This window comes from Pogoniulus pusillus, chromosome Z (assembly GCF_015220805.1).
Source record: "Pogoniulus pusillus isolate bPogPus1 chromosome Z, bPogPus1.pri, whole genome shotgun sequence".
In the NCBI taxonomy this organism is placed as follows: Eukaryota; Metazoa; Chordata; class Aves; order Piciformes; family Lybiidae; genus Pogoniulus; species Pogoniulus pusillus.
The window spans coordinates 65476703-65604929 of record NC_087309.1 but is presented as its reverse complement, the minus strand read 5'-3'; the positions used below and the strand labels follow the sequence as shown (position 1 = coordinate 65604929).

The following is a 128227-nucleotide window of genomic DNA, read 5'->3' as shown; positions in this document are numbered from 1 at the left end:
TACATAGCCAATGTTCCCTTTTTGCATTTGTTTTTCTTCCTTACTGTGTCCTTCTGAGGTGGCTGGCAGCAAGTTAGAGGCTATTTTGTTTGGTTTGCTTTTAAAGATCTTTTAAGATCTTATACTAGGGGTTTAATATGTTACCAGCTAAAGTGCTTATTTTCTGTTTGACTTGTTATTAGAAACGGGCAAGCCAGTAAAACCTCAAAAGAAGAAAGCACATGGCCCAGGCTGCTTGGCATTTGTTTAGGCTTTGTAGTTAACTCAAAAAAAACCCAGCCCATCTAGCGAGTTCCCAGCAGAATGAGTGCCACTGCAAAGCAGGTTATGCATATTCCTTCTGTGTAAGATCAGCTGTAGGCTCATTTTATATTTTGCCACTGGTTCAGACCAGCATCTTAATATTGTAATCAAAGTATCTGGTTTGGATCAGGCATGAGCCATGAGTTTATATATTGCCTGCATAAGGAAATTAAAAGATCTCAAATAGAGAGACATTCAGAGTGCTGATGTATTTAAAAGGCACTGTGGTCTACTTTGTAGCCAGTAATATTAGCTGTTTCAGATAGATGTTTTTTGAAACATTTTAAAACAAGGCCCATGTATAAGTTAGTTCATGTATTTGTGTCTCAAAATCTGAACTTCAAATAAAAAATTAAACCAGTTGTTAAACCAGAAAATTCAGTGGGTCCAACTGAGCTGGGAAACAGTCTGGGTTTTATGATATATCTGCCTTGTGTAAGAAAACAATACAGAAAACCAGTAATTCTTTTTAGCCATGTGTAGAATCACCAACAGCATAGCTACGAGGTATGGCTCTTGTTAGGTTAGGTTTAAGGCTGCAGCTACTGTATATTTACTGCAGTTGCTGTATATTGAGTAGAAAAGCTTACTCATGTTCCAGCTAACTCAGGGACCTGGGATCTGTGCATCACACTTTACAGCATGTGAGGAAAGTATGTTTGAAGGTGTCTGAACGCAGAGACCGGTATCTGCTAGTCAGCCTACAGCTACATCAGTTATTTCAGCAGACATAAAATATGCAGGCACATTAAGCATTCCAGTAGCTGATTACATGAATTGTTAGGTGGTTAAATACTTTTAAGAACTTGACCTGAATGTCTCTCATTTTCTAGCAAATGTATAATTAATCCATGCTAAACCCTCTTTTAGCAGTACTGGGTAGCACTACTAGAGGATTGCCTTCACCTTCATAACTCTATTGTTCTTTGAACCTGGGTCATTGCATTTTCATATGCAGATAATGGCATCCATCCACTGTAATCTGATCAAAGAATGTTTATTTTTAACTGTTAATCCAAAATAAAGAAAATGGTTTCACCAGCTAGTCACTTAACCAGCTCAAGATCATTCTTTGCTTCTACTCCTGACAGACACATATTACATTGGGAGTTTGTGAAAATGATAGGATTTTTTTTTTCCAATTACTGTAACTGCATGACAACCTCCTTAACCTGAATACAAATGCTTTTTTGTCTGTCTGTTTGTTTGTTTAAAATCGACATTGCTTCACAACTGACATATATTAAACAGACCCCCTTGCTTTTTCAAATTTGATTGTGAATCTGCAGGGTTTTCTAAGGAATCATTGTCTCATTTAAGTAGTTAAAAATGTTTGTAATGGATGATGTTGGGTAATAGAAGGATTTCCACCATTACACTGATGTATAATATAGGAAAAGAGATTGTATTGATTCATTCTTCCTCTAAGTCAGGGAGAAAACATATTTGTCCAAACAAAAAAGAAATAAAAATAAGCACTGAAGGACTCCAGAGCACTGTCCAGCTTCATTCCTTTGTTTAAAATCCCAAATTAAGGAGATAGATAAATATGGAGTGTAAGTCTGTGCCAGAAAACTCATCCCTTTAAGGGATTCTGGAAAACAGGATAGTCTCAGTAGTATCTGTTTAGACTAAATGAATTTTCTATTTACTGCCAGCCTTATTCTTAACCATGACACAAGCTAGAACTATCAAAGAAAAAAAAAATCTTTTCAGTGAAAGACTTTTTTTTCTTCTCTTATTTCTTGTAGTTCTTCTGTAATTCCTCTCTTTTTTCCCTGTAATTCAAAATCCAGCAACTCTAATCATACAGTGCAGCAGAAACTCAATACTTCTTGGACATCTCTCTTCCTAATCATCAGCTGTGTTAGAGCCATGTTAAAAGCCTGATAGCTACTCTGTTTCCCTAAGCTGTTAACAAATGTTTTGTTTTGAAGTGGCCTGAGTTCATCTGCACTCTAATTCTGGTAAAACGAAAATGCCAAAGATACCATAAAGTATTAGGACAACCATTACAGTGCTTGTAGTTTTGTGGCTTTCAGGCAAAATCCCCAAAGATTCAGAGTGGACTTTTGTTTCTTCACTTCAACACAAAAGCTAACAGGCACAAAGAGACACAGACTTTTGTGAAGACAAAAAGCAGTTCTTCTCTCATTCATCTCTTTTATATTATGTACACTTGATTCTGCCAGGCCTAGAAGAACCCTTCCTTTCTTAGAAATCAGTATATCAGAAAGAAATAAGATCCTGTATTTAGAGCCTGCTGAGAAAAGCAGGGCAAATAAATAAATATACGTACAAGTATGTCTTGTAAAAGAGCATGTCAGCATGGCTCCTAACTTGCAAGATTGTAGTCATCTTTTCAGACCTTTAAGATGTCCTTACATCCCTACTATGGATCCTGGCAAGTGAACGTATGTTCAAGATCAGGCCCACCATGACTTCACTCTAGCCATAGCTGTGAATATTTTGTGATGTTATACAAAATGAGAAAAAAAAATTAGACAGAAATGTTGTGTTCATATAAAGTAATAATGATTTCTAGAAGGAACTTAGGAAAACTAAGTTGTGGAGGCAGGAATTAATGTGTGGCTGAGTTGGGAATTTTATACAAAAATTGTTATTTTATTTTCCCAAAAACCCGCCCCCAAAACTATATATACAAAGATTAATTTAGTTTAATTAGCAGATTCAGTTGCATGAGAATTACCTACAGGGATACCATCAATAATCTGACTATTTTGGAAGTCAGAAGTTGGAAAAGGCTTTAGCTATTAATTAATAGTGGGTTTCTTACTAATAAAGTTGAGCCAAAATAACTCACGATCAGGCTGGCTTCCTGGCGAGGTTTGTCTCTCTCGTTCTCCTGCAGAAGCTGTCGGAGAGTCCTTAAGAGGTATTCAGCTCTTACAAAGGTGTCAATGGGGAAGCAATCCTTTGAAGCTTTCTCTATTCACCTTAGGTGAGCAGGGGGTGGGGGGGGGGGGGGAGTCTCAGGCAGACACAAACATCCAGGCAGTAACCAAGTCCAAGGCAGGAACCCCCAAAGGCAGGAAGCCCCCCAGTTTATACCCTCACTAGACAAAGGGCAGAGTTACCACATCTTAGGCGTGAAAGCGCACAGCCAATCCCAGCCAGATCCCAGCGCGGGCGCTGCATGGGGCACTACTCGTGCGGGCAGGACCCCTTTGCTCACCTCCTTCATGCCTGTGGGGCAGGCGAGGGGGGGGGAACCAGGCGGCTTTCCCCTCCCATCTAAGCCATGGAGAGAGAGGAATTTAGGGGTACACAGGACTTCCAGGACAGACTAAGAAAAGAAAGAGAGGTGGTATGGCCATAATTTAAATAATCATGCCTAGTTACTATGGCTAGTGCTTTGAATTTATTGTTGGAGTAAGAATCAAGAGCATTTACAGGAACTGCATTACTTGTGTGGTGTTTTGGGAGCTCCGATCCCCCCACTCCCCCTCTCTCCTGCAGTTCACCAGTGTGATGGTTTGGGCATTAACCTGCCCCCCCACAGTTTTGAATTTGCCCCAGCTAACTCAGACGGCCTCTGGGAATATAAATGAAGCTATTTATTTTACAGCAGCAAATATACAGGCAGCTATTTACAATATATACAGTTATATACAGAAATATACAAAGGATAAACAGTACAGAAGCACAACTCCCCTCCCAGAAACCTGAGTCCCCAGGAAGGGCTCTCAAACCACCCCAACACCTCCCCTTGCCCTCTCAACCTTACCCCAGTTCTCAGGAAGAAGAGAGGTGCAGCCAAGAGGTTAGGGAGCAAGGTTAGTGGGAGCAAGGTTAATGAGATGTGACTAGGTCTGAAGGCAAAGGCAGAATGAAAGACAAAAATGGAGAATGTTTTACTTCTTCTTCCCAGAGTTCTCAGTGTGACTGTGAGCAAAGGAGACACAATTGTTTTTCATTTCACTGCCCGTTATCTAGTTCTTTTACCAAAACATTCTAGCTTGCTTCAAACTAGCACAACCAGACTGGAAGTTACCAGTTCACCTGGCTGGAAGTTAAGGAATGAAGCTATATTTACATTGTGGCACAAATATACAGGCACATATACACAATACGTACAGATATTAGCAACTATATACAATTATATACAAGTTAAAAGTAACATAGAAGACAAACCCCCTACTGAACAGCAGAACTACCTGGGGTTTCAAACCAACTCCTGTCCTTCTTTCTGCCCCTCCTCCTTTATTTTAGAGTCTCTTATGTGCAAGGGGTGAGATGTGGGAAGCCAGATAAGGAGTTAGAAGCAGAATGATTACTTTGAGTTATACAGGTCTAAGCAGAGGAGTTAATGAAGCAAGTGGCAGCCGGAGACTGATTGACCTTATGTTTCTTGTTTTTATACCTCTCAGCAGAACAAATGAGTGATAGAGACATCACTATTATTTTTCTTTCTTCAGCCAATTCTGTCACTAAAATATTCCAATTAGCCTCAAACCACCACAACTTAATAATGGAAGGTCATGTATGGGTTGAAATTAATATGTGCCAATAATAAAAGTAAAAATATTTTCTATGTATGTGCTATTGTTATTGCTAGGAATGTATAACACATCAGACTCTGCAATAATGTTGAAGAATATACTGTGATTAAACACCAAAAAACTCAGCATCTTCTGAATGGCAAAAACTCTGATGCAAAAATGCTTCAGTCTGATTTACAATGACACCAAAGGGATCTATACAGACAAACGCTCTTGACAATCTATTATCAGTCCTTACAAATTCCTTAAGTGACTGAGTGATTGAGAATTGCTACTTAGCCACAACAAAAATATAACCTTAATAGGAGAAACATAAGGCATCTTCAGCCTGCAGATGCTCTGTTCAGATGGGCCCTGACACCTGGAAGCTTATTGCCTTAAGTATGATAGTGGTCCACCCTTGCTGTCCTTGCTCATATGCATAATCCTTACTCTAGTAAATAGTATCAGTGTCTTTTAAAATATGTCTTCCATGTACAAAGTTTTAAAGTTACTGGAATCAGTTTTGATGTATTTATGAGCTCAGCAGAAGTTCTTATGCATGGTTTGCTGGCTAGCCCAAAGCAAGATTAGCAGAAGAAACATGAACTACTACATCTTCACACTGCAGGTTTAAAACATGGATATTAATATACTTAAGGGGTTCATGTTAATAAATCTCAAGTACATTGTGACTTGTGGAATTTTTACTAACAGTATAATGTCCTTTTGAACTATTAGTACTGATTTTATTAATCAAGGCTTTAAACAGCTCTAAGAAAAAAGTAATATACAGCTCAGTAGTTTTGGAGGAATTATTAAGTTATGCTAGAATTTCTGTGATGTGTATTTCTCATTCCAAAGTGAAAAGAGAGGAGATAAGGGCCATGGATAGTCAGGAGACTTTTGGAGAGGTAAAACGAGGACGTCGGCGCAAGGACTCCGTGCGCCATCTCCTGGCGGAAATTGGCAGGCCCCAGGGAAGTTCATCGTGTCCATGCACGACTCCAGATAAGCACTGCTGTGTTGCTGAACAAATCGTTGCTGTACTTGCCTGTGTATGATGTTACATTTATTTATATATGATCTAAAATGTAAGAACCAAACAGGAAAAAAAAAAACATCCTCAAGCAGCGCTACAGGCTGGCGACAGAGTGGCAGTGGACAGTTCTGGGCTCCTCGATTCAAGAGAGATGTTGGGATGCTGGAACGTGTCCAGAGAAGGGTGGCAAAGCTGGTGAGAGGCTTGAAACACAAACCCTAGGAGGAGAGGCTGAGGGAGCTGGGGGTGTTTAGCCTGGAGGAGACTCAGGGGTGACCTCATTGCTGTCTACAACTATCTGAAGGGAGGCTGTAGCCAGGTGGGGCTTGGTGCTTTCTGTCAGGCAACCAGCAACAGAACAAGTGGATACAGTCTCAAGTTGTGCTGGGGGAGTTATAGGCTAGATGTTAGGAGGAAGTTCTTCCCAGAGAGAGTGATTGGCATTGGAATGGGCTGCCCAGGGAGGTGGTGGAGTTGCTGTCCCTGGAGGTGTTCAAGAAAAGACTGGCTGAGGCACTTAGTGCCATGGTCTAGTTGATTGGACAGGGCTGGGTGCTAGGTTGGAGTGGATGATCTTGGAGGTCTCTTTCAACCTAGTTGATTCTATGCTAAGAGTTTTCAATGTGGCAAAAATTGCCACAGATCGTTTTTGGACAATTTTAAGGCTGCTGGATATATTAATCTCACAGGCATCAATATTGTGATTTAGATGTGGGCTGCAAAACACTTCCAGCCCCTCACTGGCATGGTCCTTTGCCATGAAACAGGGTGTTACTTCTCATATTGCTGAGGAGACATGCAACTTTCTGAGAGTCGTTGTTTACAAACTTTGGGTTCATTAATGCTGGAAATAGCAGTTAGTCCTACAAACAAGTGTAAATAATCCTGACTGCCATCTCCAGCCTGCTGCTCATCCCCTCCTAACACACTTAATGCAAACAGGGCATCCTGGAACTTTGTGTCTTTCTCTTCGGTTTTCCAAGAGGATTTATTGGGGGCTTCTCAGGAGCAGCTGCATGTGACAGTACACGAGAGAGAAGCTGAGGTTTGGGAAGTCGTTCTTTTAGGGTACCTTTAGCATAAGGACTCCTTTTACTTAATTACAGCTCTTAACGGCTGAGGCCAGCAAGTATGTATGTCCCAGCCGCGGAAGGCGGTGGGCAGGCGGCCTCAGCGTGTTGCCACTTCCCAGCGATAGAGGAGTTCTTCCTTCACGCTGTCAACAGCGGCGGACTGAAGCCGCCGCGACGGTGCCGTCGCTGACGCTGAGGATCCTGCCCACGATGGATAAAGCGGCAGCAAGCCGGCAAGCAAGAGGCTTTGCTCGGGGCGCGAGACACTGCTCCGCGGCCGCGGCCGTGAGGCGGCTGGGGGGGGGACGAGGACGGCGACCCATGTCCGGGGTCCTCCTTGCTCGGTGCGAGCTGAGAAGAACACTACTGCACTTCTCTTTTGTTTGCACCTGTTCTTGCTCGTCTTCCCTGACTTCGACTCCCCACTCCGGGTGTAGGACTACCGCAGACCTCCTGCTACCCACCCGAAAGAGAAAAACTCTTCACCGCGCCCCCGAACCTGTTCCTTTAAGGGCCAGCCGGATGGGGGCGGGGGGCGAGGGGGCCGGGGCAGGCGGAGAGGTTCGCGGCCGCGCCCCATTGGCTGCCTGTCGCCGCGTTCCATTGGCTGCTCTTCGCCCGCCTCCCTCCTCACGCGGCTCTGTCTTGGTGTCAGTGCTGGGCGGGGCGCATGCGCGCCGGGGTTTTCTGCGGCTGGCGGGTGGCTGTGGGCTCGGTGTGGTGCGAGGGAGGGGAGGAAGCCGAGGCAGACTACAGGAGTAGTGAGGCGGGGGATGTCCGCCGCCTGGTCGCCCGCTAGTGCTTTGCGCACTCGCCGTGGCCTTCTCATTTTCATGAATTAGCCCTGCGGGGTGCGGACTGAGGGCAGGAGCGAGCACCTCAGTGTAACCGGCGCCCCAGGCATGGCCAGCTCGGTGAGTACCGCGGAGCCGCCTCCGTCTTGTGCTGCCCAGCACCGCCCGGTGCTTGCTGCCAGGAAGAGGCTGGCGTGACGTGGAATTTCTCCTTGTGCGGCTTTCCCTGTTTCCCGCTGCTTGTCCGCCGCTCTCGGCAGCGGTACGTAGCACGCACACACCCACCCACCCGGAGGCAAGCAGCGGGTGTCGCCCCAGTCATGTTCTTGCCACTGCACCGGGGGCACCGGTTGCAGACGCGCCGAGAGGGAGGACGGTGCGTCCATGACAGCGGCCCCCGGCTACTCGCGCCGGCAGGACAGCACCGCGAGCTGACGACCGCGCCTCTCCGCGTCGTTGCTCTGGCAGTGAAAGCTCTTCTACACCCTCGCCTGGGGGCCCTATTTTTTGTTGCAGAGTTGCGTTGGCGCCTTTCTCTCTATATTTTTTTTCCCCGGGTTTATGGCACTGTTTTGTCCTTGTGTTCCCCCTCTGCCTGCGATGGGTCCGATTTCCTACGGCTACCCGCCCAGGCCCTTGTCCACTGGCGCTCAACGGCCGCTCCCCGCATCTCCCCATGCAGTGTGCCGTCCAGGTGAAGCTGGAGTTGGGGCACCGAGCCCAGGTCAGGAAGAAACCCACCGTGGAGGGCTTCACCCACGACTGGATGGTATTTGTCAGAGGGCCCGAACACAGCAACATTCAGCACTTTGTGGAGAAAGTCGTCTTTCACTTGCACGAGAGCTTCCCTAGGCCGAAAAGAGGTAGGTGAGGTCCGCCGCGGGTCGCCCCGACGGGTCGTGCTTTCTGCTTCCACCGCCGGCCACCTTGCCGGCGCTAGGCAGCTAGTGGAGGGTTCTCCCCCCAAAGGTGAGCCCTTCCCGGCCGACTCGAAGCGGGTGCTGCTGTGATGGGCCTGTGCCGGTGTCCCTACAGAACAAAAGCACTCGTCGGTGTGATGGTGGGCTGCGTTTGGCCCTTTTCCCGCGGCCCTTGTGGTTGCCTGCTGTCGCGGGGGAAATCTTTATCTTTTTGCCTTTCCACTCTACCGCACTTGCTGTCCGGCTCGCTATTCGGGGCTGCCTGCTGTCCCGGCTCCTGGACTGGCGGTGTGTCCGTCTCCCGGCTCATTTCGGCCTCGCGTTCGCGACACGGAGCTGAGTTCTGTCACTGGTGGTTTTTGCCCACGTGTTGCATTCTTCTGGCTGATGTTGCTTTCTTCCGAGGTACGAAATGTCTGACTGGGACAGGGATGCCTGCTTCTGTTTTGGTAATTGCATTTGGTCTCCCCCCAGCACGTTCGGTTTAGTTATTTAGCTCATTGTCAGGGCTTTACGCTTTCTGAAGTACACAGACTTTTCAAAGGTGTATATATGTGCTACATATGTACCTACGTATGTTGGCCTGAGAATTGTGTAAGAAGCTTTTCATTTTCAGACTTGATTTCTGGGGCCTTACTGCCCTGATAATTATAGTTACATTAGTGGAGGTAGCAGTGCAAGTAAGACAAATGGGCACTTTTTTTTTATCCGTGAGGACACAATGTCTAAATAGTTTGCCTTTTATTTTGATATGTAATATTTTTTGGAAGCTAGAACTCCTGCAGTTCCTTGAGCAACATCTTTATAAATCCTGCCTGCATAGAACTACGTGGGAGAAAATTGAATGTTTAGGGAGCAAAAGACAGGAAACTGGGTCTTGGGATTATTTTTTTTTTTAATGATAAGAGGAAAATTCATATTGTGAGTTAGTGTTTCTCAGTTTCAAGAGACCAAACTGTAACTTCTGTCAACTATTTTATTTTTTGTAGAATATATTCCTTCCCTTAATCAATAGTGTGTAATAACTGAAGTATTTTGGGTGCTGAGATAATCTTATGAAGTGTAAGATGTTAATTGCCTTTTATTAGAGTCAATACATTTAAAAATCTACTTCAAGCCAGTGCACTACTGGACAGAGTTGTAAATGGACTGTATGTAATAGTGCCATATTTCTGATTAATTGGTTTGCTTAGATTGCACTGTGGAGGCTTCATCCTGTTTTCTCGTGATTCTTGAGCAGAAACCCATGGCTTTAAGTCAGTCTAAATAGCTTGGCAGAGTAGTCACAACATGTGAGATAGTGTTTTCTGTTTTCAGTTAACTGGATCATGTGTTGAAATCAGTGATATAAAGTTTGTGATCTTCTCTGCTCTTACTATTTATACTTTATTTACCAGGCTTGGGGGTCGACTGCTAGATATGATGTGGAGCTTGCTAGTAAGGATATACTTTTAAGATTTTTGCAAGTGAAAGATGTATGGGTTGCCACTGGAAGTGCTTTGTCTCCAGCTGCTGAGTTGAGTTAGGCACTCATTTAAGCCATTGCTTTAAAGTGTTTATTGTGGGGTTTTATTTATATGCATCATTTTCATGATGTGGCAACTGCTGGGAAAGATGCCAGTTTACACAGCCTGTGAGGGAAATTGCTGTATTGTGATTGCATGAGTTGGATTGTAGAACACTGCAGCCGCTCCCATCAGTAGAGTGTAAGCACAGGTGGTGAGCACCTCGTTTATTTCTGGGCTTTGCTTAGCCTCCTGAACTGCAGCAATGAGCAAAAAATCATTGCTGAAGTAATTACAGCCCCTTAAAATCACAGTGGGAAAGATGAGTGTTGTGCTGCTGTGAGTGATCAGTCTATGAGTTACCTGTTTTCTGCTGTTCAGAAGTGTTTAAATGTGTGGTGGTGATGTGTGCCTTGTAAATGGGAGCATTTTGTTATCTTTCTGATGTGCAAAAACAAATAATTTTTTTGAGAAAACTGTTCTAGGTTTTCTTGGTTCTGTAAACCAGTACTGTTTCATTTAACTTCATATGGCCTTCAGGGTAGTATCTTGTTTATTTAGTAGGAATGGTATGTTTGTTTGTAGTTTAACTAAAATTGCTCATTTCTTGTCGTTTTCTCTGAAGTTACATATTTTGTTTTAGTATAGGATAACTTACTACTTGTAGGTGTTTGGTAGGTTCTAAGCCATGGGTTTAGCATGCTGAAATAGGTGTACAACACTTAGGAAAAGCAAGTGCTAGTGTGCTGACTGTCTGTTATAACACTTGGTTCTGTGGTGATTCACACTGTGAATGGCTGCTCTGACATGGATGCTTGCTAGAAAGAGTTTTAATTCATCATCTCTACCCATATGTCTGGTCAATTTGAAAATAATAAATGAATAGGCTGTCATAGGTATAATTAGTTCATTGTTGTTCTGTTGCCAAATAATTTGTTACCAGGGTCATAGTTACTTAAAAAATGGGGTCAGAGGCAAGGGAGGCATTTGCTTAGCATGTTTATGAGAATAGATGGATAAACTGTTTGCAGGCTATGGCTGTGGCTTTGCTTATCTATTCTGGCTTTGCTAGGGGTCTTGGAAATACTTGAAGTTGGTGGTGAGTTCTCAAACACGTGTCCAAGTGTTCTGATAATTACTGCAGAGCATACAGGGTTCTGTACCCTGAAGTTGTATCAGTTTTGCAGTGGAAATGTAGCAAGGAGCAGTGTTGAGACATTGGAGCTTGGAGCATGTTGGTTTGTGTGTGTGAGAATGGGATAGAAAGATGGTGGTGACTGACAGAGAACAAAGTGTAGAAAAGCTAGAGTGACCTAATAAAGTGGCTTTCTTCATCTTTCGCTGTGTCTTAGCTTAAAAACTCAATTTGCAGTGGGTTTAGGTTTTTTTGCTTGCCTTGTGATGACTGTGTGCTCCAATTGATCTTTGCATGGTAGAGCAGGCATTTGCAATGACTGCTTCCCTGTACTTTCTCCTGTTTGATGGCCTGCTTCTGCCATGTGTCTTCCATAAGTAGTGTCATGAGTGGCAGCTACAGGACTGCTTCTCATGTTAAGGAAGTAGACTCATGGCCAAATTCAGTTTTGAGCAGGATTTGCAATACAAAAGCTCTCTAAAATCTTGCTGTCACAAATATCAAACTTGTCTATTTCATGATACTGTTGTAAGTAGGCTAAGAGAAGACAGGGAGTATTAATGAGATTGTATTTTTATTTCAATACGTGTTGCTTACCATTCATTTTTTTGTGTGAAAAAGTGCTGCATGTAGAAGTGGAGTATATTGAAGTATGTCTGTGGAATTTGTTGCCAGGTTATGGTTAGTTGTGATCTGCTGCAAGACAATAACCAAAAGAGTAGCTGTTGCTCTTGTTCGGTAACGTCTCATGTTATTTCTTTGGATGGTCAGTGGTATAGAAATACTTTTTTCTTGTTCTCACCTAATGAATGCTGGTGTTCTGCCACATCAATATCTGTTGTTTGTACTGTAACAAGTGATTTTAAGTTGCTGTTCATTAATGGTGTATTTTGACAAACTGTATTTTCCTTGGTAAAAGTAGCCATGGGCCAGTGTTTTTGTGCTAATAACTTAGAATGAAAATGGTGGTTTGGACACAGGAATGTTGTAACTTAGAGTGGGAGATACTGCTTTCCCCTGCAGAGTTTGAGTGGAGCAATGCTTACTATATCTCATAGATGGAGAAGTTTTACAATGGTGTGGCAAAACGATGGAAGTCAAGCTACTTTTTGTTCTCCTGTAGAATGGCCCAAAGTGTAGTATTACTCTAAAAAGTCCACTTTCTAGAATCAGTTAGTTTTGTTAAGGTTGTTCATTAGTGCAGAATGAGAATTTAGTGGACCATAACATAATCTTCCTTGGAAAAGTTAAAAAGTCTCCTCTTTTCATTCTGTTGTTTTGTAGGGCTTTTGTGAGGGGGAATAAACTTCAGAAGATGCAGTCCCTATCATCACTAACAATATTTGTTAGTTTGCTTTTTAAAGTAACTTTCTCTCAGAGCCTCTGGTACCCTTGGGCAGGTAAGAAGACTTGGGCAACAGAAGTAGTAGTGGAAGGTACTGCTCTGCAAGCCTGCACAAACTCAAGAGCTGGCTTTGGTTCTGATGTGTCATGTACTGATGCATCTGATGTATCATCACATTGATGGTGATGTGCTGTGTGAGAGGCACCTAGTCTGTTCATTCCACCCTTGGTGCACAGCAAAACACCCTTCACTTTGTTTTGCAAGCTCTTCTTATGAAAACATATTTGCAGACAAACCCTATTTTGCTAGACAGGTTTATCTTTAAAGGTGGAAAATTATTTTTGGTACAAAAAAAACCCCAAGCCAACAAGCTCATGGCTTTTTTTGTGCCCCTGGAGTGGTTTTTAAAGAGTGCCAACAAAAATTAAACTCTCAAATCAAATTGGAAAGAAAATACAGCATTATATTTAGAGAGAGAAATACAGAGATAATACAAAGCAATTTCCCCATCCCAAAAACTCAATCTACACTTCCCAGTGCTCCAATCCTTCCCCCCCACCAATGCCTCTACCATCCAGAGAAGCCTAAACAAGCCTCTGGAGGCCTACCACTTACATGTTCTTCCCGATAAGGTGTCTCCTGCCACACACACACAGGGCAGGAGGAGGAGGAAAGGAGAGCAAGCTGACCTTGTTGTGAGTCTACAAAGACTTAGCAGAATTATGGGATTGAATCACAATCTTCTAGTCCCCAGATATTTCTTTTTACCCTACAGCCTCAATCTGGGACAGCCCTGTACAATACTGTGAAATGAAAACATGCCAATCAAATTCCACTTTTGGATTCTTTGTGCAATACTGAACTATGTTGGCAGTATCCCTTGCTCAACTCATGATGGACAACTTGGTGCACCTGTTTTTAGTAGCATGCATGTTGTCTTGTAAAATGTTGGAAAAAATGGCCAAAAAATCATCTCACTCTTCCTGATACATTTTTTCTTTTGCTAATTCTTGCTCATTAAGTATATGAACTCCCTTGAACAAACAAACAGAACTTCAACCCTTCCCCCAATAAAAAATGTGAAACAAAAAAACCCACAAAACCAAAACACCCCCAACCCTCCAACAACAGTAAACATCCATCCTCACCACATTGTCTCTCCATGTTTCATTTGAAGTCAGTGAGACACTTATCTCTGTTTATAAATTTTAGTAAACTGAGTGATGTGAAGATGAAGACCCACAAGTGAATTCTTACTGTATGACTTAAGTTTTGTGTTTGTAACAACTAGCAGAGGCAGATGGTCAAGATAATAAATAGGCAATCAGTTTTCTGCTGGATATTTTAATAGGATATTTAGTTACATTTGGAAGAATTTAGGTTAACTGTACAGTTGGGTTAATTGGTTGGTGTTTTTTTCCTCAAACTTTGCCTAAGGGTAACCCTTATGTAATCAGTCTTACAAGTCTGATACTGAAGAAGCTTTGATATTGATAATCTGTGATTGTAAATCTTGCACACTTTACCCTTTATATATAAATGTCTTTAAACCACATATTTGCTATTACAGGTTGGACAATCTGAATTGCAGGTGTAATTCTATGTTCAGATTTTTCGGTGTTAAGTTATTAATCTGTAGTCAGAAATCTGTTTTGTGTTTTTTGTGATCCTGTTAAAGGCATGAAGGCTGTTTTTGTACTAGTATTGTGAGGTATGGTTAGAATTGTGCTTTTGGTATATTGGTTTTGTTTCTTTGTTTGATTTCAGATATTGGGGAGAAATGTTAGGGTATCTTATCCTTTGTTTTGGTATAATCACTCAAAGACTGACAGCTTGCTAGTTGCAACCTAAAGCCTGCTGATGATGCTTGCAATAGATGGGTAATGCAGAGATGAATTATGAAATTTTGATCCAAAATTAGATGTGTAGACTGCTCCAATTTGACAATTTGACTATGTTCTTTTTTGTGAGATTCCTGTGATAGATATCTCTGTACTTCTAAACCAGCAGAATTTGGTGCATGTGTGATCATTCTTTCTTCTCTTCCCAGAAGGGAGTGATGTGGATATGCGAAAACAAAGGAACAGTCAAATTCTAGCACTTATATGTAATTGCAGGGGTTTTTTTTTACCTTGTCACAAAGCATTTATCTTCTAACCGAAATGGTTTGCATTTTGTATTACTGTTGGCTTTTTGCCGTGGGAGGGGGAGGAAGAACAGACTGGTGTTTAAAGACACTTCTGTGCTTACTTAAAACAAATTCCCACACAGAGATTTAAGATTAAATGTGTTATAGTGCCCGCTGTGAAAGGATAGAGCAGAATCTCTTGTTCAGTACCTGCTAAAAAAACAGTATCATTAACTACTTCCTGTGGTGGCGTTTATTTAAACAGTAGTAATTGGCAGGATTCTTCCTGTTAGGCAGAGACAGTCATCAGAGTGTTTCTCATCGGTATCCTTGTGATGATGCCTCTAGGTAGAGCATCAGTGCTTAACTCTCTCCTCAGCTTGCCAGCTCTGGGTGTATCATGTCATTAATCCTGCACCAGCTCTGGCTCTTGTGAGGTGTCCTGGTTTATTTCTTTGCGCTCTCTAGACAAGCCTAATGGCGCTGGGTATGTTTGATCTTAAAATCTGTGACACGTTGTGGCAACCGAAGTCTCAACAGCTGTAACGTTATGAAAATGCTAGATCAAATCTAATATATTTTAAAAGTAGTTAAAACCTATTTTCAGAAGTTGATGCATGTGAATTGCCTTTGTATGGCTTCAGCAATTTAACTGTAATTCTGTGGGGAAAAAAGGTATATTCCTCTACAATAGGGTGTGTCTATTTTTCAGAGGGAGTTTTGTTTGTGATAATGAATACCAGGATAGGTATTTCTGTTTTCAGATGGTTATGATAGTAGAGCATGAACTGGATTATTATGTAGGTAGCACTCATGAGATCCACACTGGAGTTTTTGAGAAATTAGGAGGAAGACTGTGGAAAGATTTTGGTGCATTTGAAGACTGAGCACTAAACATATTTATACATGCTGGTCCTAAATTCGGTAGCAGGCTGGAGGATAGAAGTACACTAGTACTTGTGTAGTTAACTGGTCTTGCACAAAACAAACCCTAGCAGGTAACCTTCAGTCATCTCAAAAACAGTGAGCTATAGCAGGGATGAATCATGGTAGAATTTGAGAATAATATCTGGAAAGCATATACAAACATTTTGGAGGGGAGAGAAGCCAGAACCTGTGTTCTGTGAACATGCTGTTTTGCTTAGCTCTTTGTTAAAAATAAAATCCCAGAAATTTCTTTGTAAGCTACACTGTAGTCAGAAAATAATATTGTTTTGAATTTCTCTGCAGTATGTGAAGGTTCTGTCTTGTCTTGATACTGCTATTGTTACACCTCTTAGAACTGTGAAGGTCTTTTTACCTGTGACATAATACTTGTACCGTTCAGACTTTTAAATTTATTTCTTTGCCTGGCTGCTATTAATTGGTTGAAAGTGTCTTATAAGTAAAGTTACGGTTTCTATGAGTCTGTGACTGTTATAAATGCTCCCATTTGTATCTAGCAAATATCCCAGAATGTAAAGCCCGATTTTTCAATTTGCTGAAGTTTTAAAGCTGATTTAGTTCAGTCATGTTTAAGACTAGAACTGCAAAATATTGGTCTGACATCTTCTTGATGAGAAGTACTTTACTTGTAATGTCCTCAGTAATTCATTACAGTTAGGTTAATAGAAGCAGCTGTGCTTTATAGCATAATACAATTTAGTGGTAATGCAATTACATATCCATATCAGGAAGTTTACTTTAAGAGTCATACTTTTTTTGGTGTTTGGTCTTAGTGTGAGAAACAGTGGAAACGCTGAACTTATTTAATAAAAAGGCAACATATAACTGTGTTCTCTGTCTTGTGATCTAAGCTTCTTTTGTCTCTGTTTTAAGTATAGGGAGGTAGCAGCCTTTCTATTAGTCTAGTTACCTACTATCTCTTCTTATAAGAATCTTGGCTTGTGTTTACTCTTCATTGCTGTCATCTGTATGATACTTTTTTTTTAGGGGAAAAAAGGTACTTAAGATCTGACTAGTAAGATTATAGTAAAGTATTCATGTGTAAATTACTGTGAAGCAGCTCAGTCTAAGTTCTTTGGGTGCCTTTGGCAATCTTGTGCAAATACACCAAGACCAGCCCTTGAACCTAATTCAAATACGGTAGCCCAGCAACAGTAAAACATTTCAGTCAGGTGCTGCTATGCAGTCCTAGTGCCACTTTTCCAGTGGTTTAGTCAAAGTGTTGCTGTCCTGTCTTGAGTGCAATAGAGATGACAGTGAAAAAGACTGTTTTGTATAGGGGTGCCCTGAACCATAGCCTGCTTCATCTCTTGGGTGTGTTAGATGGGCTTCAGGAAGGCAGCAGTGGCCTTTGGTCTTCAAGCTGGACCTGAACAAGCAAGTCATTTTGTATGGGTCCAGCTACAGCAGTTCTGTTGTTCAAACTGAGCAAGAACAGATACCAAATGATATCAAGGGGAGGATGAACTTCAGAAACTCATCACAAACGTGTGCATACACACACTCTTCCAACCTTGATGATACTGTGATACTGTGTGATACTTCTTACAAATATCAACTGGTTTATAGACATAGAATTATTTTTGTGTAGGTTCTGTAGTTGTCAAATGTAGTTCTAGACACAAGTCGCACCATTAGAATGCCTTTGCTTTAGAAAACTGGAAATACATTTGGGATGTTGTGCTTAATCAAAGGCTGTTCTTAAAATGATACCCAACAATTATTTTAATATTTACTTAAAGCTTTGATGTTAAATGTTGAGTCATCCCACATGGAAAAGCTTTTTTCACTTACAAAAGTATTTCTGAGTGTGAAATGTCTACATTTTTGAAAAATCTAAATGTCTTCAGTGTACATGAGAATAAAAGTTAATATTTGATGAAAATAAGACTATCAAACTGAATTATTTGTTTTCATTGTCCTTTTTATTGTTTGGTAACTAAATAGAAAGAAATTGGTTTCAGTGTAGCAGATGTACTTTATTTTCTTTTCTTTTTTTTTTTTAAATCTAATAAAGGTAATGTTAATATCTCAGGTTTTGTAACAAAAGTTTATTTACATTAGTTTACAGTCATAGTCTGCAAGGGTGTTTCCTTACATTTTTGTCTTAATGCTTGAACCACAATTTTAGAGCAGTTGAAAATGTTAATGAACTACCTGTAGATTGGTGTCTTAAAGTGTACCATCAAAGTTATCTGTTTTTCAGGTGGAGTATTTAAACTGGTGCAGTTTTTGGTTTGGGTTTTTTTTTTTTTTGGTGTGTGATTATGACTAGTTTAAGTCTGGAAAGATGTCTAATTGTGTCTAGACCATGAAAAACTTTACATTTTTGCTTTTGTTTATTCTTTTGTGGTCTTTCCCAAAGACTAAATTATAGCAGCTTCTTGAATAAAATCTGAACTAACCTCAGGATTTTGAATGTACTTTAATGATGCATCTGATAATATAACTATTAAGCTGTGCAGCTAGCATGTAGTCTCTAAATGTTTGTATGTAATAGAGTTTTAGAGGCATAATAACTTCTTTACTTCAGCAATAAGTGATTCTGGAACCTAATGCAGTGATTAGATCAGTGTGTTTGCCTTGAGGCTACAGTCATTTAATCTAAACTCGGAACATGTCTGAAACGTTCTTTACTTGAAAATAAAGTTATTCAGTAAAAGAAAACTGATACATGTAACTTTGTATGAAAAGCATTCAAGCAAATTAAGGTTAAGACTGGCATGTAGTCATTCACTGAACTTAAGACTTTTTCCTCCATTTTCTCCTGCTTTTTCTGGACACTTGTTTTCTTTCACACGTTTTATGCAACCTGTCGTTCCATACATGTAACTGAACTGTAAACCATTTGTATAACAGTTCTCACAAAGCCAATGTGGGGGCCCAATGGTTCAACTGTAGATTAAGGGTACAGGAAGTACAAAATGCCTTTCAGTCATAGCCAGAGATTAAAAGGATTTTTGCAACTTCTGTGTGCCAAAGTCAAGAATAGTGGACTTCATTTAAAAAAAATGGTCATGAGAAGCACATTTCTTCAAAATATCATAAAAGAATGGGAGCAAGAGGGGAACTGGGAGAAGTCATGGATTAGTGTATTCATGCTTTATTAATTTTCACTTTATTGAGTGTTCCCCCCCATTTCTAGAGATCACAAGGTAGTTGTCTGTTTTTAAAAGGAAGGATTTAAAATGTAATTTCTTTTCCTTTGGTGGTAATTGTATGCAGCATCTTTAGAGCCTGTGAATTTGTTCTGGGAGGAGGAAAAAAATGTGCCATATGGGCACGTGCCTCATTTGTAGCTTTAGAATCCATAATTCTAATTTAATATTGGCTCTGTGTGTACATATATTTATGTGTGCCTGGTCACAGCAGGAGCTCCTGGCAAAATTATTTTAGCCTTCCACCAAAAGCCATCAGGCACGTAAAATAAGAAAAAGTTTAAAAGTTTGTGATTTTTTTGTCTGTGTCTTTCAACTAACATGAATTATATTACTCTGAGAATGTGTTCCTTGGCCAGTGTAAAAGTTTCTCTTGTATGAAGAAATGTAGTTATCAGCCTTCAGTTTGTTCAGTTTTACCTCCCAAAATCTGGGCCACATCGGAATCTAAAACGTTGGTGTTGATGTTTAAAAGAGTTACAGTGTCATCCCCTTGCCTCTCTGGCATTTAATCTGTATCAGAAGCCATTTTGATACAGCAAAAAGTAGCTCTTCCCTGCTTATGTGATGGGAGGATCCTTCCTTAATGTAAGTTATAACACAAATATAAAATGCAGCTATATGAATCCTCAAGTACCTCTGATAGCGAACTTTCAGTGTATCTGTAATTTGTTACTGGCAGTACCAGTGCATATAGGAAAGCATATTTGCTTCCTCCTCATGCTTAGGCAGTCTCACTATTTCTTGTTACTATTTGTGATTATTTTCCACCCCTTTCTTTGCCATCTACACGGGATAAGAGCTGAATGCTTAAGCAGGATAATACATTTCCTAACATGCAGTAAGTATTGGGGAATCAGAGATAGATTTGATATGCCCCATAACCCCGTTTCTCAAGTTAGTTGTTATTTCTGCCTTCTGAGAGACAGTGCTAATTCCAAGTGTAGTATCTTTTCTGTTCTTGTTTATTTTAAGTCACTTTGCTTTCAAACATAATCATGCCAGTGCTGAGATTTTGGTATATTCATGCTTGAACCTGTGGGAATTGAAATGCTTTCCTTTTTCTTAGTATTTTCTGGGAATTAGATTCTTAGCATTGCTCTAAGATGGCTTTCAAGCCCTATGGGTAATCTGGGATATCAAAGGGCTACAGGAATTCAGCCATAATTGTTTTATGGCTTGGAAGAAATTAGACCTATTTGTATAGGTAGCATAGAAAGTAGCTGTGTTTAGACAATTTGGTGCCATTTATATCCACCATAAAAATGATAGAAAAGTTAAAGGGGTGTTTTGAAAGCAGGAACTGAGCCATAAATGCAAATTGCTTCTCAAAGAACAAAAAGGAAACAGGATTTAGGAAGCTTTTTATTGAAGTAAAGTTAACAAGGACACTGCTGCTCTAAGGATACTTAATACTATACTTGCACCGTGAAATGGCACGTTTCTTTGTTCCTTTAGTACAAGATTGCATTGTCCAAAATGTGCAGATTAAAAAGGACTTAACCAGTAAGTCAGAAGGAAATTTTATGCAAGCTGGCAGCAGCATGTCTAAGTAGTCCATGTAACTTTGCTTCTGGAAAACTGGAAATCATCGTTGTGAGCATAAGCATGATGCCCTTGTCTTCTGGAAGTCTTACTCCAAATTACTTGTCTGGGTACCATTTATGACTCAACAATAAAGTGTGTAGATCTGAACTTCTAGTAGGATACTTGCTTAGTTGCTTGGAAAAGTAATTTTGGAGATTTGCAATCTTATTTCAAAACTAGGAAGCACTGGATCCCCAGTGGGGAGTTTTTGTTTTGTGGGTTTGTTTTTTGCTGCTTTCCAGCATATTGGTAAGCATCTGATATTAACTTGCTTGCATTTGTCTTAATTTTTACTTGACTCTACACAGTACTCCAAGCATATCAGTGCAATCCACAATTGCAATCCAGCACATCCAGCAACTTTTTAGTTATCTGTGGTAATAGCAAGTTCCAGAAGACCATCTCTTTTTTTTCTTTTTTTTTCCTTTTTTTTAGAAAAAGACACATTTAAAGAGATATGACTTGTCTCTGGCACAAATGTCATGTAGGAGAACATGCCACCATGCTTACATGTTTAGAGAGATGTGGAACTGCAGGTCAGTTGAGAAAGTAACGAAAATTTCAGTACTTTAACAGCACCAATAGAGGCATCAAAATGAGGACTGTTGGGGTGGTTAGCACTGAGCTGGCAGTAGTCTGTAATTTGTAAACAAAGCAGACATGTTGTGATGGTTTGGGTGTTACCTGCCCTCTCACACTTTAGAAATCAGCCGGACTAGACTCAACTGGCTCTGGAAATTAATGAAGATTATATTTACAGCTTAGTACAATATACAAGCAGATATTTACAACATATATACAGTTATATACAGAAATGTGCAAGATAAAAGGCAATACAGAAACACAACACCCCTCTCAGAAACCTGAATCCCCGGAGTGGCTCCCAAACACTCTTCTCCCACCCCTCTCAACCTTACTCCAGATGTTACCTTATGCCCAAGGAAGACTGGAGGGTCAGCCAGGGGGGTTAGGAAGCAAATTGATTAATCAGAGATGGAATGTGAGGTTAGAGAGATGCAGCCCAAAGCCTGGACAGAGAGTGAACTCCCTTATCTGTGTTTGGATTTTTGCTCTTATACCTCTCAGCAAGCCTGTGAGTGAAGTAGACATCACCATTGTTTCTCTTTCACGGCCTGTAATCTCGTTCTCACCAAAACATTCTAGCTAGCTTCAAACTAGCACACATGTTCAAAGTAGTAAGAAGAAGTGCTATAACTTAAAAATGGAAACTTGAGGCCCAGAAATAAATGAGAGAGCACACCATACTGATGATAAGAAAGGCTGGCAGTTCATCTCCATCACTGTTCCTTTGGTTGGTCGAAGTGAGCCTGCTGACATCCAAGCTATTTTTATAGATTAGGCATGCCTGATTTCTTTGCCCTTGATCTTTTTTAGTTCCAGAATGTGTGGATGTCTGTTGGAATGTTAATGTCATCTAACAAGCAGTGTAACTTATTTTTGTTGTTGGACTTTGTACAGTGTATCAACAATAAATGGCACCTCTAATACTGGCTCACTCTTTTCAAATATGACAGTATTCCTGGTAACTTTTGCTCTGAGAAAGTAGGAGATTTTCATCTGAAGAATTAATACCAGTCTTCCCACTAAGAGTGGCACTCCTGTACTAAAAGGACTGATTTCTTTATTAACATCTCAGCTGTCTTTGTCTTTTGATATTCAGAGAGGATTGAATAATGTAATAAGTAGTGGGATTTGTCATAGATGCATTAATTCTAGATCTATTGTTGTAAATCTGTTTGCTTTAAATGGCTTTTGGGTTGTCTGGTTTTACATTTTGTTGGTTTCCAACTTTCATATTAATCTCTTAAAGATGAAAGAAACACACTTAAGTTTTGTAATTGAGCTTGTCATGGAGATGGGGTATGTGTGGTGGTTTTTTTTGTTTGTTTGTTTGTTTGTTTTCTCTCCACTAACTAAATCTTGCTTCGAAAACAGCTATTTCCTCTCAATTTATGATATTTATTTGAATGTTGCCTCCTGACTTGGGTTGTCTTGTTAACTTCTGTAATTTACCCTTGGCTGGTAATATCTTCCCTCTTACAAAGCAGTGCTCAAGCTTCAGTTCTTGGGCTTCACACTGAGCTAACAATGCCCTTGCTGGGATAGGATTATTCAGAAGTAGCTGGTGAGGATTTGGGTTCTCTGTGCTTTGAATAGCACTGAATGCTTATTCCATTTCCTTTCTGAAAAGCTTTGCCGGATGTGGAAACAATACATTTGATCCAAGGTGAAGGCCAAATAGATGATGACTTCTATGCATGAGATGCAAGCAATTTCAGAACTTATTGTATAGCTTGAATTGTAGTATAGTTGCTATTCAAACTGTATCTTCAGGGGGTTAAGACTTAAGTAACTTGGTTGCACTTTGGCAATGCAGTTGATTTTGTTTTGAGTATTGTGTAGCTTAAATTATTTTTGTTTCTCATTCTATCAAGTGTTAAAAGAGTGGAGACCTTGGATGTATCTCAAGAGGCTTTCAGACTTGTAGCACACTAAGCCAACTGGCATATGAGTGAAGACTCTTCAGCTATTTATTTTAACAACATGGCTGTAGCCATTTGACTTTAAACAACTTCCTAGTAATAAATGTATTTGAGATCTTACTTAGGTCACGTCCTGAAATAGGATTTAAAAGATGGTGCAATTCGTTGTGATTTCTAGGCAACTCTGATCTGTAACAGGTCCTCTGGAGTGGAGGAAGTGCATCTGCTGCACATCTTCTGCTCTGTGTGCTCATATGGTCTCATGTGGTTGCAATTTCCCCCTCTTTCCTGTTGGTGTAAAACGTATCCAAGGAATTGTACACAGCATGTAGTAGGTGAATTGTCTTTGAATTTTCTATTCCGTACTGTCCTCATTGTCAGTTTCTAAACCAGCAATAATGTGGCATTTTTGTTTATCTTGGGCTCCATACACTAGATGAAGCACACAAGAGTTATTTTCCACTTGCTAGTTTCTGTTATCCTGTGTTGTAGTTCTTGATAAAGAATCTCAAGTGTATTCATTCTTACTGTGAGCCTTATTAGTGCCTGGGAAGCGTTAAAATATTATGGATCATTACAAGAGGTCTTGCTTATACCACTCCTTTTAAACATGCTGTTAGTATGTCATTATTTCCTGTGTATAGGTTGTAGCAAAAAAAGAATGTGATGCCTTTTCAAAATCTATAAAACAAGACTTCTAGCTGCAGAAGGTGTATTTGCAGCTTGTGAGCATCCACCAGGTTGAGCTCTTGTAAAGGCTAGTCTTGTTGTGAACTAGTTAAGGCTGAGTAAGTTCTTCTGGAGATGCTTAGCATCTTGCTTAAAGAGTTTCTCTTCTTTCTATAGGGCCTTAATTACTAGAGAACTGGTATTATTCTCAGAGCTCTGGTGAATATAGGTAGCTTCATACAAATAACTTACTAAGAGGGCAATGGCATTGTACACCTTAAGCCATGTGAGTACAGCCCAAGTGAATGGCTCATCTCTCCTTTACGAGTGCTGCTGTGGCTTTCTGTGTGAACTGGACTAGCACCCATGTTCAAGAGAAAGCAACTTCCAGACCTCCTCCAATGAATCAAATCTGACTGAATTGTTTTCTGTTGGGTCTCAGAGCTGAACTGACTTGCTCTAAAACTGGTGTAATTCAGTGCAATCAGGAGAGGTGGGAATGCATGGCTAACAATGGAAGGAAAAGTAAGACTTCTTTCAGTGGCAGCTTGCTGTGATGTAACATGAGATACTGAGTTAAAGATGCATCCTTAGGGTTCTTGAATATGTAAATACTGCTGTGGTGTTGCTGCTGTTATGTTGCAGTCTTGGCTATGATACTTGTGCCTATGTATGAGAATATTTTAAATCTCTTTAGAACTATACTTAGTGACTTTCACTGAAGTGCTGCAGACTTTTGCAGAATGTTTGGGAGCGCTGAGGCATTGCAATTTCCTTTAGGATAAAAGTTTTTGCTCTGTCTGACAAGAGGTTATCTGCCAATTAAGAACCATACAGATCTGTAATAAGAAACAGTAATGAAATACTTTGCTTTTTCACTTAAAAGTGTAATATTGAAGAAAACTTCTTTGTTTCCTTTCTTTTTGACCTCCAGTGATACACCTAGTTGATTCTATAATCTTGTTTTCTGTGAATTGGCCTAGGAGAGGTGCTCTGTTTACTCAGTCAATAAAGGAGGCCAATAAAGGCAGCTATCTATCTTGTATTTCTAGAGTTTGTGAAATTCTGAAGAGCTGACAGGGTTACTGCTATACATGTACTCCAGAGAACTTAATCACCCAACTAGGTGTGAGGTTTGAAGAGAACTGACTACAGCGCTCATGTTAAATCTAGGCTTACTCCTTGTACACTTGTGATATCCATGCAATTCAGTGCTTATATTTTGTGTTCTAAGGACATCCTTGAATTTTTGCCTGCCTTTTTTTTTGGACTGTTTTTGTATGAGACCATTTAAATGGTCTTGTTGCTTTTTTGACTGGTAATCTTAAACCTCTTAATTAACTGGGCTACTTCTTGAGTTGGGTATTTGCAAAGGGAAAGGAAATATGACCTAACAAAGTCTCTTTTTCTATAGTATTTGACAAAAACAAGCAAGCATTTCTGTATGGACAAAACTGTCTGGCATAAATGAAGATTACTGCAGTGATAATTGAAGGTGTGCTGCTTACTTGGATTCAGTCTTTAAAGAGCCTTCACGTGCCATGTCATAGAATCAACCACTTTGGAAGAGACCTCCAAGATCATCCTGTCCAACCTATCCCCCAGCCCTATCCAATCAACTAGACTGTGGCACTAAGTGCCTCATCCAGTCTTTTCTTGAACATCTCCAGGGATGGTGACTCCACCACTTCCCTGGGCAGCCCATTCCAGTGGCAAATCACTTTCTCTGTGAAGAACTTCCTCCTAACATCCAGCCTAGACCTTTCCCAGCACAACTTGAGTCTGTATCCCCTTGTTCTATTGCTGGTTGTCTTGGAGAAGAGACCAACCCCCAGTTGGCTATAGCCTCCCTTCGGGTAGTTGTAGACAGCAACATGACACAACAACGTAACACAACCGTAGCAGTGTTCATCAAGTGGATAGCTTAGTAGTGATGGAGAGAGTGCTGCAGCATCAACAACACAAGAGCTGATCTCTGACTGTCCAACTCCAAGAATTCTCTTTACTTATAGGGTCATAACTCAGTAGGTCTTTATTGCCTCCTGGTTGAGGGTGGACATGTAGTTAAAATGTGACAGTGCTACTTACTTGATGTCTGTGTGGTTGATAGATTTAACAGAATGCAAGCTGTTAAATTTTCCCTGAATTGTTGGTGTCTAACATCAGCAGAAGATGCCAGCACTCTCTCAGGCTGCTTCTTATGATTTTGACAGTTGTTTACCAAAACTATTGCTTTAACATTGGTTTAACATGGTCTTCTGAAGTTGAACCAGCTGTTCATTTTTTTCTACAGAAATTTATAATTAGGAAACTGCCCTGACTTCAGTAAAGCAGCATGAATTCGTTTGTTTCTAGTAGAATTTTAATAGCTTAATAATTCTTAATTCATATAGCCAGCCTGAGCTTGCTGGAACTCTAAAGGTAAGCTACTTAATGTTGTCAAATTTCTAAAAATAATCACTTGCTTACTTCTTTCACAGGAGAGTGACTCTCCTTCAGATCCAAGAAACTACAACAGATTTTTGGTCCTGAATGTTAAGAACCTAAAGGTCTAGTGTGTCAAGTGCTGCTTCTGGCATTTCTAGCACTGTGCCAGAGACATCTAATGCACTTTCTGTCATGGCATTCTAACCAAGGAGTAGAACTGTTAGGAGTCATTGCCAAATTGCAGAACAGGATTTGTTTACTATGTTTGTTTCTGTGTTTGGCAGTCCATAGGCCTCTTCCATGCTTCTGCCTGCCTTAGAATTCATGACTTGATCCTCACGTAAATTAGTGTGTCTTTGAGAAAGATGTGGCCCTCTCTTAGTTGTGGTGATCTTGTAAATAATGAATTTTGCCTCCTCACTCTTTAAAAAAAAAAGTCTTGACTTCTGCTCAGAGTAGGCATAACTACTGGCACTGTTTTGTGTTTGCTAAGAACGGCCTTTGTCTTCAGTAAGTGAACAGTCAGAGTAGCCTGCCATTTGCTTGCTCTCAGGCTATATGTGTTCAAAAGATAATGAATGACACCAGGACAGAGTTGAGCAATGAACGTTTGTAGTGACACGAGCATAGTGGTAGTGTACAGATATGGAATGCAGAGGTGCTTTGTTAAAGCAAGGTGAGGGATGAGACAGCTGCTTAAATGGTATGTCTAAAAATTTGTCAGAACTAAGAATTTGCTTATATTGCATGCATAGTGATATGGATAAAGCCAGGTGCAAAAGTTCTGACAGTTTTTCAAAAGGCGCCTTTAAAGTAGTTTTATTTAGAAAGCAATTAAACTCAGTGGTACTGTGCTCCATGTGATCCCTCTCAGGTTACAGCAGAGCAATTTGAACATTTTAATCTTGTGTTATATAAGCATTTAGAATACACTTGTCCATAAGGTGTTTTATCAAAAAGCTTGTAATTATATCTAACCTGTGGCAGAATTGTAGTTTCTCCTTTTCAGCATAGCATATAGTTGTAAAGAAATGGATTGAACTGTTCAGAAATTAAGTACATGGACTATCAGTACAAACTAACAAACTTCCCAAGATCTTGAATGGGTTGAGAAGAAATGGCCTTGGAATTGGCAAGTGCAAAGGGAAAAAGGTGGAGGCTTTTGGTTGTCCAAAATGTGGATAGTCTGCAGTGGTTTGCCCACACTGAAATTCTAGTTATCAAATTTTAAATGCTTTTTTTGCATTTACTTTTCAAATCAACTTAGATGAGGTAAGTGATGTGCATTTTTATGAAAGGGCAGCAAGTTGAGAGCCCTTACTAGTTAGTGTTAGGGGTATTAATCTCTTCCCCTTTCAAGTCTAGTTTAAAGCCCTATCAATAAGCCCTGCCAACTCCTGCCCCAGATTCCTTGTTCCTGTCTGAGAGAAGTGCAGCCTGTTTGTTACTTGCAGCTCTGCAGCCCCATGTACACAGCTGTGATTGTAAAACCTGAAGTCCTGCAGATGGCCCCAGTCCTAAAGCCATGACTTGATGTGTTGGCTCTTCCTATACATTGCCTTGACCATTGCTGATGTCAGGGGGATGGAGGAGAACACAACTGTATCTGTTGGTCCCTTTGCCAGCTGCTACTGATTGTGGGCCTCTTGTTGCTACATTACCACTACCCAAATGAGAGACCAGAAGAGGGTAATAAGCCTCACAAGAGTAGGAAGTTCTCCTATGATGTCCTTCACCTGGGTGGCAAGGAGTCAGCAGACCTCCCTATGGGGTGGGTTCAGTCTGCATATCAGGTCCTCTGCTCCCCTGAGCAGAGAGTCAACTACTATGACTCATTGATTTTTCTTCTGAGGTTCATTTTTTATGTCTGGCCTGGGACAAGTCAGACTTGGTGGCTCTTCTGGTCTTCCCTTATCCTTGCTCACAACCAGTTCCTTCTGCAGAGCTTCATACCTGCTCTACAAGGCCACTGCAGACAGTGTGCTTCTTGGAGGAACATGTTTGTTCCGTTTGTTTCATTGGGCAGAGACCTATTCCTGTTGGCTCTGCTCCTGTGGGATGCTACAGGGAGGCAGGGGACTTGCAGATGAGAGGGTATGGAATCCTTTGCTCCACCTCTCTTCTCCTCCCCCTCTCTTTTTGTAGAAATCAATTTGTGGAAATAATCAATCTCCTTTTCGCTCTTCTGATATTTCTTAACCTATTCAGGTCCCTGAGCTCCATCACTTCAGTTTGGAGGTGTGCCACCCATTGTAGCAGTTCATCCACCTGTTCACACTGCACACAGCCATAGTAAATGTTGCCCCCTGTTGTCAGTTTACAGCTGTGGTGTTTCTCACAGCCTGTGGCCTAGGTAACAGTATCCATTGCGGTGGATGGTGGGAGCACAGTCTTCTTCCTCAGAGTAGCCACCATCACTCCTTGAATAATTTGCAGCACATCCTGCCCATGCCACCTGCCAAGCTAACAAAAAAAGGGTCATTTGCCAAACTTTTTGGTCATGATACTACCCTCCCTAGTGCGCACTTACCACACAGGACTTACCTTGTGCACCGGCAGAGGCTCAGTGCCTTGCCCAGTGACCTGTAACCAGCTTCAGTACTTGCCGGCACACACACAATCACTACTCGCTTACCCTGTGCTCTGTGGGCACATGTTATAGCTGAAGCTATAAAGCACACTTGTAACCAGTGGCTGCAGTACATTGTGAATGTCAAAGCTTGCTCCTTTTCAGAAAGCAATGAAATAGGCTGGTATCAGGAAATATAACCTATGTTTTATTAGCACAGCAATTAGTGTTTATGATAAATGAGTAAATGCTGAATTTTTGCCTGTTTAAATTTAGTTGTAATTTTCAGCAATGCTTGATTTTTGACTTAAGTTGTCTCAAGTGTGCAGCCTCATTGTATGCTTTCTTGCTGTTTCTCCTGACATCTAGTTTTGGCTACTGCCAGAGAATGGGGGAGTTGTGTGGCCACTTGAGTTCACCAGCTGTCTGACTTTTGTACAGTGTGTATCACTGCTTCAGTGGAGACCAGAAGAGATTGTGTCTTTGCAGATTTGTTTAGACTGTTTTGACTAACACGCCATTGCTTATGGGTTGTGGGTCTGAATATTGAGTACTGGCTTTTCTTGTTACAGCTTACAAAACAGGTTCTTCAATTTGGCACAGAAAATTTTTAAGTCTAAAAGGAAGAGGTTAAATCTCCTGCTAGAGAGCTAAAGGCTTTTTGGAACGTTTTATAAAGAAAAGAAACATAGGTTAAAGAAAAACAAGGACAAAGTGCAGTGTACAGAGATTAAATTCACATCTTAAAGATGTGCCGAGGTACTGCTGTCACAGGAAATGCTTCAGAAATAGATGCAAATGTGACATCACCTTAGTGATGTTGAAGACAAAATTACTTTGAGAAAGGGGAAAAGAAAAAAAAAAGCAGTTGATTTCAGCTGTGGATTGTTTCTATCCTGTACCTGACACTGAAATTTACCTTAGGGAATGAAAGTATTTCCTGTCTGAGAAATAGTTTTCCAACTGTTTTAAAAAAACACAAATCCCAACCTTTCTCATCCTCTTTTATTGTATTTGTAAGTGTAATTGCCTCTTCTTTTTCCCCCTTTTTGCCTGTCATGTTTCAGTGATTAAGTGTACATGAAAATCAGCCCTTGGGACTTGCAGAGATATGAAAGACTGATCTCTGAAGAAAGCAAATAATACTAAGTGCTTAAGAGTACCTTTACATTAAAGAAAACAAAAAAAAAAATTGAAGGGAATCATGTGAGCTGTGTAGGAATACAAATTTGTGTTGTGAAATGCAGTTATGTATTTGAGAGTGAAGATAAATCACCCCCAGTTTTTTATTTTGTGCTTGGAAGCACCAGAATACCTGCAGTAAGAATTGTTAGAGAGTCTGGTGTTTCTTGTTGCCTCTTACCTGGCTTGGTCAGTTTCTTGTTGAAAGAAGCCATTGCCTGAATTCAGGAGAGGAAAGGTGAAGGCCAAATACAAGTTTATGTTAAGGGAGGACTTCAATGCTGCAAATGTAAACATAGAAAATTGAAGTTGTTGTTTAAATTGTCAGATGTGAAATCATGCCTTACACACCTGGTGTGAGAAATCTTTTTTTGTATTCCAAGAATGAGATTACATTTATGCAGCACAGTCTAAGCAAAGAAAAACCCAAATGATGTGATGATTCTATATCTGTAAAGAAATTGAGCATTTATTCTTGGAGCTGTTCACTAATGTGGCAGTTTGAGCTAGATTTCTAGCTCAGACATAAAAAAAAGGTAGGAATAAGGAAAATTAGAAGAGTGAGAAAGTATTGGAGTCTGAGTGAAGAGGTGAACATTCCACAGATAGGCCACAAAATAGCAACAGTGGATAAGTTAAAGTTTTTGATGCTCCAATGAAATTACGTCTGGAAGCACAGCTTGTATGTTTGCTTTTGCTGTGCTGACTGCTATCTTCTCCCGCTGGTGTTTTGTCTGCTACTTTGCTGCTGCTTGTCCCCATCCCCATCTTCTCTAAGGTTACTATATTCTGTAATACTTTATTTTATACTGTTATATTTAAACTGTAAAAAATACTATTTCACTTTTCTAACTGCAAATTCTGAGTTGTAGTGAATTTACTCTCTGAGGCATGTTTATAATAAGTTATTAGAGGGAGGATCCGCTTAAACCCGTCAGAATTAAGAACCTGCATATGTGGCAACCTTTATAGACAGTCATATTCTGTGGAAGTTTTTAGGCTATTTTGTGTGATTTATTGTTTCTCTTAGATAAATGAGTGACATTGGTTTAGTTCCATGTCTTCAAGGTTTTGTTTTTTTACTGATAATGCTGTACAGTGAAATGCAGGACTGGTGTTGATTTCTTTCACATTGGTAGTGTATTTTGGTTTCTTTTTGGATTGTTTAAACTTTTAATGAATCTTAAGAGTTTTCTTGCTGAAAAGAAAATTTCTTAGCAGAATAGATATAGATGTTGCAGTGCTCCAAAATAGTTGGTGCAAAAATGGATTGGGATTGGGCTGGTATTGAAAAGGCATGAAAATGCCCTTTCCAGTGATGTCTTCTGAATATGTAGTGTGAACACTTAAGAAATCCTTGAGGTTAAGGATATCCTGCTGTTACCAGCCACTAATTGAGAAATTACTGCAAGAAAATTTGGAGTGTGCGCAGTGTTTATGTTCACATGTTTAGACTTCATAATCAAGGAAAATATATATTTTAAACCTGTTATGGCTTAGCCTACATGTTAGGGAAAGTACTAAAGCTTTTTCTGGATGTCAGGGAGCTCTTATGGTTATGGCTTGTCTTCAGGCAGTGCTGAGATAGGCAAATGGAGGAATATGTGAGCAACTTCAGTGTCCAAGTTATGATTTGATTTGATAGCTAAGTTGAGAAAGGAGTAAGTAAAATTTGGATGTACTTAGGACATGACGTACAAGGAGCTTGCCAAGCAGTATTGTCTTTGACTCTTTATGGCTGTTTACATACATTGAAAAGATGTATGCTAGGATCTGCTGCTAATAGGTGTAATGGAGTAGTGCTTCGTTTTCCTCAGAGGTGTCTTAGTGTTCACAGTGAGAGAAGATGTATAAAGATAGTGTAGCTTCTTAGTCTGAGCAGCAGCTGTATCTAAAATGAATTAGGTGCATATATACACGTCAGCATTATACATGAAAAAGGAAGGAAATGGCAGTGGTCCATTTTGTGCTTAATAAGTAGTGCATTTACCAGCATAAACATGGCTCAAGAGTTGAAAAAGATCTGATAATCTACCATTTGTTGGATTGGTTTTTATCCTGGAATTTATTTAATTGTAAAGCAAATCTACTCTTGATGCATTTGATAGGAAAAATATGCTTGGGGCATTCAGAGGAGCTACGGGTTGGTACCATATTTTTAGAGTAATTGTTGGACACTTGCTGAAGATGAGCCAAATGGGAGGAATTTGGAATTTGTAGAGGAAGGCTGGAAAACAGCAGAAGTTAGGGATAGATGGTCTGTAATAGGGTAGAACAGCTTTTTGGTGAAGAGCTTTCTGCAATATATATATTGCTTAGTTCTGAAGTTGCAGACATTTTTATCAGGTAATGACCGCAAGTATAAAAATCTGTAATTCCTTCTGGCAGTGAGACTTTATCTCTGCAGACTGGGGGTGTGAACAAGGCCCAAGGTGAAGTTAAACCACCAACCACCTTTTTGCCCTGGCAGGAGCTTGGAGGCAAGCAGCAAGTATTCAATATTCAAGATAGGGGAATTGCAGACTTAGGGATTCAATCCGTGTGAAGGCTGAGTTCGGATAGGAGTTTATTAACAGGACTGCTGCATGCAAGCATGCTTTGTCGCCTGTATCAAGCCTCCTTTCAACTTCTAGAGGTGTTGAAAGTGCAGTAGCAATATTTTTGTGTTGCTTTCCTAGACTGCATTAATTGAATGATAAAACAGTACAGATATTTACTGAAATGGAAACAAAGGTCCAAGTTAAGCTGCTATGTGATCAGCAGGTTATTCATGTCAAAATTGGAAGAGACCAAATTCTTTCTGTCAGTTCTTGTTTTCATTTAACTGTATGGAGAAAACAAAAGTAAGTATCAGGTCCTTAGGATTGTAATAGAGGCAGGGCATGGAAATGCATCGTAGTAGTTGAAACAAATCTACACAGACGTAGGAGTTGATTGTGGTCTAAGAAATGGAGGGAAGAAATCCTGTGAAAACAGTCATTAGCAAATGGGATTTGAACAAAGCCAGTTAATGAGGCAGTGGCTTTACACTCTGCTGAAATCTCCACTTCACTTAAGCTTCTTGGTATATGCAGTAGCATAGAGTTAGATGTCTAAAGCTGGACAACTCTTAGAAATGAGAGCATTTCATTTCCTCTCCTTCCTGACACAGGTTAACTTGCTCTCAGCAGTTTTCTCTATTGACTTGGTTGTTACCGTTCTACCTGCACTGCAGGACGGCCAGCCTTTCTGTATGGCTTTTATGATGCAAATGGCTGTTCTGGACTGCATCAAAAGAAATACGAACAGAAGGTTGAGGGAAGTGATTCTGCCCCTTTACTCTGCTTTGGTGAGACTTCACCTGGAGTACTATGTGCAGTCCTAGAGTTCTCAGCACAGGAAAGACATGGAGCCACTTTTTTTGGCATAATCACAACTGTACCAGGTAGCTCTCACCCAAACTTCTATAGTTAGTACATTTAGCATGGTGCATGCAGTTACTCTCCTCCCAAGAGTCAGCAATAATAACCATCTCTCAAGAGAGAAGGGGAGGAGCAGCAGAATCTTGTCATGCATTTTTCTCATTCATGTTCTTAATAATTTCATACATCAGATACCTTCTTTGTGTGTGTAGCTAGCTCTTCATGGACTATCCACAAGTAATCCCTTAGATTCCGTTCCCTTCTCTTTTCAGGTAGGCCCCTTTAACCACCCAGTGACTGAGTCGTATTTGAAAAGCCCCCACCCACTTTGTACCCCTAGTCCTGCTAAGCACAGCAGGGCTTCTTTTTCTGCGCAACAGTGTGTGTGTGCCTGCATATCCACATAGAGGGGAAGCTTGGAGCTAGCATATGAGCTGTTTCTCTCCCATATTTTTTGATAGAAATTTCTCTCCTACTGTTGTTGTTCCTCTTTTGTCTCTTGTTTCTACCTCTTCCAAAAGAAAGTAAGTTAATTTCTGGTTTTCAGCATTAAAGTAGACATTTAATTTACAACGTATTACTTTTGGCACAGCAGCAGGCTCAGTGGGCTGCTGTGTCAGCTCGGTGAGATCAGCACTGTGATATGCTTATGCAGTGAGACTGGCATGTTCTACTTCATTTATCAAGCATGCATACAGTCCTTATTTGTCTTAGCTGATACATGGTACCCTAGTTGTGTTTCTATCCCCTCAGGTGACATTCATTTGTCATCTTCCTCTTGCCCTTCATTCTTATAGCTCCCAACATTTGTTTTCACAGTTGGACATCGTCAAAATTTACTGTTTTCTCATGGCATTGAAGACTACAGTATCTCATTGTGGGTCAGCTTCAATGACAACACTGTTGCCTTCTGAGCTGCCAGTCCCATAAAGGAAATGCTTATCGGTCATGTAGTATACCTGTGCTACAGTCTGAGCAAAATGTGATTTTTATAGTACAGTCTCTGCTTGGTCTGTAATACATTTCTCAGTCCCAAAGTAATGGGATGCACTGAGGTACATAGCAAAAATGATGCTATTAATCTGTTTCCTGCAGGCAAACAAAACTGTTTCAGATATTAGCTGATCATCTTGGTGGTGATCAGTGCAAGAAGTAGTAGGCAAGTAGATTTCTTCTGCTGTTCGTATATTTTATGATTACTTGTCAATCTTGAACGTACCAGGTCTGACACTTTCTTTAGCACTGGTCTCATAGTTCTAAATTGCTGTTGGAGACTACTTTTCTAATCTATCTATTTTTTTTTTCCTGTTTGGGTGGGGTTTTTTGTTCTCTTGGTTTGGTTTTTATATAGAAACATAATATGCTGCTAATGACCAACACCCACAGTGTCATTTCAGAATATCTTCTTTTATGGTAACCTGACTGAAATAGTTGCCTGTAATAAATCCTAATTATGCCAAAGGTATCTGTGACCTATTAAATGCTTAGAGGTTAATTATAGACTTCCTATCCAAGGAATTTCTTAATTCAGTGGACACAAATGTATTAAAGCTGCAGGACTGAAGAAATAGTTGCTGAACATCAGGCAGTTTGTTTTATATGTTGGAACCACTGAAATGCAAGTTCTAAAGACACATTCTTCACTTGCTACGTATTCCCTTCCTAAACCTTAAACCTGCAGCTTTTTAACATCATATACTGTGAATAGTATGTGTCCACTTTGTGGAAATGGCAGTGTTACACACAATCAAGTCCCATCCTTGAAAAATGTAAAAGCACAATCACTTGTTTTATTTCCTTCCAGCAACATGTGACTCAAGTGGAGAAGGAGCCTTGATTCATATTAACAATCATTACACAGAATGGGATGTAGAGGCAGACTTTGCATTTCATGCCATTTGGGAACCTTTCCTGATGTCCCTGAGCATGTTTAGGGTTCAACACAGCAATCCTCCACTGGCTGAAAAAAATGAGAAAATATTGATTTTCCTCCCCCTCATTTGTAGGTGGTCAGTTGCACACTGGCTGCAGAGGCCAGGGGCTTTCTCAGCTTTAATGTTCGTGTAGCTCTTCTAAGAAGTAGTGTTGGCGATGGGGTGCTTTCTTTGTGGTAGAGAAAGACAAGAGTTTGACTCAAGTAATCTACCTCAATAAAAAGTGCCTGTTTTAAGATTTCTTCTGCTATCACACTCAAGAAGACACAGGGTTCATTGCTCAAGAGGCCGAGTGCCTGCAAGTTGCACCAAATCACATTTATTCCTCCTGTTCTCCCTTTTCTCCCTTGTTTCTTGCAAGTGCCAAAATGGTGTTTTAAGTAATTGTGCCTAAGATAAGTCTGGTGATTGTGCCATTTTTTTAAGATGGGGTGCCTTTGCAGGCACTGGTGGAGTAATAAAGTTTGTGAAGTAACCCAAGGAAGATCCAAAATAGAATCACTTTCATTTAACACACTGAACTTCAAAAACCTTGCCTCTGTCATTAATTTTGGTTCTTATGTGGCAAGTATAGCAGGATTTGCCATCCTATTTATGTGTGGTTCTAAAACAATATTTCTGTTTAGTTTAGAGTTTACTGTTTGGTTGTTTTTTCTCTGTGTTCCAGATCTGGCAAAAGTTTAGCTGATCAGAACCTATTAATAGGGGTTTTTTTTTGTTGTATCAGGTTTGGGTTTTCAAGTTTTTGATGGCAGGCCTTCACATGAGGAATTTGTGAGATGCTTGCCATTTTAAGCATCATTTTTCTTTTTTGTAAATAACTTCTAAAATTTTTACCATGATTACTTTAATTTCAAGTTGTTACTTAGCTCACTGCTGAGCTGTTTGATGCCGATCTGAGCAACAAACACGACTGACTTCAGCTCTGCTTCAGTGGGTTCTTCAGGAGGACAGTGAGTCACATAGTTGGTTACAACTCTCAGGCTGACCGTGCACTGGCCGTGAGAAACTGTTCCTGGGAACAGAGTTCTACTGTGCACTCCTGGCTGAGGAGGCTCTCAAAGGCAATCTGCAAGCTGTGCTGTACAGGAAATTGAGCAGGGAATTGGAGTTGTACTGATTGTTCATTAATGCTCCTGTAATGAGGGGTCGCAAGGAATGTTACTGAGTAGCTGTCATGTCCCTTGTGCGGTGCCAATTAAATAATGAATGTGAAATTTTAAGTAGCTAGTACTTGGACTTAAGCAGAGTGGAATGGAGATTTCTTACAAGGCAGAGATTAATTGCAACATCAGAGAAAAGTGGAGTGGTTGAAGTGCTCCCTTGTGTATATGGGTTGAATAATGTTGCCTTTAATAGGAACCTGTAGAATTTTGTGTTTATTAAGTAATTCTGCTGGAGAACTGAATTCCAGTGACAGGTATTGTTGGGCTACATAACTGTGTGGCAATTCAGCTTCATAGCTTCCCTGGAATTATCTTACCACTCTTGGAGGTGTTCCATTGGAAATTGTACATGTTGAATTCCCTAGTGTGTTGTGAGTCTTTTTGTTTAATGCCAAAATGTAAGGTGAAAATAATGACTGCTACAAATGTTGAATTTTTGATTGTGGTGAGGGGTGTGGCTGTTTGCTGCATTCTTTTTAGTACTTGTGTGTCCACAAACTCTGATTATTAAATGACTGTGGTAGGGAAATTAAAATGTTTCCAGTTTTCCAGGATATAGAAGTTTAGCACCAAAATTTCAGAAAACAGAGTGCTAATTTCTATCTCCACTCAGCATCTCTCATCCCTAAGTTTTCAGCTAAGTCTTTTGAATCATTGCTGTGCTTAGTTCTCAAAACAAGCGTCTTTGAGCATCACATAGTTAGATTAATGACAACTTGGAGCAAACTGCATTTGACTTTAAACTGTTTACAAACCAGTTGCACTTTGCAGTTAAACTCCCTCTTTTCTCTGTTTTGTTTTGAGTTTAAAATAATGGCACCCAAGTAACATCTGTTCACAGAGTAAAAATCCTGGTGATTGTTTTACCTAATTCACATTTCTGACTGTCACTTTACGCCAGTTGCACAGCTTTCTAGTGTTTCAATATGACTGTCACAACAGATGATGATACTGGGCAGGTGTAGTGTTAACAATAGAATGAGATATTGATCTTGAGATTAGTGTAGTTGTTTGGTTATCAGCTTCTCTCCAGTGCGTCATTCATGAAGATGAATTTTGATAGTCGTGGAAGTGTGCGGTGTATGTAAGGAACTACCTTCAGTGTCAAATATACTTATTTGTTCCGTTTCAACAGCAATGCATTTGTGAAGGTGTATAGTGTCTTGACACTGAACTGGTGGAACCTGTTTCCTTTCCTGCATCAGTCTAATGAACTTGTGGAATCTGAAGAAGGGCTCTTAGTGCTATAATTCCTCCCTTTAAAGTGAGGCATTTCATGCAATATGTTAAGGTCTACATTGACCAACTTTTTCTTGTACTGCTGTCAACCTGGTCTTTAGTCATGTGATACTCCTTTTCTTGTTTAGTTGTATGCTTGGAATATATTATCAATTATTACTTCAGAAATAGCACAGATTTCACAGCTATGAGGTCACAAACAAGAAGTTTGAACTTGTGAAACTGTAGATGTTTTGTATGCTCATTCTAGAGAAAGTACTAGGCAGTAGTTTGTACCAGACAATATCTAAATTGTATTAAGCAGATGTGGCATCAAATGTATAATGAGCACTGTTACTACACTAATTCTTTACCTGTAAGTTGCACTTGAACAAGTCTTAGCTGCTACTTCTATGTTTCAACCTGCAAAAACCAAGGCAAATCTAAGTTTTGACAGAATAGCTTTCAAAAAGACACTTCAAAGATCACAAAACTTCCTTGCAGACAAGCAGTCTTCTCTTTGGATCCTGTTTTTTGTTTTTTACTGTCGCAGTTCTTGTGGATGAACTTCTATGCTGTTGCTCATGCTAGCTCTTTCAGCTACATATAGTATTTCAAAGGTGAATGATAGGCATGGAGTGAGGGGCTGGTGCTTTGAGTGTACACATAGACCTTGACAGATATTGAAGTGCTCTCTTAAAGGAAGGAAAGAACTGCTTTAGCTTCCTTTTGTGAAGAGCCGTCAGGACAGAGTTCGAAGCATAGGCATGTGCAACAGGCATCATGGGTTTGAATGTGTTGTATTTCTGCCATTTGACCCAGTTAACTTAAATTTTATTTTTCAGATATGAAACTAGACAGATACTACAAAACAGTGTTGCAAAGTCATTTCTTCTTGGTGAGAAGTTCTAGGCAGTTAAGTCTCAGCATTTAGATCATCCTGTAGGGGCTTCCCACAGATCAAAACAATCCACACAAGGAGAAATTACTTTGAAATGCAGCAGTATGAATTGTCTTGTATCCACAGTAAAGATCCTTTCATTAGAATTAATTCAAACCTTTAAAATTTACCTTTTTAATTGCTGCTAGCTGCATTGTGGGTTAAGAAAATGGTATCCTACTCAAACTTCTTTTATCTTTAGTTTTACATAATTTTGCGGTTGTGACATGAAAATGTTTATTAGAGATGCAAAACAGTGATGTACGACATAATCTGAAAAGAGGCTCAGTCATGGCAGCACAGCAGGTGTTTGTCAGTCTGTAGGTGCAAAACATTTTGGTTTTAAGCTTTTTCACCCCTACAAGACACAGGACACACAAGGTTCTTCTGCCCAGCTGTGTATTTTCGTGACTGACTTTGTTTGCTCATTTGTACAGTTTACTCTGTGTGTGGGTAGGAGGAAGAGATCTTAATGTCAATCTTGTGTGTGTGTGTGACCTTTTCTTAGTTTTTCTAGTTAATATTTTACTGTTTGTTGTATAATGCATTTCATGAAACTGTATAAGACTTAAGGGTTGTAGTGTTTTAACTAGGATATTGCTTTATGAACCAACAGTGCTTGATTGCCTACACAAGTGTTTTTAAGCAGATCAGATATGTAAATATAATTAATTTGGTGGAGAGTAAAAAACAAAGCTCCTGGGATGTCACTGCTTAAAAAATAATAGCTTAAAGAGTGGAGGAGATTGGTCAATCTGCTGAACTCTGGAAATTTGCTTGACAGAAGTTCCTATTGATTCAAAAATGTCATGAGCAAGAAATTTAATTTCCTAGCAACAGCAAAATATATAGGAAAAGCAGAGTATAGCAAGCATAAATAAAATTGACTAAACCCTACATCAAAATAAAATTATTAGAAATAAAGATGAACTTCAGAGCAGACTGAAACAATGAATCCTGGCATTTTTGTGTTAGAACACTCCAGGAAAGTAAACAAGAGAGGAGGATGTATTGAGTTGAAAATTCAGTAGCAGTACTACTACAGCTGAAAAGAAGAGGGTTTACAATTGCACTAGGATGTTTACACAGCAGGTAGAGATTGCCACCATCCTTAATAGGCTTGTTTTTATCTGAGAAGTCTGCCTTCCAGCTTAACAGCACCACAGTACCATCTCCTTGCCAGAGGTGCATATTTATTGTAGTATTTTTTGATTTGTGTTTTTAATGCATCTTTGATTGTTTCTGTTCTTTCCTACATGGGTAATGCAGAGAACGCATTGTCTTTGGGTGATGTGAAAGTGCTAAGGGGAAAAAAAGATGAGGGAAGCACGTTGAGTAACTGTAGAGCAAAATCTTCATTAAACTTGAGAATGAAGTAATAGAGAGGAATAGGAGTCGAAACAGGATTCATTGATAAGTGGGGTGAATCTGAAATCAAGGCAAGGAACTGCCCACTTTAAGCATCATGACTCAACTGATGTTGAACTGGGAGGAGAGGTGTTGTGACACCTTTCCAAGTAGCACACTCAAAGGCCAAATGACTTGCTGTATGAAATCTAGTGCATGGGAAAGTGGACTCAGTATAAATTTCTATGGCAGTTTGGCTGTATGTTGTGATTCTCCTTGTTTGAGTCGGAGAAAACAACAGAGATGGGTTGTGAAATTGTAACTGACAGTCTTCTGCAGAAGTCTGGTTAGAGGCATGTTCTCGTAGTTTGTGCTATTCAAAATACAATGCTAGTATGTTTTCCTGCTTATATTTTTCTGTCTGTGAACAACAAACTTTTTCAAATAACTATTTTGCAAGGTAGCAGTTACACTTGAGTAATAAAGATTTGCAAGGCTATAATAAAGACCAGTAAGGGATTTGAAATAACAATTTGATGTGGTGAAAAGCCTGTCTGTGGCTTTAAGAGGGCTGAAAATCCTCCCAAAATATACCAAAACTGATGTGCAGAGAGAAGGGTATATGTTCATAGTGACCTTGGGACTGAACACTTGCTTTTGGGGATTTGGCAGCCATGCTTTGCAGAGCAGAGAAATAAAAAAACATGTGTAAATAAATATAGAGGTTATATTGATGGCTGGAATGAAAACTAGGACTTGAGCTCACTAAGTTTCTGTGCATTTTTTTTTTTTTTGCTACAAAAGTCACGTTTGAAATTGCTTTGCTGAAGTTGTTCTCCATTTCAGTGATAAACATGCTATAAAGCATCTAAAAATACCATTGGAATGAGAGAAAAGCCATAGATACACACAATGTTCTACCTCTCTTGGTATCTTTAGAGACGTTTTTCTCTTTTATTAGTTTGTTTTAGGCCAAAGTAATTTGGCTGTGATAATCAACTTTTTTGTAATCAACTGTATACCTTATGAAGGAAAGAGGACAATCAGGAAAGAAAGATGGGTTAAGTAGCGAGGAAGAGTATTTTTGATGAGATTGGTTTACCAGTTTATGTAGACTGCAATTAATGCCTGGAAGAAACCAGTACTGCCAGAATTTAGTTAGGCATTTCAGCTCCCACTGTGTAGCATACATGCTCAGTTGAACAGGGGAATAGGATTCTCCAGATTTTGTCTGTTGCTTATTCATCACATGAGTGTGAATAAAATCATAGAATCATTAGTTCTGGAAAAGATCCTTAAGATTGAGTCCCACTGTAACCCAACTACCGTAACAGATGGGACACAACTATCACAGAAGGGGAGAAGGACCCTGGCACATGAGCTGGCTGGGCTTGTTGAGAGGGCTTTAAACTAGAATGGAAGGGGGAGGGGGTTAAACATGACAGCACCAGAGATAAATCAAAGGGAATTGAGGAAGGTAGGCTAGAGCTAGGAGTAAAAGCAGCAGCCCAGCTGAAGTGCATGTACACTAATGCACGCAGTATGGGTAACAAACAAGAGGAGCTGGAAGCTCTGGTGCTGGAGGGAAACTATGATATTGTCGCCATCACTGAAACATGGTGGGATGGCTCACATGATTGGTGTGCTGTAATCAATGGCTACAGACTCTTCAGGAGAGACAGGCAAGGGAGAAAGGGCGGGGGAGTGGCTCTGTATATTAGGGATGCTCTGGATGTCATGGAGGTAGAAATCAGGGATGATCAAGTTGAGTCATTATGGGTGAGACTTAAGGCGAAGGCCAACAAGGCTGATATCCTGGTTGGAGTCTGTTACAGACCACCCAACCAGGAAGAAGAGGTTGATTTATTACTCTTTAAGCAACTGGAGGCTGCCTCAAGATCACCTGCCCTTGTTCTGGTGGGCGACTTTAACCTACCAGACATCTGCTGGGACTTAAACACTGCAGAGAAGAAGCAGTCTAGAAGGTTTCTGCAATGTGTGGAAGACAACTTCCTATCCCAGCTGTTACGTGAGCCTACCAGGGGGGCAGCCCTGCTTGACCTGCTGCTCACAAATAGAGAGGGGCTGGTAGGGGATGTGGTGGTTGGAGGCTGCCTGGGGTCCAGTGACCATGAAATTATAGAGTTTTCAATACGTGGAGAAACCAGGAGGGGCATCAACAGAACCTCCACACTGGACTTCCGAAGGGCAGACTTCAGCCTATTTAAGGAACTAATTCAGAAAGTTCCTTGGGAAATAGCCCTTAGAAACAAAGGGGTCCAGGAAGGTTGGACCTGCTTCAAGAAAGAACTCCTGAAGGCACAGGAGCAGGCAGTGCCACTGAGCCGGAAGATGAGCCGACGAGGGAGGCAGCCAGGCTGGATGGGCAGGGAGCTGCTGAAGGAATTAAAGATTAAAAAGAGAGTGTATCACCTTTGGAAAAGAGGGGAGGTGTCCCAGGAGAAGTTCAAGGAGGTTGCTAGGTCTTGTAGAGGAAAAATTAGAGAGGCAAAAGCCCACTTGGAGCTCAGGCTGGCCACAGCTGCCAAGGAAAATAAAAAGTGTTTCTTTAAATATATGAATAGCAAGAGAAGGGCCAAGGACAACCTCCAGTCCTTGTTAGATAGAGAGGGGAATAGAGTGACAAAGGATGAGGAAAAGGCAGAGGTGCTTAACACCTTCTTTGCCTCAATCTTCACTAGTGGGACAGGTTGTCTCCAGGACAGCTGGACTCCTGAAGTGGTGGATGGAGTCAGGGACCAGTACAGTCCCCCTCTAATCCATGAGGAAGCAGTAAGGGATCTGCTAAGTCACTTGGATCCTCACAAGTCCATGGGACCGGATGGGATCCACCCTAGGGTGCTGAGAGAGCTGGCAGCTGAGCTGGCCAAGCCACTCTCCATCATTTATCAGCAGTCCTGGCTCACTGGAGAGGTCCCTGAAGACTGGAAGCTGGCCAATGTGATTCCCATACACAAGAAGGGTCATAAGGAGGAGCCAGAAAACTACAGACCTGTGAGCCTGACCTGAGTGCCAGGCAAGGTCATGGAACAGGTCATCTTGGGTGCCATCACAAAGCACCTACAGGATAGCCAAGGGATCAGGCCCAGCCAGCATGGGTTTAGGAAGGGCAGGTCCTGCCTCACCAACCTGATCTCCTTTTATGATCAGGTTACCCGCCTGGTGAATGTGGGGAAGGCTGTGGATGTAGTCTACTTGGACTTCAGCAAAGCCTTTGACACTGTCTGCCACAAGAAGCTCCTAGCCAAGCTGGCAGCTCATGGTTTGGACAGATTCACTCTGTGCTGGATCAAGAACTGGCTGGATGGCAGAGCTCAGAGAGTGGTGGTGAATGGTGCCACGTCCAGTTGGCAGCCAGTCACAAGTGGTGTTCCCCAAGGATCAGTGCTGGGCCCAGTCCTGTTCAATATCTTTATTGATGATCTGGACGAGGGCATTGAGTCCAGCATCAGTAAGTTTGCAGATGACACCAAGCTAGGAGCAGGTGTTGATCTGTTGGAAGGTAGGAGAGCCCTGCAGAGGGACCTGGACAGGCTGGATGGGTGGGCAGAGGCCAATGAGATGAGATTTAACAAGGCCAAGTGCAGGGTTCTGCACTTTGGCCACAATAACCCCAAGCAGCGCTATAGGCTGGGGACTGAGTGGCTGGAGAGCAGCCAGGAGGAAAGGGACCTGGGGGTACTGATAGATAGTAAGCTGAAGATGAGCCAGCAGTGTGCCCAGGTGGCCAAGAGAGCCAATGGCATCCTGGCCTGCATCAGGAACAGTGTGGCCAGCAGGACAAGGGAGGTTATTCTTCCCCTGTACTCAGCACTGGTCAGGCCACACCTTGAGTACTGTGTCCAGTTCTGGGCCCCTCAATTCAAGAAAGATGTTGAGGTACTGGAACATGTCCAGAGAAGGGCAACAAAGCTGGTGAGGGGCCTGGAACACAAATCCTATGAGGAGAGGTTGAGAGAACTGGGCCTGTTTAGCCTGGAGAAGAGGAGGCTCAGGGGTGATCTTATTACTGTCTACAACTACCTGAAGGGACATTGTAGCCAGGTGGGGGTTGGCCTCTTCTCCCAGTTAACCAGCAATAGAACAAGGGGACACAGTCTCAAGTTGTGCCAGGGTAGGTATAGGCTGGATGTTAGGAAGAAGTTTTTCACAGAGAGAGTGATTTCCCATTGGAATGGGCTGCCCAGGGAGGTGGTGGAGGCACCGTCCCTGGGGGTCTTCAAGAAAAGACTGGATGAGGCACTCAGTGCCATGGTCTAGTTGACTGGCTAGGGCTGGGTGATAGGTTGGACTGGATGATCTTTGAGGTCTCTTCCAACCTGGTTGATTCTATGATTCTATGATTCTATGTAACCATTAAACCATATTCTGAAGTGTCACTTCTACATGCTTCTTCAACACCTCTGGGGATAACGACTTTACTGCCTCCCTGGGCAGCCTGTTCCAATGCATCACCACTTTGTGAGTAAAGAAGATTTTCTTGATGTCCAATCCAGTATAAGTTATTTCATTTTCATATTCTTGGTGCTGTCTGTACATGCATGTAAGTGTTGTGATGTAGTTTTAGGAAAGGTACTAACGGACCATACCCTCTCCTTCCCTGCCACTTGTTCCCTGTCTTCCATTTGGTGTTCTGACTAGTCACAGATGGAGATGGAGCTTTCCTACAGGCTAAGGTCTCAGTCTTCAGTTCATTGATGTTTGTATACTCTGTCTCAACTTCTCAGATGAAGAGAGCTGGTGTTCAAGGATTCTGAGAGCCCCTTTGCTTGCTCACCATCCAAAGAACTATTGGTAGATCACCATCACCTTATTGCTAGAAATCAGCCATGGACAGTTAGTAAAAAATAACTGATGTTCAGAGAGTTGATTTAGTTGAGGACTTGTAGTGTTAGTATGAACCAATGTAGAGCTGAATTGAGATGACTTTATCCTGTGTACATGCAGTTAACTCAGGCAAAGAGTTAATCCTGCTTCTCCCTTGAAAATCTTAAGGTCACATCAATGGTAGCCAGTAGTATTGTAGCATCTTCAATTTTAGTGGAACTGAAACAAATGCAGCACTGAGCTGATTTTTTTTTTTTTGATGAGATATTTAGTAGGAAAGGGCATAACTGAAGTGTCTTGCCATTGCTTAGGATTCTGGCTTCACCCTTAAGACTCACATCAAAACCCTTGAAGTTTCTTTACATTTACAAAAACATGCGTTGTCATACAAGAATATTTGAGCAAATAGCTTTTTAGGAAGCCAGTTTACTAGTGTGAGACTTGTGAGTAAGTTGTACTTAAAATTTTGTGTTATTTACCACTATTTGATACAGTGCTCAAAGAAACTAGGTTGGAAATTTCTAAATATTCTCTAGTGCTGTCATATTTTGGAGAAAGCTGAGTATTCTTTGCAGTTCAGCCCTGTGTAATGTGTGTAAAGGTACTCAGCTGTGATATCACTATTCAGTATGCTGTGATTCCATTGCTGCTACTTGTCTAGTGGTATTTGCAAGGGGTGTACTGTGGTTTAAACATAAGTTGGATTTGCAGTGGTCCGCCTCTTGGAAGTTAATACATCATTGTCTTTCATTGTTTTAGCAATAAGACAAATTGTCTGCTGTTCAGAGGACTCATGCTCTTAATGTTATATTACTATTTTTAAAGTGTTCCCTCTTAACTTTGTGTATTTCCCAAACCAACCATTATCTCACTGGGTTTGTTATCTTGGTTTCATAAGGTTTCCCAAAATGAATTTCGCCAATCCTTTCTAAATAGTAGCTTCTTCTTTAAAGCTTCTATTAGCTTGAATTGGAAAGAAGCTTTCTTTCTGACATTAGTCACATTAATGGTTAGTGGATGATTGATTAAACTATTTAAAAGATCAGAATGACTGTGGTCTGGAAAAACACACTGAATAGCATACATACCTTTTTTTCATGTAATATGTCTTAATATCACTCTTGCTTCTGCAGCTAAAAAAAAACAAAACAACCCTAACTTTAGCAAGTGGCTGAAATTTTCACTTGGAATGTATTTAAATAAAATAATCAATGCCCATCTGCCTTTCTGCAGAGGTGTTTTTCTAGCTGTGGCCTATCTTCAAGGTGCAAGGTGCTAAATACGTTGTTAATTTACTGCAACAGCTGACTCAAACTAGGAAAGGATGTGTGGGTGCCAAGGAAACTTTCACAAGTTGAATAAGCTACTAGCCTTTGGAAATTTCATCCTGATACATGTGGTATATATTAGGGGCTCTTCTGGAAAAATTCTGTTTTATAGAATGTATGTATCTCCAATTTCAATCAAACTTGACAGAAGAGATGAGAGTCTTGAAAATGGTAAGTTTCTCATACTGTATGAAAATCAATACCTTGTAGAGGGGAAGAAACACCTAAAGTAGTGCCACAAGTGAAGACAGCAACATGGAAGTTGATACTGACCTTTTCTGTTGACCCTTCTCCTATCTCATCAGCCTGGATTACCTTCAGCATTTGCTACCTGCTGCTCAGAAATGCATCTGTAGAGAATCTGAACAAAGTAACTGGTACTTTGAGAATTGCTTGTTGCACTTAGTCAAAGCAGAGAGCTTCCTTTGCATTCACCTAAGATATTTAAGCTTTAATGGCTTTATTTTTTCTGTTGCTCTCCTGTTGAGCAGCCACAGTCTGATAATGTGTTGGAAGAAACAGTGTTACAGGCATGTTATCTCCTGTGAAATTTCTCAGTCTAAACCACTACTGTTTTCCTCTGTAACTTTGAAAAAAAATTCTACTGCTTTCTTGTAATGTTTTTTCAGTATGGGTCTCACCATGTCTAAGAAAGAATGAATGGACAGTGCTTTCTATAGTCCTTTTTCAAATGCCCTGAGAGATAGAAGAGTAAATTTAGTATCCCATTCTTATTAATTTTTGCACTTGTGGTGATGAGAAGGAGTGGGGACTGCAAGTGTGAACACAGTTTGTCTGTCTTTGCTTTCTTTTGATGCCACTTAACTGCTGATGGAAGTAAGAGGATAAATGAGCCCCTTTTATAGAGAATGTAAGCTTGAACACGTGTCATGCTTTCAAAGTATGTCAATATTGGTAATATTTGGAGGGGAGTGAACAAAGCAGGAGTTTCTCCAAGGATATGAATGAACACATTCAAAGAAAATTTTGAGTGTTGGAGGGTACAAAGAATTGACTGTAACTCCATAGCAACTTGTTGCTCATTAAGAGGAAAAACTGATTAAATACAATATTTGGGCTACAGTTCTTCTAATTTGGTAACACATTTGCAGTCAGACATTAATCTGATTTATTTCCCAGCAGCATATTGGGTGCTAAAATGTAACAAGCTCTGCAGTTTTCTTCTATAGTACTCTAATAGGAAAGATTCTTCTTTGTGCCTTTGGGGAGCAGACAATGTGAAGTGAATGAAGAGAGACAACCACAATTAGGTTTATTCTGTACCCTCTGAACTTGCAGTAACAAATGGAGGGACCAAGAGTGTTGGAGAAAAATGTATGTGTAAAACAGTTGTTTCAAGAGTTTGGAGGAACTCAGAACGTAGGAAAGACAAACCAAAGGTGGTTTGGCATTAAACTGGGCACCTTAATTTTGATTTAGTGTCCTGGATAAGTCAGAATGACTTGGAGTCCAGACATTTTCTAGGCAATTGTGTATGTTTTCAAAGGCTAAAAGATACTGGTGACTGAGTTGTTTGTGGAATGCTGAAGGTTATCTGAACACGTAGAAGGGTCATAGCTATTTATTTGTTGTCTGTTCTGCAAGGAACAGCAGTGGAGGCAGAAATATGGCTTCTTGTACATACTAATTTACTTTCCTGGGAGAAAACTTGGTTAAGAGATGAGGAAAGAGTAGAAAGCTTCTGGTACAAGTCGATATGCAAGTGTAGGGTTTTATTTTGTTTTGGTTTTATCTAGCTCCACAGAAGCTATTTAATTAACTATGTCAAAATCATGCTTGCTCAGAATACCATCCTTAGCCATATTGCAGGTGTAAAGCAAGTTACTGAAGACATAGCAAATACTGGTATATAGAGGCATTATTGGCAGAAAAAAATACATCAAAGGTTATGAAGTTTAAGGGGGAAGGGAGAAGATTAAAATAAGTTTCTTTTTAAAAAGGCATTGCAGAATACAATAGAGAAGTTGCTCCAGTCTTGCTGCAAGGACTCTTGGAGAGTTAGTCCTCCTTCATGTTTTTTCAGAAACCATGGGAAAAAAATAAAATAAGAGATTTGCCTCATAAAAAGGAGGCACAGCTTTTATATTTGGTCTGAGACTATTATTAAAATGACAAAGTTTGCTTGTGGAATCTGATACTATTAGTTCTTACCTAGTGAGACCCAGTTTCATTACTTATCATTAGAGACTACCTGAACGTATGCAGAGTTTTCAAAACTTCTTGCTTTACTTGTAGGTTGCAACCAGAGATTGTTGCTCAATAAGGTTAAGGCTGATAGTGTTTCCCAAAACATACAACTTTATGGTATATACTGGTTTCTAGTATGAAAATTGAGGCTTAAACCTGTACAATACTACATGTCTGTTGTGTAGAGGCTTTAAGGGTATTCCTGTGTGGGAGAACATTTCCACTGGCACTGTATGTTCAGACTTTTAAGTCTTCTATCTAGTGCTTAGCACTTCAGAGAACTAGTTTTGTAGGACTGTTGTGTAAAACATTTTACAAAGATGGAATTAAAATTAGATAGCAAAGCTGATAACCTGCTGCTTTCGGAGGGTGGCACAGTTTCAGTGGCATTAAATTATCTTTCACATACTCTTGCACTCCTGTTTTCTGAAGCTTCTGTATTTATGGGTGATTGACTCTGCCTCTGAAATTGTGCTACTTCTCCAGCCCTCCCTAGTGTTTCCATTAGTTCTGAAGTCTTCAAGTAAGAGTTTGTTGTGCCATCATGCCAACATTGAAGTTATAGACTTATTATTTTTTAGACTTATTTTACCATACATTTTCTGTATTGCGAGGCTGTCATCTTCCTCTGTGTACCTCATTTCTCTACCGGGGTATCCTCTCTCCTTTCTTCATTCTTGTATGTTTTAAATATTGAAGTCTATTCTGTCTGAGAAAGCTTAAGAGTGTCTGGTACTGTCAAAGATAGAGACAAACAATATGTCCCAACATCTCAGAAAAAACTTGTTTTGCTAAATTTCTGAGAAGTGCTAAGTGAGCATCCTGTTTGTACTCACTGTCTCAAAAATCTCCTCGTGCATGAGCTCAGACCCCCAGGAGCTCCCCAATATGTTACAACCAGATGAAAAAAACAACAAGGAAATGCAGAGTGAGCTTGTGTGTGCTACCTTGGGACGATCTGCCTGACTGCTCAGTTTGCATGGACTGAAAGACCACCACATCTGGAACTGAGCTCTTATTACCTAACACACATAGGAGGTGAAGACTTTGTTGCGACAGGTGATGCTGATTCTGACCCAACCACAGTCTAGCAGCTCCTGGTTTATCAACAGCAGCCATCATTTTGGAGAAACCAGCTGAACAAGGGGGACTCAATTTTGGAAACCCCCTACTACACTGAGGATGCCCAACACCACTGGACAGTGGGCCTGGTGAAGCAAATCACTCCTGGAAAATGCTAAGTTATTCTCAGAAAACTTGCATGTTAAATGAGGCAGCCAGGTAAAAGAAGAGAAGCTCTGACCTGCAGAAGGAGTGCTCCCCACCTACTCTCTTCAAATGGACTTTCAGGATGCTGAATGACTCCAGGGTGACCTCTTTTCTCTCTGTGTGGGGGTATTATTTTATTTTCTTTCTCTTTTTTCCCCTGCCTTACTCTTTTCCTTTCTTCATCCCTCCCTATCCTTGTGTGTGTCTGTTGTGTGAATGCAATAAAGCTAGCCTATGCATCTGACACCATTTGTGCCTTAGTTCTGTGCCTGAGAATCTGAACCTCCCATACTTGGGACTCCTCCGGACTGGGACAGGTGCTAATGTTTATTCTTGAAAGAAAAAATTGAATTAGGTTTGGCACTCTTTGCTCAAGGTATTATTTTCAGTTTGTCTGTCTTTACTTTTGCTCTTAACTCAAGCAAAATGTTTTGTACAAGAAAAAGATACTATCAAATTCTCCTTTCCTCAAAGTCTACCCTGGAGCAGAAGGTGACTTGATCTTCTTTGTTGTCCTAATAGGAATGTAAACAGTTCAGGAGAATAAAAGATGATTCTATTCCCATGTGGACCATAATACAGCTTAATAGTTTTTTACCATGCTGGCTTTTGTGTTCAGAAGTAAATACTCTTCATAAAGTAACTTAAGGATATTTCAGAAAGTGTTAATGAGTTCTGAATATTTTGCTATGTATGTTTTAAATAGCCATCCTTTCATTGTTCCTTGTCATTCTCCTCTTAGTTACATGAACTGGGTTTTACTTGGAGAACTCCTTAAAAGTGAGTAATGTGTTTAAAGAGCAGAGATCTGAGTGTGTCTCATCTCAAATCCTGCAGCAAGCCCATGTATCCATTCTTTCAGGTAACAACTGCGTGACTGATTTGTTCCATCTCCTTCGGAATTTTGTGGCTAAATGGCACTGCACGTTGATGTGTAATATCTGGCAGTCGTGGAAACAGTTTTACTTTCAGAAGCACATGGTTGAAGTTCTCATACAGAAAGCAATCATGTCCTTAGATGGCAACCAATGAAGTAAGAGTTGGTTATTTTGTAGCAAAAGTGAACTTTAGCAATTTGTGTAGTTTAAGGTGTGTTAAGTGCATCACTTTTTCCACATGTGTCAAACAGTTAAGAACCCCAGAAATGCTCGTCCAGAGCTGTTGTTAGCATTATTTACTCATTACTTAATGCTTGCAACTCAGCCGTGGAATTTTAAAGATGTTCCTGATGGGAAAACTGGAAATTATTCGATGTGGTTTTCATCTCTGAAAAAAACAACAGGCTATGGATTAGAGAAGAATTTTTATTTATATCAGGCTAGTAAAACAAAGTTAATGTTTCCGTTAATGGTTTTGTGAATTGCTGGATTTCGTGTGTTGTGAGTGTTTTGTTGTTGGGGAGTGGGAGGACTTGTTTGGGTTTGTTTTAAGGAAAAAATAAGAGTCATATGCAAGTGCCATTTAGTCTACTTTTCCAGACTTTTTTAAAAAGACAGTTGAAAGATTGTGAAACAGTTTTCATGCCTAGGGAGGAAGCAGTTTGATTTCTTAGGCAAAACCCTGGGCATGCTATATAAAATTTGTACATCACAGCCACTTTGTTTTACAGGTTATGACTAGATAAGTAGTACAAATACAGTCTGGTATGAATGTAGGATTTTTTTAAACTAATTGTTCATGCTGGATTTTTCCTAGAGCAAACCAAGTCATGCAGAACTTGATCCTGTGCCACTTAGGCAATTTTTCTGGTTTTAAGGGTCAATCTATACTTTTTCCTCCTCCCTTTTCCATTCTGTGTACAATGAAGAGTTCATCAGTGTCATGGCCTGAGTTGAGTGTTTTGCTACTGTTATACCATGCTGCTTCATGTCAGGTTTAAAATGAGGGTGCTGGCTGGAGCAAAGTATTATGACACTTGAAGTTCAGATTTCAACATAGAAGAATTCCTCTTCCCACTTTTGGGTGTTGGTCTCTTTTGCTGAGATAGCAGCATAACAGGGAGGGATGGGGAAGAAGTTTGTAGCTTGGGCTTTTAGCTTGCTGGATTTCTATTGGCTGCTGTGCTCTTTCTGCAGGTAGGCTGAGGTAATTGTGCATATTATTATTATCTAATTTATTCAGTAAACACCTAACTCATCTCAACCCTGAGGTGGTTTTGTTACTTTCCCCTCACTTTGTTGTAGGGGAAGGGCTGCTTAATCCATTTAGGTTTGCTTTAACCTGTTAGTCAGCCATGTAGTATGCAGGACTGCAGAGTTTGAGAAGAAATACATGTGACTGGCTTTCAGGAATTAGTGTCTTGTGCCTTTCAGCATATATTTATCTTACCATATCTGAAATGTTTTTACAGAAACACAATATAAGAAACAGTATGAACTGGAAGCACTGGTCATTTTCCAGAGCTGTGATAGAATTGCTATTAGTGAGACTTGGTGGAATGAGGCCCATGTCAATTTTTTTTACCCATAAGAGAGGTGCTGCAGCCCCTTGATCATCATTGTGGCCCTCCTGGACCCACTGTAGCAGGTCCATGTATCTTTTGTGTTGGGGCCCCCAGAGCTGAGCACAGTAACTCCAGGTTAGGTCTCAGTATAGTGGAATAGAGGGCCAGAATGACCTCTCTCTGTCTGCTGTTCATGATGCTTTTGGTTTAGCCCAGGATGCAATTTGCCTTTCTGGGCTGCAGGTGCACATTGTTGGCTCACATCCAGCTTTTTGTCCACCAGTTCCCCCAAGTCTTTTTCTGCAGGGCTGCTGTGAACTTCACCATCCCCCAGCCTGTGTTGATACTGAGGACTACCCTAACCTAGGTGCACGACCTTGCAATTTGCCTTGTTAAATCTCTTTAGATTCTGCTCAATCTACCTCTTCAGCCTGTCCAGGTCCCTCAGGATGGCATACATGATGGTGTAGGAAGCTCCTTGTGTGCTCAGAGCATACTGCTGTCTTTGTGTCCGAACAGGGAGAGATAGGAGGGTGTATGTGGCTTTAACTGTGAAAACACAACCAAATTGCAGCCAACCTCACTCCTGCCTTGCCCTTCCTGCCCGCAAGAAAGGGATAAAAAAAATCTAAACAAAGGAAACCCCAAACCTTATATTTTTTACTCTATTTTTGTTTGAAGTGTTAAGAACCTTCATTAAGTGTTTACTAACTCTCTCCACTGGCTTTTTGGCAATGTTTAAACACCAGGGCTGTACTCCATCTGGGCTTGATGGAGGTTTTTCTCCTTCCCTGCCTTCCTGTCTTGTGTATCAGTTTGACCTCAACTGATGAAGAAGCTATCCAAAAGTTAGGTAGTAGACATTATGTATGGAAAGTATCACTCCAGAAGTTTGTTAGGTTCACTTTATTTAAGGGATTATAAGCAGCCTCTTGCTACCCTGTCTAGCTGGTAGAAGTGGTGGAAATCTGGGCATTCAGTATGTGGAGCATGGAATTTAGTATGGTTGCAAATACAATGCTAAAACTGCAGTCTTAGTTCTCTTAGTGTTCTCTGTGCTTTTACTTTATGGTTGTATTTGTTTCATGAGATACTTGTGAACATAAGGTGTTAGGCAAATTAAAATTCCTTATTGATAGTGTAGGAGTGACTGTTTAACCAATGCTCAGAAACTTTTGCCTAGCAATTTATTAATGTCTGAGAGCAGAGCATAATCAACCTGTTCCCTTGGTTCTTTTGTATACAAGAGTCTAGATACTGGAGCCGGACAGCTGGGAAGATGAGCCACTGAGTAGCAGACTCCAAGAATATTTAAAGCAAACTCCTTACGAGAGGGATTTGATGTCATGGTCTGCCTTCCTATGAAAGTGAATGCTACCCATTTTTCACAAGACTTCTTTTAGTGAAGATAGTGATGAATAGAGGAGAAAGCCTGTTTGAAGGATGTCTGATACGAGCAAGAATCTACAAAATACCAATACAAAAAAGTTATTAGGCCTATTAAGTTATTAAGCTGATTACTGCACTTGTACCTGTGAGGAGGCTGATCAGCACAGCTGATGTACTTCCAACAACTCCTCCTGTTTGCAAAGTCGTTATGATACAACTAGAATTGCAACTGAATGTCTAAATAGCTCTCTACCAAGGAATGTAGACAGTATACTGTGGGTGAACGCCTGAAATACCGAAGGGTGGCACCTGTACAGTTGCATATGTGTGTATATGTGTGTGCTTCTCCAGCATCGTGGAAAACTGGCATTCCACCTCTAAGAACTACTTCTTGTCTTAAAATCTGAGACTTCTGGCTCTATCTTCTCTATCTTCCCTCCATCATTTAACAGCTTTTGTGTCTTCAGTTTCATGTGAGCTCCTATGTTCAGTATTTGAACATCTTTGTCTGTAGTTAGAGGCCTGAAACATTCTACTGTTACTCCTCCATGTTACAGAAATTTTTCATCCCAAAAGACAGTGAAACATGAACAGAAGGGATGAACTTCAGGTGTGCAATTGTGTTGCATTAACTGTTTGTATTGCAGAATCGCACCTAAAAATGGCCTGGGGGAGTGGGTCCATCTGTGTTTAGTAGATACACTTACAAATACTTAAGAGTAAAGTTTTTTGCATGTGAAAGAAGAGAAATAATTGACCCTGTGTTCCACCAGGTGTAATACCATGAATTCTATCTTGCTTTTCATAGGCAACAAACCCTCCACCTTATTCTGTAGCCTGTGAGCCAAAATAAATCTGTATAGTTTGCCTTTCTATTCTGCCCTTCAGCTCTTACAATAGGAGATGGATTGGTAAGTGATTTATAATTCTGCATACTGCTGGGTACTTTTTCCTGCATCTCAGTGAAGATATTCTCTGGAACTGCCTTCTCAGTGCAGAAAGTAATTTTTACCTGGATCTATAGGGATCAGTAAGGCTTTAATTACAGAGACTGTCTTTAAGCTGGACCATCTAGATAGAGTGGAAGCCCATTGTGATCATACATTCAGTTTCCACAGGAAAAAAAAAATTGACAAAAATGAAGTCTTTACAACAATGTGCAAGAGGCTTTTTTTATCAGGTGCTTGAAATGTGTGTTTAGGTGCCACTGCTTCATTAGAGAGACAGCTCTGCTCACTGGATCTGGAGGAAATAGTTTATAGAAGGGTTGTCCTTTCTGTTTATCTACTTGTTTTAGGGTAGCTGTTTTTAAAAAGGCTATTTCAGAAGTCTGTTAGGGTTTCCATGTTCTTCATTCCCAAAATCACACTTTCCTCATTTCTGTTATTGGTTCTGCTCCGTTAGTCTATACTTACGATTTGCTTTTGTTTCTTTTTCACTTCGCCAAAATGGATTTTTCTGCTTTACTCTCCTTTTTTTTTTTTTTATTTATACCTTTTCTGTGGTTTACTTAACTCTTCCTACTCCTTTCTTTTCCACTCAAACCTTGCTAGGATGCCTGTTGGCTTGGCTAAGTCACACATGTCATTGCAGCCCTGGTTACCACTTGTGGTAGTTGAACAAAACAAAAAAAGATGATGAAAATATAATGGCTTTCATTTTAATTGTAGTTCAACTGTATAGCATGGAGATCTGCCCAGTCAGGTTTGGTTTTTTTTTTTTTTTAAAGGGAGGTTTCTTTCACAAGATAATTGTAGAAATTTCCTTCTAGGAAAACCCCATTTACCAATTTGGGAGGATATGCAAAGTGGTTTCCTTCTGATGAAGTGTTTTGTAACCCCTCACCTAAGTTTTAACAAAGCCCTCAAGTGTAACAGACTTTGTTTTTTGAACTGTAATGTGAAACTTTGACAAGGTACTATTCAGCATGGCTAACAGCTGTGCAGATCTGAAGGAAGAGAGATTTGAGGGAGTGGATGGAAAATATTTATGCTGACTGTTTTTTGTGCCAATTAAGTGCTCAGGAAGAAGTTGACGTGGTATTTATTTAAAAAAAAAGTGATTTGTGACTTGCCATGTAATGGAGCCTGCAATCTCTTTAACAGTTAATGTATTACTGCAGTTTCTAAAGTTTCTGTGTTTCCATCTGGGTAAAAATGTGTTGTATAATCTTTTCCTGCTTTTATGTGAGTGGATTTCTGTCTTCTGAACGTTGTGTGGCCATTCAAATAATACTGGGAAGAATTTTTCCTCCGGTTGTCTTAAGAAGACAGACAAATAGCAGGAAGGCTCTGTCTTTGACTGAAGGAGTTGTTCAGTATGTATTACTATAACCTGTCACTGTGCTTAACTAGGGCTATTATATCTAAATTTTTCAAATTCTGGCAAGCCCTCTCCAGGGAAGACCTGTCAGTATAAGATTAAATACTGCTTCTGGGAGGTTCTAACACAAAATGCTTAGTTTCCACCTTAAAAGATTTGTATGTCTGAAGTTGACCTACCATCATAATACTTTTCTTCAAAACCTTTCAAATCCCACTTTATAGGTTGTCTTTTTTTTTTCCCTGCCAAGAAAAACAAACTCTGTAGCCTCAAGACTGTCTTTCAGAAGAGTCCAGAAAAAAAAGTATTTGTTTTCCTCCTTGTTTTTTGTTATCCTTTGCCCTTTCCGTTAATGGCATGAAGTAACAGCCAGCTGCAGTAGGGGATCAAGGATTTGGATGAAGTTTCCCTTGTCTTTGAAGTCCCTTTTGTGTTTTGGTGCTAGCAGATAAGGCAGAGAATGGCCAGTTAGTAGGAGAAAGTTCTGCTGTGTTCATTTGCTTGGGGATTAACCAAGTCTTCATGTGCTCTAAAATCTGGCACACTGATCATGTTATACTAGATCAGGCTGCTCAGAGACCCATCAAGCCTGACCTTGAATGTCTTCAGGGATAGGGTCTTGACTGCCTTGCTGGGCAACCTGTTGCAATGTTCCACCACCCTCATAGTAAATAACTTCTTCCTAATGTTCAATCTAGACCATAGAATCAACCAGGTTGGAAGAGGCCTCCAAGATCATCCAGTCCAACCTATCACACAACCCCATCCAATCAACGAGACCATGGCACTAAGTGCCTCATCCAGTCTTTTCTTCAACATCTCCAGAGATGGTGACTCCACCATCTCCCTGGGCAGCCCATTCCAATGCCAATCACTCTCTCCGTGAAGAACTTCCTCCTAACATCCAGCCTGAACCTGCCTTGGCACAACTTGAGACTGTGTCCCCTTGTTCTGTTGCTGATTGCCTGGGAGAAGAGAACAACCCCCACCTGGTTACAGCCTCCCTTCAGGTAGTTGTAGGCAGCAATGAGATCACCCCTGAACTTCCACTTCTCCAGTGGGGAGGTTTTGTTCATGCCCCTCCTGGTTTCACCATATATTGAAAACTCTATAATTTTGTGGTCACTGGACCCCAGACAGCCTTTAACCACCACATTTCCTACTGGCCCCTCTATTTGTGAACAGTAGGTCAAGCAGGGCTGCACCCTTGGTAGGCTCATGTAACAGCTGAGGTAAGAAGTTGTCCTCAATACACTCTAGGAATCTTCTAGACTGCCTCTGCAGTATTAAAGTCCCAGCAGATGTCTGGCAGGTTAAAGTTGCCCACAAGAACAAGGGCAGGTGATCTTGAGGCAGCCTCCAGTTGCTTAAAGAATAACAAATCAACCTCTTCCTGGTTGGATAGTGTATAACAGACTCCTACCAGGATGTCAACAGACTCCTACCAGGATGTCAGACTTGTTGACCTTCCCCTTAATTCTCATCCATAGGGACTCAATCTGATCATCCTTAATCTCTACCTCCATGACATCCAGAACTTCCCTAATATACAGGGCCATTCCTCCACCCCTTCTCCCTTGCTTGTCTCTCCTGAAGAGTCTGTAGACATTGATTACAGCACTCCAATTCTCTCTAGTTTAAAATCATTGACCCTTGTCATAGTGCTATGTGCCTTTGATGATCCTTCACCATCTTTTTTTGTAGTCCCTGTTCCAGTTCTGGAAGGCTGCTTTAAGGTCTTATCAGAGCCTTCTCTTCTGCAGGCTAAGCAACCCCAACTCAGCCAGCATTAATAGGAGGGGCACCATCCATCTGACCATTTTTTGTGGCCCTACTCTATCAGGTCCATGTCCTCTGGTGGTAGTGGACCCCAGAGCTGGGCAGAGTATTCCAGGTTAGGTCTCACCAGAGCAGAGTAGAGGGGCAGAATCACCTTTTGACCACATTTCTTTGAAGGTAGCCCAAGGTGCAGTTTGCCTTCTGTGCTGCAAGTGCACATTGTTGGCTCAGGTCCACCTTATTATCCACCAGTACCCCAAAGTCCTTTTCTGCAGGGCTGCTGTCTATCACACTATCGCCCAGCCTGCAATGGTAATGATAATGAGGATTGTCCTGACCCAGGTGCTGGGCCTGGCACTTGGCCTTGTTGAAGCTCATTTAACCATGGTTTACTTCTCCAGCTTGTCCAAGTTTCTCTGGACAGCATCCCATCCCTCTAACCTATCAACTGCACCATTCAGCTTGGTGTCCTCCACAAACTTACTGAGAGCACACTTGATTCCACTGTTTATATCATTGATGAAGATATTCAACAGCCCTGGTCCCAGTATGGGCCCTGCGGGACACCACTTGTCACTTATCTCCATCTGGACATCAAGCCATTGAACACAGCAGTGTGGCCATCCAGCTAATTCCTTACCTACTGAACAGTCCACTCCTCAAATCCATATCTTTCTAATAACTTAGAGAGAAGGATGCTATAGGGAACTGTCAAAGGCCATATATAAGTCCAGATTGATGATGCCCATTGCCTTTCCCTTGTCCACTGATGGAGTTACTGTGTCTCTAAGTTGATGAGACAGAACTTGTCTCAAATCATCTGCCTGTCCTCCATGTGCCTTATCAGTGGTTCTAGAAGGATCTGTGCTGTGTTCTTCCCAGGCACAGAGGTGAGGCTGACAGGTCAGTAGTTCCCAGAGTCCTCCTTTCTGCTGTTTTTTCGACTAAGGGTAATGTTTCCCTTCTTCCAATCACCGGGGACATAGCCTGGCTTCCTGGACTTACCAGATATCATGAAGAGGCTCAACAACTAAATCAGTTAATTACCTCAGGACTCTGGGATGCATCTCATCAGGTCACATAGACTCATGTATGTTTGAGTTCATCAAGTTGGCCACAAACTGTCTTTGCTTACAGTGAGATGAACATTCTATTCCTGGATCTGTTCCTGGACCTTTGTCTGGTGGTCTGTGTCATGATTTCAGGATCACAGATAGGCACTTAACCGCTTTTGTGGTACTTTGCTAAGAAGGATTTTGGTGTTCAGCCCTGCTCAGTTCATTGCAAGACGTGCTTGTACAATACAGTGTAAGTTTCATTTGATAACAGTGCAGCAGCCATCTACCAGGCAATTCTATTAAGAGCACACATGTTAACAAATGATGATCCATTTAGGAATCTTGATATTTTTTATTCTTTTTTTTTTCAGTAAACTAGAGTGATAGAGCTTTAGCAAATGTTCTTTCTTTAAGTCAACCTTTTGCACAAACTGCATCATTCATATAGAATAGAAACTGCCATTGTTCTGTAGTGTTATTGAGATGGTAGCACATATGATGTGAGTGATTGTACGTATCAAAGCAGTATTAGGAAGCATCCATGCTGATGCTGCAGGAGACACATGGTTCACATGGTTTCTCAAGCTTAGCCTGCCTTTGTGCTTATGTGTTGTGTGGACATGCAGCAAAAGAGAAGGAAGAGGTGGTTTGTCTTCCAAGGTCTGTAACCATCTGTTTTCTATCACTGACTGGAGTTAGCATGCTTGTGGCACTTCCTTCAGAGAGCTTGTGTTCTATGCTATGGGGTTTTCATGTGTCTCACAGTCCTTACATTAAAATGAAAACCTGAAGAATATTAGTGCTAATCATAGAGTCAACCCGGTTGGAAGAGACCTCCAAGATCATCCAGTCCAGCCCTATCCAGTCAACTGGACCATGGCACTAAGTGCCTCATAACTCAAACTGTCACATTAAAGATGTCTGTGTCTTGTTGGCTATACTTGGATGCTATTTTAATGTAATGCAGTACCTAACCTTCCCAATGTTCTTTGTTATATACTGGAAGGTTGTGTAGTCTGCCCTCCTCCCAGAAATACAGATTAAAAAAAAAATACTAGCATTGGCTCTAATTAAATTAATTTATTTTAAATTACTTTTTTTTTTTTTTTTAGAATTAGGATGTTATTAACATTAGATTATGAATACACGAATGACAGTTTCTTTTGTCCTCCACATATTTGACTTTCTCAGAGTAGAATCCTTTCTTTTCCAATCCCAGAGCAATCTTTGGCTACGTTTGCCTGTGTAGCCGTTGTGGTAGAGTACTCATTAGGTCCACCTGGTGTCAAAGTCCTAGGTGGTCTGCTTTAGTTTTGAAAGAGTGGAGGTGGTGGGGACACCAAACAAAAAAACCCCAACCAAACAAAAAAAGATAACCACCACCAACAAAAAAACCCAAAATATAAAAACCACACTATCCCTAAGCTGTACATGCTATACAGGTAGTAACGATTTCCTCTCAAAAATCACATTGAGCTGTGTACAAATATGTCCTATTTTGTGTGTGGTTTTGTAATTGTGCTGCCATAGAACTAATGTCACTTTTTTTTCTCATATTCTTCACTTGTGCATTTAAAACATTAGTAATTGTTTTTTGAGTGTTAAATGCAGTTTTTTCTTTCTTTCAGTGTGCAAGGATCCACCCTACAAAGTGGAAGAATCTGGGTATGCTGGTTTCATTTTGCCAATTGAGGTTTACTTCAAAAACAAGGTATGGACTTGGGTACTTCCAGTTTAAAACACAAAACAAACAAAGCCCCAACCAAAACCCACTGAAAACCAAGCAAACGTGTTTAAAAAATCATGTGGCATTCATGGTTTTCAAAAATATATGCAATTGAATTAAGTCAGTTAAAAATTAGGTTTTAAGCTGTCTTTGTCAGGGATCACAGTATCACAGTATTATCAGGATTGGAAGAGACCTCACAGATCATCGAGTCCAACCCTTTACCACAGAGCTCAAGGCTAGACCATGGCACCAAGTGCCACGTCCAATCTTGCCTTGAACAGCCCCAGGGACGGCGACTCCACCACCTCCCTGGGCAGCCCATTCCAGTGTCCAATGACTCTCTCAGTGAAGAACTTTCTCCTCACCTCGAGCCTAAATTTCCCCTGGCGCAGCCTGAGGCTGTGTCCTCTCGTTCTGGTGCTGGCCACCTGAGAGAAGACAGCAACCTCCTCCTGGCCACAACCTCCCTTCAGGTAGTTGTAGACAGCAATAAGATCACCCCTGAGCCTCCTCTTCTCCAGGCTAAACAATCCCAGCTCCGTCAGCCTCTCCTCGTAAGGCTTGTGCTCGAGGTCTCTCACCAGCCTTGTCACCCTTCTCTGGACACGCTCAAGCATTTTGATGTCCCTCCTAAACTAGGGGGCCCAGAACTGAACCCAGGACTCAAGGTGTGGTCTAACCAGTGCAGAGTAGAGGGGCAGAATGACCTCCCTGCTCCTGTTGACCACACCATTCCTGATGCAGGCCAGGATGCCATTGGCTCTCTTGGCCACCTGGGCACACTGCTGGCTCATGGTCAGGCGGGTATCAATCAGCACCCCCAGATCCCTCTCTGTCTGGCTGCTCTCCAGCCACTCCGATCCCAGCCTGTATCTCTGCATGGGGTTGTTGTGGCCATAGTGCAGCACCCTGCACTTGGAGCTATTGAACCCCATCCCATTGGACTCTGCCCATCTGTGCAGGCAGTCAAGGTCCCGCTGCAGAGCCCTTCTGCCCTCCAACCCAGCCACATCTGCTCCCAGCTTAGTGTCATCTGCAAACTTGCTGATGACTGACTCGATGCCCTCATCCAGATCATCTATGAAGATGTTAAAGAGGATGGGGCCCAGCACTGATCCCTGAGGGACACCACTAGTGACAGCCGCCAGCTGGATGTGGCACCATTCACCACCACTGTCTGGGTCCGGCCCTCCAACCAGTTCCTAACCCAGCATAGACTGTTGCCATCCAAGCTGATGTTCTATTCAAAGTCAGTGTATTTGTTGGAAAGCTATATTTTATTTAGTACATAACTTTATGAAATTAGGATTATATAATAAAGAAGTTGAATGTAATTATTCAGAAGAATTACTAGCCCTACTCAGAAGTGGGCAGGCTCTAATGCTTAAAGAAGTAGAAGAGGTGTTTGAAGTTTAAGAAAGGGCACTGATTCTTCTATTTTATTATTTGCTCAGTTTTTAACCTTTCTAAAAAGTCTTTTTTCATCTTCAGTCTGAAAAAAAAATATTGGTGGCTGCCTGTGAGTGCTTATTGTACTCAATTCAACATTACTGTGGGCACTGCTTAAAACAAACCTGGTGCTGTTCTACATAGCTTGCACTCTTGTGGTATCTCAGATTTAAGTGCTGCATGTGCTGTGTATCTCTTAGCGAATACAAAGATTTCCTCTGATCGGCAAAACAGAGTCTGTATTACAATTAAGTAATTCAGATAGAAAGAGCTGCATTTGGATGGATTTGAAGAGCAAAAAGCTTGCAAGTTCATTGTGCAGTACCTTAGTAGCAGCAATGTTTTAGCTTTCATTTGTATGTCATGTTCCTTGGTGAAGCTGCTATTATGATTCACGTGTGCTTCAAAGATAACCGTGTCTTTATATTACCTAGTTGCAGTTTAACATACTTATTTCAAGTTAGTGTTACATCAATAATGTGTTGAATGTCTGGTGGAAAAAAAATACTGAAAGAAAATAGAAATTTGTAGTAAAATATCTTTGCTGGAGCCCTTGTCATGTAAAATTTGTGCTAGAGTACAACTTTGTTTGCTGCATATGCCTTTGAGTAGGTATTCCAGTATTCTTCTGTCTTTCACAGAAAGCCCTGCCAAGGTGTGAGGTATGGATAATTCTGCTCAGCACTTGTAGCTTTTGAACTGGTAATTCTGAAGTGTTCCCTGTATTGATCTCTAAAGAGCTGGGCTTAGACTGTTCTCTTTGCTCTCAGACAAGGAACAACAGCCACAGAGTGCTATTTAGCTTTCTTAGCATGCTTGTAATTCTCTCTCCATTAAGGATTCGGTTTTGATTCATTCAAGACATCTGCTGAAAGGCAGCCCATTTTCTTCAACTTTGCTGTTAAGAGCCTATCCCAAAATGGGGTGGGCAAAGTCTGAAGATAGTGAGTTAGACCTTGAAGCATCACTGCAGAAAGCTTCTTGTCCAACATACCTTTTTTTGTTTTCCACTTAGACTTTTGGCTGCTGTTAATGACTGTGGAGACCTGCAAGTCTCAGGAGCTTTCCAGCAGGAATTGTGGCTTAGACTGAGATCAGGAGGGCAGCTTACCCCAACCTCAAACAGCTTGTGGAATTAGGAAGTTTGCAAACATCCTTCATCCCTATTTTGGTGTCATGGAATAAGACAATTTGTTGGACTGTGAGCCAGCTAGCTCTTCACACGGCTGCTGCAGCAGATACTTCCCTGGGGGTTGGTATAGTACAAAGGACAAGTGGCATAGAAAATGAGCTGGCACTCCTGAGGCAAATTACTACTTTCTCCTGGCTCAGCTATTCTTCCTCTCTAGAGCCACTTCATGAGTGTTCTAGTACAGAAAAAGAGGTCAGCAGAAGGAGAAGGAGGAGACAGACCACTTCCTCAAGGTAGACAGCTTCTCAATTTCTGATTCAGAAAGTGCCCTAATGTTTAGAGAAGGTAGGGGTACAAAAAACCATCTAGACCACATAGGATTAAAGGGTGCCTGGGCTTAGAGCTAAGCAGAAACTGGTAGATAATCTGATGGATGTCTATCAAGAAAATAGTTCATCTAAGGGAGCTACTCTGTTCTGTCTTTGGAAATGGTCTACTGCAGGCCTTTTATTGCATGTTCTTTTCTGTTGTCTAAGCTTCAAGTGTAGTGGGGCCTGAAGACAAGTCTCTGTGGCTCATTTGCTGTGGCCAGTTCTTTGTGGGACAGCTCCACATGGACAGTTCTCTGTGGCAAATTTTAAACAGGGACAAGGCTACATGGGTCTGCAGATTCTGCAGGTTCTTCCCACAACCTAGCAGGCTCCACAAAGCCTCTGAACATGGGTGCAGGTCTCTGTAGTATGGTGTGGCAGAGAGCCCTAGGCAGTGGGCAGTGTCTCATGGGAGGCAGAGCAGGTATCATCTTCAAGCCAGTTCCTGCAGCATACCTTACATTTATGTTGGGGAGGATGTGGGCAGGCAGAAGAGAAGCAGCAAGGAGGGCATCTCCAGGCACAGCTCCAGGAGCAGGGGTGAAGCTGACTGCCCGAGCACTGCCTAAGGGGGTAGTCTGACATTTTATCACCTTTGGCTTTTCCCCCTTCCCCTCTTTCTTTTGTATTTTTTGGTGTTTTTTAAATCAAGAGACTTAAGGCCATGGTGTCTCACCACTCCATCATGTTCCTCAGCTCCATGTAACCAGGAATGCAGGGAGCCAACAGTCATCAGTGCGATGGTGCTTCTACCCTGTCTGTGTGTCATGCACAGCAGTGTCAGTACTGGAGTGGCTGCAGGGTGTAGTGGCTAGTGGGAGGCAGCAGGGCAGCTGCCTTGTCCTCAGCTTCCTGAGCAAAAGCCTTCTGTAGTTCTTCTCACCTACTTTGCATCCTGGATTAACTGGCCATTAGTTGTGCCATGCAAAATTATATTTTTTGTATTAAATTACAAAATCTGCAGTTGTAGAATTGTCCCAACAAAAAGCTGGCTTGAGAGATTTGGCCTTGCAGAGTTGTCCATGGAGAATTGTCCATTTACGTTTGAGAGAGGAAACAATGAAGATGTCCCTTGGCTGCACTTGAAACTTCTGATTTGACTTTTACAATATTCGATATTTCTACGTTTTCTGTTCTTCACATCCTTACAATTCTGAATCAAACTAAAAGTTTTTAATGCATTTTAAAAGCATCTGTTACTGAGCAGAGTATATACTTTGATTACACATAGTGATGGATACGTGCTAAGATTTTGCTATATCTCTTCCTCCTCTTGCTTCATGGTTGCATTTACTAAAACATTTCTTGAATGTGGCCTTTTCACAAAATTGCAGAATGATAGGGGTTGGAAGTGACCTCTGAAGGTCATTCAGTCCAACCCTCTGCTAAAAGAGGTTTACCTAGATAAGGCTGCACATGACCACACCAGAGAGGTTTTGAAAGTCTGCAGAGAAGGAGACTCCACAGCCTCTCCAAACAGTCTATTCCAGTGCTCTCTGACCCTCATAGTAAAGAAGCTTTTGCTTATGTTCAGATGGAACCTCCTATGTTCCAGTGTGTGCCTATTGTTCCTTGTCCTGTCACTGGGCAGCACTAGAAAGAGTCTGGCTCTTGACACCGGCTTTTAGATATCTGTAAGCATTGGTCTCTTTGTCTTCTGTTCTTCAGGCTTAACATCCAAAAGTCTCTCAGCATTTTTTTGTGGAAGAGATGTGCCAGTTCCCCGATCACCTTCATAGGCCTTTGATAGACTCTCTCTCGTAGTTACCCATCCATCTTGAACTGGGGAGCCCAGAACTGAACACAGTATTCCACATGTGACCTCAGTAAGGCAGAGCAGAAGGGGAAGAAATCCTCCCTTTACTTCCTGGTCACACTCTTCTTAGTGCACTCTAAGATGCCATTGGACTTATTTGCCCTAAGGGTGCACTGCTGTTATCCACCAGGATTCCAAGGTCCTTTTACACACAGTTTCTTGCCAGCTGGCTCACCCCTAACCTGGAGTGGTGCAGAGTTAACCTCTCCTTGGGTTCAGGACCCTACGCTTGCCCCTGTCAAACTCCATTAGATCCCTATCTGCCCAGCTCTCCAGTCTGTGTGAGTCTGGCTGAATGGCAGCATAGCATTCTGGTGTGCCAGACATTCTTTCCAGTCTTGCACCATCAGCAAGCTTCCTGTGGGTACACTCTTTCCTTCCATCCAGGTCACTGATGAAGGTGTTGAATGAGACTGTACTCAGGAGTGACTCTGGGGAACACCAGTAGCCACAGGCCTTCAACTGCACCCTGAACCTCTGAGCTCTGTCATTCAGCCAGTTCTGAACCCACCTCACTGTCTACTCACCTAACTCACACTTCCTAAGCTTACCTACGAGCATGTTGTGGCAGACAATGTCAAAACCCTTGCTCAAGTCAACATAGACAACATCCACTGCTCTCCCCTCATCTACCCAGCTGGTCACACCATTGTAGCAGGCCATCAGATTGGTCAAGCATGATTGCCCCTGCTTTGTGAACCCATGCTGACTATTCCTGGGAATCATGTTTTTCTTCAGATGCTTAGAGAGAATCTCCAGAACAAGGTGTTCCAGCAGCTTTCTAAGGACAGAGGTGAGGCTGATTGGCCTGTAGTTTCTTAGGTCTTCCTCCTTGCCCTTTTTGAAGATTGGAGTGGCACTGGCTTTCTTTCCTCCAGTCCTCAAGCAGCTCTCCTATTCTCCATGACCCTTGGAAAATGGTCAAGAGTGGCTTAGGCAGTAACCTTGATTATCTCCCTAAGAACTTCTGGATGCATCCCACAGGTTCTGAAATCAAAACTGCCATTAGTTTGGTGACTTGTGTTGCACATCAGAACCCTTGGAGGAGAGGATATTTAATATTGCCTTTAATATTGCCTGTGCAGCTTTTAGAAGGTACCATGTAAAAGTGTAACACAAACTTAGTGTCCTTTTTCTGGTACTACAAACTGAAATCTACTCAATATGACTGTTGTATTTTTTTTTTTCACATGAGGCTTTCTCAAGGCAGTAGAGCAGTGATCATAAAATCATAGAATCAACCAGGTTGGAAGAGACCTCCAAGATCATCCAGTCCAACCTATCACTCAGCCCTATCCAGTCAACTAGACCATGGCACTAAGTGCCTCATCCAATCTTTTCTTGAACACCTCCAGGGATGGTGCCTCCACCACCTCCCTGGGCAGCCCATTCCAATGGCAAATCACTCTCTCTGGAAAGAACTTCCTCCTGACATTCAGCCTATACTTACCCCGGCACAACTTGAGACTGTGTCCCCTTGTTCTATTGCTGGTTGCCTGGGAGATGAATTTTTCCAAGATAAATTTGCCTTTGTTCTTTCTGCCTCTCTATTGGTACAGGGAACGTTCAGTGTCATTTGTTTTGCTGCAGTGGCACAGAATTATAGTGACTTAGAAGTTTTGGTCGAACACTTGAAATCTAGCTGCTCACGTTTGTTCCAGGGAATGAAGTTTCATTAAGAAATGGGCAGACCCCATGCACAGGAGATCAGATGTAGTTGGTTGCAACAATTTTACCTCTTTCTGTAACTTGTGAAGAAAAAATAGTGCTTGGCTTCAGTGGAGTAATTTGCATTCAAAACCTGCTGTATGACTTGAAGCATGCCACTCCTACTGTAAGCTCCAAAGTGTGATTGTGTTGGTGACTGAGTTACCTAGTGTCAGCTAAGTCATCATACTTGCCTAAGTGTGTGTTTAGCCTGTGCCAAACATGATGTAACACTTTCAATTAAGCCTTGTCAGGACAGCTTGAAGTTTTTGAAGTTCACACATTTTATGTTTTATGAGTTGATAGGAACTTCTCTGGTTTACTGTATGTCTGTAAATTGCTCGGTAAATTCTCTCATGTGTCTGAGAACAGAGTGGTTAAAAATAACAAAATTGGGAATCTTCTGTGTGGCTCTTGTTTTCAACTTAGTTCTGGTGCGAGATGTTTCTATCTGGTTATTTTTCACCCTCAGGAAGAGCCTAAGAAAGTTCGGTTTGACTATGACTTATTCCTGCACCTTGAAGGCCACCCACCTGTAAATCACCTCCGCTGTGAAAAGCTCACATTCAACAACCCGACAGAGGAATTCAGAAGAAAGCTGCTAAAAGCAGGAGGGGTGAGTCCTGCAGCCATGTCAAAAGCCATCATGCTAAAGATGTTGCTGCTTGCTGCTGATGTATAATTCGTATGGTAAAGTTTGAGCTGATAGTGTAATTAAGGGAAGTGTATGTCATAAGATCTCACTGTGTGTTGTCTTTAAGTGGAATGGGTGAGAAAATAAGCATGTGTCTACCTTAAGTACCTGACCGGATATCTACCTTTACAACCATGTGATTCATGTTTACTTCTGCAAATGCAAAACTTGAGCAAGCAGGCTTCAGGTGTAAGGTTTGACTTTCCAGAAGTGAAACACAGGAGGGCCACTGTGACAAAGAATGAAACAATGTCTCATTTAATGAGAAAGGGTTCAGTATTGTGCAGAATAAATGAAAGTTAGAATGTAGAACCCAAGCTGCAAACTGTTAGGTATAAATACAATATATCAATTTAAGTAGGTTTGTGTTGCACAGTCTGACCCAGAAATTGCACCAAGATTTCTTTACGAGTTCTTGGAATTAAATTTATATGCAAATGTAGGAAGCTTGCTCATTTGAAGGGATAAGAGGGCTAAACCTTTAGACTTACACTTTGTCTAGTAGTGGAAATGCTCCTGCTGTATTTCAAACAATGGCAGAATCATTCACGATTGCAGGAACCACCAGAGGATCAGCCATGGGGCAGGACCAGGCTGTTCACTCCATCTTCCCATTGTGTAAAACCTCTGCTGACCAGCGGTGTCAGCAGTACCCTGAGTCCCAATTTCATTATTAGGCTATCTTCACGAGGAAGAGACTTTTACTTAACTACAGCTTGGGTCTCTCATGATGTTGCCTCTTGCCCTCCTGCCACCCCATTGTGAAGACCCTGACTGCACCTCCTTCATTCCCTCCCATCAGTGCCAGATAAGCTGTTGAATATCCCTAAAGCCATCCCTCTTCTCGGCTGCACCGTACCTGGCTTCTCCGAAGGGCAAAGGCTCCAGCCCCACTGTCAGTGGCCTCCTCATCTCCCACCTCTTTGGTAGTGTTTCTGTGATGGGGACTCAAAGTGGTGGTGGTATCTGATAGTGTCTGACAAGCACTAAGCAGAGTGTATGGTCTCTGTCTGTCATGGTTGCTGGGCTCTGTTGCTGCCCAGGCACACAGGTAGTCATGGTTCAGTTTGCTGTTCTCCAGTGCCCAGGGCTAACCTCCCAGAACTGTTTTCTAGCCTTAGCTTCATGGCCACAGGGCTCTGCCTTGCTGGGACAGGTCTTGGCATTAGGCATTTGCCTTACTGTAATTCATGAAGGTACTGTTAACTTATTCCTTCAGACTGACTGGGACCCTCCTGGTGGCAGCCCTGCTCTTGAGTTTCAGCTGCTTCACTTCCACAGTTGGCTATCATCTGTAAATCTCAGGAGTGTGCTGTCTCTTCCTCCAGGGTGCTGATAGGGATGTTAATTAGCTTAGAAATACAAGGAACTCTGCTTCTGTTGCAAGGCAACTCATTCCTTGGAGATAGTTGATCTATTAATAAGTCACCAGAGGAAGCCTTGTCCTGAGGAGGATGCAATTTTAACAATAAAGTATCAAGGTAAAAATTCAGTTTTTCTTGAAAACCTCTGCGTTTTGTGGCTTGATTTTTATTTTTTTTTCCCCTCTATGTTTTCACTGTTTAACAGTGAATAGAACTTTCAGTCACTTGAGATGTTTGCCTAATGCCTGTTCTAAACTTTACATTCCTAATCCATGTGACAAAGATGAAATCACTGGGAATTTCCCTCTTTTCTCTCTGCTCCCTCTTTCCAGTTGTGTCAGTTGGCATAATGGACTTCTTCATAGAGCTGATGTTAAGTATAATGCAGCTCTAGGGAAGGGATTATCTTTAATCTTGTTTTTCATCATTAAGTAATGGAATTCTCTTAAACTAGATATTATTTTGCTTTCAAGTAAATAACTTCTGGAAAATCGAAAAGTTCCCTATTTCCTTGTGTTTTTTTTTGTTTAAATAGAAATAATAGTTGTTCAGGACAAACGGATTTTTGTTGTTACTCTTAGTGCTTTCAGTAGTGAGTGAAATTGTTTTTCAATGTAAGAATATGCTTAGTGCAGAAGCCACATAGGGAAGTCCATTTATCTCCTACTAGTGTGTGATAAGTATAATTCATTTGCAGGGCTGCAGAAATGTTGTAGTAGTGGCTCACGGTTCAGTAATGGTTTACTATGAATTTTTCTGCAGCACACTGTGGAGGAGCTCATCAGTCATAAGGCTACTGTATGAAGGTAGATTGCCAGCTCAGTAAGAGTCATAAGATTGTCTTGTTCGGGAAAGACCATTAAAGTCATCAAGTTCAACCATTTCCTAACTCTAAGTCTGGTGCTAAGGCATGTCCTTGGCACCACATCTTGGCATCTTTTAAACACCTCTAGGGATAGTGATTCATCCACCTTCCTGGGGAGCTTATACCAGAATTTGATAACCATTTCAGTGAGGAATTTTCTTTTAATATCCAATCTAACCCTCCCCTACTGCAACTTAAGGCTATTTCCCCTTGTCCTATCCCTTGTTACTGGGTAGAAGAAACCAACACCCACTTTGCTACAGCCTCCTTTCAAGTAGTTGTAGAGAGCAATGACATCACCCCTCATCCCCTGTTCTCCAGATAAAGTGATCTCAGTCCCCTCAGATGCTCTTCAGATGACCTGTTCTCCAGACCCTTCACCAGCTTTGTTGCCATTCTCTAGACACCCTCCAGGATCTCAATATTTACCTTATAGTGAGAGGCCCAAAACTGAACACCATATTTGAGCTGCAGCCTCACCAGCACTGAGTACAGTGGTGCAATTGCTTCTCTGGTTCTGCTGGTCACACTGTTCTTGCTACAAATGAGGATGCTGTTGACCTTCTTGACCACCTGAGCACAATGCTGGCTCATATTCAGACAGTTGTTGACCAGTGCCACCAGGTCATTCTTTACTGGGCAGCCTTCCAGACAACTCTGCCTCAAGCCTGTAGCATTGCAAAGATTTGTTGTGACCCAGGCACAGGACCCAGCACTTGACCTTGGTGAATCTTGTACATCTGATATCAGCCCAGTGATCCAGCCTTTGTAGAGCCTTCCTCTTCTAAAGCAGATCAACACTTAATGTCATCCCTAAACCTACTGAGGGTTCACTCAGTACTCCTGTCCAGATCATTGATAAATATACTAAAGAGAGCTGGCTCAAATACTGAGCCCTGGGAAACAGCACCTGTGACTGGTCACAAACTGGATTTGGCTCGATTCACCACACTCTCTGGGCCCAGTCTTCTAGTCCATTATTTTCCCCAGTGAAGCATCCACCCATGTAAACCATGAGCAATCAGTTTCTCTGGGAGGATGTTCTGGAAGGCAGTGTGAAATGCTGAAGTCCAGCAGCCTTTCCCTCATCCACTAAGTGGGTCACCTTCCACATCTGGAAGGACCTGACTGGCATCATCACCTGGTTGCCCTGCACATCCTGTGTTAATAGCACTCGGGACAATCGGTTCCATAAACTTCCCTGACGCTATGATCAGACTGACAGTCTGTTGTTTTACTGGATCCTACTTCTGTCCTTCTTGTAGATGAGCATCACATTTCCCAATTTCCAGTCAGCTGGGACCTCCTGGCCAGGTTTGCTGGTAAATAATGTAAAGTGGCTTGGTGAGCACTTCCATCAGCTCTGCCAGTACCCTTGGGCATGTGCCATCTGTCACTATAGATTTACAGGTGACTAAGTGATGCAGTAGGCCACTAACCATCTCCTCTTGGAGTATGGAGGCCTCATTCTGCTCCTCATGTCTGTCTTCAAGCTCAGGCAGCTGGGTATCCAGTGGACAACTTGTCTTGTACTCAGCACCTTCTTTGCCTGAGTGTTTAGTAGCCTTAGCCTTTTTCTCATCCTTTACCTCTGTGTTCCTTCCACATCCAACAATGGATAAAGATTCTTCTTAGTTCTCCTTTTGTTGCTATGATATGTATAGAAGCAGTTCTTGTCTTTAAAAGCTGAAGCAAATTTAATTTCCATTTGGGCTTTGGCCCATCTAGTTGTTGTCCTTCCATGGCATTACAGCAACTTAGTAGTTCTCCAGAGTCTCCTGCTCCTTCTTCCAATAACCATAGATTCTGCTTTTGTTCCTGAGTTGCGACCAAAGCTCTCCAATCAGCCAGGTGGGCCTTCTTCCCCACTGACTAATCTCTTGGCACATGTGCCTTTTAGACTTCTGTCTTGAGTAGTGTCCAGCATTTATGGACTCATTGGCCCTTCAGGACTGCTTCCCAGTGGACTCCCTCAACTAGTCTTCAAAACAAGCCGAAGTCTGGAAGTCCAAGGTATCAGTTCAGCTCAGCTTCGCCCCACCTTTCCAACAGCTGAGAACTACCAGTTGTGATCACTGTGACCAAGATAGCCCCCAGGCATTAATCACCCGCAGATCCTTCTCTGTTCACAAACAGCAGGTCTGTCAGGGTGCTTTATCTAGTTCTCTCTCTCACCAGCTGTGTCAGGAAGTTATCCTCTACACATTCTGTGAACCTCTGGGACTGGTCTCTCTCTGCTGTGTATTCAGCTACATCAGGGAAGTTGAAGTCCTCCATGAGAACCAGGGCTAGCAGTTGAGATGTCTGCCAGATGCCTAAAGAATGTTTTATCTGTCTCTTCATCCTGGTTGGATGGTCTGTAACAGCTCTACCACAATATCTGCCTGATTCTTATCCATAGACTTGCAACCTTGTATCACCATCATTAAGCTCAAGACAGTTGAAACACTCCCTGACATACAGGGCCACATTTCTTACCTATCCTTTCTGAAGAGTTTGTAGCCATTGATGGTGGCATTCCAGTGATGTGAGACATCTCAGTGCAGTTCATTGATGGCCACTGTGTCAGTTTTCCTGATGCACAATGGCTTACAGCTTCTCCTGTTTGTTTTCTGTGCTGTGAACATTACTGTAGATGCCCTTCAGTTGGTCTAAAGGTCTTCACACCTTTTTGCAGAGAGGAGTTCTAATTCCTACCCAGCTGTTCTTAGATGCTTCCATGATTACTAACCCACCAATAACTATTGTACCTTTGCTGCCTCATGTGTCTCCATTTCCTTCCTCCACAGGAAAGGCAGACCAAAAGACTTTGCTAGCACACAGTCTTTCAAATGTTTGTGTGCTGCCCTTTGGCTTACTTCTAGCAAGCCCAGTTTTGTGTCTTAGCCCCTGCAAATCTAGTTTAAAGTTCTTTTAGTGAGCAGTACTAGCTACTGGGCTAGGATTTTTTTTCCCCTTTGAGACAGATATATCTTGTCTGTTTGCCAGCAGGCCTAGTGTCCTGTAAATTAACCTTTGATGAAAGAACCCAAAGTCCTTCTGGAGATACCAGGCTCTGAGCCAGGGATTGATCTGCTGATTCTTTGTTTAGTCCATCAGTCCCTGCAAGTGGAGTGATATAGAAGAACACTGCTTGTTTCTCCAGTCCCCTAACCAGTTATCCCAAGGCCACGAAGTCCAGGAAGAAAAAGACCTGGTGGTATGGGTAGATAATAGGCTGAAGATGAGCCAGCAGTGTGCCCAGGAGAGCCTATGACATCCTGGCCTGTATCAGGAACAGTGTGGCCAGTAGGACAGGGGAGGTTATTCTTCCCCTGTGCTCAACACTGGTCAGGCCACACCTTGAGTACTGCGTCCAGTTCTGGGCCCCTCAATTCAAGAGATGTTGAGGTACTGGCACACATCCAGAGAAGGGTGGTGAAGCTGGTGAAAGGCCTGGAACACAAACCTTCTGAGGAGGGGCTGGGGGAGCTGGGGGTGTTTAGCCTGGAGAAGAGGAGGCTCAGGGCAGACCTCATTGCTGTCTACAACTACCTGAAGGGAGGCTGTAGCCAAGAGGAGGTCAGTCTCTTCTCCCAGGCAACCAGCAATAGAACAAGGGGACACAGTCTCAAGTTGTGCTGGGGGAAGTATAGACTGAATGTTAGGAGGAAGTTGTTGCCAGAGAGAGTGATTGGCATTGGAATGGGCTACCCAGGGAGGTGGTGGAATTACTGTCCCTGGAGGTCTTCAAGAAAAGCCTCATGAGGCATTTAGTCTAGTTGATTGGCAAGGGCTGGGTGCTAGATTGGACTGGATGATCTTAGTTCGATAGGTTGGACTGGATGATCTTGGAGGTCTCTTCCAACCTGATTGATTGTGATTTATTGCCCTTAGGCCTATTATTGCTACTTTATCACTGTCTATCTGAAAGATCAACAGTAGATAGCAGTCTGAGGGCTGCAATACAGAATAAAGCTTTCCCCTTAGGTCACTTACCTGGGTCCCAGGGTGTGATGGTTTGGGGATTACCCCGCCCCCCCACACTTTTGAATTTGCCCCAGCTAACTCAGACGGACCCTGGGAATATAGATGAAGCAATTTATTTACAGCTAGCAGAATTTACAAGCAGCTATTTACAATATATACAGTTATATACAATTATATACAGAAATATACAAAGGATAAACAATACAAAAGCACAACTCCCCTCCCAGAAACCTGAGTCCCCAGGAGGGGCTCTCAAACCACCCCAACACCTCCCCTGGCCCTCTCAACCTTACCCCAGTTCTCAGGAAGAAGAGAGGTGCGGCCAAGAGGTTAGGGAGCAAGGTTAGTAGGAGCAAGGTTAATGAGATGTGACTAGGTCTAAGGCAAAAGCAAGAGTGAGAGACAAAATGGAGAAAGTTTTCTTCTTCTTCCCAGAGTTCTCAGCGTGACTATGAGAGAAGTTGACATCAATTGTTTTCATTTCACTGCCTGTTATCTAGTTCTTTTACCAAAACATTCTAGCTTGCTTCAAACTAGCACACAGGGAGAGCCAGGTTCTTGTACAGGTGTAGTCTACATCCTGGACCCTCTGCTCCCTTCAGAAATAAGTCAGTCATGGTGATAATCCATCTTTTATTGTTTACTGAAGAGGTTTAGGTAACCAGCCGTACCCCAGCAACTCCTTCAAGCTGAGCAAAACAGTATCTTTGTCATTGTTGACTTCTGCTTGCAGAGCATGATGCCTGTTTTGCAAGGGTACCTGTCAAGTTGGGGTAGATGCTGGGGAGGCCTGCCTGTGGTGACTGTTGTACAGGATAGGAACTTGTTGGCATTACCTATTACCTCCTAGGTCACCATATTCAGTCAAGTGTAAACAGGACAGGAATCTCTCCCTATCATAAGCTCTGTCTGCCTGTTGGGCTTGTCTCACAGGGGCTGGATGTTTCTCCAAGAGTTTGTCTCACTCTTCCTGATGGTCATCAACCTACTTAATTCTTCTTGGAGATCCATTACTAAGCAGAGAAGCAGTCCTACCTGAGCACACCTTCCACAGATGTGCTCACTGATGCCCATCTGACATTGATCTAAGAGTGGGACAGATCTTGCAGCTCAACACCCATTTGACCTCCATGTGAGATGCAGCATGAGACCTGGTGAGTGTAGGGCTCAGGGATGTCATGACTTTCTTCCAGGTGGATACCATCTCTGGTTGAGCTAGCCAAACTTCAGCCGCTGCCATGCACACTCTTCTGCAGAAATTGCTGTGCCCTGTCTGATGTCACATGCCCTGTTAACTCACTCAGTGTGCAGTGACCAGGTTTACCAGGTCTCTGTTATCCTTCAGTTTCTTTTAAAATTGTGGGTGTGGCTGCAGTTGCCATGGCACTGGCGATGTCTGTGCACGGTCAGCCTGTCCAGTGTGAGCTGCCAGCTACTGTTGAGTCTCTCTTCTCTCACAAAATCCATATTACCTATACCCATTACAGTCTTAATTCACTTATTTGAAAGCAGATGAACATGGGATATAAATAAGTATAAATTAAGGGGTGTCAGCCTTTTACTGCTGATGACATGGCCTGTGTATACTACACATTATCATGACAAGTGAAAGGGTGCTAGGAGTTTCAGTGAGCAGCCATAGTACGTTCCAGCATTTTCTGAGTGGAATGATTTGTATTTGCATGGAAATGGAAAGATGTTTGCTCATTAAATGAGAGCATGTTTTTGTTAACCTCTTGAGAAGAAACGTGGACACTGCTTGTTGAAGTTTTATTCTCCCACCAATATGATAACACTAGTTTTTATGTGGGTGAGACTGTCTGTCTCTGTCAGCATTGTTTGACCATCATGTTTTCCCTTTTATAACAGATCATGGTAATGTCAGATGGCACATCATTCTCAGGACAGAGCCTCCATCTCCCCAGTCTTTCCAGTAATTCCCTGTCTTTTCCTGATACAAAGAAGAAATCATCTCATGGGCCAAAGGTGAGACTTATTTTACCAGATGATACTTAAACCACTGGTGTTTTCACTGGGAATTAACTTGAGGCAAAACAGTATTCCTAGGTATTTGCAATCTTGTGACATAGTTCAGTGCAAATGAGCCTTGTCGTTTCTTTGTTGTGGACTTACTGTTTGCTGCATGACAGTAATGCAGAAGAAAGATAGTTGTGAGAATGGGTGCTGATGAAGGTACCACTTTTCTGGGCAATCAAAGTTCTTTTCCACTTTTCCCAGAAGGAATTTTAGTGGTCTGCTGTAGCATTAGGGGATCCTGTTAAATTAAGTGTGCTCTACAAAAATGTTAAGAGTATGAGAAAATACTGTAATAATTTCTTTATTATTTTTTTACAATACTTCAGATTTCCCTCTTTTTTTTTAAGCTTTCTCCTTCTTTTAATTTTAATTTTCAGGGATTAATTCTTTGTTAGGTGTTTCAGACACCTAGTGTGTCATGAATCTCTAGGACATTAAATTGAATCCTCAACCTAGAACATGGTGAAGATGATGGTTGGGGTGAAGCCAGGTGAAGAGTGTTGCATATTTGCTGACTTCGTCCTTATTAAATTAATGTTTGAAATCTTTAATTTTTCCTGAAACAACCCAACTACCCTCAGTGAGTTTGACCCATACCAGAAAGTTGCAGAAGTCAGTAGAAGATTAGTTGTGCATCACATTAGAATTTTTGCAAAGGAATGCTTTCTAACTATTTTGTTTCAAAACAGTGATGTTCACCAGCAGTGCTGTCTACTTGAAGTCATTATTTTTTCAACCTTGTATGCTGGTCACTGGAGTTTTGATAGTGGGAAGAGATATTATATCAGAACACTGTTTCTTGGCAGTCTGTGTGAATATTCCTTTTGCCCCTCCCTGCAGCACATTTTGTCTCCTGTTCAACTTAAAATACAGACTAATGAGCAGCTGTTCTTATTCACAAAGAATAAGTTGCAGAAATTTGCCTTGCTGAATCAACATCTATTTTGGAGAAACACAAGCAAGGTTACTTTAATGTTTTTAGTATAGAAAAAAAACTTGGATTTTTGTCTTGCAATCCTAGGGCATGAAAATCCTTGGATTTTTGTCTTTAGGGTTTGGGTGGGTTGGTTGGGGTCTGTCCCCCCCTTCTTTGGGGTGTGTGTTTGTTTTATTTTCATTTTGGGGCTTTTTGGGCATTTTTTTTCTGTTTTGTAGGGTTTATTTTTGTTTGTGTTTTTTTCTTCATTTGGGAGCCAGGAGAGTTCCAGTCAATATGTATATAGATTCTTGTTTTTGCCATTTGGAAAAACCACAGTGATGGAGCAACTTCAGTGTTCAAAATTCCTTTAAGCATGCCTTTGGGACAGGATTTGTATAAAAGTCTTGGTAGTTCTTGGCTGTAAGCTATCTGCAGCAAAACTGTGGGTGTATGTATTCCAGGTTTCTGAACTGAATGGTTTTAGGATTTTTGTGCTGCAGCAGTAGCCTTTTGATGTACTTGGCTTGGTTTTAGTTTTCATACGTGCATACCAGAGAAACTTCAAGGCCAATTTTAAACTCTAAGTATGGAAGCATCTGAATATTTGCTTATCCTTTTGCCATTATAAGGCGCTCCACAAATTTTCTGGTTAGAGGAGAGTTGCAGTTGAGACAGTGCAACCAAGTGGTGGTGTTTGTTTAGCATTTACTCCTGAAAAATGCAAGATATAATTATGAGTCTGCTTTCTGTCACACATATTCTTCTAAAATAGTGATATGGTTTAACCCCAGCTGGCAACTGAGTACTTCAGTGGGAAGGGGAGGAAAATCAATAAAAGGAATAAGTGAAACTTGTGGGTTGTGGTAGGAACAGTCTGATAACTAAAACAATAGCAATGATAATGAAAAGGATGATAACAAAAAAAGAGGGGGGGGGAAAAACAATAAAAGACAAGTGCAGATGCTCACCACCTGCTAACCTGTGTTTAGCTAGTCCTTGAGCACTGACCAGCCCCTTCTGGCCAACTCGTTCTAGTTTATATGCTAAGCATAGTATCCTATGATATGGAATACCTTTTTGGCTAGTTCAGTTCAGCTGTCCTGGACATACTTCTTCCCAGCTTCAGGTGGACCATCTTACTAAAGAGCAACTGGAGAGTTCTGAAGTGAATTTCAGAGAGTACTGCTTTTTCAAACTTGTATTTCACAAAATTTGGAGTTACATGTTGTGTTGTGAAATCAGTCTGACCTTACAAGATGCACAGATGAGTGCAGCATATCTCGCTTGCCATACAGTTGTGGAATTGTTTTATTCTACAAATGTACTACCTGTTGAGCAGCAGTAATAGTCTGATTGGATGTCTTAGATATACAGGACTAAGTAGTCTGTGATAGAGACTCCAACAAGCAAACATAACAAAAAGGACTCAATCCTTTGTTTGTCCAAAACAGTCTTATGTGAGTTCATTTAGTCACCACTCAAGTTGTGAGCTTCCAGTTACTGTTTTTCAACCTGCAGTTCCAAGTTGTTAATATGAACCATGTGTTCATATTGTGTCTGTCTTTTGGCGCTTTAAGGGTTCTTCTCTTTTTTTGTGTATTTTTGGTGGGGTTTTTTGGAGGTTAAATTTTCCATCCTGTTTTTACAGGACCCAACTAGGATTCTGAACACACATAGCAGCAGCAGCAGTAGTAACACTTGTTCAAAGACTCACAAATTAACTAAGGAGCACAAGGAAAAAACTTCTAAAGACTCAAAAGAACATAAAAGTGCCTTCAAAGATCCTTCCAGGGAACACAGCAAATTTTCCAAAGAATCCTCTAAGAAACCCAAAGAAAACAAACCACTAAAAGATGAAAAAATAGTTCCTAAAATGGCCTTCAAGGAACCAAAACCTATGTCTAAGGAGCTGAAATCTGAAAATGCTGCCATCCTTACCATAGCATGTGGGCAGCAGCATGAAAAGAAGACTCCCACCAAAAGGTCCTCTGTTCTAGATTCTGATGAACCTTCTGTCAAAAAAAGGAAAAAAAGTGGCTCAGAAGCATTGTTCAAAAGCTTTTCTAGTGCCCCACCGCTGGTACTTACTTGTTCAACTGACAGAAAACAAACAAAGGATAAATCTCAACTTAAGGTGGGGAAAGTCAAAATTGAAAGTGATGCTCTGGAAAGGAAGACACCTACATTGCCACCATTTGATGATATTGTGGATCCAAATGATTCTGACACAGAGGAAAACATGTCCTCCAAATCTGACGTAAGTGGTGCTTGGTTTTGCTTCCCGTGTATTGAGTATATGCACTCTGTGAGGTTGTGCACTGTATTTGTATTTTCTTCTTCCTTTTTCTTGTCTGCTGGCATATTGTTCAGGGTGAAGGATGTTGACTGCTGTCTGTTTAAACTTATGCATGTTCTAGTTGAATTGCTTTGCCTATTCAAGGCTGCTCTATAAATCTGTCCACATTATGATGAATGAACATATGGGAAAAAGCTATAAATAATATTACTTTTTTTGATACTATTTTGAATTCTATACTTCATGTGAGAGAAAAATAAGTTGAATGGTTGTATTTCACACTCTGTGTCTTTGGGTTCAAGTGTTAGAGAATTCGGTACATTCAGAGCAGGGGTGTGTTAGGCAACAGTCAGTCTCATCCAAGAGGATTGTATGTTATTATACAAGCTTGCTTTCCTGAAAATACTTGTCTAACATATATGCTTCTCTATTTCAAGCATAATTTGCTCTTGATTATTAGGATTTTAATAATTCTCCTAGCAGATATGTTTCCAGAAGCAGGTACTGTAGAGAGATGAGTAAAGTAGGAAAGAGGTATGAAGAGAAGGCTTGTTTGATGCCTTTATTTGTGCTTATGTCTAGAGGTGATGTGAATGGTAGAGAGGAAGTTAATTATTCCTAGCTGTGCCTGTTCAATTCTCTTATTTTTCTGGTTTATGTTGTGTGCCTCTGTTACAGCCATCAGATTAATAGCCCTGCTGCCTTGTCTGGAACAGACAATAAATACCCTGCTGTAGGGAAGTGTCAACATTGGGTTTTTACTTCATAGGAACTTGCCACAAGGGATAAAGTAATTTATTTCTGAAGTGACCTTTTAATGACTGGTCCCTTAGGGCATGCAAAGGCTGTAAAAAGGATGTGGAATAGGACAGACTCCGCTTTACAGCATGGTAGCGGTAATATTGTGGTTGGGGTAGCATTCTTGTTCTGGCTTTGAACTAATGAATTAATCTTTAAACCTGAAAATGTTTGCACTTGTCAGCCTCCGTGGAAATTATTTATTAATGTCTTTGAAATAAGCTGACTCCTCTATTTTAATTTATGTTAGTATCTTTAAGATTTGCTACCTACCTTCAGTATATCTGATAATTAGCATAGATTTTGCTTTCAGACTTCCCATTTGTGCTAATAGATGCTGTGTCGTAACTTGTACACTTGTATGGGTAGCAACAGTTCTTCATTTTTCTTCAAAGACAAAATAATTGAGAGAAAAAACTATGATGTAACTGGAATTTTAAAAGTGCATCACTACAAAGGTGTGTGGTGTGTAGCGGCCTGCAGATAACTGATGTGTGAAGGATATGGATGTTGCTTAAAGCCGGTCCTTTTAAGTTGTTATGTGTTTCTCTTGATTGTTTTGCAATTTCTAACCCATTACCAATCATATAATGGGTACACAATAGTGTTTCTTACAGAATGATGCAAATCCACAGATTCAGGATATTCTCATTCTGCAAGACACTGTTACTGAGAGTAACATACCCAGATATGCCTGAAGAGAACCAGATCCTGCTGATCTGAACTCAAGTGTATTTTAACCTTGATATCCTGCATCATGGACTAAATGAAAGGGTTTAAGTGTACACCAGCAGAAAAAGGAGTAACAGGCAAAATGTGGGTCTGCTGATGAATGAGGTGGATGCTCTAATGGCAGAGTATGTGGAGAAGGCAGAGTTACTGAATGCCTTCCTATCTTCAGTCTTTACTGCTAAGGCTAGCCTGCAGCTTTTGGAGGTAAGAGAGAAAGTCTGAAGGCAGGAAGACTCTCCCTTAACCGAGGATGACTGTGTTAGAGAGGACCCAGACAAGCTAGGCACTCACAGATCCATGATTGGATGAAGCCATGAGTGCTGAAGGAACTGGCTGAGGTTATTGCTTAAGCCACTCTTGACAATTTACAAAGGTCATGGAGAATAGGAAAGGTCTGAAGGAAAACTAGTGTCACCCCAATCTTTGAAAAGGGCGAGAAACCACAGGCCAATCAGCCTCACCTCTGTCCTTAGAAAGCTGCTGGAACACCTTGTTCTGGAGATTCTCTCTAAGCATCTGAAGAAAAACATGATTCCCAGGAATAGTCAGCATGGGTTCACAAAGCAGGGGGGGAATCATGCTTGACCAATCTGATGGCGTTCTACAATGGTGTGACCAGCTGGGTAGATGAGGGGAGAGCAGTGGATGTTGTCTGTGTTGACTTGAGCAAGGGTTTTGACATTGTCTGCCACAACATGCTCGTAGGTAAGCTTAGGAAGTGTGAGTTAGGTGAGTAGACAGTGAGGTGGGTTCAGAACTGGCTGAATGACAGAGCTCAGAGGTTCAGGGTGCAGTTGGAGGCCTGTGGCTACTGGTGTTCCCCAGAGTCACTCCTGAGTACAGTCTCATTCAACACCTTCATCAGTGACCTGGATGGAAGGAGAGTGTACCCACAGGAAGCTTGCTGATGGTGCAAGACTGGAAAGAATGTCTGGCACACCAGAATGCTGTGCTGCCATTCAGCCAGACCTACATGGGCTGGAGAGTTGGGCAGACAGGAATCTGGAGTTTGATGGGGTAAATGTAGGGTCCTGAACCCAAGGAGAGGTTAACTCTGCACCACTCCAGGTTAGGGGTCAGCCAGCTGGCAAGAAACTGTGTGGAGAAGGACCTTGGTTGGAGTGGAGTGCAGTAAGAAGAGTGTGACCAGGAGGTAGAGAGAGGATTTCTTCCCCTTCTGCTCTGCCCTATAAGGTGGAATACTGTTTTCAGTTATCGGCTCATCAGTTCAAGATGGATATGAAAGTACTGGAGAGAGTCCAATGGTGAACCATGAGGAGATGCAGTGAAATTGAGAGATCTGGGCTTTTTAGCCTTGTGGTGGTTTGGGTGTTACTCACCCCTCCACACTTTATAAATCACCCAAACTAGAGTCAGTCAGCTCTGGAAGTTGCATGAAGCTTTTATATTTACAGCTTAGCACAATACACAAGCAGATATCCACAGCATATACAGATATATACAAGGTGAAAGGTAATACGGAAACACAACAGCCCCCCCAGATACCTGAGTCCCCAGGAGGGGCTTCCAACTGCCCTTCCACCTTCTCCCACCACTCTCTACCTTACCCCAGAAGTTGCCTTGTGCCCAAGGAAAAATGGAGAGTTGGCCGGGGGGCTAGGAAGCAAGTGGATTAATCACAGAGACAGAAGGTGAGGTTAGAGAGATGCAGCCCAGACCCTGAACAGAGAGCAACTCCTTACTCCCTTATCTATATTTACCCTCTAGTTCTTATACATCTCAGCAAGCCTATGAGTGAAGTAGACATCACCATTGCTTCCCTTTCACAGCCTGTAATCTAATTCTTCTCACCAAAACATTCTAGCTAGTTTCAAACTAGCACAATCCACCCCTGTCTACTTCACTCAGAGTATTGCTGAGAACTATCTGATATAATATGAAACTATATTTACACTAATGAATATCACAAGTTCAGTTCACACTTCATTCCAGCTCTCTCAGATGCAGGTCATTCAAAAGCTCAGCAAACAGTTTGTCTCCTCACAGATGAGATGAGAACAGGGACTTCCAGGTGATGTTGGATTTGTGCTCTCGTACTGTAGATGCTCTAATAGATTATTCCATTGGATGCCGATGATACCTAGAACAGAAAACTCCTAACAGCTTGGATTATACACTCTGAATTTAAACTCTTTCAGCTAAAGTTAGATTTCCCTGTGGAATACACTGATTTCACCATTCTCCTGCATCACCCAGTAGGTATGACCAGGACCTTCAGCAGACACCACCCCTTGGACAGGTTTCCCCTCACCCGAAGGAGAAAATACCCAAACAGTTTTCCCTAAGAAATTCTTTTCATGTACAGCAGGAACTTTATCACCATCTACTGTTTGGACCAAATCTGATTGTGCAGGTCCTGCTCTGTTTACTGAACCTCTACTATTTACCAACCAGGTAGTTTGTGCTAAATGTTTGTCCCAGTCTTCCAAAGTTCCATCTCCCATGGTTTTTAGGGTGGTTTTCAACAAACCATTGTAGCGCTCAGTCTTCCCTGAAGCTGGTGCATAGTAGGGTATGTGGTAGATCCACTCAATACCACGCTCTTTGGCCCAGTTTTTCACAAGATTGTTCTTGAAATGAGTGCCATTGTCTGACTCGATTCTCTCTGGAGTTCCACGTCTCCATATGATCTGTCTCTCCAAGCCAAGAATGGTGTTACGTGCAGTAGCATGTGGAACTGGATAGGTTTGCAGCCATCCGGTGCTGGCCTCTACCATCGTCAGCACATACTGCTTACCAGAACAAGATCGAGGTAAAGTGATGTAGTCAATCTGCCAGGCTTCACCATACTTGTACTTTGACCATCTCTCACCATACCATAAGGGCTTGATTCGCTTAGCCTGCATAATAGCAGCACAAATGTCACAGTCATAGATGACTTGGGTGATAGCATCCATGGACAAGTCAATTGACCTCTCGCGAGCCCATCGGTATGTTGCATCTCTGCCTTGATGTCCAGATGAATCATGGGCCCGCTGAGCTAGGAACAGTTCACCTCAGTGTTTCCAATGAAGGTCAAGATCAGAGTTGGTATCAACCTGAGAAATCTTAGCAGCTTGATCTGCCTTCTGGTTATGTTGATGTTCCTCAGTAGCTCTGCTCTTAGGCATGTGTGCATCTACATGCCGCACCTTCACTGGAGTTCTCTCCAGCCATGCATCAATGTCCTGCCATAGATCAGCACACCAAATAGGCTTTCCTTTCCTCTGCCAACCATTCTTCTTCCAGTCCTTTAGCCAACCCCATAGAGCATTTGCTACCATCCATGAGTCGGTGTAGAGGTAAAGGATAGGCCAATTCTCACGTTCAGCCACATCAAGAGCAAGCTGGACAGCTTTTACCTCAGCGAACTGACTGGATTCACCCTCTCCATGCCTTGCTTCTGTAACTCTCCTGGTAGGACTCCAGACTGCTGACTTCCATCTTTGCATGTTCCCAACAAGATGACAGGAACCATCTGTGAACAAAGCATAGTTCTTTTCCTGATCAGAGAGATCACCACAGGGAGGAGCTTCCTCAGCACAGGTTATTTTCTACTCAAGTTTTTGTACAGTCTGTGCCTTCCAGCCAGTTGGTGATCACCTCCACCAGACTAGGTCGGTCAAGATTACCCATTCGTGCTCATTGGGTTATCATAGCCATCCATTTAGACCAGGTTGCATGATGCAGTGATGAACCTTTGCATTTGAACATCCAATTTAGAACTGGCAATCAAGGAGCTAAAAGCAATTGTGACTCAGTTCCAATCACTTCAGAAGCTGCTTTCACTCCTTCATAAGCTGCTAGTATCTCTTTCTCTGTTGGGGTGTAATTTGTCTCTGAACCTCTGTAGCTACGACCACAGAAACCAAGTGGATGACCACGTGTCTCCTTTGGAGCTCTCTGCCAAGGGTCCAAGTTGGACCATTGTCACTGGCAGCCGTGTACAGAATGTTCTTAATGTCCTGACCAGATCAAACAGGAGTTCCAGCATGTCTGACACAGCTGTGCTCATGCGTGGCATCGCCTCGTTGAGGGCATGAAAATCTACTATCAGTTGCCAGTCTCTGTTAGGCTTGCTCACAGGCCAGATGGGACTGTTGAAAGGTGAATGAGCTTTCTCGATGACAGCCTGACTCTCCAGTTGATGAATCAACTGATGAAAGGGCAACAAAGAGTCACGGTTAGTTCTGTACTGCCTGTGGTGAACAGTTTGAGTAGCAATTGGCAGCTCCAGATCCTCTATGTCATGATGTCCCACAACTGCAGATTCATCTGAAAGTTCAGGTCTAACGGACACTTTCAAATTACCGTCCTTAATTTCTACAGATGCTATCCCAAAAGTCCATTTGTGACCTTTAGGATTTTTGAAACAACCTTGTCTCAAAAAGTCAATTCCAGAATGTAAGGTGCATCAGGACCAGTTCCAGTAGGATGTTTCTTCCACTCTCTGCCAGTTAAACTTATTTCAGCCTGCAACTTAGTTAACTCTTGAGATTCACCAGTGACTCCAGAAATAGTGATAGACTCTGTCCCTTTGCAACTGGATGACAATAAAGTACACTGAGGACCTGTGTCAACTCAAGCCCTGTATTTCCAAACTTCTGAACTACCAGGCCACTTAATGAATACATTCTAACAGATTTGGTTTTCTTCACTATCCCAAAACATTCTAGTTAGCTTCAAACTAGCAGAAGCCTGGAAAAAGATGAGACTGAGAGGGGATTTTATCCGTGCTTATGAAAACCCAAGATGTGAAGGTCATGAGGGTGGGACTAGGCTCCTTTCAGTGGTGCCCAGTGGTACAGGAGGCAACAGGTATGAACTAGAACAGAAGCAGTTTCACTTGAACTGAAGGAGAACTTCTTTTACTGGGGGTTGCCAGAGCACTAGGAACAGTCTGCCCAGAGGGGCTGTGGAGTCTTCTTCTCTGGAGACTTCTCTGTCACATTCAGTCAAATGTTATTTCTTACCCTGGCACAGTTACGGTGGTGGTTATTGTAGCACTGATGAACTTGTATTGCTTTAATCAAACGTTTACCGGAAGGTAGAACTTCTGCAAAAGCTTCTATCATCGACTGCACTGAAGACTTCTTTCAAAGCTGGAGCAGTCCGTGATCAGTTCTCAGGTGCAAAGGCTGTCTTCTGTTTTTTACATTAGGGTTGACATTCCAGTAAGTTATTATAGTAAAGGAACCTGACAAGCATTGTGAAACACAGGTGGTGTTTTACTGGGCAAATGTTACAGGAAATCACGCTGCTGGTCCCCTGTTTGCTTCAGATACAGCCTCTACGGCCTCTGAATTGAGCTGAGGTGTATCCTTTCAAATAATGGGCTTAAATTTCAGAAAAAAGTGCAGAGTGCCTCAATGATTTTTAATATTGGTGTAGTGCTCTACCTAGTTCTGGGCCTTCACACTCAAATTACAGTCCTTCATTTTCACAAAGTTGAGCGTGTGGAAGTTTGGCACCCTCCAAGAGAGGTGGATTTTTTTTGTTTGGTAGAGCATGTTTGCCAATGACTAATCCAGCCTCTGAGCTGTGCCTTAAAATTAGGTTTAAGAACACAGTCAGGTTAGAATACTGTTGCCTGGAACTGACTCAGAGGGCCACCATCCACCTGTATCCCGAAGACAATCTTTGTTTTGAGCTCCAAAAAGCATTATAAAATCACATTAGGGAATAAAGAAAATTACATCATTGCTTGGTTGATAAACATTCTGCTCTTTGTTAGCCTTTCTGTGTGTGACTTAGTAAGATCACGTACACTGCTGTATTAGGCCTGTTTGTATGTGACTCTGAGTTGTTAGAAAGTAAGCTATGTATCTCCATTTCTCTTCGCCCTTCTCTTGGTCACTTGATGAGTGTCACTTTCCAAATATGTCCATGGTTTAAAGTGTATTGCAAGATTTCAGTGCTAGTCATAGACTTTGTATTCTAAACTGCAAGTCTTTTTAGAGTCATAAGAGCTAGCAAAATTATTTAGGAGTGACACATAGCCTATCTTCAGTTGCAGTGATCCAAATAAAAACTGTTAATATTCTCTGTGCATGAAAGTGATTTGTTAGTGCATTTTTTAGAGAATTTTTGTGGCTTTATTAGGTTAAACTCTACTTCTGGTGTGATTATTTTGCTAATGATATATATTGCTTTATCTGTCTCAGTCTGTGTGTGTCCTTGCAGTTGTAGCATTGCCATTAGTAGTGTTAGCAGCCTTTTGGCAGATCCAAGCCTATGGAAATACAAACTGAGCAGAAACGTGTGCCAGCAAGTTGTGACAATTCGGGAGTGACATTTTCTAGTTACTAAAAGCAGAATACTTTTAAGTCTTTTTCCTGTAGGGAAAAAATGCCAAATTTTTCTTAGTACGTCCATTACAGAACAATGAAAACAGTAGTGATCACATAGATTGTGTGGTTGTACTTCTTAAACTTGTTGCATATCTTAAAGCAATCTTAAAACTGCAACATGAACACCTTTATAAAGTAAACCATAAAGTGCCACTTTGGATCCCACACATGATCTATTAATTACAAAAATGGAAGAGTATTTTGAAATTACCTATGATGTTGTAAAATCTCCAGGCTGTAGTTAATTGAAAAATCCTGCTTTCTGCTGGGACTGGGAGCCAAGGTAAGATCTCTTTCAGTTAATGATTTAGTGGTGTGTTTAGTGGGGTTTCTTTGTGGTTTATGGGAGTTTTGTGTGGGTGTGTAGTGTGGGGTGTTTTGTTGGTGGTTGGTTTTTTTTTTTTTTTTGAAGCTGTGTCTGCAAGGTTCTTAATGACACAGAAGAAGACCTAAAATGATGATGATGGTGTCCTTCATTAAAAGACTTAAAGCAGGCTTGAGTCTTTCTTGAAAACAGAAATCCTTATGTACCTAACTGGTATGTGTAGTTTGTGCTTCCTCTGGCCATCATCATATTTGTGGTATTTCTAATGCTCCTCTCTAAGCAGCAATATCTCACACCGTTCATTTCCATTTGAGGCTGAAAACAAGTCAATGCATATAGCTCTGGTGATCAGAATTCTTTGTTACAAAGTTAGGAGAGAGCAAGGAATTTGATAACGAGTGCCAAGTTTATCCCATTGAAAATTATAGTCCTTGCACAATGTATAGCACAGGAAGACAGAGCACTCTGGATTCTAGCACATGTAAGGTTTTTCAGATTATATTGAGACATTCTTTTCCTGGATATCTGAACATCTGTAAAGGAATGGCTTACTCAGTACTAACTGCACTGCAAACCAGCTGGCAAAAGGGGAAGAAATTATATTCTGTGTTGTAGGAATTAAAGTTTCAGAGACAAGAGTTAGATAAGGATATATGGAGCTGTTTGCACTTGGCTTCGATATTCACAAAGCTTGTATCATCACCTCAGAGTGATATAAGAGGAAAATGTTTTGGGGTGACTGATAATATATGCCATCACCAGCAGAGCTGTGTGTTGTAGATGAGATTGGTGCCCAGGTGCACTAGTAAAGATTATGTGTGTATCTGGAGATAATGGGTACCAAGGGCAGCAGTAAATGGATCAGCAGCCGCAACATTCATGACCCAGATCAGAAAACCACTGCAAAATTTATGCCCTTCAATATTATTGTTGTGATCTGTGGTGATTAAGACACAAAAAATCAAATAACTTTACTGCTTCATGGGATCCTTTTAGTTATTACTAGAACAGTAAAAGATTGAATGTGGAATATAGAATTTCTTGGGTTGGAAAAGACCTTAAAGACCTGAGAGTGCATCAAAGTCAAACCTGTATGTTTTTAATTATTCAAATTGGCAGCCACAATTATCATGGTTTAAGCCATTAAATACAGCAGTAGATATAGGCTGTAATTTTTATCTACTTCATTTTATCAGTAATCCTTTTCCATTGCTTATGCTGTTTTAATGAAGGTAATGCACGCTAATATCACAGTTTTAGCTAAAGAAAGCAGTGTGTGGATGTGAAGATTCAACTTGATTTATGCCACGTGCAACCTCTTTGATCCTTTGAACACTGTAAAACTCAAGATTGTTCAGGGTTGCAGTACGTGAGAATTTAAGCAATCGTTTTAATCATGTTATTAACAACTAGACAATATTTTTAAGCACTTCATTTGCTTTTATCTGTTACATTGCAAATACACCACACTACATTGTAACAGTGTAAGACATAGTTTAAATATTGGAATTTTTTTAAAGATTTTTTTTTACTTTACTTTGTGTTAGTAATTTATTACACCTTATGAAACCACTGCAAAACTTTTTCTACTATTTGTAATGGTATGGGTGGGATCTTTTCCAAAATCAATACAGTTTATTAGTTTTGATATTTAGGAACCCCACCACAGTCCACAATTTCTAATAAAATTGCGGTCATGGCAAGTATTACACAGAGGGAAAAACAGGAATCTAGAACACTTAAGAAATAACTAGCAATAATATAACAGACATTAAACTATTTAGAAAAGAGAATCTTGCAGCCCATATGCCACTTGCCCTCAAGGGAAACCTGCGAGGCTCCTTTCTGCCAGGGCAGAAGTCACAATAGAATTCAGTTATAGAGAGGCTTTTGACTGTTTACTCACAAAGTACTATCTCCATATTCCTGGAGGAATGAGGAGATAATTACAGTTTCCAGACAGTACCCAAACACTTGAAGGTAGTTCTGTCAGTGTCTTAATAGTCGTTGAGGCCTCAAGATCTTCCCAGGCTCTAACAGGGTGCTGAGAGGCAGATGATCTCTGACCTGATCCTAGTTGTCTTGGACTCCACTCTTGACATGGAGGTTTGCAGAGGTGCAGGCAGGATGTCTTGCAGATGTGTGGAGATCACAACATTGGTGGCACTTCTCGACAAGTCGTGAGGCACTTAATGCCTTCTCCTGGTAAACTTGAGGCGCTTGAGTTTCCAGGTCATTCAAGCCCAAGACATCAAGCTTGTTATTAGGTAGCAGGCAGACCGCACTGCTTGCAACCTAGCACCGTTTATTTTTCCAAGTGTAATGGTTCCTTTGACCACAGAGATTCAACAATCAGAATGGCTCTTTGCCAGCCTACCATATTGGGTGAAACCACGGCTTTCCCTTATTTGGGCAAGACACTAACAAGTGCATAAACACCTCCCCCATCAGAAGGGTAGTGCAAGCCAGGACGTGTTTTAGGCCTGTTAGCCTTCCATGACTAGAGTAAAACAAAGATCTCACTACCAAAAAACTATTTTAAGTCTCCAAAGTAAGAAAAATAAGATTTAAATGAGTGTATATATATATATATATATATATATTTTTTTTTTTTAGTAATCAGGACAAGTAGATATATAGGCCAAGTTACAGCACAGAGATGTGAAATACCTGTAGGATGACAGCAGTCTATTTTTTAAAAGAAATCAGCATTCTATATTTCTGTGTGTAAATAGTATGCATGATCTTTTGCTAAAACTACTAGACAAATACATAATATTGGCACAGATTAAGTGCTTAAGAACCATAGTGACAAATGCCTCAAAAGTGTATCTCAAGAAAAACGTGTGTAGAGTATACTGTTGCTGCTCATGACATGTAAAAATGCTTTTCAGTCTACAATACCACAAAACAAGCTAAAAATTCTGAAACTCTGAGAAATAATTGGAGGGGCTTTGTTTTGGTGCAGGGACTCAAGAATTTTTTAGGGTACAACATAGCTTTCTGTGTTTTCCTCCCTACAGCTTTTCACTGAAACAGGAATGCACAGAAATGGAAGCTGTGATTTTTCATATTATTATTTAAATCTCAGGAGTTAACGCTGACAGAAAAGTAAATATAATGAGGCTTGCTGTAAAGCTGACAAGGCTGACAAATAGATCTTCCAAAGATGGAAGAGCTGCACTAGGTCTATATTGACAGTTTGTAATGAAATTCTGGTTAATTTCTTATCTATTTTCTGGGACACAGATTTAGAAACCAGCAGGCTGCAATAGCAAAGACAGTGTGGAGAGACTCTGTGTGGCAGCACTCTAGAAGAAAAGCTGTCATTTTAAACATGTTTGTTTGTATTTATTTGGTGTGTATGACCTTGACAAAATTTCTGCAAAGGTTTAGGATAGGGTCATGCTGGGAGTACTTTATGGAGTCCAGAAGACATAACAGAAAAGAGCTGTAGTAAATTTATGAAGTCTGTGAGTACCTGCTGGGAAGACCAGATCTCTAATGATGTGGAAATGTACCATACTGCAGAAAAACATCCATAAGAGAAGGTTTACATGGAGTAAGATGGTTCTCCAGCTGCTTCTTTGTTAATGAATTTCACCGCATTAGTGCGTGGATTTCTAGCATCAGGAACTTGTATCTGGGAGAATTTAGGTGAACAACCTTCTTAACCACCCTAAAAGTGACAACAAACTCTGCACAGATTACCAAAACATGAACTGGGACTTGAGTGACATCTGCCCTTCTCAGTGCTTATATGTGAAGTGGGGTGCAGGAGCAAAAAACAAGGTAAGGGAGGAGAATCAGGAAGTCTTGGCTTTAGGTAGAGCAGCTGTTTGAGGTGGCCAAAACAGCTACCACATATCCTTTACCGTTGCTATTAGTGCCATTAGAGAAGATAATGTAGATCAGTTGATGGAAACTCTCACATTGACTTTAATACCTAGGCTGAGTATTCTTTTTTGTATCTAGTACTGAAATTGAGGGCTGAACTTTCTTTCTAAAACGCATGTATTTCCTTTGTTGACTTACAAGAGCTTTTTGTACAAAAACCTTTCTGAAGGTTCACAGAGGGAGTGTTTAAAATTAAGTCAAAACTCCCATAAAATTCATGTCTGGCTATTCCTTGTCAATTTAGAGTGACAGGCAACTTCAAAGCCATACTCTTCAAATAAGTGATTTGTTTCAGCTATCTTCATTTTCCGTCAGTGAGCCACATATTTGTGGGGGATTTTGGCTGGATATTTTGTTTGTTTTCCTGACACTCAGTAGAATATTCCCCATATAAAGTGGAACTCCTCCCCATATTGGTCTGCTCATACTACTTTAATTTTTCACAAATATTGATGTCTTTTCACACGTTTCAGGGGGAAGTATGTTCCAGCTAACACCATTTTTGATACCAGTTTTGAAAATCCCCGGAGTTTTTTATATAAACCTTTCTTTGTCAGCATCATGTATGTATTCAGAATAGAATTTCCATCCTTCTTGTTTGTGGTTGCCTGATGGGAGCTTCTGTAAGTTTGCGCCCCACGTTTTTCAGTTTAAAGGCTGTGCTCATACTCACATGGCCATGCATGTTTTTGGTTTATTTCACCTTTAGTTTACTTATTATCTTGTAGCCATGAAATCTGTGGAAGCTGTCATATTCAGCTGCCCTGTGTGCAAAACTCATCTTTTCTGCTCTGCTTCATTGCCTGCTTTACTGTGTGCCTTCAACTCTTAGCAGTATAGTTTTTCAGCAAACATTTTCCTACAGGCAACAACCTCATTAATGCTTTGTCTTTTGACCATATTATACAGTGTATTGTAAACAAATTTTCTTACTGTAATGGCTTAGGAACCTCCCCTTGACACTGCTTGAAATTACTCAGACTAACTCAGATCGTTTTGGAAGTACGGTGAAGCTATATTTACAGCACTGCAAAATTTACAAGCATTTATATACAATATATGCAAATACTTACAGTTATATACAAGTTAGAAATAATACAGAACTTCCTGATTCCCTCCTGGACAAAGCAGATTGCCCATAAAGGCTCAAGGCTAATCTCCTGTTCTCCTCCCTTTGTTTCCAACCCCCGTTTATCTCAAAATCCACATATAAACAAAGCAGAAACTCATAGCTTACATATTAATTGCTGAAATTAGAAATGAGGTGTCAGAGCTGATCAGTGTTAGAAGAAAAGGTGATTAGATCAAGTGACAGAGTCCAAACAGTGAAGTGAACGGGACAGAGTCCCAGGAGAAAAATAGCTGAACATTGTTGTTGCTTTGACACTTTATCCCCATTCAGCAAACCAATGAACGGCATAGACATCATCAATATTTTTTTTTAATAGAAACAATGATCTCAGTTCTCTCATTAAAATATTCCAGTTGGCCTCAACCCAGCACATTTACCCATGTGTGTTATTTCGGTGTGCTGTACATGAGTCTTCTCTGACACTAACTTGAGTACTTATGAGTTTGTAGCAATAGCTCAAAAGTATTTCTTATTTCTAAAGCTAAGAGGAAATCAGAGATTCATAGAATGGCTCAGGTAGGAAGGAACTTCAGAGGTCATTTACTCCAACTCCCCTGCCATGGGCACAGTCGCCTGTACTGAAGAACTTCTTCCTGAGATCCAGTCTAAACCTATGTTCCCTCAACTTAAAACCGTTCTGTGTAGTCCTGTTGCTAGACACCTTTAGTAGAAGTCCCTCTCCAGATTTTCTGTAGGCCTGCTTCACGTATTGGAAGGCAACTATAAGGTCCTCCCAAGTCTTCTCCAAACTGAACAACTCTAGCTCACTCAGCCTGTCCTCATAGCAGAGGTGTTCCAGCCCTTGGATCATCCCGTGGACTCACTCTCTGTCCTTTTTATGATGGAGACACGAGAACTGGATGTCATCCATCCTCTGGGTGGATGTCTCTCACCCAGAGGTGAGATCTCTTGAGAGCAAAGGGGAAGAATTGCCTATTGACCTGCTGGCTGTGCTACACTTGATGCAGCTTGGGATACAGTTTGCCTTCTAGGCTGTGTGACTGCAGTGCTGGCTCAGCTTGAGTGTCTCATCCATCATATGTACATAAATACAGAAGGAAAAGGATTTTCTTTCAAAAGTAGATAAATGTTGCAGTAAGATGACTCGAAAAGGAACACAAAATCTTCTTTTGATTAACTGTTCATACAAAAGAGTTGCAATGTTTGCCTTAGGGTCTTTTCTGTACACTAATGTTCAAGTGCAGGACGTGTTTCAGGTCGCCAGAATCAGTGTAGTTAAGGTTGATCCAACTCCCATGCTCAATCAGGGCCACTTAGAGCTGGTTGCCTATGACTGAGTCTAGTACTTTTTTAATATCTTAAGGAGAGAGACTCCACAATCTCACTGAGCAACCTGTGCCCATCTTTGGTGTCTTGTACTGTGATACAAGTGTGTCCTAATATGCATGAGGGATCCTCCTGTTTCTGCCCACTGATTCTGTCCCTGTTGCTGGATGCCACTGAAAAGAACCTGGCTCTGTCCTTTTTGCCTCCTCCCTTCAGGTATATGTATACATTAGTAAGATCCATGAGAATCCTTGCTTTCCACCTGGATGTGTCTCAGAATATTTTGGAGCATAAGGATGTTATTCCCTAGGTACAGGACTCCATACTTCTTGCTCCTGTTGGCTCAAGGTCCCTCTGAGTGTCAGAGTGACCCTTGGGCATAGCAGCCACTTCCCCAGTTTTACACAATTCACAAAATAAGGGGACATTAGGAGCCTTTTCCAAAAGATGGTAATTTATGTTTCACTGGGACTTGTATGATTTGGCTTCTCAAAGTGACCTTGCTAGAGCACACCAGAATTTTTACTGGGTATGCATTATAACATTTTTGTATCTGTTCCTATTCTCTCCTTCTTGTGGTCTTGTCTCAATCAGTGAATGCTAGGAACAAATTTTGACACTGAAGTATTTCCCTGCTGTTTACATGTTTTATAATGTGAACAAGACCAGGACCTTTCATTTTTTTTTCCTTTATTGTAAGCTTGCTCAAAAAGAAAGTACTCACATTTTAAAGGCACCAAAAATCTCCACACCTTAGCAGTCTGGTTTGGTTTTCTACAGTTTTAGAACTTTTGTAAGTATTTTAAGTTGAATATGATAGACTTTCGGTTTGTTCCTTTTTTTTTAATAGGAATGTATTTCACATGAGTTAAAGTTCATATTGAAATTAAGGAAAAATACAGTATGAAAATCTGCAGAAACCAGTTTTCAGCTGGTAATTTTGCTGCAAGAAGCAGGAAAGCAGATGCAACTTGAAGCTGAGATGCCAAAATTTGTTTCTAGAGAGGTGATGGCTTTAAAATTTGCATTGAGTCTTGCTCTTCATCAGTGCAATCCATTTCATGTTATCAAAATTATTTTATAGTTTAAAATTTTACCTGATTCTATGGAAATTCAGGCACTTTGGAAAAGAAAATTTGTTTTTCCAAAATTTCTTGGGTTTTGGAGCAGTGTCAAGTGATGCTGCAGTACCTCCAAAAGTTATACAGTGAATTATGTAAGATTCTCTCAGTGCTCAGAAGTGGGTTCTGTTGTTGGTTCAGTGGGGTTTTCTTTTACAGGGTTAATTCACCAATGCACAAGCTGCATGTGCATACAGTCAGGTCCAGAAGGTTGCATTTAGTCTTTTTATGTGTGAGGAGTGGAGCTGCTATTCATTCAAGGAAAGCAGATGTTAATGGTGGGATTTTTAAGCATTCTGTTGTTGAAATAAATATACATCTTTCATTGTGAGAAGCAACGAAAGGCTGTTAAGTCTTGCTGCTCATTATGAAAGGCAACAATAGGTTGATTTATGAAGAAAAAGCAACTGCTAGGTAGACTATGAGCTGTAGAGTGACAGGATATTGGTCCTATTACTGTCAATCTACAGACTAGAAAGCTGGGCACACAGGAACCTAGTGAAGCTCAACAAGGGTAAGCGCAGAGTTCTGCACCTGGGGAGGAATAATAAACTGCACCAGTGCAGGTTGGGAGGTGATCTGCTGGGGAGCAGCACTGTGGAGAGGGACCTGAGAATCCTGGTGGATAACAAGTTGTCCATGGGACAGCAATATGTCCTTGTGACCAAGGGGGCCAATGGGATCCTGGGGTGCTTTAAGAAGAGTGTGTCTAGCAGATTGAGGGAGGTTCTCTTCTGCCTCTGCTCTGCCCTGGTGAGACCCCATCTTGAGTGCTGCATTCAGATTTGGCCACCCAGTTTGAGAGACAGGGATCTGTTCGAGAGAGTCCAGCGGAGAGCTATAAGGATGATTAGGGGACTGGAACACATGCCTTTTGAGGAGAGGCTGAGTGACCTGGGGCTTTTTAGTCTGGAGAAGAGAAGAGCTGTCTGAGGCCTGGGTGTCAGAAGGAGGGAGACAGGCTCTTCTCACTTGCTCCCTGTGATAAGACAAGGAGCAATGGATGGAAGCTGCAACACAGGAGGTTCCACCTCAACACAAGGGGGAGCTTCTTTGCTGTAAGGGTCACAGAGCACTGGAACGGGCTCCCTAGAAAGGTTGTGGAGTCTCTTTCTCTGGAGAGTTTCAAGGCTCATCTGGATGCGTTCCTGTGTGACCTGAGCTAGACTGTGTGGTCCTGCTCTGACGGGTGGTTGGACCTGATCTCTTTGGGTCCCTTCCAACCCCTAACATCCTGAGATCCTGTGAACTTAATCATGAGGGATATTGTATGGGCAAGAGGAGTTAGAAAACTTCCATTGGCACGGATGACACACCATGGTAAGAGTTGTATAACATTTAAAGTGTAAGCAGGTTTTATCTCAAAAATTAAAAGTTCAGATACTTCCTTACCTGATTTTCACCAGGTTCTTTGCCTTACGTATACAGATGAGTATGCAAGTGCATACCTTCTCCCAGGCTCTTCAAAACTTTGAGCCTAAGAATCAGCATATGTGGAGACATTTGGCATGGCAGCAGGAGGCAAGACTTCTCAGTATGACCCTCATAAGCTGTAACCACTATGAGAAAAGTGAAACAGACTTTCACCAGATTAGATGAATAGCTTTTCTCAGTAATCTTGTAGAATATTAGAAATTTATACATTTTAAGCAATAGTGTAAAGGCAGTGTACAGAATTGTTAATTAATGTGAATTGATTTTAACATCTCTTTTTAAAAAATCAAGTTATGTTTCATAATCTGTGTATTCCAGATATCTGGGAGGTTAGGACATTGCTTTAGTAAAGAACTACATGATGTAGTAGTGTGTACGTATTCTGAGTGCATAGCAATGTACACAATGTTTGCCTGATACCTGAAATAAGAACCTTTTGAATATTACTCCTTTCTAGAGTTTTTTTCCTTGATAGCACGCCGTAGGCAGTAACAGAGTTTTAGGCAAAAATGTTTCTTAAATTGTTACTTATTTTTCTTTTTTTTTTTCCTGTTGAGTCTGAACAGCCCAGCCCTGCCAGTTCCAGCTCCAGTTCCAGTTCCAGTTTTGCGCCATCTCAAAACAGCAGACAACAAGGTACCAACAAAGGAAAATAAATTGGAAGGAATATGTGAAATGGAAAGGCTAACAAAACCAGAACTGTTGGCATATCACTACTTTTCTGCTACCTCTTACAGCCTGAGCTGGCCACAGTTTTACATTAGAGACTTTTCCTCAGGTTATTTTCAGATGTGGCAAAATAAAAACAGAGAAAATGGTTAGCTGAGAAAAGTCTATGAGTGGTCTATGTTCTGAAGCATTAAATGCAAGCCATTCATTTAACAGATGCTAAGCTCAAAAAAGCCTCCATTTCTGAGGCTGCTCATTTGCAGGGTTTGGTAGCAGTACACTGGGTTCTAAAGTCCTGCTCAGGGAGGTATGGCACCCCACGAGAATCCCAAGGATGTATCTTTGTGGACCTTTTCAAATGGCTGTGATCACCCCATAGTGTTGGGAAGTTGTAAGAGCATTCAATATTTACTTCAGATGCATGACAGGAAAAGATGGTGGTTATACTTGAAGCTGACTTCAAGTTTGCATTTTACTTTTCTGGCTAATAGTTACCATTTACTTGGAACTCGGTGAAAAAAGGGCATTGGCATTTTTCTTCCCAGAGAACTTGCCAAGACAGATTTCTTTGTAAATAGATTGTGATTCATTCTGTATAATCTCTTAAACTACTTAGTTCCTGCTTGCTCTTTTTCCTCGAGTTTATAAGATCGTACAACTGAAACACTGTTAATCAGCTTTTGTTTTTTGTTGGTTTTTTTTATGTATAAGGAGCATTTAAAAAGCATCTTTGGACTAATTAAAACCACGTTTGTTTTATCTGTTTATATTCCTCAATGGTAGACATGGTTATGAAAATACTTTAGTGCCTCCAGCCAACAGTTTGTTTTTAAATATACACATGACACATATCTGTCCTACTGCAATTCTGGAGGTGGCTGGTACTGATTTTGTAATGTGTCCTGACAGCATTATTCCAGATGAAAGAAAGCAAAAGCTGAAGTGAGCTGTGTTTGATGACTGAATTCAGGCTTTTGATTTTTATCTAAGGCTAAACAGAACCCCTTCTGACTGAAACCCTGGTTTTGTTTTCATGAAAATCTCATTAGTTGTGTGATCTGTCCATTACAAGCCAAAAGATTTGGATACTTGCTCCTGTATCTGTTATCTTATGTTGGACAAAAACCTGTTCACATACTGTTTTCTTCTGACAAGACTGGATCCATCCAAATCTTCTTGGGTCATATATAAGATGCATCACAGATTCTTTTAGGTTTTTTTTTTCTGCCTTCTCAAAAGCAGATGGGCAAGTGTTCCTCTGATTAGAACAAGTCTCGAGTTCAAGTTGTACATCTCCTTTTTTTTTTGCCACAGCAAATAGCAATTACTGCTTCTTTTAAGGAGTTCCAGTTAACTGAATGCATTTCTTGCTCACTGTGGACGTCAAAGGCATGAAGCACCAGGCATGATGTTGACACTATTTTGCTCTGGTCAGAACCTACTTTTTTTTTTTTTTCCCTAAACAGAAATTTATCAAGAGAAAGGCACCAAAGCTGCTGGAAGGGTCTGGAGGGCAAGTCGTGTGGCCTTATCACTGTCTACAGCTACCTGAAAGGATGCTGTAGTGAAGTGGGTTTTGGTTTCTACTTAGTAACAGAGGAGTAAGATTAGAAGAAATGGTCTCAAGTTGCACTGAGGAAGGTTCAGAGTGAATATCAGAAGGAAATACCTCACTGAAGTGGTTATCAAACTCTGGTATAGGTTCCCCACAGAGGTGGTTGAATTGCCATCCCTGGAAGTGTTTAAGAGATGCATAGATGTGGTGGTAAGGGACATAGTTTAACACTAGACTTTATCACAGAGGTAGGTAATGATTGCACCTGATGATGTTAGACATAGAATCATAGAATCAACCAGGTTGGAAGAGACCTCCAAGATCATCCAGTCCAACCTAGCACCCAGCCCTATCCATGTCACTAAGTGTCTCATCCAGTCTTTTCCTGAACCCACTGATGGCGACTCCACCACCTCCCTGGGCAGCCCATTCCAATGGCAAATCACTCTCTCTGAGAAGAACTTCCTCCTAACATCCAGCCTAGACCTCCCCCAGCACAACTTGAGACTGTCTCCCCTTGTTCTATTGCTGGTTGCCTGGGAGAAGAGACCAACCCCCACCTGGCTACAACCTCCCTTCAGGTAGTTGTAGACAGCAGTAGTACCTACAATGTCTACAACTACCTTCAGGTAGTTGTAAACGTCTTTACTTTTATTGATTACTCTTTTAGAAAGCAAAAAAAAGTGTAGAACCCAGCAATGCAAAAGAGTCATGTTTCTGATGTTCTCAGTTTCTCTTGGCATTGTGGTTTCAGTTATGGTCCAGGAGACCAATCATACACACACTTGGACATGTCTGTTCACTGTCAGGAGTAAGTCTGACACTAAGTTGCTTGTGTGAGTAAATGATTCATGGGTTAGTCCCTGCAACATAAGCCCCTAGTTCATTCCTTTGTTTAATGTTTATGACTCTCCCAGCACTGTAGGAAGGGTGGTTTTCTGTCATCTACAACTCTGAGTTAATTGCCTGGATAGAAAATTGCAAAGTGAATTTCATTTGTGTATTTGGGGGTCTATTGTTTTAGGTCCATTGAGATCTATAATGAAAGATCTACATTCAGATGATAATGAAGATGAATCAGATGAAGCAGAGGAGAATGACAATGATTCAGAGTTAGAACGACCTGTAAATACACGAGGAGGAAGCAAGAATTGCAAGTGAGTGTCTTGTGATCGGAAGTAGCCTGGTAGCCAAGACATTGTGGTTGTTAGTAATGAGACAAGACCTAATGTTCTCAAGGAGTACTATTAAATACAAAGAGAATTCAGGCTCCTTGTAAATCATATCCATGTTTAAGTGTCTTTTCTAAAAACTAACAGAAGTGCCATTCCAAGTACAATCTATTCCTGTACTAATCCATAAAATTGTGATGATCCTTATTCTCTTGACTTTCCTTGATTTCATGCCTGCGTCTTTAAAAGAGTACTCATAATTATTTACTGGCAAAAATGAGATCAAATTTAGTCCTTCAGCTATCAGGTGAGCTGGTCATTACGTAGTGTCTCATTTTCAAGACCTCTTTGCCTAACAGGTTTAGATTGATTATCAAACTGTTTCAGAATAAAGAAAATTTGACTTTCATGTAATCTCTGCACTGTATGCAGCAGGTAATGTACAGAAGTGCAGACAGAAGATAGGATAAGGAGCTGTCACAGAAATTACTTTTTCTTGAAGGCTTCTGCATCTTCGCTGCAATCTTAAGAGTGTGTTCTAAGAATCGTCTGTTCTTTAGGCAGCTTAAAGCTCCATTTGACTGTTGTTAAAGTTATGGAAATCCTGAAACAGTTTCTCTCAAACCTTTTCATAGTCGGTTCTTTATCTGATCCACAAGGTTCCGCTGTGAGTGTGCAGCATTTTTATGACAGTGTCAGCTACTGCTTAAATGGAAATATAAAAGGAAGACCGCAGTTAATGTGAGTTGCTTCTCTGGTGTACTTTACAAGCTGGAATCAAGGACTAAAAGACCAAGATGCCTAGCAGTTTGAGAATTTGTTCATGTCAGTGATTGTATGAATGATTGTCTCAAGCTCAGTTTGTCTCTAACTGCAGAGATTTTGTTTCAGTTTTTAAACAAAACCTTGTTTAATGTTTCTCTATCTTTTTATCCCCCAAAAAAAAATAATTCCTGTTTAACAATTAAGTACTTCCTATTTTTCCTAAGTAAATAAAGGGTTAGACTGACTAGGAGGTGTTATTTTTTTGTGGCCCCTCCTAAAATACTAATTTTTGTAGTAGGAAAAAGATGCAGACAGCTGGCCTTGTCCTCCATACTCTTTTCCAGTGTGTGACTCTGCTGAGATGCTTCTCTTCCACACAATTAATGGTGGCTCACTTAGGAGTCAGTCATCCTAATGTCTCACTTCAGAGTGCATGTTCATCTCTGGGCATAGCCCTTTGTTTGGAGGTATAATAATCTCTTGGCTCTCTGTTTTCATAGGGTTAGTCTGAGCGATGGCAGTGACAGTGAAAGCAGTTCAGCTTCCTCACCACTACATCATGAGCCAGCACCACCTTTACTGAAAACCAACAACCAGGTAAAGTGAGCATTTGTAAATGCAGTCCTGAGGACCTGATAGTGATTTTCTGATTACTTCAGTGCACCTGCTTAGAATGTAAATTGATAAGGTTTTTTGCAGGAAAAGTAGTATTTGGTTTAGCAAACGCTGTAGAACAAAGTAATTTTTTGTCAGTATTTTAATTCACCTAGGAAGAGCATATTTCTTATCTTTGAAAGGTAGACAGTGCAAACTAGTTTTGCAGCATTAATCATACAGTTGATCAGGTTTAGGTTTGTATTAGTATTAGACATCAACAGACTTGTTCTTGGGAGTTTATGCATTCATCTTTTCCTCAAGCAGTGTTCCTGTAAAGGTTGATACTTCACTAGAAAGCAGTAGTTTTTACATCACTTTTAGAGCACTTCTTCTATATGTGTTAGAGCTAACACTGTTATTACTTAAGTAGGAAAGTAGGGTAGTTATTTTTTCAGAGAGAACTTAACCTGGAGGTACAAAATACATCAGGGATGAAAGAGTTAAGAGTTTGGGAGTTACCTCATACCAGTTACCAGTTCTTAAAATAGACACATTTGGTATAAGAGCCGATGCTTTAAAAAAAAACAAACATGAAATCATGATTTATAAAATATGTCATTTGTCACTTGTTTTGGGGAGCCATAATTCACGCCCAGTGTCAGCTGGATCATGTGCAGAGTAGTCATTAAATATACAGCCTAGCAATAAATGGATGCTTACAGTAGTGATGTGGTTAGAATTGTGTGTACATTTATTAAAAGGTTTGTGGTTTAGGTGGTGAGCTTTATGGAGGAGTCCTTCCTGTATCTCTTGGGTTAACTGCTTCAATTGTCTGTCAGAAATTATTTACTTGGCATTGCTTTTTAAATAAAGTTTTCAAGTACTGACAGTGCAAAATGAAAACAGTTAAGTTCAATTGCACTGTAAAGGACAAAAAAAACCCAACAACCACAAAACAACTAAGAAGTAGTTTGTACACAGAGAAATGAGATTTCATGTCCAGGAAGCACTCTTCTCCCCCAGAAACTCTGCAAAAGTCTTTTAAGAAAGTGCCTTTTGGGAAAAAAAGTAAACTATGAAGATGAAGAAGGTTGCATTAACTGAAGATGTAAAAACACACAAGATAAAACATGTATCTATGGCTTGGTTAATGAAGACTAACTTACACGGAGATAATGTAATCATTAAGCAAGTCAGTCTCCAAATCAGCAGCCCATGCAATCACTTCTGTCATGTTCCTTTTCCCTTTAGCGACCTAGCAGAAGGTCTGTCTACATATACAGACACTGCAGGCAATATCAGTGGTTGGTCACACACACTCTTCCATTTCTATAACTGAACTGAGTTTTTTAGCTTAAAATATCATAACTATATCAGAAACATTTTAGCTTAGAATATCAGAAATGTGGGGAGGCATCATGAGAATTCAACTTGTACAGACTCTAGCTACATTTGAAATTTCTGTTTGGTAGCATACTGCTGCTTGCCAGATTGGTGGTTTTAATTGGTGAAATCAGGCTTACGTTGACTAAATCCATTCACAGAACTAGATATTGGGGTAGTTAATATTTCTGTAAGCGTCTTGAGATATGGTTAATGTTGTGTCTTGCCTAAGCAAGATCTTACAATTTCAACTACACAGGAAGAGTGCTTTTTCAGATGTACTGTCTCCTTACTAAGATTGTTTAAAACCAAGAATTTTCACAGAATCATAGAATGTTTTATGTTGGAAGGGACCTTTTAAGTATCATCTAGTCCAGTGTTCCTGCAGTCAGCAAGACTGGGTTGCTCAGAGCCCCATCCAACCTGACCTGTGGCTTCTGCCACCTTCCTGGGTAGTCTCACTACCCTCGTTGTAAAAAAAGTGTTCATTTTATGTAGTCTGAATCTACCTTCTTTTAGTTTTAAATCATTACCCCTTGTCCTGTCACAACAGGACCTGATAAAAAGGGTATCCCCATCTATCGTATAAGCCTCTTCTAAGTACTGAAATGTGACAGTAGAGTATACCCAGAGCCTTGTCTTCTACAGGCTGATCAACCCCAAGTATTTCAGCTTTTCTTCATAGGAGATTTGTTTCAGCCCTCTGATCATTTTTGTAGCCCTTCTATGGACCCATTCCAACAGGTTAGTAATATCTATCTTGTGGTGTCTGAAGGACCCCAGAGGTGAGCACATTACTCCAGGTGAGGCCTTACCAGAGAGCGACCTCTTTTGTTTAAAAACAAGAAAAGCATCTAAAAGGTACTGGATCTATGCCTAGAAGTCTGATGGTTTTTCAAAATACGACTTTTTCTTCCACTGATCTACACAGCAGTAATGCCCCAGGGGCTGATGAATTGCAGAGCAGCAGTTTTTCTTCAGAAAAGTATGTTTCGCTTTCTGACCATGCATCATAGAATCAACCAGGTTGGAAGCCCATTCCAATCGCTCTTGCCTGAGAAAATTCTTAGACAAGGTTAACTCAGATCTGCAGTCACAGTCTTTATATAGGAACATTTCTTCCTGTCTGTAACCTTACAGTGCTGGTCACCCCAGAAAGATTATATGGAATTCTAATCATTTGCCACAGCAAGTAGAAATAAGAGGGAACTTACAGACAGCTGTCAATTAGGCTTCTCATTAGTCTAGAAGCCTTACTTTTACAGGCCTTATTTTCTTGGTTTATTTGTTGAGTTTTGTCCTGCATTGTGACCATCCAGCGTGGTTTTGGAGGTAATTGTGTTAGTGGTGTTAGCCTTGCTTATAAAGAAGCATGAAAACACAATGTGGTGGTGTTGGTGTTACCGCCACTCCACACTTTATAGATCACCCAGACTAGACTCTGGAAATTGAAGCTTATATTTACAGCTTAGTGCAATATACAAGCAGATATTTACTGTATATACAGTTATATACAGACATATACAAGGTAAAAGGTAATACAGAAACACAACAGCCCTCCCAGGAACCTGAGTCCTCAGGAGGGGCTCCCAACTGCCCTTCCACTTTCTCCCACCCCTCTCCTCTTACCCCAGATGTTGCCTTCTGCCCAATGAAGACTGGAGGGTCAGATGGGGGGGGGGCTAGGAAGCAAGTGGATTAATCAGAGAGACGGAAGGTGAGGTTAGAGAGGTGCAGCCCAGAGCCTGGACAGAGAGCGAATGTCCTATCTATGTTTGTACTCTTACTCTTATACCTCTCAGCAAGCCTATGAGTGAAGTAGACATCACCATTGTTTCTCTTTCACAGCCTGTAATCTGGTTCTTCTCACTAAAACACTCTAGCTAGCTTCAAACTAGCACACACAATCTCCCTTAATCCAGGTTAGGGATGATGTGGTGATTTTTTTAACTTTGCTTTTAACTTCAAAAAATGTATATTGGAAGGGAACATTGAAAGAGCAATCAACAGTTCTGTTTCCCCAAAATATACATTCATAATATTTTCATACTAAGCGTGGTTGTTGGCATGCCGCTCTTCACCATGATTCATTACTGGATGAGTCATTCTTGGTTTGTAGATCTAGCAGTAAATGGCTATGTATGGCATTGAAGGAAGAGTACCAGGGGAAACTACTGTTGCAGTAATTTCAAAGACTCTGTTGTAGAAGAAAACCTGAGGAGGAAAAAAAACCATGTTACATTAAGGCAATGGTCAAGTACCTCAGCATCATTTTGTATGTGTAAAATTGGACCTCTCACCTATATTGTGCCTATCTAAGACCTGTGTTCTATGCTGTTTCTGGTTTGTATTTAAGATACAAAAAACCCTGAAGAAGCTTTAACTGACATTAATTAAGGATTAATAATATCAATATAACTCCAGTCCAGCAACTCAGCGTTTTCTGAAAAATATGAGTGGGTTGTATGAATCAAAAAATGAAAAGCTCAAGTTTGATTATATTTTCTCCCGATGTTCTTTGTCTTACAAACTGATAGCAGATCTAATTGTATCCAATAATGCATTTAATTTTTACAAGAATCTTTGTCTTTTCCAGGTTTTAGAAGTGAAAAGTCCAATGAAGCAAAACAAATCTGAGAAACAGATAAAGAATGGGGATTGTGATAAGGTAAATGAGAATGAGTTAACAGTAGAGTAGTCCAAAATGTGACATTAAAGTATTTGTTACAGAATTAAAATCTTAGTACATTGTAGAATGAAAGTCTTAGTACATCTTTACTTTGGCTTCCTTTAGGTGCCTTTCTCCTTTTTTAAACTTGTCTCTTTTTTTTTCTGTAATTGTTTCTTGTTCTATGCTTTTTTTGAAAGTGTTTTCGTTCTATTCAGACTACGTTGCTAGATTTTCAAGTATGCTTTTCGATTTCTTAAGCTGGGTGCTATATCTCTCGCAGCTTAGGAAAAAAATGTTTCTCATGGGTCAGCCTTAAGTAGAAAGTTGATAAATGTGTGCAGAAATTGGACATGCTTGACTTTCCAGGAAAGAGAACAGAGGAAACCGGATTAATCTTACTTTATCTTTCTCCTGTTGTCTCCTTGTTGACACAAAAAATTCATGATGTAGCCTAGACAAAAAGAGGGATTTGATTGTGAACCTGTAGGTTTGGGTGTTACGTGGGATGCAGGAATATGTTTCAAAGGTGGTATTGACACTTTCTGACACAGTTGAGAGACAGGTAGTGTCTCACAGCAGCAGAGGATCACCTAATAAAATTTCCATCAGCATGGAATATCTAAGAAAACCCACAGCAACTTGAATTTGGGTAGTATTAAGCTGTAGTTTAAGTCAGATTAGTAAATGAGAAAATTTAACTTGAAAATTTAAAATAAAATTTATACTTGTACTGTTTTTCAAGACATCTGAAGCTTTTTAAGTGCATAGCTATGACTTAAGTTGTTGATGGTGTGTGTGTGTATTTATTTCTAGGCATATCTTGATGAACTAGTAGAGCTCCACAGAAGACTAATGTCATTGAGAGAGCGACATGTACTGCAGCAGGTGAGGAGCACTCTCACACCTTACCACAAGATGCTTGTTGAAATTGACATCACATCTATTTTTTTTTTTGTTTTCACCTCAAATTCTGTAATCAGGTTTAATACCTGTCAAGCCTACTCAATCCATATGTAGCCTATTACCACTTTCAGTGTAACACTGGGAATTTTTACATATACTTTAAATTGTGCTGTCATGCTCAATTTTTTAAAAAGCCTATCTGAGCTAATTTTTTCACCAATTCATTGTTACTTTCCTCAACATACTGCATCATTAATTATGGAAATGGGATTGAAGAATGGATATGGCTGTGCACCATGACTTGGTGATCTTACTGCTTTCTCCTGGAAATAAACGGGTGTTTTCTCGAGCTGTTAAAAATGCTTTCTATGTCAAACAGAAAACATGCAATTCAGAGCAAAACTCACTTTAGAGAATATCACAATTGTCCAGGGTTCAGTCAGACAAATCAGTTTTCCTCAAGACTCAGAAACCATGGAATGAGTAAAATGCAGAAATGAGACCAAGACAGCTTCAAATGTATTGAAAGGTTTTGCAGTAGCAAGAACACAGAATAGCATTCTTTGTCTGGGGCAGCATTGTCAGATATTATTGGATTACAAATTGTGAAGATTAAACAATAATCACTGTTAGCAAAGCAGATGTGATTGTGGCACAGATGGTTTTATTGTGTTCAGTGCAATTATGTGCCAGTTGCAAAAACGCTGTAAAGAGTGAAATTTTTACACCTTCTAAAATGATTGCAGTAATTCATCAAATTTCTCAGTACTTGGATAAATGTGTTAATAATACTTTTGTGATCACCAGCATTAGTCTGTCAGTGAAAAGGAAGACCTTAGTTAAGGATATTTCTAATTAAAGAGGAATTCTGATAGTTGTGTTGCATTTCGTAAGTTACAATACCAGCGGTGTGTGTTGGTTGTGCTTCGTATTTGATGTACTGTTGTTTCTCAAGTTCCCTGAGAACAGGGGAAAGCAAAGCATGCTTTCAGAATAATGGAAGAGGCAAATTTTGATCTATATTGAAATGACTGTATAGAAAAAAAAAGCCACTGTATTGTAAATTCACTCCTTGTTTTTGCTTCCTGAGCACTTAACTTTCCTGGCTATCTAATGCATAGCTTTTGAATGATTTCCCTTCTGGTAGATCTCTATTTTCAGTGTCAGCTATCAGTAGAGAACTGCAGCACTGGCCTAGTCTTCACACTCCAGCCATAAATCCACTTTCTCTTTGGCTCTGTCAACACCCTGCAGAGCATAATGTTTAGATGGCTTCATACAAAATTTTGAAAAACCTCTTCAATGCCCTTTATGCAAAAGGAAAACAAAACCAAGCAAGGTACATTTTCTTTTCCCTTACGGGGGTAGTTTAGTAGTGGACCAGAGTCCTGGAGAAACTCTGCTGTCTCGTCCTTGGAGCTCCATCCTGGTGCGGTCAGATTTGACCTTGTGACTGAGCCTGCTCTGAGTAGGCCTGGAACTAAGTGATATCCCTTCCAGATGGAATTATTCTGTCATTTAGAAATATCATCCAAGCAAATAAGGTGATTCAAGCTGAATCTCTAGTCCTATTTCTTATCTAAGGGCATTTAAATGCTTTTGGAGGAGAAGAAATGTTCCCTTTCATTAGAAAAATTACAGGTTTGTCCATTAAAACTTCTTTGATCTGGTATTAGAGTACTGTTGTAGTAACTTTAAAGGAAGTTACAAGGGAAAACTATGAGGAGAGACTGAACTGAGCTGGAAGTTGAGAGTATCATATTCCAAGTTAAAAAAAACAACAGTATATGCTTGTACATTTTAAGCTAAAGGTAGACTTTTTATTTTCTCTTGAGTATGATTACTGGACAAAAGAATACATTCATTCATTGACCTTGACCTCAAAACTTTTGTGGTGTGTAATCTTAGTACAGTAGTCCCTGACTTCTCAGAGCATAGTGTTTAATTAAATGTGTTATGAAAATTAGGTTGATGTAGAGTCAGTGTTGCCTTGTGTTCTGGTAGACTCTTGGTTTGAGTGTGTGCCGGCTATTGATACAGCCTCAGTAAAAGCTGGATTTATAGCTGGACTGTGCAGCTTGGACAGTGTTGCAGTTCTGTACTGATAGCTGGCAACTAAATACTGGCTACACTGGCAAATAGTCTGTGCTGTTATAAAACAAGTAATGTAGTTTGGTTTTAAAGCCTTTAATCCCTTGATATTCTGCAATTCATTAGTTTTCAGTTGACAGAAATTATGTTCGCAGTACTGATGAATTACTTTCAGAGAATCAGCACTTCCATGCGTTACAAATAAACCATCATCCCATCTTAAATGTCCATACTGCTTTGCAGCTGAGCTATTAATGTAAAATTCTTCCAATAAGCACAGAAATGAAGAGTACAAAGTTTCTAGCCAAGAAACTTGTAGACCAAGAAATATAAGTATATGGAGGCTATAGGAAGTATAAAGGTCAGGAGAGCAAGGGGTAAAACTGTGCGAAGGAATGATGATTACTACATGAAAAAAGTGCAAAAATGCACAGCAGAAAAATACAAACAGCTGCAAGAGTTATAAAGCCAGAGATGGTGTTGAAGAGGAATGGTGGTGGAACTCTGTGTTCCTGACTGCTGAGTGCCATCTGTTCAGTTTGTGTCAGGGCAAGTAACAATCTCCTGCATATGTCAAAGCCTGCTATCCACCAACTTTTAGGGAATTTTTAGATAAAGGAATTGCAGAAGAATTAAGGCATTGATTGTTCAAAAGTGCTGGCTTTTGAAACTTTGCTGAAGGATGTGGAAAGGAGAAGTCAGGTTTTTGTGATCTTAGTTCTTACCAATTCCATTGGCATGACAGCAAGCAAGAACACAGCCAAGCTTGAAATGAGAAAAAATTGAGAATGTGGCTTTTGAGATATTTTTTAAAGGAAGCTGAAATAACTCCAAAAAAGAGGGAGAAGGCAGGAGAAATGTGATATGAAACTACAAGTGTCCGGGTAGGCTTACAGGTACATAAAAATTGCCAAGAGGGTGAAATTTGGCTGACTGTTGCTAGATTCCTAACTCTGCATTTTCAGTTCAGATGATTCTCCCATGAAAAGCAATGAGAATTCCTGATACTACTTCACCTCTCATTTTGAGGTATCAGAAATCGTACTTCACCTGGTGAAAAATCTCCTTAAAGCATAGCACAGGTGTAAGGGGGAAACAAAGAGTATGCAGCACTACTGAAAATAACATTGTTTATGTCCACATGGTGCTTACTTTAGATGGCAGATGCCTTCTGAGAATTTTCTTCAAGGGGCAGTTTTCAGTTCTGGAAACTGTCACATGGGCCTAAATACCTCTATAAATTGAAAAATGACTGTGTCATTAGTTGCACTTTGGCTTCCTTAAACAAACACAATCATTTGTGTGTTTAAAGGCAGATAAATAGTTGTGCTATGATGGATAATGATGACACTGAGCTGGAGAGATATTATGTAAACAGATGTAGGTTACAGCAGAAAAGCAAAGCTTGCCACAGCAGGAACAAGTGGAATATTTTTGTTCTTTGTAGCCCACAATCTTAGAATAAAACAATTTAGTGCTATGGGTTTAATAGTATAGCTCTCAGACTTCCTGGCAACTTGTCTCAACCTTTTATTCTTTTTCAAAAATTTCTGTGTAGAATAAGGATGTTTATGCTAATAGTGAGAGTCATGAATTCCGGGTTGACTGGCACACCAACAGGTGTTTTTCATTGAGCTGTCTGGGTTTATCTTGATGCATTTTTGTACATGCATTAAACCCTTTGGTGTTCATTTCAGTTTGATTTACCAGGTGCCCTGACATAGTGTCTAAATTTCTTGAGGGCTAGATGATGGGTACCTTTAAATTGTTTATATTTCTGTTGGCCCACAGCCTAAAAGCTCAAAGCAGAACCTGATCAGTAAAAATGGTTGGATTTCTTCTTATTATTTTAAATATATAGTGCTGTTTGGAAATACAGGTGAACACTTTTATATAGTCTTTGTTTATAAAACTGTGCATATTGCTGTGGGGATTATGAGGTGTGGTATTCTTCCACCGTAATGCAAAGAAATGTTAAAGTTGCTCAGTGTAGCTGTACCTTCCCAGTGTTGGCTTCTGTGAACTTCTTGCAGGGGCATTTGTTTATCTGCCAGTGGATATTTTGAGACCAAGCCTGAGATGAGAGTCCTAATTTTACAAAAGGAGGCTAGATTGACTCTCTCAGTTTCTCTTAGGCAAGGTTCAAGAGACCTCAAAAAAAGTGATTTACAAATAGCACATATCAAAGTTTCCTTCTGTTAGCAATCAGTGTTGTCCCATTCGTGGTTTTTTTTCTCATATTAATTGCAGAACACAGAGATGGGAAAATGTTGAATCTGTAAATCAGTAAATTAAATTGGCAGGTTTAGATTAAAAAATTCCTTATGGAAAAAATGAAAGCCATAAGGCACAGATTGAAATGAAGTGTTAACAGGACCAGGATTGCTCCTAAGTACTTTTAGACTTTTTGGATGGCTGCAAACAAAATCAGGTTTTACTTTCATTTTTTCCAATCTAGAAATGAGGAAGTGATTGGCAAGAAAGATTTTACCATAACAGGCATTTCCCTCTTATTATTTTATCTTGTTTCCATTTTGGTTTGATCCACCATGGACTCTGTCATTTCATGCCCAATAGTACACATACAGTTATTTTATTTATCATAAATCCTGTCTTCTTTTAGTGTTTATAAAATGAAATGGGGAAAGTTTTATAAAAGATTTAGTTTAGTTATTCTTTTTAACTTACTGTCTTCCTACCATGTTTATCATTTTAAGGTGTGCTCATTCAGCCATGTGTATATGTTTGTGTCTCCTCTAGCTGTAGGAAACAATTAGGATAATAATGCTCAAACAAGCAAGGAATATCCAAGAGCAGTGCTTCAGTGGAGGTATATGTGGAAGTCCTAGAACTGAAATAGGTTTCAGATTAAAGGGTATAATCAGAGCAGTGAGCCTAGCCAGAGTGCTGCAGGAAGGATTCTGAAATACTGAGCAGAAGAGTAGTGTTCTGACAGTCTATGACACTACCCAGAGGCCCAGTTCAGAGAGTCTTTCAGTGCGCTCACTTAAGATCTGTGTCTCTTGGACTCTTCTCCAGACCCTCCCCATCTTCATAGTTGATCTGTTTTTTACAAATTCATTTAAGTAAGGTATTTAAGGAATAACTGCTACTGTGTGAACTAAAATGGATCTCACAGCTCTTGAACACGTTTTCTGTTTGATAGGGACTGCATTTTGCAAGGTTTTCTTTCTCTTGATTAGAAAATAATTGGCATAAGGCTTTTTTCAAGTAACCTGCTTAACAGATATGCACATGATGAATATTGCAGACGGAGATCTACCTGGGACATTTCTATTTGTTTGAGTTTGGGAGTGGGAAGGGTGTGCTGCTCTTTTGTTGCCTTTTAAAGACTTACTTGATTTAGAAAATACACAGATCTTCTTTCAACCTTTGAAAAATATATTCTTAATGATAATATCAGTAGTAATGCTTGAACAACTAATGTGTAGGGTGCTGTTATGATTTATGATCTAGAAGAAAATCCAAAGTACTGTAATGGGAACTACAGTTTGTGTCAGAAAGGAAGTAAGTGATAAAGACAATGGTTTAAAGGTTATGCCTTTCGTGTGATGTTTAGTAGCACGTGAATATGTTGAGTCTGCATGTAAAACTGATGAGATTTTCAACTGCATTTTTTCTTTCAGATAGTAAATCTTATAGAAGAAACTGGACACTTTCATATCACAAATACAACCTTTGACTTTGATCTTTGTTCATTGGACAAGACCACAGTACGTAAACTACAAAGTTATCTGGAAACATCTGGAACCTCATGAGGATTCAGCATCTGGCGGCATCAGAAACTGTTCTTTAAATGAAGGATTCAGCATGATGCAACCAAAATGGGAGGAAAAAAGAAAACAACCCTCTTCAGCTTTATTCTTCCTTAAAGCCAGTCATCAACTCTTGATAAGGGAGAGGAAAAGTGAGAAGACTCAGATGATAGCACTTCTCAAGAAGAAAATGCTGTGGAAGAATTTGCCTGGATAACCTTGAAAAACAAACACACAAACAGAAAAACTTGGTCTTAATGAATGTGTATGGTGGCATGTATCTCTCTGTGGTGTTCCAGTCCACAAGAGGAATGCATGTTCAGCACACTGCCTTATTACATAACTGATCTATTTATTATTCCATACATGTATTCTAAAGTCAATGTGTCATTGAGTGACACCACCAGATGTTGCAAGTTGTGGGGGGTCCTCTGTGTGCTCTTCTGATGCAGTACTGTCACAAGCCTAGTAACCTTATTCATGTTAAAATGCCTCTTCTTGCCATCTTTCTCTAGTCACTTAAAACACTGCAGTCTTGTTTTCACTTCTGGGGTTCCAGGAAACAAGACACAAAGTTGGGGATCAAACAGTGGCTGTATAATTTTGTTTCTCATCTGCCACAGTGGGTTGGACCGCAGGTCCTTGATTCTATCCATTTACTGATCTTGACCATCATAGAAAAAGCACCAAATAGGATCACTTGACTTGCTGTCTAACCTTAGTGAATAAGCCAGTAAGACTTTTAACAAAAAATGTTATGTATACTGTCCTGATTCCAGCATCTTTTGCAGTCTGCATTTCTTGTGTCTGTTATAATATGAAATTAGAAGTGTTCTGCAGGATTGTCATAAAATAAGAAGTACTGGTCCTGTCTTCTAAGGAAACGTTGTAGAAAATTCTTATTTTGGGGCTATTTATTACTACAGGTTTCAACACTCCTCTGCTGCCAGTGTGTGACTCACTTTAACCATTGCAAAACACTTTTGTTTGTTTGTATAGTACATAGTTTGCTTAGAATATTTTGGGGTTTTGTTTCTGGTTTTGTGGGTTTTTTTTACAACTGTTAAGTTAAAGCCCCTTATTTGAAATGAAAAAAACCAAACCAACAAACAACAAAACAAAAAAAACCAACAAACCATGTTGGAATAAATACATACATGGTACATCGTGTATATGTGTGTGGGTATATATACATGCACCTGTATATATACATATACACACATGCATATATGCTTCTTTATGCTTCCCAGATATTGGTATCTGTTCAGTATCCTGCTTGTGTTTCCAGAAGGATTTCTGGTCTATAAAAATGAATATTCTTCCATACCATCTGTTATTCCTTAAAATCATGATCCTTGTTTACGCACGGTCAAATGAGAGCTACTCAGTTTCACATCAAAGCTGTATGCTCTTGTATTGCTGATGGTTTCTAGATTAAATCATCCCCTCCTGTAAGAATTTCAAATCCCCCAATGAAAGGAGAAAAATGTTGAAAAATACTTCTGGATTCAAAGATTTATTCAGGTTTAACAGCCTTAAAAACATGTATCTTATTTCTGGGCAGGCCAAGATGTCATATGTATGCTATATGCCACATGCAGTCTGTATGTGTAGAGCTGAACAGTACTATCTGTATGACTTACTGTTCCATGCACCCAGTTTGTGCAGCACTGTGAAGCTATATTCCTGTTTGGGTTATTTCTTACTCAAATGGTAAATTTTAACACTATTCCTTTAAGTCCAAAGACCTTTTTTTTAGAGGATGTGGTATGGATTGTGTTGAGGGGCTTTTTTCTAACTTAAAATGTGTTTGACCAGACTCCACAGGAAGTCCTTCTCAGGCTTCCCACGAATAAGTGTACTTTTCAGTAATGTTATGACTCTTATTGATGATTGGCATGAAGCATACTTGAAGCATTTTGTTGTTGTTTTAAGTCCATGTCTTAATGTGCAATTCAGGAGCAATGGGGAGGAGCAGAAGTGTAATTTTGAAGTTACTTCTGACATAAGACAAGTGATGGTGAGGAGTGTGCATGTGAAGGGGATAAAATTCTTTTTTTTTTTTTATTCATTATTTTATATGAAAATGTTTGGAAATTTAAAAGCAAACTTAAAAAAATTTGGTCTTCTACTGTGTGTTGAACTTACTATCTTTTTTAACTGTACCACATACATAAGGAATTCTGTCCATTTTGACTTTTATAACTTAAGTTTCGTGGTAGAAACTCTCAGTTTCAGGAGGGGAAGAATCACGTGGTACTTCTAGCATAACTGTTGCACTGTTTTACTAGAAAGGGTGAATTGGATCATTTTACCCTTAAAACACAGACAAGCTTTATACATTGAGAGCAGGGATGGGACAAAATGGCAGATAAGGGAATAGACATATACTCTGGAGTTTCACTTAACATCAAGCTGTTTAAAACAAAGTCATATGTGAGAATTTGCATTAATTAATTGACAGAGATTAGCACTAAGTTGCATTATCTAAAAAGTAATTTTCAGGATACCTAAGCCAGCTTTTCCAAGAGAGTAATTGTATCTAATAGAAGGTGAATGTGCAGTTGGGCAGACAAGTTTAAGTATTGTTGCAGAAGCTCGAATACATTGAAAGGTTTTACAAATATTTCAATATCATCTAGATGCTATTTTCTCAGAAGCTGTGCTACTGTTCTGGGGTCTCTTGAATGACCTGTTGATTTCAAGCCCCATTTCTTAGTTTGCAAAAGTAATGGGAAAGCTGTAGCATGATCTGAAAAGACAACTATCACGTTCAATTGCTGTATGCATCACTTCACTCCAGATACTGCTCTGGCTGTAGCACATTTGGTTTCTTCATACAATCTTTGTTCACAAGTATCATACCCCATCTTTTACCACTTCCACTTTAATGGCAGGTGCTGTATCTTTTAGCAGACTCTTCAGCCTGTAGAAGGACTTGATATTTTTGTGTTAGCTCACGGATTTTGTGCAGTATGCTGCAGTGCAACACACTGAAATTGAGACAAAGTGAAGATTTTTGTCAGGCTTTAAGCGATAGCAGGCACTAGCAGGAACTGTGAAATACATTCCAGAGTTTAACAAGTGCAAGGCATGTGTTCCTGTAAGTCTCAACAGTTTTCTTTAAGCAGTATGTGGTGGGATGGAGCGTACACCAGTAAACTATTCTATGGTGGTGAAACTCTTCTGTGGTGGTGGGGACTAAAACTCAAGTGTCTGTGGTACTCTTGTGTGTGGGAGTTAAATCAGTGCATTAACTCAGCTAAACCAGTGACATTTACAAGTCTAGCTCAGTGTCTGAATAAGCAGATAAATTAACATCAAAGCACAGCTACTTAGGGGCCTTGCATTTATTTGAGCAGCAAGAAATGCCACTGGGACTAGACAGGAAAAAGAAATTACCACAGAGAATGATACCCCTTGCAAGGGGAAGACTTTGGAAGGGGGGCGTGGGGGTGTGGTGTGTGGAAACAACCCAACAAAATCTCCAGAACCTAAAACAAGCAACAACAACAAAAAAAACCCAAACAACAAGCTACAAAAACCTTTTAAACCCCTACAAATCAAACTACTAAAAAAACAACATCCAAAAAAACAAACAGTAGAAAAGAGGATTATGTAGTGTGGCTCCTTATGTTAACACAGAGCATGAAGTTTGCTGGTGAGCATTTCTGTTCTCTGTAAGACAGGGTAACAGCTTGAAGAATGGCAGCTTCTTTGATTTACTGCTGTAATAATTGTGTTGTTGCCAATGAAAGTGATGTGTATTGCAACATCATACAAAAAAGTTAAGCTGTCTTACACTAGTCTGTTAGACATTTGTTTGAATATTGCATCTTATATCTTAGTCATGTTGACTCTGCCCGTGATAGTCTTGCATTTCAGCCTTCATTGATGTCAAATGCATTTTCCTATGTTCTTTTAGAGAACTTAGGCTGTAAAGCTGGAATTTCCATTAGTAAACTTTACCTGTCTCATCACAGTGAGGAATAAATGGTTACCTTTTATCACTGTTCAAGAAGAGACAGGGTCTGGGTCCTGTTAATCAAACGGTAGGTTTGCGAAGCTGTGAGTTACATCTTTTTAGTAAGATCTAGAAATAAAGCCTATCTCTTGAGGGGAGGAAAAAGAGGGGAAGGAAAAAGCCACTGAAAATATTTCCACTTTGATATTCATGGGCTTTTCCAACAGTTATATTCCCTTTTCAAATCCCTAAACATCTCATGGCCAGTAGAGAAACTATATGCAAACGATTAAGAGCTCAAAGGTATTGAAAAGATAAAAACACTGTATTAAAAGCCTGGTTGCACTAAGTAATAAGGTCATAATGCTGATACTGCTTCTACTGCAGGGCAGACATTCTTAGCACATGTGGTTTGTGTTTCCACATCCGAGTAGGTGGTCCAGAAAGCAATACAAAATGCCACAGTATGGCTTACTTTTTGAGCACTGCAGAGGAGGCATTCAGGATAGGCTCAGCCAGCACCACCCAGGCTGTCTGAAATAAAACTGTCTTCTTGAAGCTTTCATAAGCACCTAAATTTTCACTTAGCTTATTCATCTAAATGTTTCTATTCTTGGTTTTTTGGTTTTTTTTTTCAACTGTATTAGTCCTGACTCTGAAGATTCATGATTGCTAGCGACATGGTTAGGTGTAGGGTTGGACTATTTTAGTATGGTTATTTTGTTTGGGCAGAGTATGTGAAGATAGTGGCATGTGCTAGTGACTTTTTTATTATTACTGACTGCTCCTTGTCAACAAATACAAGCCTCTGAAATGTTTTCCCTCAAAAATTCTCTTGGATGTGGAAAGGAATTAATACTACCTTCATTAGTGTCTTTTTTAGCACAGTGTGTAAGAGGCTGAATTGAGATAGAAGTGTACATTTTCACAGAAGCTTTAAGATGTAGTTTATGGTTTAATGACCACTAGCATGGTCTGTTGGACCACTACAAGCAGGGCAGCCTAGCAATGTTACAGATTCTTATTAAAATGTGTTTTATCTCAGCCTATGCAGCAGGTGAAGTAAGTGATTAAGATACTCAGGTTTTGACTGACTCTTAGCTAAGCTCCCTTAGACACCTGGGCACCTTTATTGTTCTGCATGTGAAAAAGTAATTATTGTGAAGGTCTGCTGGAATTTCTCTGTGCTGAGCAGGCTTTTCTGCATTATCACAGCTGTCAGGAGTGAGTGGCTACAGCAGACGCTTCTCTCTTGAAACTACCTAACAGAATTCAGCAAAGCATTGCTTTAAATTGAATTATGTTCAGGATTAGCCTTGATAGTCGTTGGGCTGCTCTCAATTACCCAGCCTGTGTTTTAGCTTGGGATTGCCCTGATGTATGTCACTGTTCTTTAAGAGCATTCTTTCTTTCCCTTCCTAGATAAGGAGTTTTTATTTGAAGACCAAAGCTCCCCCTGTTAACTGTAAAAGGAAATAATTTTCTGAAGACTTTTCAGGAATTTAGCTATACAACCTTGCAGTCCAAATGCATGTAGTTTGCCATGGATTTTATGCTAATGATAATGTGTCTTCTGATACAACTGTTGATGCAAGTACAGTATTACAGAATAATAGATTGGTTGGAGTTGGAAGGGATGTCTAAAGATTGGACGTGGGCAGGGATGTCTTTAACTTGGTCACGTTGCTTAAGTGCTTATCCAACCTGACTTTGAACCCTTGCAGAGATCAGGCATCAATGACTTCTCTGGGCAGCCAGTTCCAGTGTTTCACCAGACACATAATAAAGTTCCTTCCTTATGTCCCATCTAAATCTACCCTCTTTCAGGTCAAAACTGTTGCTCCTTGTCCTGTCACTGTGGGCTCTGATAAAATGTTGTTATCTGTCTTCCATGTGTATGCCCATTTTTCTACTGAAAGGTAATAATGAAGTCTCCTTTGGAGACTTCTCCAGGCTGAACAGCCCTGACGGTCTCAGCCTTTCTTCATTGTAGAGGTGTTCCAGTCCTCTGATGATTTGCATGTCCGCCTTCTAAATCTGGTCCAACAAGTATGTCTGTCTTGTACTGGGAACTCAAGCTGAGCACACTTTGCCAGGTAGGGTCTTAGCAGAGTAGAATGACAGAACCACCTCCCTGAGCCTGCTGACCACACTAATTATGATGAAGCCCAGAATATGGTTGGCCTTCAGGTCTGTGAATGCACAGCTGACTCATGTCCATCTTTTCCTCCACCAGTGCCACCCTCTAGTCCTATTCCATTGGGTTGCTCTCAATTAGTTCACGCCCTCAATCTATACTGATGTTGGGGATTGCCCTGAGCCGAGTGCAGGAGTTTGTTTGACCTTGTTGAACCTTATGAGGATCAAGCAGGCCTGCTGCTCAAGTCTGTCAAGCTTCATCTTGGTGGTATCCCTTCCTTCAAATGAATCTACTGCACCACTCAGCTTGGTATCATTTTTTAATGTGTCAAGAGTGCATTCATTCTCACTACTGAAGTAGATGCTCTTTATTCCTGTGTGGGCCATTGAAGTACAACATTTGTTACTGGTTTTTTTGCCTGGATGTTGAGCCACTGACTATAACTCTTTAGATGTGGCCCTTCAGCCAAATCTTTATTCATCTAAGAGTCCACCCATCAGACCTGTGTCTTTCCAGTTCAGTGGACAGAATGTCCTGGGGGACTGTATGAAAGGCCTTAGAGAAATCTAGGTATATCATGGCTCTTCCTTACTGGTGCAGGCACTTCATTGTAGAAGTCTCCTAGCTTAGTAAAGCATGATTTGTCCTTGGCAAAGCCACGTTGTCCGGCTAGTCACATCCCAGTCTCCCATAGGCATCGATCTTCTAGGTCAGTGTTTTGTCATCCTACGAGGTGCAGAGGTGAGGCTGATTGGTCGTTGGTTCTCGTTGTCTGCCTTTTGCCTTTTTTTTTAATGTAGGTATGGTGTTTGTTTCCCTTTTGTCAGTTACTGGCAACTTTGCCTGGCTGCTATGGCTTTTCAGATAGAGTGGAAAGTAGCTGTGACTTGGCAAGTAAATCAGTTAATTCCCTAAGGAACCTGGGATGCATCTTGGGGGCTTCCATACTTTCAGGTTCCTAAGCTGGTCTTGAACTGGGTTTTCACTCCTGATGCAAGGGACTTCATTCTTCCAGTTTCTTGCCTTGAGTTGGGCAAGGGTTCAGAGATGTGGGAAGAGAGATTACCACTGAAAGGTGAGGCAAAAAAATTGATTGAATACATCAGCTTTCTCAGAAGTCACTAGTTCTGTATAATCTGTGAGAGATGGGATAGAGTCATAGAGTCATTTTGGTTGAAAAAGACTTTTGAGATCATTGTGTCTAACCATTACCTAACAAGTTTAGTGCTAAACCCTGTCCCTTAGCACCACATCTATGTGTCTTTTAAACACTTCCAGGGAAGGGGTTTCAACCACTTCCCTGGGGAGCCTATTCCAGTGTTTGATTAACCCTTTCAGTGAAGAATTTTCTTGTAATAGCCAACCTAAACCTCCCCTAGTGCTATTTGAGGGCATTTTATCTTATCACTTGTTACTAGGGAGAAGAGGCCAATACTCACCTTGCTACAAACTCCTTCCAGGTAGTTGTAGGGAGTGATGTTTCCCCTCAGCCTTCTCTTATGAAGACTAAAAAACCTAGTTCCTTCAGCTGCTCCATTGAAGTGTTTTCCAGACTCCTCACCAGCTTTGTTGCCTTTCTCTGAACATATTCCAGTGCCTTAATGTCTTGTAATGAGGGCTCCAAAAGTGAACACAGTACTCAAGGCATGCTGAGTACAGGGGCATGATCACTTCTCCTTGCAGATACAGGATTATGTTGACCTTTTTGGCCACCTGAGCACACTGCTGGCTCATACTCAGCTGGCTGTCAATCAACATTCCAGATCATTCTCTACTGGCAGTCTTACAGCCACTCTGCCCTGAACCTGTAACACTGCAAGGGTTTGTTGGGGCTGAAGTGCAGGACCCAGCACCTGGCCTTGCATCTCATGCAATTGACTTAGGGCATCTCTTTAGCCTATCCAGATGCTTTCTACTCTCAAGCAGATCCCAGCTTAGTATCATCTGCAGACCTACTGAGGGTGCGCCTATCCCCTTGCCCAGATCATTGATGAAGTTGCTAAAGAGACCAGGTGTTAACAGATTTATACAAAAGTATTGGTTATTAATTTTGATATCCAGGTGAAGATTATTAAGTGTGAAAGTAGTTTATTAATATTTAATCTCACGAGAAAACTTATTTACAAGGTTCAAATGCACAGTTGGGATAATTATGCACAGGGAATTTAGAACAATTTAGATTACCTAGCAAAAATATTACAAAAAAAAAAAAAACAGCTGGGAGGAGAATCTTGCAGCCAATATTCCACTTGCCCTCTAGGGAGGCTCTAGAGTCCCCTTTCTGCTAAGGCAGAAGGCACAATGCAGCATTTAGCTACAGAAGCAAACGAGAACCTTAATTAAAGAGGCTTTTCAGAGTTCTTACTCACAAGCTACTATCTCTGGATTTCCGGGGCTGCGTTATAGTATCGGACAGTACCCAAAGCACGCAGAAGGGTTGCTGCTGATGGTTTTAAAGCCATTGAGGCCTTTTGGAGTTTCCTCAGGGCTCTTCTCTCAGGAAGTTGGAAGTTTAGCACCGTCTCTGACCTGGTCTTGACTCCTCCTAGGATGGATGGTGTGTAGGCAGACGTGATGTCTTACTGGTGGCTCATTCTTGCCAGGGTGTGAGGCACTTAATGTCTTCTGGTAATTTGAGTCACGGCAGCTTTCCAGGTAGACAAGCTGTACCTCAAAGCTTGTAACACAGCAAAGCTGGCTTGGAGCATGAGGCAGAGCAGAGAGAGCAGGACAGAGAGCATGCTTGTAACTTAACATGTCTTTTATCAACTGCACACGTGCATGTGGCTCACTTGTCCACAGAGATTCGCCAATTGGAATGGCACTTTGCCAAAACTGACCATATTAGGTGAAGTCAGGAGTTTGCTTTCCTTTGTTTATGCATGGCCTGTGTTATCCCAGATAAGTACGTGCCTTGTTCACCACTGCAAAGCAGAACAAGTCTGGGCAAGTCTTGGACCTTCAGACTGGGTGTCTCCAAGACTTTTGCCTTCTCTCCTTCACTCTGCTCGCCCAGCCTTGCCCCACTCCAGCAGAGGGAAGGGGACCATGGGATCATGCCTGGGCAAGCCAGGACATGTATTAGGCCTATACTGGCCTCCCATGACACCTGGGCACAAAACTGAGCCCTGGAGCTCCACTTGTAGCTGGATTTAACTCCGTTCACCACCATTCTTTGGGCCCAGTCAAGCAGGCAGTGTTTGTTTTAACCCAATGAGGCAACTACCTCTTCAAGCCCTGAACAGCTAGTTTCTCCAGGAGGATGCTGCAGGAGACAGTGCCGAATTCTTTACAGAAATCCAGCTAAACAAGATGCACAGCCTTTCCTCATCCACTAAGCAGATCATTTTGTCATAGAAGGAAAACAGTTACTCAAGCAGGTCCTGCCCTTCCTGAACTCATACTGACTGTGCCTGATCGGCTGGTAGCCCTGCACATGACCCTCAAGGTGCGAAGCTCCATGATCTTACCAGGTCCAAGGTCAGACTGATAGATCTATAGTTCCCTGGGATTCTCTTTTCAGCTGGTTATGTAGCAAGGCATCACATTTTGTAACCACATTTGCCGCCTGAACATGAGCCAGCAGTGTGCCCAGGTGGCCAAGAGAGCCAATGGCATCCTGGCCCGCATCAAGAATGGTGTGGTCAGCAGGAGCAGGGAGGTCATTCTGCTCCTCTACTCTGCACTGGTTAGACCACACCTTGAGTACTGTGTTCAGTTCTGGGCCCTCCAGTTTAGGAGGGACATTGAGATGCTTGAGCGTGTCCAGAGAAGGGCAATGAGGCTGGTGAGAGGCCTTGAGCACAAGCCCTACGAGGAGAGGCTGAGGGAGCTGGGGTTGTTCAGCCTGGAGAAGAGGAGGCTCAGGGGTAACCTTATTGCTGTCTACAACTACCTGAAGGGTGGTCGTGGCCAGGAGGAGGTTGCTCTCTTCTCTCAGGTGGCCAGCACCAGAACAAGACGACACAGCCTCAGGCTGCACCAGGGGAAATTTAAGCTCGAGGTGAGGAGAAAGTTCTTCACTGAGAGAGTCATTGGACACTGGAATGGGCTGCCCAGGGAGGTGGTGGAGTCGCTGTCCCTGGGGCTGTTCAAGGCAGGATTGGACGTGGCACTTGGTGCCATGGTCTAGCCTTGAGCTGTGTGGTAAAGGGTTGGACTTGATGATCTATGAGGTCTCTTCCAACCCTGATGATACTGTGATACTGTGTGATACTGTGAACTAAGACCTCCCTAGTTGGCCAGGACTACTTGATAGGTGATGGAAAATGACTTGGTGAGCACTTCTGCCAGCTCACTCAATAGCCTTGGGTGCATACCATCCATCCCCATAGACTTGTGTATGTCACTTGATTATATGTAGTCTGAGCTGGGGCTGCTGTGCAGTTTATAGTAAGAAAAACATCATGCAGTCTGGGGGAGTTTCTCTCTTGAATGGGTGTGCCAGGTAACAGCTGTAAGGATTTTCTGGCTCTTCCTTTTGTCAGAGCAGAACAAAAGGGCTGGAAGAAAGCTGAGAAGGCATTCTTTATCTGAGAATAAGTAAGCAGATAAACTACTTGTCAAGTTTTGGTGGGTTTTGTTTGGTTTTAATTCCGGTTTGCTCTTTCGAGGCAGGCGACAAAACTGGGTCACACATTTGGGGTTTTTTGTTGTTTTGGGGGTTTTGATTTTTTTTTTTTTTTTTGAGATACAGCAGCAAGAAACACAATGATATAATAAACTTCAATAAATTAAATGTGAAGTTTGCTTAGCAATGAATGCTGTTTATCATAAAGTATCAGAGAGGACTGTGGTCTTTGGAAGAGATCAAGAAAGCATCAGAGGTGCTACAGAATTACTCCTGTGCAATATTTTTCACATACTAGGAAGGTCACACAACATTCTGTTTGGAAAAGACCTCCCAAAATCACCAATTCCAACTGCTCTCCCTATTCTACAATGTTCACCCTTAAACCATATTGTCAAGTACCACATCCAAATGACTTTTGAACAGATCCAGGGTTGATGACTGGGCAGCCTATTCCAATGCCTGTCTATTCTTGCTGTGAAAAATGTTTCTCAGTGTCCAGTCTAAACTCACCCAGTTGCAGCTTGAAGCCATTCCCTCTTGTTCTGTCACTATTTACCTGAGAGAAGAAACCAATAGCAGCCTCCACAATGTCCATTCAGGTAGCTGTAAACATCAATGAGGTCTCCCCTCAGCCTCTTCTTCAAGCTTATCAGCTTCAGCTTCCTTGGCTTCTCCTCATAAGATCTGTTCTCCAGGCCCTTCATCAGCTTCATTGCTCTCCTCTGCACTTGCTCCAGCACCTCAACATCTCTCTTGTAATGAGGTGCCCAAAACTAAACACAATACTCGAGGTGTGGCCTCACCAAAGCTGAGTACAAGAGGTCAACCACCTCCCTATCCCTCCTGGATACAGCATTTCTAATACAAGTCAGGATGCCAAACTGGTGGATGTGGGGAAGGCTGTGAGTATCATCTACCTGGACTTCAGCAAGGTCTTTGATACTGTCTGCCATAGCAAATTCTTGGCAAATCTAGCAGCCCATCGCATGGACAGGGGCACTCTGTGCTGGGTTCAGAACTGACTGGAGGGCTGGGCCCAGAGAGTGGTGGTCAATGGTGCCACATCCAGTTGGCAGCCAATCACTAGTGGTGTGCCCCAGGGATCAGAGCTGGGTCCAGTCCTGTTTAATATCTTCAGTGATGATGTGAATGAGGGGAGCAAGTCCAGCATCAGGGATTTTGCAGGCAACACCAAGTTGGGAGCATGTGTCGATCTGTTGGAGGGCAGGAGAGCCCTGCAGAAGGGCCTCAGCAGGCTGGATAGATGAGCACAGTTCAATGCCATGAGTTTTAACAAGGCCAAATGCAGGGTTCTGCACTTTATTCACAACAGCAGTGCTACAGACTGGGGACAGAGTAGCTGGGCAGCAGATAGGTAGAGAGGGACCTGGGGGTACTGATTGACAGCTGACTGAATATGAGCCAGCAGTGTGCCCAGGTGGCTAAGAAAGCTGACAGCATCCTGGCCTATATCAGGAACAGTGTGGCCAGCAGGACCAGGAAAGTCATTCTGCCCCTGTACACAGCTCTGGTTAGGCCACACCTTGAGTACTGTGTCCAGTTCTGGGCCCTTCCTTTTAAGAAAGATGTTGAGGTGCTTGAACATGCCCAGAGAAGGGCAACAAGGCTGGTGAGGGGGCTGGAGCACAAACCCTGAAAGAAGTGGCTGAGGGAGCTGGGGTTGTTCATCCTGGAGAAGAGGAGGCTTAGGGGATACCTCACTGCTATCTACAACTCCCTGAGAGGAGGTTGTAGCCAGGTGTGGGTTGGTCTTTGCTCCCTGGCAAACAGTGACAGAACAAGAGGACATAGTCTCAAGCTGTCAGAGGACAGGTTTAGACTGGATGTTAGGAATAAATTCTTGCCAGAAAGAGTGATTGACCTTTGGAATGGGCTGCCTGGAGAGGTGGTGGAGTCACCATCCCTGGAGGTGTTTAAGTGCCATGGGTTTATTAATTAGAAGGTGTTAGGTGATAGGTTGGACTCAATGATCTTAGAAGTCTCTTCCAGTTGATTCTGTGATTCCATGATTGCATGAGGTTGTTGTGACCTAAGTGCAGGACTCCTTGATCATGGGGAATCTTGTACCACTGGCCTCAGCACATCGATCCAGCCTCTCCAGATCTCTCTGCAGAGCCTCCTTGCCTACAGCAGATAACAGAATGCTATATGACAGAAAATTTTGTTTCATTCCTTCTCTCTAAAATGAGTAACCTTCCCTTCAAGTTTTCTGTTTTGACTACTTAAACTATATTATTTTAGTTATTTTAGTACCTAACTTTCATCTTCTGAATTTGACCTCACTTTTTCTTAAATATCTGCAGGATATTGGTTTTTCTTCTCCTTTAATTGCAATTTAAGTTTCTAATTTAACTGTTCTGTGCTCAGTCTAGGTGTGTAAGGTGTAGAGTATGGATATGGTGTCTCCTCCTTTTTTTCTTGTGTGACATTTTTTTCATCTTACCAAAATAGTTGTTGGGAATCACAGAATATCTTGAATTAGAAGGGACAGACCCATGAGGATCATCAAACTTAACTCCCTGCTCATTGCAGGACCACCTTACTCTAAACTGTAAAAACATCATCCAGGTTCTCCTCGACCTTTTCTAAAGTTCAATCCTAACTTCTCCTGATGCAGCTTCATTTCATTTACTTGTGTCTCTTCCCTGGTCACCAGAGTGAGGAGATTAACCCGGTCTAGAGTGGTCCAGTAGGTCTGAAAAGATATGTCCAGATTTGATCACTAAACTTCAGTGGAAGCCAGAACAATTATAAACTGTTTAGAGAGCATGCAGTAATCACCATATGCACCATCCCTGGAGGTGTTAAAGAAAAGACTGGATGAGGCACTTAGTGCCATGGTCTAGTTGACTGGACAGGGCTGGGTGCTAGGTTGGACTGGATGATCTTGGAGGTCTCTTCCAACCTGGTTGATTCTATGATTCTATGATTCTATATTTCAAGCTTGACAGTGCTGAATATCCCACTGAGAACTCAAGTGAAATGTTTTCTAAATTAAGGAGTCATAAATATCTAACTCTCTCTAAATTGGGAGGAGAAGCTAATAGAAATGGGACCATTAGAAAACTGATGGAACATTTAACATACGCTGTTCAAATCTGGACCACAGAGACTACAGTAAATGGGTTAAGACTCCCATTTGCAGTGTTGCTGCAGTGTGAAGGATACAAATGCATACACAAAGATGAAAATGCTCTAGTTGAAAATGTGAAGTCAGAACACCATGGCTGAAAACTGCCTTCTTGTTACTGGCTTTGTCTTGTAGAAGGAAGTGGGGCACATTGAGTGCCCTCACCAGGGAGTTGTGACAGGAACACTGAATACTGTCTCCCCAGCTGCCCTGCATCAGGCAAACAGGCTGAGGGGAAAGGTAGTGTACGTTTGCTAATAACATAACGAGGAGGGAATGAATTTTGGTGCTGCTAATTGCTTTCAAAGGGAATAAGACTCAAGCAGAATTGTATGGGTGGGAAACAAGGCAAGAGAGAGAGGCAGAAATGCAGGGTGTTGGCAGATGTGCAACTGAGGTGAGGGAGGATGAGGTATAAACATCAGTCTTAGAATATCCTTCCATGAATCAGCAGAATCAGAATCAGAGGTAACACCTGCAGCACCATGAAATGCAGGTTGGAAAAGACCTTTGAGATCATCAAGTCCAACTCATCTCCTAATGAGAAGAATAAACCAAAGGGCTGGTGTGCATAAAGTTAATTTACTAGTGAGAAGGAGAGAGGAAGATATGAACTAAAGAGATGAGCTTTGTGGAGCTAATTTTCAGAGTATCAAAGAATAGCAGGCACAGTTTTGTGGGCATTTTCAAAATTCCATACAGGGGCTGAGAAAGTGACAGTACTGCAACAGCTTCTGGTGTTCAAAGCTGAAACACAGCCTAGGAAACTGACAGTATTTCCTCACTTGGAGTACATTCAGAGAAAAGCAAGTTATGCAGTCGTTTAATCATAGAATCACAGACTCACAGAACGTCAGGGACTGGAAGGGACCTCCAAAGCTCATCCAGTCCAACCTCCCTTCCAGAGCAGGATCACCTATACCCGATCACACAGGAGCACATCCAGGCTGGTCTTGAGTATCTTCAGAGAGGGAAACTCCACAACCCCCTGGGAAGCCTATTCCAGTGTTCTGTCTTTATGGCTCTGTGCTGGACTCTCTCAAGTAGTTCTGTGTCTCTCTTGAACTGGGGGACTCAGAACTGGACATAGTACTCAAGATGTGGCCTCACCAGGGCAGAGTAGAGGGGCAGAAGAACTTCTCTTGAACTACTAACCACATCCCTTCTGATACACCCCAGGACATCATTGGCCTTCTTGGTCACCAGAGCTCATTGCTGGCTTATGATCAACCTTCCATCAGGTCCTTTTCCCCTTCACTGCTCTCCAACATGTCAGTCCCCAGCCTATACTGATAGCTGGGGTTTTTCTTTTCCAGGTGCATGACTCCACACTTGCTCTTGTTGAATTTCATTCCATTTCTCCTTGCCCAGCCATCCAGCCTGTCTAAGTCTTGCTGAAAGACAGTACAACCCTCCAGTGTGTCAGCCACTCCACCCAGTTCAATGTCATCAGGAAACTTGTTGACAGTGCACTCTGTGCCCTCACCCAAGTCATTGATAAATATATTGAAAAGTACTGGTCCAGTACTGACCCCTGAGGGACTCCACTAGATACAGGCCTACAGCTAGACTCCATTCCATTGACCACAACTCTCTGGATTCTTTCCTTCAACCAGTTCCCAGTCCACCTCACTACCTGATCACTCAGACCACACTGTGTCAGTTTAGCCAGAAGGATGCTATGGGAGACAGTGTCCGATGCTTTACTGAAATGAAGATAAACCACATCCACTGCTCTAACATCATCAATCCAGCTGGTTATGTCCTCATAAAAGGCTATCAGGTTGGTCAAACATGACTTCCCCTTGGCAAAACCATGTTGGCTGCTCTTAATGACCCCCCTGTCCTTGATATGCTTAAGGGCAGCATTGAGGATAAATTTCTCCATTACCTTCCCAGGAGTGGAAGTGAGACCAAGATATCTTGATTTGCTCCATGGGAGGTGAAGATGCCAAAGAAATAAAGTAAGGTGAAAAAAGTTCAGAAGTTAGCTTTTGATATATTTCAGAAGGTTTAATATCTTTTTCTGCCCCTAAACTTTTGTGTGTTCTTACATGTGATTAACTTTTCACCTCCACTCCATGGCAGAACAATGGTATCTTTGTTAAACTCTCAACTAAGGTTCTGGTTCACTGTGTCCTACTTAATGTCTACAGGTAATCCTCCAGTTTATCTGTGGTGGAGCTTTTCTTTGTTGTTTTTGTGTGCTTTTGGTGTTTTCAGGAGGAGGGGTTTTGTTTTCCTCATCAAAACAACAGAAACATAAAATAGCACTCAGCCCATTCTGCCTTGTAATTCAACTCCAAATGATGAAATGTGAGACAGAAGTGATCTAGGAATACCTGAATTGGCAGGGGAGTTGGACTAGATGATTTTATGAGAGCCCTTCCAACCCCTACCTCTGATTCTGTGATTCTTTTAACCAATCCAATACTCTGGATTGGAGGTTAGCTTTAAAAGCTCACAGTCTGTTTCCTGACATGAAGGAAAAGTACGAGGTTTATACCTCATTTATACCTTCTGCCATCTCTGGAATTGCAGTGAGATGACAACCAGTTTTGCCAAAGCAAGATGCTAAAATTTTCTACAGTATCATAGAATCACAGACTCAACCAGGTGGGAAGAGACCTCCAACATCATCCAGTCCAACCTAGCACCCAGCCCTAGCCAGTCAACTACATCATGGCACTAAGTGCCTCACCCAGGCTTTTCTTGAACACCTCCAGGGACAGTGACCCAACCACCTCCCTGGGCATCCCATTCCAATGCCAATCACTCTCTCTGGCAAGAACTTCCTACTAACATCCAGCCTATACTTCCCCTAGCACAACTTGAGACTGTGTCCCCTTGTTCTGTTGCTGGTTGCCTGGGAGAAGAGGCCAACCCCCACCTGGCTACAATGTCCCTTCAGGTAGTTGTAGAGAGCAATGAGGTCACCCCTGAGCCTCCTCTTCT

At 41.1% G+C, this 128227-nt stretch overlaps 1 protein-coding gene across 2 annotated transcripts; it reads left to right on the top strand.

Annotated features, from left to right (window-relative positions):
• The first annotated feature begins 7623 nt into the window (after positions 1–7623).
• Positions 7624–113575, top strand: MLLT3 (MLLT3 super elongation complex subunit). Of its 2 annotated transcripts, XM_064176881.1 has the most exons (12): positions 7624–7834; positions 8397–8577; positions 60067–60149; positions 67115–67258; positions 75404–75520; positions 78139–78747; positions 96420–96498; positions 99111–99243; positions 100524–100620; positions 104600–104671; positions 105488–105559; positions 111316–113575. In XM_064176881.1, exons 1-12 carry the CDS (start codon positions 7823–7825, stop codon positions 111445–111447), a joined length of 1731 nt encoding a protein of 576 aa, XP_064032951.1. In that variant the 5' UTR covers positions 7624–7822; the 3' UTR covers positions 111448–113575. The 2 variants fall into 2 exon arrangements, with proteins under 2 accessions (XP_064032951.1, XP_064032952.1); XM_064176882.1 differs by lacking the exons at positions 99111–99243; positions 100524–100620; positions 104600–104671; positions 105488–105559; positions 111316–113575 and adding an exon at positions 94456–94514 and having other exon boundaries at positions 96420–96693.
• Positions 113576–128227: the final 14652 nt, after the last annotated feature.

Coding starts and splice junctions, on each gene's coding strand:
- MLLT3 (XM_064176881.1), top strand. Junction 100,621..104,599: donor TACTGAAAACCAACAACCAG/GTAAAGTGAGCA, acceptor TGTCTTTTCCAG/GTTTTAGAAGTGAAAAGTCC. Junction 104,672..105,487: donor AGAATGGGGATTGTGATAAG/GTAAATGAGAAT, acceptor ATTTATTTCTAG/GCATATCTTGATGAACTAGT.